Source organism: Pelodiscus sinensis, unplaced genomic scaffold (assembly GCF_049634645.1).
Source record: "Pelodiscus sinensis isolate JC-2024 unplaced genomic scaffold, ASM4963464v1 ctg105, whole genome shotgun sequence".
In the NCBI taxonomy this organism is placed as follows: domain Eukaryota; kingdom Metazoa; phylum Chordata; order Testudines; family Trionychidae; genus Pelodiscus; species Pelodiscus sinensis.
In genome coordinates, this window is record NW_027465839.1 from 1 (window position 1) to 111,521 (window position 111,521).

The window sequence follows — 111,521 nt, forward strand, 5'->3', positions numbered from 1 at the left end:
CTTCTGCCTGAGGCCCCGCCCCTTCTGCCGGAGGCCCCGCCCCTTCTGGGTCACCCCGTGGCCACTTCTGAACTGTGTGAAGTGCCCCCCCCTCCCCCATCTAGATGGTCTCAGGAGCGCTGCTGGCCCGGCCACTTCCCCCGGGGAGCGTGGGGAAGGGGAACCCCGCCAGACACGGGGGGGGGGGGGCGCTAAGGAGGCTAGCTTGGGGGCGGGGCCTAAGGTTAGGGGCGGGGTTCTGGTCAGGGGGCGGGACCTCACGACTGGGGGCGGGCCTCACCCTGGCTGAGACTTTCGTTTTCCGCGGCCCAAGCTGCCCGGCCGGGTTCTGCCCGGCGACCGGTGACGCGGCGGGGCTGCGCGCGGCCCATTGGCTGCAGCGTCCGAGGGGCGGGGGCCACTATAAGTAGCCGAGCGCGGAACAGCTGCTCTTGGCGTTCTACCAGCTGAGCAGGGGGCTGTCCCGGCGCGGAGCGGTGCGGGGATGGTCCCGGGATGGTCCCGGGGGGTCCTGCTGCTGCTGCTGCTGCTGGGCGCGGCGGCCGGGCAGGGGGGCCAGGCCGGTGAGTGGGGGGGGGCAAGATGGGGGCAGGACGCGGGGGGGTCTCTGCCTTTCCCGGCTCTGCGCTCGGTCTCGGGGTCCGGTTCTACCCGGGGTCCAGCCGAGATCCCCCCCCGCTCTGCCCCCGCCGGCTCTTGCCCAGCCCGGTCCCCCCCCCCCCCGGTGGCGGGTCACCCCCCGAGCCGCACTGCGAAGGGCCCGGGTCGGACGCGGGTTTCTGGCTCGTGGGCCCCGGGTGGGGGGGCCGCCCCCGAGCGAGACTCCAGATTTGCTGCGTCGGGGCTGACCCGGAGGGGGGGTGAGGGGGGCGCTCCCCGGGTCTCTGGGCATGGGCCGATGCTGGGGGGGGCGCTCCCCGGGTCTCTGGGCATGGGCCGATGCTGGGGGGAGGGCTCTAGGGGCGCTCCCCGGGTCTCTGAGCATGGGCCGATGCTGGGGGGGGGCGCTCCCCGGGTCTCCGGGCATGGGCCGATGCTGGGAGGGGCTCTAGGGGCGCTCCCCGGGTCTCTGGGCATGGGCCGATGCTGGGAGGGGCTCTAGGGGCGCTCCCCGGGTCTCTGGCCATGGGCCGATGCTGGGGGGGGGGGCTCTAGGGGCGCTCCCCGGGTCTCTGGGCATGGGCCGATGCTGGGGGAGGGCTCTAGGGGCGCTCCCCGGGTCTCTGGCCATGGGCCGATGCTGGGGGGGAGGGCTCTAGGGGCGCTCCCCGGGTCTCTGGCCATGGGCCGATGCTGGGGGGGGGGCTCTAGGGGCGCTCCCCGGGTCTCTGGCCATGGGCCGATGCTGGGGGGGGGGGGCTCTAGGGGCGCTCCCCGGGTCTCTGGCCATGGGCCGATGCTGGGGGGGGGGCTCTAGGGGCGCTCCCCGGGTCTCTGGCCATGGGCCGATGCTGGGGGGGGGGGCTCTAGGGGCGCTCCCCGGGTCTCTGGGCATGGGCCGATGCTGGGGGGGAGGGCTCTAGGGGCGCTCCCCGGGTCTCTGGCCATGGGCCGATGCTGGGGGGAGGGCTCTAGGGGCGCTCCCCGGGTCTCTGGCCATGGGCCGATGCTGGGGGGGGGGGCTCTAGGGGCGCTCCCCGGGTCTCTGGCCATGGGCCGATGCTGGGGGGGGGGGCTCTAGGGGCGCTCCCCGGGTCTCTGGCCATGGGCCGATGCTGGGGGGGTGGCTGTAGGAGCGGCCACGGGTCTCTGGGCATGGGCCGATGCTGGGGGGGGGGCTCTAGGGGCGCTCCCCGGGTCTCTGGCCATGGGCCGATGCTGGGGGGGGGCTCTAGGGGCGCTCCCCGGGTCTCTGGCCATGGGCCGATGCTGGGGGGAGGGCTCTAGGGGCGCTCCCCGGGTCTCTGGGCATGGGCCGATGCTGGGGGGGGGGGCTCTAGGGGCGCTCCCCGGGTCTCTGGGCATGGGCCGATGCTGGGGGGGGGCGCTCCCCGGGTCTCCGGGCATGGGCCGATGCTGGGGGGGGCGCTCCCCGGGTCTCTGGGCATGGGCCGATGCTGGGGGGGGCGCTCCCCGGGTCTCTGGGCATGGGCCGATGCTGGGGGGGGGCGCTCCCCGGGTCTCCGGGCATGGGCCGATGCTGGGGGGGGGGGCTCTAGGGGCGCTCCCCGGGTCTCTGGGCAATGGGCCGATGCTGGGGGGGGGCGCTCCCCGGGTCTCCGGGCATGGGCCGATGCTGGGGGGGGGCGCTCCCCGGATCTCCGGGCATGGGCCGATGCTGGGGGGGGCGCTCCCCGGGTCTCCGGGCATGGGCCGATGCTGGGGGGGGCGCTCCCCGGGTCTCCGGGCATGGGCCGATGCTGGGGGGGGCGCTCCCCGGGTCTCCGGGCATGGGCCGATGCTGGGGGGGGGCGCTCCCCGGGTCTCCGGGCATGGGCCGATGCTGGGGGGGGCGCTCCCCGGGTCTCCGGCCATGGGCCGATGCTGGGGGGGGCGCTCCCCGGGTCTCCGGCCATGGGCCGATGCTGGGGGGGGCGCTCCCCGGGTCTCCGGCCATGGGCCGATGCTGGGGGGGGCGCTCCCCGGGTCTCTGGCCATGGGCCGATGCTGGGGGGGGCGCTCTCCGGGCATGGGCCGATGCTGGGGGGGGCGCTCCCCGGGTCTCTGGGCATGGGCCGATGCTGGGGGGGGGCTCTAGGGGCGCTCCCCGGGTCTCTGGGCATGGGCCGATTGCTGGGGGGGGGGCTCTAGGGGCGCTCCCCGGGTCTCTGGCCATGGGCCGATGCTGGGGGGGGGGCTCTAGGGGCGCTCCCCGGGTCTCTGGCCATGGGCCGATGCTGGGGGGGGGGGGGCTCTAGGGGCGCTCCCCGGGTCTCTGGGCATGGGCCGATGCTGGGGGGGGGGGCTCTAGGGGCGCTCCCCGGGTCTCTGGGCATGGGCCGATGCTGGGGGGGGGGCTCTAGGGGCGCTCCCGGGTCTCTGGCCATGGGCCGATGCTGGGGGGGGGGGGCTCTAGGGGCGCTCCCCGGGTCTCTGGCCATGGGCCGATGCTGGGGGAGGGGCTCTAGGGGCGCTCCCCGGGTCTCTGGCCATGGGCCGATGCTGGGGGGGGGGGGCTCTAGGGGCGCTCCCCGGGTCTCTGGCCATGGGCCGATGCTGGGGGGGGGAGGGGCTCTAGGGGCGCTCCCCGGGTCTCTGGCCATGGGCCGATGCTGGGGGGGGGGGCTCTAGGGGCGCTCCCCGGGTCTCTGGGCATGGGCCGATGCTGGGGGGGGGGCTCTAGGGGCGCTCCCCGGGTCTCTGGCCATGGGCCGATGCTGGGGGGAGGGCTCTAGGGGCGCTCCCCGGATCTCTGGGCATGGGCCGATGCTGGGGGGGGGCTCTAGGGGGCGCTCCCCGGGTCTCTGAGCATGGGCCGATGCTGGGGGGGGGGGCTCTAGGGGCGCTCCCCGGGTCTCTGGGCATGGGCTGATGCTGGGGGGGGCGCTCCCCGGGGTCTCCGGGCATGGGCCGATGCTGGGAGGGGCTCTAGGGGCGCTCCCCGGGTCTCTGGGCATGGGCCGATGCTGGAGGGGCTCTAGGGGCGCTCCCCGGGTCTCTGGCCATGGGCCGATGCTGGGGGGGGGGGCTCTAGGGGCGCTCCCGGGTCTCTGGCCATGGGCCGATGCTGGGGGAGGGCTCTAGGGCGCTCCCCGGGTCTCTGGCCATGGGCCGATGCTGGGGGGAGGGCTCTAGGGGCGCTCCCCGGGTCTCTGGCCATGGGCCGATGCTGGGGGGAGGGCTCTAGGGGCGCTCCCCGGGTCTCTGGCATGGGCCGATGCTGGGGGGGGGGCTCTAGGGGCGCTCCCCGGGTCTCTGGCCATGGGCCGATGCTGGGGGGGGGCTCTAGGGGCGCTCCCCGGGGCTCTGGGCATGGGCCGATGCTGGGGGGGGGCGCTCCCCGGGTCTCCTGGGCATGGGCCGATGCTGGGGGGGGGCGCTCCCCGGGTCTCTGGCATGGGCCGATGCTGGGGGGGGGCGCTCCCCGGGTCTCTGGGCATGGGCCGATGCTGGGGGGGGCGCTCCCCGGGTCTCCGGGCATGGGCCGATGCTGGGGGGGGGGGGCTCTAGGGGCGCTCCCCGGGTCTCTGGGCATGGGCCGATGCTGGGGGGGGGCGCTCCCCGGATCTCCGGGCATGGGCCGATGCTGGGGGGGGCGCTCCCCGGATCTCCGGGCATGGGCCGATGCTGGGGGGGGCGCTCCCCGGATCTCCGGGCATGGGCCGATGCTGGGGGGGGGCGCTCCCCGGGTCTCCGGGCATGGGCCGATGCTGGGGGGGGCGCTCCCCGGGTCTCCGGGCATGGGCCGATGCTGGGGGGGGCGCTCCCCGGGTCTCCGGCCATGGGCCGATGCTGGGGGGGGCGCTCCCCGGGTCTACCGGCCATGGGCCGATGCGGGGGGGGCGCTCCCCGGGTCTCCGGCCATGGGCCGATGCTGGGGGGGGGCGCTCCCCGGGTCTCCGGCCATGGGCCGATGCTGGGGGGGGCGCTCCCCGGGCATGGGCCGATGCTGGGGGGGGCGCTCCCCGGGTCTCCGGGCATGGGCCGATGCTGGGGGGGGCGCTCCCCGGGTCTCCGGGCATGGGCCGATGCTGGGGGGGGCGCTCCCCGGGTCTCTGGGCATGGGCCGATGCTGGGGGGGGCGCTCCCCGGGTCTCCGGGCATGGGCCGATGCTGGGGGGGGGCGCTCCCCGGGTCTCCGGGCATGGGCCGATGCTGGGGGGGGGCGCTCCCCGGGTCTCTGGGCATGGGCCGATGCTGGGGGGGGCGCTCCCCGGGTCTCCGGGCATGGCCGATGCTGGGGGGGGCGCTCCCGGGTCTCCGGCCATGGGCCGATGCTGGGGGGGGCGCTCCCCGGGTCTCCGGCCATGGGCCGATGCTGGGGGGGGGCGCTCCCCGGGTCTCCGGCCATGGGCCGATGCTGGGGGGGGGCGCTCCCCGGGTCTCCGGCCATGGGCCGATGCTGGGGGGGGGTCGGTCTCCGGCCATGGGTCCGTGCTGGGGGGCGCTCCGGGCATGGGGGCCGATGCTGGGGGGGGCGCTCCCCGGGCATGGGCCGATGCTGGGGGGGGGCGCTCTCCGGGCATGGGCCGATGCTGGGGGGGGCGCTCCCCGGGTCTCCGGGCATGGGCCGATGCTGGGGGGGGGCGCTCCCCGGGTCTCCGGGCATGGCCGATGCTGGGGGGGGCTCTCCGGAGGGGCTGGGGGGGCGCTCCCAGGGTCTCCGGGCATGGGCCGATGCTGGGGGGGGCGCTCCTCCGGGCATTGGCCGAGGCTGGGGGGGGCGCTCCCCGGGTCTCCGGGCATGGGCCGATTGCGGGTGGGGGGCGCTCCCCGGTCTCTGGCCATGGTGCCGATGCTGGGGGGGGGGCGCTCCCCGGGTCTCCTGTCTATGGCCTATGCTCTGTTGCCTGGGGGGGCGCTCTAGGAGCGGCCCCGGGTCTTGTCGGGAGGGAAGCAGCGCCATGGAAGGGGGTGGCCCGGTGTGCGGGGCTGTTGGGGCCCTTGGAGGAGCTCGCCCGGGTCTGCCCCGGAAAGTCCCACGGTTGAGGTGCGACTCTAGTCTGGAGCCCGGGCGGCCCAGCAGCACGTAACCGGGCTGCTCTGTGCAGGGCCGTGGCCGTGTCCCCACAGCAGTGGGGGATAAGGAGGCTGCGTTGCAATGGCCCTGAGAATGGGTCTAGGAGCCCGGCAGGAGTTCGGGCTCAGCCGGCTCGGGGTGATGGTCCACAGCGGGTCTTAGCGAGGCTGAACAGTTCCCTGCAAGGCTGCCATGTGGCTGGGGGGCAGATCCGTGGGGCCCTCGCCACCGAGCCGGCTCACCATGGCACTGCCCCGGCGCTAGAGCCTGGCGGAGGGGAAGGACAGAAATGCAGGTAGCGCTGGCCCCTCAGTGCCTGTTACCGTAGGGTGTTGGGGAGGGGCAATGGGGCTTGTGTCCATTTCGGCTGCTCCCTAATGTGATTTGTCCTTTTCATATTTGTTCATTTTTTTAATTGTCTCCTTTGGTATCTATGGTTGTGACTATTTTCTTCCACTATTTGATCTGAGGAAGTGGGTCTGGCCCACGAAAGCTCATCATCTAATAAACCATCTTGTTAGTCTTTAAAGTGCTACATTGGCCTGCATGGTGTTAATGACAAAGTGTAGCCACACCCCAAGTGAAGTAGTGAAATGGGAGCAAGGCCTGAGTGCAGAACCGGCCTTGGCGGTGTGGGGCAGGGCCTGGCCAGGCTGTGCAGGTCGGACCCCCCTTGTCCGGCACCTTGGAGCTGGACTGGGCCCTAGCGAGGGGATTTGCCAGGCCAGGGGAGGTCCCGCTCTCGCTTGTTGCTCTGCCCGGAGCAACCTCCGCCTCCCTCCTTCCCTCCCTCCTTTGTGGCTGCGGCCGCCTCCTCCCCTGGGCTGCTCGGCTGCTGACTCATCCTGGAGAAGCAATAGACCCTCCCTATTCCACTGGCTGTAGACGGGTGTTACTCTATCAGGAGGCTCGGATTCACTCAGCCAAACCACCTGCGCTGAGAAGCACATTTAGTAATTTGTGAAGGCTGTAAGGTGTAATGTGCTTTGGTAATCAAACCTCTTAGGTTTATGCACCCGGTGTGGCTTCACTGAGTGAATCCGAGCCTGCCTCACACTATCCAAGAAATTAAGAAACCACCTGATAAGTATTTTATACAAGAAACAGAAAACCATCAAGAATGACATTTCTAACTTAGATCGTCTCATCTCAAGACAAACATCCACACCGACTGACACCTTGCAAGACTTTTGTTCCACCAGACAAGAAATCTACTATACACACTTCTATTCCCTACAACAAAGAAAAGACAATAAATTTTCTAACCTGCTCCATACCACTGGCTACAACAGCAACTGCCTCAACCCACCGAATAATATTGTTAACCTCTCCAGCTACAAACTCAATCCAGCAGAAGAGTCTGTCTTGTCCGGGGTCTCTCTTTCTGCCCCACGTCCCCCACAAACTGGATACAATTTTGTGGTGACCTTGAGGCTTTTTTTTCGCCGCCTCCGTCTCCGAGAATATTTCCAAACCACCACTGAACATCAATCTGATCTACCAGATCCCCCCTACCAACACCAAAGGAAAAATAATTCTATATGGACTCCCCCTGACGGTCGGAATTACAATCTGGATTTCTATATACACAGCTTCCGCAACAACGCACAGACTGACATTATTCACAAACGACAACAAGCGACACACAATCTTAGCCGCGCTGAACACCATGCCATCCAGAGTCTCAAAAACAACCTGGACATTGTAATCAAACCAGCTGACAAAGGGGGTGCTGTGGTCATTATGAATAAGGCCGACTATAACCAGGAGGCAACCAGACAACTCTCGAACACCACATTTTACAAACCTCTCCCCTCTGATCCCACCTTGGACTACCAAAGAAACTACACTGTCTCCTTAAAAGCCTCCCCACAGCTACTCGGGAACAAATCCTCACAGAATCACCTTCTGACCCCCGACCAGGATTGTTCTATCTACTTCCCAAGATCCATAAACCTGGGCACCCCGGACGTCCCATCATCTCTGGTATTGGCACGCTCACTACTGGTCTATCCAGCTATGTAGACACTCTTCTCAAACCCTTCGTAACCAATACCCCCAGCTATCTCCGAGACACTACTGACTTCCTAAGGAAATTACAAAACATCGATAACCTCCCCAATAATACCATCCTTGCCACCATGGATGTAGAAGCTCTATATACCAACATCCCACATGAAGACGGATTACAAGCAATTAGAAACACTATCCCAGAGGACACTACTGCCAACCTGATAGCAGACCTATGTAACTTTGTTCTCACCCACAATTATTTCCGGTTTGAGAACAACTTATACCTCCAGATCAGAGCGGCACAGCCATGGGTACACGCATGGCCCCACAGTATGCTAACATCTTTATGGCTGACCTAGAACAACGTTTCCTCAACTCCCGTCCCCTTTCACCCCTCCTCTACCTACGGTACATCGATGACATCTTTATGATCTGGACACATGGCCAAGAAACACTGGAGATATTCCACAGAGATTTCAACAACCTACACCCCACCATCAACCTCAGCCTGGACCATTCTACACGAGAGATCCACTTCCTGGACACCACCGTACAAATCAACAATGGAAAATTAGACACCACTCTCTACAGAAAACCCACTGATTCATACAGTTACCTACATGCATCCAGCTCCCATCCAGAACACACCACACGATCCATCGTCTATAGCCAAGCCCTTCGATACAACCGCATCTGCTCTAACCCCACTGACAGAGACCAGAAGCTTCAGGATCTCTACCAAGCATTTATAAATCTCAACTACCCACCCAGAGAAACAAAAAAGCAAATTGAAAGAGCCAGACGAATACCTAGAAACCATCTACTTCAAGACAGACCCAAGAAAACCAACAATAGAACACCACTTGTCATCACCTACAACCCCCAACTTAAACCTGTCCAACACATTATCAAGAAACTACAGCCTATATTGGAACAGGATACCATACTCAAAGAGGCTCTGGGAGACAGACCCATAGTCTCCTATAGACAACCACCTAACCTCAAGATGATTCTTACCAACCACCACAGGACATACCACACTAATACCAACCCTGGTACCTTCCCTTGCAACAAACCCCGTTGCCAGCTTTGTCCACATATTCATTCTGCTGATACCATTATTGGACCTAACCAAGTGAGTTATAAGATCAAGAACACATATTCCTGCGCATCCAGAAATATAATCTACGCTATCATGTGCCGAAAGTGTCCGTCTGCTATGTACATTGGACAAACATCTCAGACACTTCGCCAAAGGATTAATGCCCACAAAACAGATATCAGACAAGATCACAAAGAGAAAACAGTTTCTTGCCACTTTAACCAGAAAGGACACTCTCTAAATGACTTAGCCACCTGCATTCTGCTACAAAGACCTTTTACATCTGCACTTGAAAGGGAATCCTCTGAACTGTCATTCATGTTAAAATTCGACACTTACCACCAGGGACTTAACAAGTCTTTGAACTTTCTCACCCATTATCAAGACAGTTTCCCCAATTATCACCTGTAATACCATTAACTCACAAACATCCCACTCTCCCTACCTTTAATATCAGCAATTCACAGACACTTACCTTCCTTCCTCCCCCTTCCCACCCCCCCGCATCCTCCTTCTGTTCTGCAATGTGATTTGTCCTTTTCATATTTGTTCATTTTTTAAATTGTATCCTTTGGTATATATGGTTGACTACTTTCTTCCACTATTTGATCTGAGGAAGTGGGTCTGGCCCACGAAAGCTCATCATCTAATAAACCATCTTGTTAGTCTTTAAAGTGCTACATTGTCCTGCATTTTGCTTCAACTACCCCAGACTAACACGGCTACATTTCTATCACTATCCTGATAGAGTAACACCCGTCTACAGCCGGTGGAATAGGGAGGGTCTATTGCTTCTCCAGGATGCAGCACGGTCCAGGTTCTGTGTGGGCAGAGGAGTAAAGGGACAGGCAGCCTCAGACCCCTTGGGGCAAGGGTCCCCAGTCCCTCAAACCCTCAGTACTCAGCTTAGTCTCCATGTTTTTCCAGCCAGAAACTGCCCAGCTCGCAGGCCCTACCCCCCAGCCAGGTGCCATCCCCGCCTCCCTCCCTTTGTCTCTCCCCTGGGAAGAGCCTTGTTCCCTGCCCAGGCTGGGACGGGATGTCTGGGTTAATTCCCACTGACTCAGCCACATGTGTATCACACAGCCCAGAGCAGGGGGACCCCAGGTACAGAGCAAGGGGAACAAGTGGGTGATGGAGGCTGGAACCCTGGGCCCATTGGAGGTGAAGGCCGACATTTCGGTAGCGAAGGACAGCAGGTGAGGTGGGGACAGGCTGGGAGGGGCCTCGCTGTTGGCGACAGGCAGCTGATGTGTGATGTGGTGGTGGAGTGATTATTCCCCTTTATTCGGCTCTGGGGAGGCCACATCTGGAATATTGTGTCCAGTTCTGGGCCCCCCAATACAAAAAGGAAGTGGATGCATTGGAGAGGGTCCAGCGGAGGGCAACCAAAATGATTGGGGGCTTGGAGCGTATGACCTATGAGGAGAGGCTGAGGGAGTTGGGTCTATTTAGTCTGCAGAAGAGAAGAGTGAGGGGGGATTTGAGAGCAGCCTTCAACTCCCTGCAGGAGGGTTCCAAAGAGGATGGGGAGAGGCTGTTCTCAGTGGTGACAGATGCAGAACAAGGAGCAATGGTCTCAAGTTGTGGTGGGAGAGGTCCAGGTTGGATATTAGGAAAAACTATTTCACTAGGAGGGTGGTGAAGCACTGGGATGGGTTCCCTAGGGAGGTGGTAGAATCTCCATCCCTAGAGGTGTTTAAGACCTGGCTGGGCAAAGCCCTGGCTGGGTTGATTGAGTTGGGCTGGCCCTGCTTTGGGCAGGGGGCTGGACTTGATGACTCCTGAGGTCTCTGCCAGCCCCAGACCGGAGACCTTCCCAAACAGGCCACAAACAGGTCACACCGAGCGCTTCAGCTGCCAATCTGGCCATCCAGTAGCCTCACAAACAAAACCCCTTGACACCCCAGCTCTCCCCGTGCCCCAGGCAGCCCTGGGCCTGCCCACAGGTGAGGGGTTCTAGAACCAATCCCACCTACCCCGAACGGGTTCTTCCGGTCCCAAGAAACCAGCCACAGATCCCTGGTCAATTTACACTCTGGATCTTACCCACAAACCACACTGGGCCAGTCCTTTAGCATCTACCATCTAAAGGTTTATTACTAAAGGAAGAAACAGTGGAGCAAGGTTTTTAAGGAGAATACATTACATGCATCAAATCTCCCAGTTCTCGACGCAGGCTCTCAGCACAGATGTTACAAATGGCTTAAGTCTCTGGTGCACATCCCCTGTCTGGATGGGTCAGCAATCCTTCCTGGCTCCGTCCCTGCAAGGCTGCACCTGGGATCAGGAGCGGAATTGAAGAGAAGATGGAGTCTGCCTCATGGCACTTGTACATCTCTGGTGTCTCCCAAGCTGGAGCTGGTCACAGGATGCATGATTCACATGCCAGCAGCCATGAGATACTGGCTGGCTTGCAGGTTTCCAGACGCATCCCTCAGGTGCGTGCGGGCCACCCCGAGAGCCATGGGCCTTGGGGCCATGCTAGTTAGCACAGTCATTGACTGGCCATTCCTTCCTTAGGGCAGGCAGTCCAGACCTACTGCTTGTGCCCAGACAGAGACGTTCCCAGCACAAGCCCAGAGCCCTTATTCGTAACTCCACGCACAGACACATGAGTAGCACACACAGAATCAGTAGGACACAAGCTTTCATGTGACCCCTCCCATGGCCCTTTGTACAAACTATGGGGCAACCCTCCCCCCCCCATGGGTGCAGCAGAGATCTGCTGGCTCCCCTTAAAACCCAATCACGTGATACATCTGTGAGTAGCTGAGTTTGTTTGTGGGTGGCTTGGCCCAGAGATCGGGGCAAGGGGAGAAGGGAAAGAAGCGAAGCCCAAAACAGCTGGGCTGTGTCTAGACTGGCCACTTTTTCTGGAAAAGCAGTTGCTTTTGCAGAAAAACTTGCCAGCTGTCTACACTGGCCGCTTGAATTTCCGCAAAAGCACTGAGGATCTCATGTAAGATTGTCAGTGCTTCTTGCGGAAATATGATGCTGCTCCCGTTCGGCCAAAAGTCTTTTTCCGAAAAACTTTTGAGCAAAAGGGCCAGTGTAGACAGCTGAGATTTGTTTTCTGCAAAAAAGCCCCGATCACAAAAATGGCGATTGGGGCTTTTTTGCGGAAAAGCGCGTCTAGATTGGCACGGACGCTTTTCCGCAAAAAGTGCTTTAGCAGAAAAGCGTCCTGCCAATCTAGATGCTCTGTTCCGAAAATGCTTTTAACTGAAAACTTTTCCCTTAAAAGCATTTCCATAAAATCATGCCAGTGTAGACGTAGCCCTGGAGGGGGGGGAGGAAGACCCGCTGGCGGATGTGGTGAAGGGCTGACTGGAGGGGGGAGCAGACCCAGGAGGGACTGGGCAAGGGAACCCAGGGGGGGCGAGACTTGAAGCAGAGCCGGGCGATGGGTGTGGGAGGCGGCCGGCCAGCTGAGGAGGCTGAGGGCAGAGTGTTGGCCAGGAAGGGTCACTGCAGGCTTTGGCAGGAGCTGTTCTGGGTCACGAGGAGCGGAAGAAGCCGGAGGTGGAGGGCCTAGGACGGCCCTGGAGTGTGGGGACTGCCGAGCGCGCTGCATGAGCCTGGAGGTGGAAGGGGCTGTCTCTTTGCGAGGGCAGGCGCCGGGCAGGCCTGCGTCCTGCCAGGAAAACAGGAGGGGGGGTCACTGGGGCACAGGTGGGAGAGGTGCCTACATCTGTGCTGGGGAGGAGGAGGCCAGAGCTGTGGGCTGGGAAGGGAGGGTGAGCCGGGGGAGTGTCCCCTATGAGCTGGGTACTTGGGCAGCCACTTGGGAGAGATTCAAACGCTGCCCAGCCGATTAGCAGAATGCCCCCCGCTGGGGTTTTTGTTTGCGCTGGTGGTGCATGTTGCACAGGCCTCAGTGCACATACAAAATTTATTCCACAGAAAAAATCCACCCCAGCTGGAAAAGGTTGGAGGAACACTGGCCCAGGGGCAGCGTTAGCTCTGTGAATGTTTCTGGGGGGGAGCCTGTGTAGAGCCAGGGGGCAGCAGGAGGTGGGGAGGGCTGGAGGGGCCAGACGATGGAGAGGCAAAGGGAGCTGGAGCTGAGCGGGGATCCAGTGGGGCTGGTGAAGTTTCAGTCTGTAGCCAGGCAAAGGGCAGGGCCGAGGGAGGAGAGAAGGATCTGTAGTGGAGGAGTCAGCCTGGCTGTGTGGTTCCTGCCAGAGATGCTCCACGGTGTGGGGCAGGACTGGAGGGGCCAGATGTTTGGGGTGAGCCTGGGGGCTGGTGGGGCTGATGCTGCACCATCATCGGGGGGGGGGGGAGATTGAACCCTGACAGCCTTCTTCCAGATGACGCTCTGATACCTCTTGTGCTGAGCACACCTCTCCAGGGGCGGGAACTAGAGATCACCCAATGAAATGAATGGGCAGCAGGTTTAAAACAAACCAAAGGAAGTTTTTCTTCACCAGCGCACAGTCAACCTGTGGAACTCCTTGCCAGAGGATGTGGTGAAGACCAGGACTTTAACAGGGTTCAGTAAAGATCTAGTTAGATTCATGGAGGTTGGGTCCTTCAATGGCTGTTAGCCAGGATGGGCAGCGTGGGGTCCCTGGCCTTTTAAAAAAAGCAAGCAATCCTGTGACACCTTTGAGACTAACAAATGTTTTATTTATATATATATATATATATATATATATATATATATATATACATACACACACACACAAGCATCGTGAGCTCTTATGGGTAGAACCCACTTCAGAAGAGCTGGAAGAAGTTTGTCTGAACTTTGCTGGAGGTTGGGAATGGGGGACAGGGGAGGGGTCCCTGGGTGGTTCCCTGTTCTGTCCCCTCCCTCTGGGGCTCTGGGCACTGTGAGCCGACAGGACACGGGGCTGGATGGGCCTTTGCTCTGACCCAGCCCGGCTGCTCTCACGTGCTTGGAGCCGCACCCAGGAGGTGGGTCCAGGCCTTGCTGCCCCATTGACTCGGGCCCCTGGGCTCTGCAGGAAGGGGGGGGAGATGGACAGTAGCTGGGGCTGGCAGGGGGATTCGGGGTCCAGGCTGAGGGGAGAAAAGGGGGGCACTCAGTGTCCCCTTAGCTTGGCCTGGTCCCCCAAGCTCAGTGGCTGGGCAGGGCTGTCCCTGTGCACGGCGCCCAGCACGCAGGCTCCGGGCTCTCACTAGAGTCGGGGGAACAAGGCCCTGATCCTGCAGGCCCCGTGTGCCCTGTTCCCTTGGGGGTGGGGGGAGTTGCATGGCAACCCTGCTGGGTCTGAGCTCCCGACACGCTGCGGGACTGGTGGGCCCAGACAAGCCTGGTCCCTGGCCCTCCAACCGTGTGTGTGTGTCCCATGCGCTGGGTGTGACGGCGGGAAGTGACTTGGGAGTCAGTCTGTGCAGCACCAGGTCCTCTTTCTGCTCACAGCCCCCTCCAGCTCTGTTCCTCCTGGGCCCCTCCCCTGCAGCCCCCAAGGTCCCTCCTGCTGCGCCAGTCCGCAGGATCCTCCAGCCCCACTGTCCATCCCTGCCCCTGCTCTGCCTCTCCCTCTCCTCCTCATGCTCACCCCTCCCGCCCTGCTCCCTTCCCTCCCCACTCCTGCCCCCTCCCCTGCTGCAGGGGTCCTGTCTCTCATGCGGCCGTCCTGGTGTGGTGTCCTGGTCCCGGCAGCTCTGACCCCCTGTCTCCCCACAGGCCAGCACTCCCTGCGCTATTTCTACACAGGGGTGTCAGAGCCCAGCCCGGGGCTGCCCCAGTTCAGCATGGTGGGCTTGGTGGACGGGCAGCTTTTCGTGCGCTACGGCAGCGAGCGGGGGAGGATGGAGCCCTGTGTGGACTGGATAGCGCAGCACGAGGGACCGCAGTACTGGGAGCGGCAGAGCCAGTTGTTACAAGGCCAGCAGACCTTGTTCCGAGTGAACCTGGACACCCTGCGCGGGCGCTACAACCAGAGCGCGGGTGAGTGCGGGGCCGCTGAGCCCAGGTCACAGGGAGGGGCAGCTCCAACAGGGGCCCTTAGGGTGGGGGGCTGTGAGTGGGGCACTGACTGTGCAGGGATGGGGAGCCTGCGCACAGAGGCACCCCGGGGCTGGCAGGGGGCACGTGGTTGTGGGGGGAGGTGGGCATGGCAGTGTGCACGTGGGGCCTGACCGAGGGGCTGTGCTTGTGAGGGAGGCGGGGGATTGTGGGGGACCCCCAAGGGGCTGCTGTGCCTGGCAGGAGGGGGCAGGTACTGGGGTCAGGATGGTGCGAATGGGGGCAGGGGTCCTGGGGGCCACTTGCTCTCAGGTGTGAGCTGGGGGGCTGCAGAGGGACGTGGGGGGGCACATGGCAATGAATTGTTTGCAGCCCTACACAGTGCAGCTCCCCCAGACACCTGCACCAGTCCCACCCCCAGCTGCCTCTGCCGCCCCCAGGGACCCCCAGCCCGGGTGGGGTCACTTCCCAGCCGAGCTGCCCCTTGGCCCCACTGCTCCCCAGACAGAGCCCAGGGATGCTGCATGGAGGGGCTGTGTCTGCTGCCGGGACAGAGATGCTGTCGGACCCCACAGTGGGGGGCTCTGAGCCTCTGGGCTCCACTCACAGACCCCAAGTAATGGGGGACCCCCACATGGCCAGCTCCCCACAGGCACTGGGATGTGTAGGGGCCTGAGCACCACTGACCCACACTGCAAATCCCTCTGCGTGGGGCAGCCCCCAGTCACCCCCTGCCGGCCAGTGGGACCAGTGCCTGAGATCCCAGCAGAGCCTAGGGACTAAGGGGGCTGGGCCCAGACCAGCACATCACCCCCCCTCCCCCCCCAGGGACACAGGCGAATGGGGGGAGGAGGGGACAATGCCACAGCGCTCCCTAGTGGCCATGGGGCAGATCCCCTATGGACGCCCCATCCCACTTATCATCACCTGCAGCTCAGGACTGGTCCCTCCCCTGTGCTGTGCCCCTAGCAGCCCTCGGGGCCTGTCGCTCTGGGGCAGGAGCAGGGTCTGTTTTCCGGCCCCCACGGTGCAGCGTTTCCTCAGGGGCCTGCAAAGGGTCTGTCCCAGGTGTGGAGCCAGTGGGCTCGGGTCTGGGATCTGGTGCTTTCTGCTCCTGGGTCTCCCCTCCAGCCTTTAGCTTCGTGTTCCTGTCTGTCCCCGCCCTGGGACCTGTCCTGCCCGGAGGCTGTTACCTTGGCCAGGTGGGTGGCAGGAGGTAGGGCCCTCGTTGTAGACCCCGTGTACCGTCTGTTCCCGGGTGAGGTCTGGCTGCGCCCGCCCCATGTTCCCGCCCAAGGGCGCCTCTTGGGGCGTTCCAGTGAGAAGGAAAATACACCGTTATGGCAGCTCCCCTGAGGGCCCAGCGGGTGCCCGAGGGAAACTCCCCAGCAACCCCTGCCCACGGTGCACAGACCAAAGGGGAATGGGCGTGAGCAACACAGCTCCAAGAACAACCCGTACAAGGGGTGCCACAGGTTTCCTGTTCCCACGGGGGGGGCTGCTCCCTGGGAGGCAACTCCTCACCTGCCGGCCCATGGGGGGCTCCTGTGGGTTCAGGGCATCCCTGCTCCCACGGCACTGGCCTGGCCCAGGCAGCCCCTGAGCCCGTCGCACCAGAGACCCGTCTCCCTCCCGCTGCACCCCTCATTGCGTGGGGCTTGGGCAGGCTGTGCCCCCCCAATCTGCAACCCCTGCACCTAGGGGCGTGGCAGCGCCGTGGCCCACAGGGCAGAGCTGCAGCGGGTGCAGGGGCCTTGCTGGGGAGCAGGAAACCCCCCTCTAGGGCCCTTCCCCCGGCCGCGGGGACACGTCTCTGTCTGGGCTGCCCAGGGGGTGTCGCCCAGGAAGGCCCAGACCCCGCGGGCCCTGCACTTCTCCTGGGGCTTGGGCTGCAGGCCGCTGCCCCGCTGGGGATTCCCTGCCGTTGGCCTGCCGCCCCTCAGCCAGCTCCTGCCCCCATGGGCAGGTGGGGCAGGACTGGGGGAAGCGTCCGTGGGGCAGGGTGCCTGGGGCGAGGGGAGCTGGGCTGAGTGGGGCAGAGGGGGCAGTAGCTGCAGGGGGTGGGGCAGGGTTGTGAGGGGTGTTGCTGGGTCACTGCGGGGGTGGGGCAGGAAGCACTAGAACCAGAGTTGGACCCCCCCCCAATCCCTTGCCGAGGGTGATGGGGCAGCCCTGGGTCCCCCTCCTGCTTGGTGGGGTGTTGCCCATGGGAGGGTGCAGCTTGCCGGGGGGAGCAGCAGGGGGAACTGGGGAGAGGAGCTGGGGGGCCCCAGGCAGCAGGGACCCCAGGCTCCGTGGTCGGGCACAGGCGGGTCTCCAGGAGTGTGGATGTGATGGGGGGGGGTCCCCTGGTGGCTGCGCAGCCCCTGCTGTTGGGGATGTGGGGACACTGGACACAGCCACGTGCAGGCTCCGTTCTTTGGGGGGTGTTAATGCTGCTGATCCCCGGCAGCTTTGTGGGGCCCCGCCCCCGCCCTTGGGTGACCCCGGCGTGTGTCTGTTCCAGGGCTCCACGTTGTTCAGTACAAGTACGGCTGTGAGCTGCGGGAGGACGGCAGCACCGGGGGCTTCCGGCAGATCGGCTACGACGGGCAGAACTTCCTCAGCTACGACACAAGCTCCTACACCTGGGTGGCGCCTGTCAGAGAGGCTGAGATCACCCAGCGCCGCTGGAACGAGGACAAGGCCGTTCTCCAGCGGTGGAAAGCCTACCTGGAGCAGGAGTGCATCGAGTGGCTGCGGAAGTACCTGGAGTACGGGAAGGAGACGCTGCAGAAGAAAGGTGAGGGAGGCAGGGAAGGGGGATGGGTCAGTCACCCCCCGTCCATAGGCAGCCCCGAGGGGGATTCCATGTCCAGAAGGCTGGGTCGGCTCTTTTGCCTCACAGTCCCTGCCTGCACCGCCTGAGTCACGCTGTCAGGGGCAAGGTGTTTGGTTTTTCTCCCCCTCTAACTCTGTCTCCTCCCCCCCCACCAGAGCGCCCGCGGGTGCAGGTGAGTGACCGGCCAGGCCAGGACGGGCTCACCACCCTCTCCTGCCGGGTGCACGGCTTCTACCCCCGCGACGTGGCCGTGGTGTGGCTGAGGGACGGGGAGCCGAGGCCCGAGGAGACGTTCCAGTGGGAAGTGCTGCCTAGTGGGGACGGGACCTTCCAGACCCGGGCCACCATCAACATCGACCCCAATAGTGGAGGCCGATACACCTGCCGCGTGGAGCACCCCAGCCTGGCGGAGGATCTGCGCGTGGACTGGGGTAAGGGGGCTGGCCATGGGAAGTGCGGCTGTCAGGCACTAATGGGGGCAGGGGGCTGACCCTGTGGGGGGAGGGGCGGCTGTGGGGGCAGGGCGAGTGTCCATGCAATGGGGGAGGGGTTGGGGTCCCCCTGCTCACTGGCCTGTTCCCGTTTCAGCGCCCAAGTCCAACGTGCCGCTGATCGTGGGGGTCGTTGTCGGGGTCCTGCTGGTGCTGGTCGTTGCCATCGCTGGAGCCGTCGTCTTCCTCAGTGAGTGCTGGGAAGGGTCCCGGGGCGTCTGTGTCAGGCCATGTGAACAGCCCATCCCCCTAGCGCCTGGGCTGGGAGATCCCTGGACAGGTCAGGACCAGATGCACCCCTGCCTGGGAATCCCCCACTGGGACTGGAGCCCCCAATGGAGCCACTTCGGGGCCAGCCCCACCGGCATCTGGAAATCCAGGGGGGGTTCTGATGGAGCCGGTCTCCCCCCGGGATGGGGTATCAGGGTCTCTGAGGCAGCCCCAGGCTCCAGGCGTTGGTGCTGGGCTGCAGACTCGGCTCAGAGCCGTTTCCAGCCCCGGGAGCTGCCGGGCTCACTGACCCCCCCCCCCCCCCCCCCCCCCTCTGCAGGGAAGAAGAAAGACGAGTACAGAGCAGCTGTAGGTGAGTGCTGAGTCCTCCCCGTCCCTGTCGCTGTGACCCTGGGACACGGTCGCCTGGGGTGGGGACTGGGCACCCCCAACCTCTACGGCCTTCCAGGGGCTGGGGCGCAGCCGCAGTGGGGCCTGGCCAGCGACACTGATGGCTGGGCTGGGGGTGGGTGGCCCATCCCCGTGGTGTCTGGGCACAAGGCAAACACCTGGCTTGGATTCACTTGGGCAGGGTGGGCAGGTGGGGGGGGGGGACCCTGCATCCCAGGTGCTGACCTGGCTCCTTCTCCCCACAGCTTATGAATTCTCCGCCAGCTCCAGTATGTTCTAGAGCTGCCCGGATCTAGTTTGTGGTCTCTGTGGGGGCTCTCCTGGAGGCTGCGGTGTGACTCAGACAGCCCAGCACACAGGAGCGTGCACACAGAGCCACATGGCTATCACCACTGCCCTGTCTGGGCACCACCCTGGCGCTGCCTGGATCCTAAACCCACCATGCACCAGCTGTGCAAACCAAACCCGCTTGTGACCATCAAGCGGACAAGTCCCTCAGCGCTGACGGCTCCGGGTCCTGAGTTCAGACAACGGTTGTGACGGCCCCTGCCCCCCCCCCCCCCCCCCCCGCTTTATGAAAGGGGCTTATGGACGTGAACGGCCGTAGCTCAGAGGTGCCGTGAGCGAATGATTGCAGGGAACCCAGCGATCGGCCCGGCACGACCCCCTGGGTCTGTCTATCCTGCTCTGGTGTGGGCGTTGCTGTGTGTGACATTACACGTGGAGTGGGGACACCTTGTGGGGTTCAGTGTGTGGATGGGAGATATGGAGGGTGTCACCCTGGATATCCTGATGAGCAACTGTTAATCTCATTTCCATGAAACGGGGGCATGGCATCCCAATGGGCCAGTCCCTCCCCCCTCCCCAAAACTGCTCAGAGCTGAGGCATGGGACTGTCGGATGTGGGTCTGAGCCCATGTCCGGGGCCAGGGACCGTGGTCGGGTACAGACCTGCCCCCTCTGGTGCGGCTGAGGAACCTCCTGACTGGGGCACTGCGATGTAGTGGGGGGGGGCTGTCTGCTCTCTAGCCCAGTGTGATGGGGGGGGCCTTGCTGGTGGCTGGGCTTGGATGGTAGCACAGCCCAGCAGGGCAGGGGCTGAGTCACTAGGCAAGGGGCTCCCAACCTGTCTGACCCCTCACTTCCCAGGGAGAGACACAGGGAAGGGGGGAGACCAGCTCCTGGCTGGGGGGCAGGGCTGGGAGAGAGTTTTAGTTTCTGTCTGGAATCATGGGGGAAGCAGCCTAGGCAAGGGGCTGGGATTTAGGGGCCCAGGCTCCCCCATCTCAAGGGGGCTGAGGCATCCTAGGCCTGCCCTGTGACCGGATTCCATCTGTGCTGGGCTGTATCCTGGAGAAGCAATAAACACCCTCTGTTCTACCGGCTGGGGGAGTCTGTTTGGCCACTATGGGGGTGCAGGATTGGGCAGAACCCTGACGCACTGTCACAGACCTCCCCACTGATTTCTGCCTGTCCTTGGGATGTGAACACGGGGGCGGCGCTGGGCTTGTGTTGGGGCGGCCGGGTCACAGCCCAGAGAGGGGGGGCCCCCCGCTCACACAGACTCTGGGTTCTAGCTCTCAGACTCTGGTCCCCTCTGGGCTTGGGCTGTAATAACAGAGCTGTGGGGCTGAGGAGCAGTGCAAAGGGTTTGGGTCCAGCTGCCCCAGGGACACTGGTGTGTGTGTAGGGGGGGGAGGAGTCAGTGCTGGGGACGTGACCCTTCTCTGGGGGGTGTCCCTGGGGCACAGACCCTCTCCCCTTCCCCAGACTTGCGCTCCCTCTGTTCCTGTCATCCCATGGATCTACACCAGGGTCAACACTGCCCCATGCTCAGGGACCAGGTGGGGGGTGACGTGGGGGGGACTGGCAAGGGGGTGAAGTGTGGGGGGGGCACATGAGGGGGGGCTCAGTGTATGGGCTGCAGCAGGCCCAGCCCCCTGGTGGGCGCTTGCAGGGAGGCAGAGTGAGCCCCCCACCGCTGCCTAGCACAGGCCCTGCTACCCCATGACTCTGCCCCGTGGTGGGGGGCAGCCATTGGGGAGCCAGGGCAGGGCTGGCACAAGGTGAGAACGTGCACCCAGCCATTGGACCCCTAATGGGCAGGATAGAGAGTGGGACGGGGCAGGGTGACAGGGACACCCCCTCCCCCCAGGTACAATCCCCAGCCTCTGGGGCACCCCCTGTCCTGCCGGCCCAGGTTCTCCTGTGCGGGTGCGGAGTGGGGGTAGTTGTGTGTGTCTCAGGGGAGCCGGGTTCTCCTGTACATTTAGAAACCCCACGAGGGGTCCCGTGGCCCCTGAGCCGAGTGTCTTGGTGGCATCAAGAGCGCTGGTGACCCGGCCACTTCCCCTGGGGAGCGTGGGGAAAGGGGGATCCCGCCAGACACAGCAGAAGGTGGGGGGGGCAGTGCCTGTGGGTTGCAGGGCCGGCACTAAAGAGGGGTCGGAAGTGCCCCCCACGCAGGGTCTGATGGCCGTGGGAGCTGACTACTACGGCCCATCTGGTGAGGTGGGGCAGGCCGCTCTGTCAACAGGGACTCTGTGAATGCCCTGTGGCCAGCTAGGTTTGGGGTCTGGGTGCTGAGGGGCTGCAGGCCTGTCCTGAGAGGGGCCCGGGGCCGGCTGGGCCAGGCTGTGCGGGTCGGCTCCTTAGACCAGCTGTGGGGAGATTCCCTGGGGCTGGTTTCTCCGGCGCGTGACGTGGCTGGCGAGTTCTGCGCTGAGCGCCACCACCTGCCTGTGCAGCCCCTCAGCACGAGCTACTGCTGACCCCCGGCAGGGATTGTTACGGGGGGGGTCTATGCAGCCCCCCAGCACAGGGGCTACTGCTGACCCCCGGCAGGGATTGTTACGGGGGGGGGTCTATGCAGCCCCCCAGCACGGGCTACTGCTAACCTCCGGCAGGGATTGTTACGGGGGGTCTATGCAGCCCCCCAGCACAGGGGCTACTGCTAACCTCCGGCAGGGATTGTTACGGGGGGTCTATGCAGCCCCCCAGCACAGGGGCTACTGCTGACCTCCGGCAGGGATTGTTACGGGGGGTCTATGCAGCCCCCCAGCACAGGGGCTACTGCTGACCCCCGGCAGGGATTGTTACGGGGGGTCTGTGCAGCCCCCAGCACAGGGGCTACTGCTAACCCCCGGGCAGGGATTGTTACGGGGGGTCTGTGCAGCCCCCCAGCACAGGGGCTACTGCTAACCCCGGCAGGGATTGTTACGGGGGGTCTGTACAGCCCCCCAGCACAGGGGCTACTGCTGACCCCGGCAGGGATTGTTACGGGGGGTCTGTACAGCCCCCCAGCACAGGGGCTACTGCTGACCCCGGCAGGGATTGTTACGGGGGGTCTGTACAGCCCCCCAGCACAGGGGCTACTGCTGACCCCGGCAGGGATTGTTACGGGGGGTCTGTACAGCCCCCCAGCACAGGGGCTACTGCTAACCCCGGCAGGGATTGTTACGGGGGGGGTCTATGCAGCCCCCCAGCACAGGGGCTACTGCTAACCCCGGCAGGGATTGTTACGGGGGGTCTGTGCAGCCCCCCAGCACAGGGGCTACTGCTGACCCCCAGCAGGGATTGTTACGGGGGTTCTGTGCAGCCCCCCAACACAGGGGCTACTGCTAACCCCGGCAGGGATTGTTACGGGGGGTCTGTGCAGCCCCCCAGCACAGGGGCTACTGCTAACCCCAGGCAGGGATTGTTACGGGGGTCTGTGCAGCCCCCCAGCACAGGGGCTACTGCTAACCCCCGGGCAGGGATTGTTACCGGGGGGGGTCTGTACAGCCCCCCAGCACAGGGGCTACTGCTAACCCCGGCAGGGATTGTTACGGGGGGTCTGTACAGCCCCCCAGCACAGGGGCTACTGCTAACCCCGGCAGGGATTGTTACGGGGGGGGTCTATGCAGCCCCCCAGCACAGGGGCTACTGCTAACCCCCAGCAGGGATTGTTATGGGGGGTCTGTACAGCCCCCCAGCACAGGGGCTACTGCTAACCCCGGCAGGGATTGTTACGGGGGGTCTGTACAGCCCCCCAGCACAGGGGCTACTGCTGACCCCCAGCAGGGATTGTTACGGGGGTTCTGTGCAGCCCCCCAACACAGGGGCTACTGCTAACCCCGGCAGGGATTGTTACGGGGGGTCTGTGCAGCCCCCCAGCACAGGGGCTACTGCTGACCCCCAGCAGGGATTGTTACGGGGGGTCTGTGCAGCCCCCCAGCACAGGGGCTACTGCTAACCCCGGCAGGGATTGTTACGGGGGGTCTGTGCAGCCCCCCAGCACAGGGGCTACTGCTAACCCCCGGGCAGGGATTGTTACCGGGGGGGGTCTGTACAGCCCCCCAGCACAGGGGCTACTGCTAACCCCGGACAGGGATTGTTACCGGGGGGGGTCTGTACAGCCCCCCAGCACAGGGGCTACTGCTAACCCCCAGCAGGGATTGTTACGGGGGGTCTGTGCAGCCCCCCAGCACAGGGGCTACTGCTAACCCCGGACAGGGATTGTTACCGGGGGGGGGTCTGTACAGCCCCCCAGCACAGGGGCTACTGCTAACCCCGGCAGGGATTGTTACGGGGGGTCTGTACAGCCCCCCAGCACAGGGGCTACTGCTAACCCCCAGCAGGGATTGTTACGGGGGGTCTGTACAGCCCCCCAGCACAGGGGCTACTGCTAACCCCGGACAGGGATTGTTACCGGGGGGGGGGGTCTGTGCAGCTCCCCCTCCCATGGAGAAAGGGGGCGCACACCCCATGAACGCCCACAGCCTGGCGCTGATTGGTCGAGGGCCCGGCTGCCCGAGAGGCTGGCACCCGAGTGCTGCAGACGGGCCCCTTGCCAGGCTGCTCTCCGCCCAGGCCTAAAACCGGGGGCATGGCTGGGACCCTGGGGGGACGGGTCTGGCTCTACAAGATGGGGGGCCCCAGCTGGCTGGAGAACAGGCCCAGAGGGGGCTCAGCACCTCAGGGGTCAGTCCTAAGGGGGTCCTGACCCCTTGCACCAGCTCTGCCCCCCAACCCCTCACGCTGGCCCTGCCCCCTCCCTCTGCCCTGTCCCAGCCAGCTGCATTTACCCAGGGTGAGAGGTGCCCTGAGATCAGACCAGGGGTGTGAGCCGGGCGAGGGGCCAGGAGCTCTGGGCCGATGGGTAAGACACTGGGGTAGGGAGCTCTGTGCCGTGGGGCTGCTGGGCTGGGGTTGCTGCCTGACCAGTGCTGGCCCATGGGGGGCGCTCTCGCTCCAGCCCTGCCCCTCTAGGAGCCCCCCGCCCTGGGTGTCTGGGCTGCCACAGGCGGGAGGAGGCAGGTGACCAGGCAGCAGGTGTGAACCTCAGGCCGCGAGGGCCGGGTCAGACCAAGCCCCAAACCGCAGGCCTGTCCCTGTGGAACTGGGCTGGTTGGGGGCCAAGTGGGGTCACGGGGTCACACGTCTCCCCCCCGCCCCCCCTCGTGTCCATCCCCAGCCCCCCCGCCAACCCGGCCCTGGTGATTTCTCGGAAACCGAACGGGACCCGATGGAGGCCGACGGGGCGTTGGTGCCTCGTGCAGGGAGCCGGGTGCGGTTTCAGCTCCAGCTGGGCACCCGGGCACCTTCCAGTGAGTCAGCTCATGCTGGGGTGTGTGAGGCAAAGGCCTTGCCACGGAGCTGGGGGGCTGCAGCCCTGCCAGCCTCCCTCTAGGGCCAGGCCTGGGGGTCAGGGCGTCTGGGTCTGTCCCGGCTCTGGGAGGGGAGTGGGGTCTATTGGTTAGAGCTGGGGGGCTGGGAGCCAGGGTTCCTGGGGTCTCTGGGAGGGGAGCGGGAGATAGTGGGAAGCGCAGGGAATGGGGGCCAAGGGGCCTGGGTCTGTCCCACCTCTGGAAGGGCAGTCAGGTCCAGTGGTTAGAGCAGGTTCTCTCCCTGACTGGAGCAGGGCAGTGGGGGCTAGTGGTTGGAGCGGGGGAGGGGGCTGGGGTCTCTCCCAGCTCTGGGAGGGGAGTGGGGACTAGTGGTTGGAGCGGAGGCTGGCAGTCAGGATGCAGGTTAGTTGCTTGGGCCCTGTGCCTGGTGAGGGCAGTGCTGGGAGGGGAGTGTGGGAGCCCAGTAGCTGGATTTGGGGTGGGGTGCCCCTCCCAGCCTGGTAGCAAAGCTGGCGCTTGCCCTGCAGCCAGGGCCGCACTGTGATTTCCGTGGGCCCGAGGTGGGCCCCTTCCTCCATTAAAAAAAATTAAACATTTTTGATAGAACTTTAAATATTTCAACATTTTATTTGTTTGCTGTTTGAGGCACAATGGAATAGATGTTCGTGGGCCCTGAACGTTTCATTCTTTTCCGATGTGAGAAAAAATGAAATCATTCTCGTGGGCCCCTAAAAGTATCATGGGCCCCAGGCCCTGTGCCTAATGGGTAAGTCTGCCCTGCCTGCAGCTGGGAAAGGGGGCGGGCCCTCAGCGGTGGGGCGGGGCTCTGTGGGATGCATGGCCAGGGGGCGGGGCCTCGGGGCTGGGGGCGGGGCTCTGTGTGGGATGCAGGGGCCAGGGGACGGGGGCTGGGGGCGGGGCTCTGTGGGATGCATGGGCCAGGGGGCGGGGCTTCGGGGCTGGGGGCGGGGCTCTGTGTAGGATGCATGGGCCAGGGGCGTGGCCTCGGGGCTGGGGGCGGAGCTCTGTGGGATGAATGGGCCAGGGGGCGGGGCCTCGGGGCTGGGGCGGGGCTCTGTGTGGGATGCATGGGCCAGGGGGCGGGGCCTCGGGGCTGGGGGCGGGGCTCATCCCGGGATTCCCCGTTGTGCTCACCCAAACTTTGAGTTTCGCTTTTCCCAGCCCAAGCTGCCCAGCCTGGTTCTTCCCGGCGACCGATGACGCGGCGGGGCTGTGCGCTCCCATTGGCTGGAGCCTTCCCAGCTGGTCTCAGGATTCCAACAGCTGTTAGGTGGTCCCAGCCATGGCCCCCTTTCTATTGCTGCTGCTGGGCGCTGTGGCCCTCCAGGGGCGCCAGGCCGGTGAGTGGGGGCAGCGGGGGGGGGGTTGGAGTGTGGGGGGAAGGGGCACAGGGGATGGGGAAAGAGATGGGGGGCTGGGACATGGGGTCTCAGCCATTCCAGACTCTGCTCTCAGCCCGGGGTCTGGTTCTGGCCCGGGCCGGCTCCTGTCCCCAGCGCTGGGGGGCGGGCCAGGTGCTGCTTGAGGACACATGTTTAACTGGTTAACCAATGAAAGGGGGGGACTGCGGCTCCGCAGGGCTGAACCCCCCCTCTGCTCCCCCCCCCCACAGCAGGGTGGAGCGGCTCCCTCCCCCGCAGCACCCCTGGGCCTGCTGCAGACAGGCACAGCTGGGGGCTGGCGTTCAGAGTGAGGCTCACGGGTGAACCTTTCACGTCCCTGCCTTGTGTCAGCATAAGTGTGAGCGCACGAGGCTTTGCACCGGTGTAACTGAACCAGTGACGTGTCATCGCACTGGTGCGGCTCTCCCTGTGGGCACGGCCTAGCCAGCTCCCGATAAACCAGAGCAGCCCAGTGACACGGGGACAGGCGTGTCCACTCGGCCCGTTGTACCTGACGCTGTGAGCTGGGCTCTGCCGGCGCGACGCGGCTGGTAGCGAGGCGGCCGTGTGCACAAGGCGTGTCACTAGCTCTGCTTGTGCATCTGCGTGATTCAAAGGGGCAGCTGCCGGGAGCCCGGGGGCAGCTGAGAGGACGTGTCCCCGTCAACATGCCAAGGGGGATTAGAGAGACTTTAGAACCAGAAACCTCCACAGTCCTGGGGGATTCCCCCGTCCCCATGTGGCCTGGGGACGCGTCGCCTCGGGGCGGGAGGCAGAGAAAGTCTCTCGACACCTGGACTGGCGGATGTTGGAGCAGCTCGTTTCAGGGTCCCCCAGGGAGGAGGCGGGTCTGGATTTCGTGGGGCGCAGGGCCTGGCCCAGGAGGGGGATGTAGCTGGGCCGCTTGGTACCAGCCACCCTAGAGTATTAAACACCCCGGGGATGGGAGAACAGCTCGTTTCAGGATCCCCCAGGGAGGAGGCCGGTCTGGATTTCGTGGGGCGCAGGGCCTGGCCCAGGAGGGTACCAGCCACCCTAGAGTATTAAACACCCCAGGGGTGGGAGAACAGCTCGTTTCAGGGTCCCCCAGGGAGGAGGCCGGTCTGGTTTTCGTGGGGCGCAGGGCCTGGCCCAGGAGGGTACCAGCCACCCTAGAGTATTAAACACCCCAGGGGTGGGAGAACAGCTCGTTTCAGGGTCCCCCAGGGAGGAGGCCGGTCTGGATTTCGTGGGGCGCAGGGCCTGGGCCAGGAGGGTACCAGCCTCCCTAGAGTATTAAACACCCCGGGGATGGGAGAACAGCTCGTTTCAGGATCCCCCAGGGAGGAGGCGGGTCTGGATTTCGTGGGGCGCAGGGCCTGGCCCAGGAGGGGGATGTAGCTGGGCCGCTTGGTACCAGCCACCCTAGAGTATTAAACACCCCGGGGATGGGAGAACAGCTCGTTTCAGGGTCCCCCAGGGAGGAGGCCGGTCTGGATTTCGTGGGGCGCAGGGCCTGGTCCAGGAGGGGAATGTAGCTGGGCCGCTTGGTACCAGCCTCCCTAGAGTAGTAAACACCCCAGGGCTGGGAGAACAGCCCGGAAGCCCCCGCGGCAGCGCTTCACTTCCCAAGGGGGCACCCCACAGACATGGGGAAACCGACCGAACGGGCGGGCGAAGGGGGCACCCCACAGACGTGGGGAAACCGACCGAACGGGCGGGCGAAGGGGGCACCCCACAGACGTGGGGAAACCGACCGAACGGGCGGGCGAAGGGGGCACCCCACAGACGTGGGGAAACCGACCGAACGGGCGGGCGAAGGGGGCACCCCACAGACGTGGGGAAACCGACCGAACGGGCGGGCGAAGGGGGCACCCCACAGACACGGGGAAACCGACCGAACGGGCGGGCGAAGGGGACACCCCACAGACACGGGGAAACCGACCGAACGGGCGGGCGAAGGGGGCACCCCACAGACACGGGGAAACCGACCGAACGGGCGGGCGAAGGGGGCACCCCACAGACACGGGGAAACCGACCGAAGGGCGTGCGAAGGGGGCACCCCACAGACACGGGGAAACCGACCGAAGGGCGTGCGAAGGGGGCACCCCACAGACACGGGGAAACCGACCGAACGGGCGGGGGAAGGGGGCACCCCACAGACACGGGGAAACCGACCGAACGGGCGGGCGAAGGGGACACCCCACAGACACGGGGAAACCGACCGAACGGGCGGGCGAAGGGGGCACCCCACAGACACGGGGAAACCGACCGAACGGGCGGGCGAAGGTGCAGCCCCCAACGGGAATCCTGCAGCTGCAGACACTGGTTGCAGACACCACAGAGCCCAGCTCCATAGTATGTTCCAAACTGAACCCCCGCAGGAGCCCCCCTAAAGCCACTGGGCCCCGCACAGGGAGGGGCTGAAAGGCACCTGGAGCGGGACCCCAGTGCGAGGGACAGGAAGGGGCGTGTGCGGGCGCCGGTGCCCCAGTCTCCCTCGGGACGGTAGAAGGAGTCTGAGAGCAGCTGCCCCACAGCCGGGGGGTTGGTGGGTTTTGCCATCAGCTGCATGGGAAGCCGGCAGCTGCCAAACACCCCGGGGGCCCTGGCTGACGCCCCCCCCCACTCTGCCACTGCCCCCCCCAATGCCCAGCCCCTCCCCCTTCTGCTCTTCATACCTGCCCCCCACTCTGCCACTGCCCCCCAATGCCCAGCCCCTCCCCTTCTGCCCTTCATACCCACCCCCCCACTCTGCCACTGCCCCCCAATGCCCAGCCCCTCCCCCTTCTGCTCTTCATACCCGCCCCCCCACTCTGCCACTGCCCCCAATGCCCAGCCCCTCCCCTTCTGCCCTTCATACCCACCCCCCCACTCTGCCACTGCCCCCCAATGCCCAGCCCCTCCCCCTTCTGCCCTTCATACCTGCCCCCCACTCTGCCACTGCCCCCCCAATACCCCACCCGACCCCCTTCTGCCCTTCATACCCGCCCCCCCACTCTGCCACTGCCCCCCCAATGCCCAGCCCCTCCCCCTTCTGCCCTTCATACCCGCCCCCCCACTCTGCCACTGCCCCCCCAATGCCCAGCCCCTCCCCCTTCTGCCCTTCATACCCGCCCCCCCACTCTGCCACTGCCCCCCAATGCCCAGCCCCTCCCCCTTCTGCCATTCATACCTGCCCCCCCACTCTGCCACTGCCCCCCCAATGCCCAGCCCCTCCCCCTTCTGCCCTTCATACCCGCCCCCCCACTCTGCCACTGCCCCCCAATGCCCAGCCCCTCCCCCTTCTGCCATTCATACCCGCCCCCCCACTCTGCCACTGCCCCCCAATGCCCAGCCCCTCCCCCTTCTGCCATTCATACCTGCCCCCCCACTCTGCCACTGCCCCCCAATGCCCAGCCCCTCCCCCTTCTGCCCTTCATACCTGCCCCCCCACTCTGCCACTGCCCCCAATGCCCAGCCCCTCCCCCTTCTGCCCTTCATACCCGCCCCCCCACTCTGCCACTGCCCCCCAATGCCCAGCCCCTCCCCCTTCTGCCCTTCATACCCGCCCCCCCACTCTGCCACTGCCCCCCCAATGCCCAGCCCCTCCCCCTTCTGCTCTTCATACCCGCCCCCCCACTCTGCCACTGCCCCCAATGCCCAGCCCCTCCCCCTTCTGCCATTCATACCCGCCCCCCCACTCTGCCACTGCCCCCAATGCCCAGCCCCTCCCCCTTCTGCCCTTCATACCCGCCCCCCCACTCTGCCACTGCCCCCCCCAATGCCCAGCCCCTCCCCCTTCTGCTCTTCATACCTGCCCCCCCACTCTGCCACTGCCCCCCCAATGCCCAGCCCCTCCCCCTTCTGCCCTTCATACCTGCCCCCCCACTCTGCCACTGCCCCCAATGCCCAGCCCCTCCCCCTTCTGCCCTTCATACCCGCCCCCCCACTCTGCCACTGCCCCCCAATGCCCAGCCCCTCCCCCTTCTGCCCTTCATACCCGCCCCCCCACTCTGCCACTGCCCCCCCAATGCCCAGCCCCTCCCCCTTCTGCTCTTCATACCCGCCCCCCCACTCTGCCACTGCCCCCAATGCCCAGCCCCTCCCCCTTCTGCCATTCATACCCGCCCCCCCACTCTGCCACTGCCCCCAATGCCCAGCCCCTCCCCCTTCTGCCCTTCATACCCGCCCCCCCACTCTGCCACTGCCCCCCCCAATGCCCAGCCCCTCCCCCTTCTGCCATTTATACCCACCCCCCCACTCTGCCACTGCCCCCCCAATGCCCAGCCCCTCCCCTTCTGCCCTTCATACCCGCCCCCCACTCTGCCACTGCCCCCCCAATGCCCAGCCCCTCCCCCTTCTGCTCTTCATACCCGCCCCCCCACTCTGCCACTGCCCCCCCAATGCCCAGCCCCTCCCCCTTCTGCTCTTCATACCCGCCCCCCCACTCTGCCACTGCCCCCCAATGCCCAGCCCCTCCCCCTTCTGCCCTTCATACCCGCCCCCCCACTCTGCCACTCCCCCCCAATGCCCAGCCCCTCCCCCTTCTGCTCTTCATACCCGCCCCCCCACTCTGCCACTCCCCCCCAATGCCCAGCCCCTCCCCCTTCTGCCATTCATACCCGCCCCCCCACTCTGCCACTGCCCCCCCAATGCCCAGCCCCTCCCCCTTCTGCTCTTCATACCCGCCCCCCCACTCTGCCACTCCCCCCCAATGCCCAGCCCCTCCCCCTTCTGCCATTCATACCCGCCCCCCCACTCTGCCACTCCCCCCCAATGCCCAGCCCCTCCCCCTTCTGCCATTCATACCCGCCCCCCCACTCTGCCACTGCCCCCCAATGCCCAGCCCCTCCCCCTTCTGCCCTTCATACCCGCCCCCCCACTCTGCCACTCCCCCCCAATGCCCAGCCCCTCCCCCTTCTGCTCTTCATACCCGCCCCCCCACTCTGCCACTGCCCCCCCAATGCCCAGCCCCTCCCCCTTCTGCCCTTCATACCCGCCCCCCCACTCTGCCACTGCCCCCAATGCCCAGCCCCTCCCCCTTCTGCCCTTCATACCCGCCCCCCCACTCTGCCACTGCCCCCCAATGCCCAGCCCCTCCCCCTTCTGCCATTCATACCCACCCCCCCACTCTGCCACTGCCCCCAATGCCCAGCCCCTCCCCCTTATGCTCTTCATACCCGCCCCCCCACTCTGCCACTGCCCCCCAATGCCCAGCCCCTCCCCCTTCTGCTCTTCATACCCGCCCCCCCACTCTGCCACTGCCCCCAATGCCCAGCCCCTCCCCCTTATGCTCTTCATACCCGCCCCCCCACTCTGCCACTGCCCCCCAATGCCCAGCCCCTCCCCCTTCTGCTCTTCATACCCGCCCCCCCACTCTGCCACTGCCCCCAATGCCCAGCCCCTCCCCCTTATGCTCTTCATACCCGCCCCCCCACTCTGCCACTGCCCCCCCAATGCCCAGCCCCTCCCCCTTCTGCTCTTCATACCCGCCCCCTCCCCTGCTTCCCACTCCCATGGCGGGTCCCGCCGGCCCAGCCCGGTGCTGTGTGTGTGTGTGTGGGGGGGTGTCCCGGTGCGGGCGGCTCTGACCCCCCCATCTCTCCCCAGGCCCCCACTCCCTGCGCTATTCCTACACGGGCATGTCGGAGCCCGGCCCGGGGCTGCCCCACTTCAGCCTGGTGGGCTCGGTGGACGGGCAGCCCCTGGTGCGCTACGACAGCGAGACGGGCGTGGTGCAGCCCCGCGTGGACTGGCTGGAGTGGGGCGTGGACCCGCTGTACTGGGAGGACGAGACTCGGGCGTCGCGGATCCGGCAGTTCGCATTCGGCGTGGACCTGGACACCCTGCGCGGGCGCTACAACCAGAGCGCGGGTGGGGGGGCGCTCCGCGGGGGGGCTGGAAGGGGGGGCGCTCCGCGGGGGGGCCGGCTGGGGCTGGGGAGCCTGCCGACCCACGGGGAGCGCTGGAGTCTGTGCTGGGCGGCCCCCACCCTGCAGCTCAGCCCTGTGCCCAGAGCGGGGGGGAGGGGGTGGCCCCACTGCAGGGCATGGGGACTGAGCTCCCCCCCAACCCATCGCCTTCCATTAGTTCAGGCCCCGTGGGGCGGTCGGGGGGCAGAGGACTCGGCCTTGGGGAGGGGCTGCAAGGGACGCCTGGGGCAGGGGGCTCCGTGTGTGGGGCAGTGGCTCGGGGTGTGGCAGCGATTCGGGGGGGGGGGTCCCATGCACGTGACAGGCGGCTGCTCCGTGCTCAGCCCCTCTCCGCCCGGTGTCTGTCCCAGGCCTGCACACCCTGCAGCTCGTGTACGGCTGTGACCTCCAGCCGGACGGGCGCACGGGGGGGTATTGGCAGTACGGCTACGACGGGGACGACTTCCTCAGCTTCGACAAGGGCACCGGGACCTGGGTGGCCGCCGCCCCGGAGGCTCAGCTCTCCAAGGCGAAGTGGGACGCCGACAGGGCTGCCAACGAGCGATACAGGCGCTACCTGGAGCAGACCTGCGTCGAGTGGCTGCAGAAGTACCTGGCGTTCGGGAAGCACATGCTGCAGAGGAAAGGTGAGGGGGTCGTACCGTGCCGGGGGGGGCGCTGGCTGGGCCACGCACCTGCCCCCCTCCCTCTGATGCTGAGCAGCGGCTCCAGGCGGCTTCTTGGGCCCAGTTTGTCTGTGGGGTCCCCTAATGCACCATCTCCCCCCAGAGCGCCCGCGGGTGCAGGTGAGCGACCGGCCGGGCCGGGACGGGCTCACCACCCTCTCCTGCCGGGTGCACGGCTTCTACCCCCGCGACGTGGCCGTGGTGTGGCTGAGGGACGGGGAGCCGAGGCCCGAGGAGACGTTCCAGTGGGGGGGGGTGCCCAGCGGGGACGGGACCTTCCAGACCCGGGTCACCATCGACATCGCCCCCAGCAGTGGAGGCCGATACACCTGCCGCGTGGAGCACCCCAGCCTGGCGGAGGATCTGCGCGTGGACTGGGGTGAGGGGAGAGATGGGGGAGGGAGGCGGTGGCACCAATGGGGGGTGGGGCAGCTGCTGCGTGGGGGTGGTGGGGCACAGACAGGCAGTGGGGGGTGACCAGGGATCTGGCCCTGCACCCAGGGGAAGTGAGGAGCGACCGGGGGGGGGGGGGGTCAGCGAGGGCCCTGGGGTCCCTTTCCAGAGTCCCCCAGGCCCTGCCCCTCCAACCTGCCGGCTGGGGAGCCAACCCCTGGTCACTCACCCAGGCGGGGTGGCTCGGGGAGGGGTGGGGGTGTCCGGCTGCAGGGGAGGGGCCAGGAGGGAACACGGAGGCTGTGCCCGCACCGGGAGCAGGGTGGGTGCAGGTCGGTGGGTGGGTGACGGGTTGCTGGGCCCCTCCCCCTCGGTGCAGGCCCCGGTCTGACCCCCCCCAGTGCCCGTGAGCTGTGAGCACGTCCGGCCCTGCCCCCCTGACCCTGCCTCTCCCTGCAGGGTGACGGAGCCGTCGGCCTGCACCCGCGGAGGGTCCCAGCTGGGGGAGCCCGGAGCCCAGCCGGCTGCGGAAGATGCTGACGGCCCCTTTGCTGTGATTGTGCCCGAGCCGAGCGCCCGGCCTGAGCCCACGACTCCTGCGTTCCCGGGACACGCGACTCTCCTGGCGTCTGGCCAAGCGGGGCTTTGCCCCACGGACGCTGCTGCTCCAATAAATCTGCGGGTCTCTGAGGCGCCCAGGGCCCCGCGTTGTCACTGGACCCGTCACATTTGCTGAAAGACGTTTAGGGGTCCCCTGGGCCCCGCCTGCCCCAGACACACGAGCTGGGAGCTTGGGGCGGCTCTGCGGGGGCAGCGGGAGGCAGGGGGGCTCCGTGAGCGCCCTGGGGCCAGCTGGGTTTGGGGTCTGGGGGCTGCAGGCCTGTCCTGAGGGGCCCGGGGCCGGCTGGGCTTGGGGTCTGGGGGCCGCGGGGCTGCAGGCCTGTCCTGAGAGGGGCCTGGGGCCGGCTGGACTTGGGGGCTGGGGGCCGCGGGGCTGCAGGCCTGTCCTTAGACCAGCTGTGGGGAGAATCCCTGGGGCTGGTTTCTCCGGCACGTGGCTGGCGAGGTCTTTGCTCTGCCGACACCTGCGCCGGGGCCCGAGCTGGCTGGACAACAGGCCCAGGTCTCGGCACCTCAGGTCTTGTTCCAAGGGGTCCTGACTCCCAGCCCCTCACTGGGCTCTGCCCCGGCCCCTCGCACCAGCTCTGCCCCCCTCTGCCCCCTTGCACTGGCAGTGCCACCCCCCCTCGCGCCAGCTCTGCCCCCCTCTGCCCCTTGCACTGACAGTGCCACCCCTGGCTCCTCACGCCAGCTCTGCCCCCCTCTATCCTCTTGCACCGGCTGTGACAGTGCATCAGGGAGCCCCCGACCCTGCCCCCCGTCCACAGCCAGACGTGACTCTCGCCGGCCGGTCCAGTGGAAGGTTTAGTGCGTCTCCGAGCCGCGGCCTGGCCGAGGGTCGATGTTCGCGCAGGAGCCGGGGCAGCCTAGGTCCTCTGGGGGGAAGGGCTCCTGGGCCCTGAACCCTCCTGTCCAGGACTTAGTCTGCTCCCTCCATGCCCCCAGCCCTGCCCCCAGCCAGGTGTCCGTCTCTGCCCCCCCCCCTTTGTCTCTCCCCTGGGAGGAGCCTTGTTCCCTGCCCAGGCTGGGACGGGGTGTCTGGGCCCATCCACGTGTGGGGGAGTCAGTGGGAATTGCACAGCCGGGGGGACACCAGGTCACAGAACAGACAGCCCCCCACATCACACCCGCTCTGCCCCTCCCTGCTGCCCGGCCCCTGCCAGCCCCATTTACACCCGGGTACATTCTGCGCTTAGTACCGTGCTGTGGGGTTGCTGCCTGGCCAGCACTGGCCTGTGGGGGGCGCTCTCGCTCCAGCCCTGCGGTCCCTATGGGAGGGAGGGGGCAGGGGGCCGGGCGGCAGGCGTGGGGCTCAGGCCCGAGGGCAGGGTCAGACCACGCGCCGTGGGCCCCCCATAAACGAGGGACGGGAGACGTCGGTTCATTGACCAGTCGAGTGACCTCACGAATCCGTCTCGGTTACTGGGCTAGTCCATCGGCGCGGGGCGGGGGCAGCCAGCACCCTGGGGTCCCCTCTGGGCGCCCCCGCTGCACCGCGCTGCCGCCTCTGTATCAGTGGGGGGGAGCCCCTGTTCAGGGGGGTCTGAGCCCACTGCCCCTCGCCCATCCCCCGACACACAGAGACCAGGGACCCAGCCCTGCCCAGCCTGGCTACCGGCCTCGCTGGACCCCTCCTCTCTGAGCGCCTTCCGCCCCTGGGACCGGCTCCAGCCCCTCCCTTACCCTCCGCCGACCTGGCCCGGGTGATTTCTTGGAAACAGGACGGGACCTGGCGGAGACCGGCAGGGGGCATCGGTGTCTCGTGCAGCGAGCTGGGCGCCGTGCCAGCTGGGACTTTCCAGTGACTTAGACCAGGCTGGGTAACTGGCCGGCAGCCACGGGGCGTGTGCAGGGCAAAGGCCTTGCCACGGAGCTGGGGAGCTGCAGCCCTGGGCACCTGGGTCTGTCCCGGCTCTGGGAGGGGAGTGGGGGCTAGTGGTTGGAGCAGGGGGACTGGGAGCCAGGACGCCTGGGTTTCCTCCTGGCACTGGGAGGGAAGTGGAGACTGGTGGTTAGAGCTCGGGGGCTGGCAGTCAGGATGTCTGGGCTGTTCCCAGTTCAGCACCTCCCTGATTTCCCCCCGTCTGGGCTGGGAACCCACCTGTGTCCCAGCCCAGGTCCCCCACTGCGAAATGGGGTAATAACCCTTCCTCCTCTGGTCCCCGGGGCCACTCAGAGAACCCCCCCCCATAGCGACAGGCCCCGGCTCCCCGCAGACTCGGGTATCACGGGTCACACGGCGGGCAGCCCCCTCCCCAATGACAGTATCAGTCACCTGGGGCAGCCCCCCACCCCGCCCTGCCCCCAGCTCTGGGCTCCGGCCCTGGCCAGAAGTAGCGCAGCCCTACGGGGAGCAGTTCCACAGGAAACACAACCCGTGGCCTGGCAGCACGTTACAGACTCAGCACATGGAGATGGGCTTGTGAGTTTTCGTGGACACTGGAACGTCCTCAGACGACCGGCGTTTGCAGCGCAAGACACGGCACCGGTCCGACCCGAACAGCAGCGCTCGCCAGGGTCTATAGGCCCAGGGGTGGCTGCCAGGGGTCCGGTTCCTCGCCCAGGGCTCCAGCGGGGGACGACCCCGCACGGGGTGCAGCCCGCAAATCGCTGCTTGTCTCTGGCTTGCAGCCCCGCGCTCTGCTGCTTTCGCAGGAGTTTTACAGCGCGTTAATATTTTTGTATTTTTTACACCCAAAAATGTCATTGCCCGCCCGGCTCCCATTAAGTTGTTTTAACAAAGGTGTTGCAATGGTAGAAAAAAATTGTGTGTCTGAAAATTAGGTACAGGGGTTACTTATAATTTTTTTAAAGGGGGGTACTTTGAGAAACACTGCTCTAGCTAGACTGAGCGTGTGGGTTGTGCATGGCCTGTTGAATTGTGTGCCCACGTCCTTGTGTGATTTGTGTCTCTTCATCCTTTGTCTCCATCCTTTCACCTCGTTTTCCCCTTTGCTTGGACTCCCAGGTCCTTAGATCATTGAGGGCCGCCAGAGTGCTCGCCTCACAACTTCCAGTCTTTTCTACCCAGTGGGGAACCCACCCGCTCTCTTGGGTTGTGTTTCCCCTGGGCCCTGCTTCCCCTCTCCTACCAGCTGCATGAGTTTGCTACGGTCTGCCTGCTTGAAACCCATTGTCTTTGTTTTGGTGTTCGCCTGCCTTCCCCCTCCCGCCTCCCATTGCTTAGAGCCGGGGGCGCCAGCCTTTTTAAGCACAAGGTCACTGTTTTGAGTGTAAATGCAACCCAAGATCTACCTCCCACCCCAACACCCTGGCCCCGCCTCCTTTGTGCCCCTTCTGAGGCCCCGCCCCCCGCTCACTCCGTCCTCCCTCCCCCATCCTCCCTGCCTTGCACCAGGCTGGGGCAGCGGGTTGGGGCACAGGCTCTGGTTGGGGATGGAGGGATCTGGAGAGGGAGGGGGGCTCTGAGCGCAGCGTGGGGCAGGCAGTCGGGGTGTGGGAGGGGTTCCAGGCGCAGGCTCTGGTCGGGGATGGAGGGATCTGGAGAGGGAGGGGGGCTCTGAGCGGAGCATGGGGCAGGCAGTCGGGGTGTAGGAGGGGTTCCAGGCGCAGGCTCTGGTTGGGGATGGAGGGATCTGGAGAGTGAGGGGGGCTCTGAGCGGAGCGTGGGGCAGGCAGTCGGGTGCAGGAGGGGTTCCAGGCGCAGGCTCTGGTCGGGGATGGAGGGATCTGGAGAGGGAGGGGGGCTCTGAGCGGAGCATGGGGCAGGCAGTCGGGGTGTAGGAGGGGTTCCAGGCGCAGGCTCTGGTTGGGGATGGAGGGATCTGGAGAGTGAGGGGGGCTCTGAGCGGAGCGTGGGGCAGGCAGTCGGGTGCAGGAGGGGTTCCAGGCGCAGGCTCTGGTCGGGGATGCAGAGATCTGGAGAGGGAGGGGGGCTCTGAGCGGAGCATGGGGTAGGCAGTCGGGGTGTAGGAGGGGTTCCAGGCGCAGGCTCTGGTTGGGGATGGAGGGATCTGGAGAGTGAGGGGGGCTCTGAGCGGAGCATGGGGCAGGCAGTCGGGGTGTAGGAGGGGTTCCAGGCGCAGGCTCTGGTTGGGGATGGAGGGATCTGGAGAGTGAGGGGGGCTCTGAGCGGAGCGTGGGGCAGGCAGTCGGGTGCAGGAGGGGTTCCAGGCACAGGCTCTGGTTGGGGATGGAGGGATCTGGAGAGGGAGGGGGGCTCTGAGCGGAGCGTGGGGCAGGCAGTCGGGGTGTGGGAGGGGTTCCAGGCGCAGGCTCTGGTCGGGGATGGAGGGATCTGGAGAGGGAGGGGGGCTCTGAGCAGAGCATGGGGCAGGCAGTCGGGGTGTAGGAGGGGTTCTAGGTGCAGGCTCTGGTCGGGGATGGAGGGATCTGGAGAGGGAGGGGGGGCTCTGAGCAGAGCATGGGGCAGGCAGTCGGGGTGTAGGAGGGGTTCTAGGTGCAGGCTCTGGTCGGGGATGCAGGGATCTGGAGAGGGAGGGGGGCTCTGAGCGCAGTGTGGGGCAGGCAGTCGGGGTGTAGGAGGGGTTCCAGGTGCAGGGTCTGGGAGGGTGTTTGGATGCAGGGTGCTCGGGGCTAGGGAATAGGTTTGGGGTGCAGGAGGGGTTCATGCCTGGGGCAGGGTTTCGGGATGCAGGCTCCAGCTGGGCCCTGCTACCCTCCGGTGGCTTCTGGGGGGGGAGCAGTGGGGCTAAGACAGGCTGACCCTGCCCTGGCCCTGCACCGCTCCCCAAAGCAGCCAGCAAACTCCCCCCTTGCTGCTGTAGAGGCACCTCCTCGGACAATCAGGACATTCTGTGGTTTGGGTCCCACCGAGGACTTTTTCCTGGACTCGGCCTGATAATTAGTGAGCAGGGCGTGGGTGGGGGACGGGGAGCGGGCATTTTCCAGCAGGCTGGTTTCTGTGCCCCCGAGTTGAGTGCGGTTCTGGGGTTGGGCTTTCGGCTCTCCGTTCTGTATACGGATGGAGCGATGCGCACGAGGCGCAGGCAGCATTTGGGGGTGTCTTTCCCCTGGTCTGCTGAGCCGCTTTGATTCAAACAGACACTGGGGGTATGTCTACACTAGAAAGTTAGTTCGAACTAACTTTCCTAGGCGCTACACTAGCGCTCCGTTAGTTGGAACTTAATTCGAACTAACGGAGCACTTAGTTCGAACTAGGTAAACCTCATTTTACGAGGACTAACGCCTAGTTCGAACTAGCTAGTTCGAACTAAGGGCTGTGTAGCCCTTTAGTTCGAACTAGTGGGAGGCTAAGGCTTCCCAGGTTTCCCTGGTGGCCACTCTGGCCAACACCAGGGAAACTCTATTGCCCCCCTCCCGGCCCCGGAGCCCTTAAAGGGCCACGGGCTGGCTACTCACTTTGTGCCAGTTGCAAGGCTGCAAGCACCCGTGCCTGCACAGCCTGCACCTGCCACAGGATGAGCCAGCCATCCGAGGGCTCCCAGCCCTCCACTGCTCCCCAGGACCAGCCTGGCGGCTCCCGGGAGCCTGCCCGGGGGCGCAAAAGGCGGGCGCCCGCCTGGTCAAGTGCAGAGATCGTGGACCTCATCGAGGTTTGGGGGGAAGCCTCCAATGTCCACGATCTCCGCACTAGCCACCGGAACGCGGCCGTCTACGGACGCATGGCTGCCAGTCTGGCTGCCAGGGGCCACCAGCGCAGCCGGGAGCAGGTGCGCTGCAAAATTAAGGACTTGCGGCAGTCCTACTCCCGGGCCTGCCTGCCAGGGGCTGACCCGGAGGCCTGCCCCCACTTCCATGCCCTGGACCGCATCCTGGGGCCTCATGCCGTCCCTGCCCCCCGGGACGTGATTGACCCCGGGGCAGAGGGACCGCTCCTGGAGACGGAGGAGGAGGAGGAGGGCTCTGAGGGCCAGGAGCCTGCCGCCAGCCTTCCCAGGACCTGGGACCCCCGAGGCACCCCACAGAGCCGCTCGCCTGCATCATCAGAGGCCGGGGAGGCGTCCACCTGTGAGTACCCTCGTGTTCCCCTTATGTGTACGGGGGGCTGGGGCGAGAGGGAGCCCCGGGACCGTGCGCCTGGGCCTTGCCCACCACGGAGTAGCAGCTGGGGATCCTGCAGGGGCCCTGGCCTTGCAGAGGGGAGCTGGGTTTCACACACCTGGCCCCTGGGGTAATTGACCGCTGGTCTTCTTGCACCACAGCTGCAGCACCGGGGCCTGCAGGGCGCACCACACCGCCTGCAGCAGCCGCCCGCGCCCGGGCAAGCAGGACAGCCAGGAACCAGGAGGACTACCAGAGGCGGCATCTCCGGTTCCTGGACCGACAGCTCCGTCTCCAGGACCACTGGGTCCAGGAGGACCTCAGGCTGCGCCAGAGGAGTCTGGAGGCCCGGAGGAGCAGGGCCGTGCCCTGCGAGGCCACCTCCAGAGCCTGCTGGACCGCTTTCCATTTCCTCCTCCCCCTGCTCCCCCTCTTGCTCCCCCTGCTCCCCCTGCTCCTCCTGCTTCCGCTCCTGCTTCCTCCACACCCCCTGTCCTCTCTGCCCCCCCCTCCACAACCATTCCCCACCGACGCCCCCGGACCCGCAGTGTGGCGAGACGGGAGAGGCAGCCGGACTCCCACCCCTGAGCTTTCCTTTCCCTTCCTCCCTTCCCTCCCCTCCCCTTCCAGCTCCCTCGTCCCAGGATTCCCCCTCCCCTCTCCCACCTTCATTCCTCCCTCCCCCACCCCAGTTCTGTGAAATAAACAGACGTTTTTGTTTGAAAAACAGGTGTCTTTATTTGACAGTAGGTAGGGAGGGGAAAGGGGAAGGGGGGGGTAGGGTGGAAGAAGGCCCTGGTGGGGCATGCAGGGAGAGGTCAGTCCTCCTCCTCCTCCACCTGGAAGCTCTCCCGCAGGGCTTCCCGGATCCGGATGGCCCCCCGCTGGGCTTCCCGGACAGCAGCGGTGCGGGGCTGACCGTAGTGTCCAGCCATGCGGTCAGCCTCAGCCATCCAGGCTGGCAGGAAAGCCTCCCCCTTCCGCTCACACAAATTGTGGAGCACACAACATGCCGCCACCACGGGAGGGATGTTGTGCTCGGCCAGGTCCAGACGGGTGAGGAGGCATCGAAAGCGGGCTTTCAGTCGCCCGAAGGCCCCCTCCACCACGATGCGGGCCCTGCTCAGCCTGTTATTGAAGGCCTGGCGGGAGGGATTGAGGTGCCCCGTGTAGGGCTTCATGAGCCACGGCTGCAGTGGGTAGGCGGCATTCCCCACCAGGCAGACGGGCATGTCCACGTCCCCGACCCTGATGTGGCGGTCGGGGAAGAAGGTCCCGTCCTGCAGCCGCTGGCACACGGAGCAGTTGCGGTACACCCGTGCGTCGTGTGCTTTGCCGGACCAGCCCACATTTATGTCCGTGAACTGTCCCCGGTGGTCACATACGGCCTGCAGGATGACGGAGAAGTACCCCTTGCGGTTCACGTACCAGGACGCCTGGTGTTCCGGGGCACGGATGGGGATGTGCGTCCCGTCGATGGCCCCCCCGCAGTTGGGGAAGCCGAGGGCGCCGAATCCCCGGATGACGGCATCCAGGTCGGTGAGGCGGACCACCCTGCGGAGCAGCACCCGGTTGATGGCCTTGACCACCTGCGGAGAGAGACACAGCAAAGCGTCAATCAGTGGAGCGCCCGGGTGGCTGGGAGCGTGCGTGCCCTGGCAGTGCCCCGCGACCCACTCCCGGAAGCAACCCCCCTGGCGGCGTGTAGTACGGCCGGGACAGCCCGACCCCTCCGGTGCGGGGTGCCTTCGCCTCCTCCCGCCCCCCCCCCTTTGTCCTTGGGGCGGCCCATCCCCTCCTCGCAGCCCCCCACCCCCCCGGCTCGGTGGCCGACGAGCGCCGTACCTGCATGAGCACTGCTCCGACAGTGGATCTCCCCACGCCGAACTGGTTCCCGACGGATCGGTAGCTGTCCGGCGTGGAGAGCTTCCAGAGGGCGATGGCCACCCGCTTCTGGAGGGGGATGGCGGGCCTCATGCGAGTGTCCCTTCTTTGCAGGGCAGGGGCGAGCCACTCGCAGAGCTCCAGGAAGGTGTCCCTCCTCATCCTAAAGTTCTGGGTCCACTGTCGGTCGTCCCAGCGCTCCAGGACGATGTGGTCCCACCAGTCACTGCTGGTGTCCAGATGCCAGATGCGGCGGGGCACGCCGGTGCCGGGGCGCCGCCGCGGCTCCTCCACGGCCCCCAGGGCGGCCAGGCGGAGAGGCAGGGGGCTGATGTTCCCCAGGTGGTGCCAGGCAGCCTCGAGCCATTGCTGGCAGGCTTGCAGCAGCAAGTCCAGAACGTGCACCAGAAGGTGCAGGGCGAGCCGTGGCTCCATGTTGCCACCTGCGGCGGCCCCCCCGAAGGGAAGCACCGACACAGACGGGCACAGAGACCGACGCTTTGCTGTCCCTCGGTGAGGTTGGCAAGCAAGCAGGAAAAGCTGAGAACCGGCTGTCCAGGGGGGGTCCCTTTAAGCATGAGCCTCAGATAGCCTCAGACAGCAGCCACACAAAGCAACTGCTGACCTGATGCCCTGCCAGAACCGGTTTCAGCTGCCCTTAAATGCCCCCCTGCGTCCAATCAGTGTGGACGCGCTAGTTCGAACTAGCAAAACGCTAGTTCGAACTAGTTTTTAGTTCTAGATGCGCTAGTTCGAACTAGCTTAGTTCGAATTAACTAATTCGAACTAAGTTAGTTCGAACTAGCGCTGTAGTGTAGACGTACCCTGGGAGAGTAGGGGGGGAGGTTTTTTGTGAGTCTGAGTGGCTGGATATTACGCCCCCAGAAGGCAAGAATACTTGCACAAGATGGCTTATCCCTGAGCGGGAGAGTCGGAGTATTTGCACAAGAACCACTGATTTTGTACAGTACAAGGTCAGTGTTCTTGCGCAAATACTCATGGCCAGTGTAAATAGGCGGCAAGATTTTGCTCAAAATCAGCCGCTTTTGCACAAAATCTTGCCAGTCTAGACACAGCCAGAGAGTCATTATTAATGGTTCACAATCATGCTGGAAAGGCAGAACAAGTGGGGTTCCGCAGGGGTCTGTTTTGGGACCGGCTCTGTTCAATATTGTGACGGACTGGGCCGGTCTGGGCACAGCTGAGGGCGTCCGCTCAGGGCGAATTGCTCAAATCCGGGGCTCCTTACAGCCCCCAGACTGGTGACCTCTCCAAACAGGCCACAAACCAGTCCCACAGAGCGCTTCAGCTGCCTGCCTGAAGCCTCACGAGCAAAACCCCTCCGACACCCCAGCAATATCCGTGCCCCAGATGGCCCCGGGCCTCATACACTGGTGGGGGGTCCTAGCACCCAATCCCACCTACCCCGAACAAGTTCTGTCCGGTTCCAAGAAACCAGCCACAGATCCCTGGTCAATTTACCCTCTGGACCTTGCCCACAAATCACGCTGGGCCAATCCTTTAGAATCTACCATCTAAAGGTTTATTATTACAGGAAAGAAAAGCCTGAGAGTGAAGTTGCTAAAGTATCGTACGTTACATGCACCGAATCTCCCCGTTCTCGATGCAGGCTCACAGCAAAGATGCTATAGCTGCTGGCTAAAAGTCTTTGGTGCACATCCTAGGTCAGGATGAGTCCACGGTTCACCACACTGACACCGGCTCCCGTGTTGCTACCGCCCGGAGGGGGGGGTCTGCAGGGTCAGCGGGTGCAGGGAAGCCCCCATCCCAATCCCAGGCTCTTTACCTGAGCATTTCTTTTTCCAGACGACTGCGCCAATTCCCATGGCCACCAGGAGAGCAGCCGTGACCCCCCCGGCCACAGCGGGAATCCGATGATTGTCTGGTTCTGAAATGGAACAGAGGGAACGATCAACGGGGAACCATCTCTCACACTCAGGACCTCCTACTCCCCACCCAGAGCCACAGCAGACCCTGCTCTAACCACTGGGCCCCACTACCCTCCCAGTGCCAGGGCAGACCCCAGGAGTCCTGCTGCCGGCCCCCCTACTCTAACCACTGGGCCCCACTCCCCTCCCAGAGACGAGAGAGACCCCAGGAGTCCTGCTGCCGGCCCCCCTACTCTAACCACTGGGCCCCACTCCCCTCCCAGAGACGAGAGAGACCCCAGGAGTCCTGCTCTCAGTCCCTGCTCTAACCACTGGGCCCCACTACCCTCCCAGTGCCAGGGCAGACCCCAGGAGTCCTGGCTCCTAGCCCCCTTGACCATGGTCTTTCATGACTAATGGAGCACGAACCCAAAGCCCACGGGTTCCCTGCCAGGAAGCTTGTGCTTTGAAGGGGCTGAAAGTGAAGAGGGTGCAGAGAGAGAGCTGAACCCCCTTCTTGCTTTGTCTAACCCTGCTGAACCCTGAATTCTGCCTCCACTTTCAGGTTCACTAGCCAGCTTCTCCTCTTGGCTGAATGAGCCACATTACAACTGCAGATGGAAAGGCAAACATCGGTGTGAGACGAGAGACGAGCGGCTTCTGGAGCCCGGTTTGGCAGGGGGCATGGGAGCAGGTGTGTGATGCAAAGCCCCCGTCCAGCCTGGATTTCTCGGAAGAGGTGCCTTTTAGAAACGCTGTTCATGTGATTAACGGGGATGTGAAAAAATGGAACATTTGGAAGTGCACAGCAGAGAGCCAGGCGTGAGCCCCAGGAAAAGAACATGACAGCTGAGCAACACGGCCTCCCAGACCTGAAACCATTCCAGGGTCAGCCTATACATCTGGGCTACGTCTAGACTGGCCAGTTTTTCTGGAAAATCTGCCGCTTTTCCGGAAAAACTAGCCGGCTGTCTACACTGGCCGCTTGAATTTCCGCAAAAGCACTGACGATCTCCTGTAAGAAATCAGTGCTTCTTGCGGAAATACTATGCTGCTCCCGTTCGGGCAAAAGTCCCTTTTGTGCAAAACTTTTGCGCGAAAGGGCCAGTGTAGACAACTCAGATTTGTTTTCCACAAAAGAGCCCTGATAGTGAAAATGGCAATCGGGGCTTTTTTGTGGAAAAACGCATCTAGATTGGCCACGCATCTAGATTTTCCAAAGAAAGTGCTTTTGCAGAAAAGCGTCCGTGCCAATCTAGACGCACTTTTCAGAAAATGCTTTTAACGGAAAACTTTTCTGTTAAAAGCATTTCCAGAAAATCATGCCAGTGTAGATGCAGCCTTGTGGGGTAGTGTCAGTCCCTTGCTGCTTGCTATGCTTGGGCTGGGGGGGACTCCCGCTGGCGGGCCAAACGGGTTCTACAAGTTAAGGGAAGAGCCGGGACAAAGGAAGGGAGAGTTGGGGGAAGGGTCAGTCTGGGGCTGGAGCCATGAAGGAGACAGACTAAGGGTGGCTGTCTGGATTTCAGGAGAACAGCCTGCGCTGAGGGCTGAGGATTAGGGGTGAGGGACCCCTAATCCAAGGGGTTTGGTTCATCCTGGCCCTGACCCCTGTAACCACACCACGCCTAGGCTGTGCTGTATCCCGGAGCAGCAATAAATCCGCTCTAGTCTGCGGGCTGGCAGAGTCTGTTTTTGCTGTAGAGGGGGTGCAGGATCGGGGGGATCCCCACCACGCTGCCACCACAGCAGAATGAGAAGTGCATCTGGGGGAGTGTTACTGGATTCGCCCTATCCCGCTCGGAGAACAGACCCCCGCAAACGCCTTACCCCAGGGGACAGAGAGTGGCTCTAACAGGCTCTCGTGCTCCACGCGACATGCATACTGGGCATTGGTTTGGGGATCAATCTCCATCGTCACCCAGGTCCGGTAGGTCCCGTCCCCATTGGGGAGGGGGCCTGCTGAGTAGGTGTCTTGCTCTCTGCTCTCCCCATTCCTCAGCCAGGTCGCGGTGATGTGCCGGGGGTAGAACCCGCTGACTGTGCAGGAGAGGGTGCGGAGGCCGTCATGAGCCGACCTGCCCCTCACCCTCACGGTTGGACGCACTGGAAACAAGAAGAAACCGAAGTGAATTGTTTTCAAGTCCTAATCCGGGCAGCCTTCGCTGGAGCGCCGCAGCAAGAAACCCGGAGAGCCCAGCAGCAGGAGAGGGCGAGAGTCCCACGAGAGACGCCATTCCAGGGAGCTCCCCTGCTGAATTCCCAACAGCAGCAACGGGGAGCCCTGAATCCAGGCGTGACAGGTTGGATCACGGGGTCCCCTGGGGCTTTTCCTCTGAGGGGCTGGTCATGCCACTGAACTCGCCTACCTGCCCCCTGGGACTCCCCATCACCTCGTCATGCTGGGACAGAAATTCTGGTCTCCAGCCGAGCACAGAGTCAGGGTTACACCGACCTGCTAACATTATCTATCCCTGTGTGGGCTGAAATGTCTCATGGGCAACACCGACTGGGAGGTAAGTCCCAGAGGGGTCGCCGTGTGAGTCTGGATCTGTAAAAGTGACAAGGAGTCCTGTGGCGCCTTGTGGACTAACAGATGGATTGGAGCAGAAGCTTTCTTGGGCACAGACCCCCTTCATCAGATGCATGGAGTGGAAATTTCCAGAGGCAGGAATAAATATGCAAACTGGACAGTCCCTATGCAAATCAACTAGACCATGTATTAATTGATAACACAGGGCCCATTTACACGGCAGTGGAAGAGCCAAACTGCTGTTGTCTATCTTCCAGGGTTTAAACTAGCGCGGTGTTTCCCAGCCCCCAGCCCAGCCAGGGCCTGGGATAAAATCCTGCTTCTCAAACTATTTCTACACTTCCCCCACCTCACAGCACAACATCTCCCTCCCCCTGCCTCCACCTCACCCCAGTTCCAGCACCCGCTCTCCCCCACCCACACCCCCATGCAATCAGTCCCTTCCCTCCCCCCACCCTTCCTAGGGGGCTGGGGAGTGCTGAGTTCCTGCCTCTCTCTCCTCCTGGGAGCTTCCCAGTTTCAAGCACGGCACGGCTCTGAGAGCTGCTTGCTCAGCACGAGGACGCCGGCCCCGCCGCTCAGCGAAGCTGGGGGTCGCACTGTGACGCTGATGGGGCAGCCAGCGATTAGCGAGGAAGGACACGGCGATGGAAGCTGGGGGCCGTAGATGCGGTGGCACAGCCAGACGCAAGCTGACCAGAGGTTTCTGGAGGGTCTATTTTTCAGAGGGCTCTAACATGCACACGCCAGGGCAGGCTGCCGTGAGAGTGACTGTGTCACACCAGGGGAGGAGGTAGAATTTGAGCTGCACCTTTGGGGCCATTTGGTCGAGGGGCTCTGGAGAAACAGCCCCGCTGCAGTGACCTGCTTTTAACATGTTCAGGTTCCTGTCCTTCCCCCTAGAGCAGGATGAGGCGAGGGGGTGTTCCCCCCATCCCTGATCTCAGGGTAGCTGAACTGCCCCCCACCCTCCTGACCCACTTGTGGAATGAGGAGTAACAGTTAATCCGAACTAAGGACTTAGTTTGATTAACTTTAAACTGTTGCGTGTAGCCGTGGGCAGTTAGTTTGGACTAAGGGGGATTTAAAAATGGCGGCGCCCGGGAACACGCAAATGGAGCCTGGGATATTTAAATCCCAGGCTTCATTTACAACTTCGGTTGTCCTCATTACCCTGCCTAGCTCGAATTAACGAGCTCGTGTAGACGTACCCTAAGAGTGTCCAGGTGCCTCACCTTTCCTCTGTAGAGTCTCCTTCCCGTACTCTAGGAAACTCTTTAGCCATTGAATACATTCCTCCTCCATATAGACTTTCCATCGCCGCTTGCCAGATACATCAGCATCGAACCTCCTCTTGGTGATCTGAGCCCCAATATCGGCGGCGACCCAAGTCATGGTCTCCTTATCAAAGGTGAGAAAGTCTCGTCCATCATAGGAATCCTGGTAAAACCCCCTGGTGGTGTTGTCTTCCCGGAGATCACAGCCGTACATTGTCTGGATGATGTGAAACCCTGAAACACACGGGCAGGACCCAGGTCAGCAACAGCCCTTCTCTGAAAATCTCACCAAGACCCCACGGCAGGTAGTCCAGTGGGGTACCCCCTGGCTAGCTCCCCTGAGAAACAGGGTTCCCACTGATGGGTCTTATAGCCCCCAGCTCTTTGCAGGAGAGATCCCGAGCCTGAAAGGGGCTCCCCCTCCGTATTATTGGGTCTTGTACACTAAAGACCCCACCTGCAAAGGAGATACATTTAACAGTAGTGTGTCACCGGGACTGGGTGGCGTTCACCCAAGGGTTCTGAAAGAACTCCAGTGGGAAATTGCAGAACTATTCACTGTGGTTTGTAACCTATCCTTTAAATCAGCTTCTGTACCTAATGACTGGATGATTGCTAACAGGATGCCGATATTTACAAAGGTCTCTAGCGGTGATCCTGGCAGTTACAGACCGGTGAGTCTGACGTTGGTACCAGGAAAATGAGTTGAAACTGTCGTAAAGAATCAAATTTGCAGGCACATGGATGGACATAATTTGCTGGGGGACACTCAACATTAAGAGCATCAGAGCGGCTGGGCTGGGTCAGATCCAAGGCCCATCCAGCCCAGCATCCTGTCTGCCCACAGCGCCCAGAGCCCGGACCCCAGAGGGAGGGGACAGACCAGGGAGCTGACTTCGGGGACTCCTCACCCCCCACCAACTGTGCATGTCCGCCCCGTCTGTCTGGCAGTAAGTGGGAGAGGGGAAGTAGCAGCTGCCTCTGATGCCCACCCCCACCGGCTCAGCGGGCAGGCCCCGGCAGGGCCAGGCAGCACCTCCTGCTGGTGGGGAAGCCGGATCAGCATCTCCAGCAGGAGGCGATGTGAACGCTGCCCAAAGTGCAAAACTCAGGGTGGGGTCCCAGAAGCTGGCAACCCTGGCATTGCAAGATGGGGGGAGGAGGGTGTGACGGCGCGTTGGGGGTTCCCCGTCTCCTGCACCCCGAAATGGCACAAACAGACTTCACCAGCCGGTGGAATAGAGGAAGTTTATTGCCTCTCCAGGATACAGCACAGCACAGATGTAGTCTGGTCACAGAGCTGGGCTAGGATGCCTCAGGCCCCCTTGAGATGGGGGAGACTGGGCCCCTAAACTCCAGCCCCTTCTCCTAGGCTCTCCTCCATGCTCTCCCACAGTAACTAACTAAATTCCCTTGCAGCCCTGCCCCCCAGCCAGGGCAGCATCCACCTTCCTTTGTTCCTCTCCATGGGGGGTGTCTGGCCACTGGTTCAACAAGTTTGTCCTTACCTCTGCCTAGTGAGGTTTTCCCTGCTGGGTCTTGCTCCAGACAGCAGGGGTCACCACAGCCCAGCAAGTACCCCCACTACGTCACAGAGGGAAATGTGGGGGGAGGGGAGTGGGGCAGGAGAGGGAAGCAGGACAGCAATGGGGGGGTAGAAGGCAGCTCCCCATCCCAGGCTTTGGCACTCCTCTCTTTCCTCAGGGCAGTAAGTTCCCTCCCTTCTCGCAGCCGAGGGGACTCTGGAAACCCCTAAAGGCGCAAAACCAAGGAGCACATAAAATAATCCCCAATATCATTCCCTCCAGACTCGTAGCTAAGCCAGACTCAGGAGTTCGGGGGCCTGCCTCGTGCTGTTTGGACACGTGGGGCTGGAGATACTGGAGGTCCTGGACCCTCCGTGTCTGAATTGAAACCAGAGGCTCAGAGCCCCCCCCCCCCCCCATACACACACACTGCAGGGTCTGACACAAGCCCCCTGCACAGAATCCCAGGCATGACGCTCTGGCCTGGGGGAGCCGCTGAGGCCCATAAGCCTACCCGGGATGGGGGTCCCCGAGGGGCAGCAGGGAGCAGGTGTCCTGGGGCTTTGGAGGAAATGGAGGGCATCAGAAATGTCTTTCAGATGGACCCCCTGTGATGGCGCATTGGGGGGCCCCCGACCCTGCCCCCCGTCCGCAGCCAGAGGGGACTCTCAACTGGCTATAGGGTTGCCAGATGGTTGAAACAAAAATACCGAACATCCCCCCCCCCCCCAGCAAAAAAACAAACAAAAACACCGGGGAAAAATCCTGTGGAAGAAAGAAAAAAAGGGGGAGACCAAAGCTGTTGAGAAAAAAAAGACTCCAAGACTTATTAAGCAAAAAAAATTAAAATAAAACAGCATTAAAATAGCATGTCCCCTTTAAGAGTGAGTGCAGGGATAGGAACAGGGGAGCGGTTGAGCACAAAGACCCAGGGGAGTCATTGCTTCCCCTTGGTCTTTTTGCCGGCAGCCATGTTGTGTCAGCAGCCTTGCAGAACCAGGTAAGCATGGGGGCGGGGGCTGGGGTTGGGGGGCTGGAGGTGTTGGGGGCTGGGCACTTAGTGTTTGTAGGGTTGCCAGGTGCCTGGTATTTTCACCTCCTGGCCAGGGAAAAAAATCAGAAAATACTGGACAGCTTAGGTGTCTGGTATTTTCTGAATTTTTTTTACTGGACAGGGGGCGAAAATACCGGACTGTCTGGGCGAATACCGGACACCTGGCAACCCTAGCCGGCCAGTCGGTCGGTCGGTCGAGTGGAAGGGTTATTGGTTCCCAGGGACACAGCAGCGATATTAACACCGGAGCCAGGGCAGAGCCTTAGTCCTCTTGGGGGGAGGGGTTCACAGGCCCCTGAACCCCCCTGGCCTGGACTTAGTCTGCTCCCTCCATGCTTCCCCCAGCTCAGACTGCCCAGCCCTGCCCCCCAGCCAGGTGGCGTCTCCACCTCCCCCCCTTTGTCTCTCCTGGGAAGAGCCTTGTTCCCTGCCCAGGCTGGGACTGGGTACCTGGGCCAATCCACATGTGGGTGAGTCAGTGGGAATCGCACAGCACAGCCGGGATGTTAACCCTGGGACAACACAGCTGGGATAGCACTGGGGAACAAGACAGACCGCCTCCCCTATAGTCTCCCCTTGGGTCCCTCTGCCCCCCACATTCACATGGACCCTTGTTGACAATCACCCCCAAATGTTCCCATGCCTGAGGGGATCCCCGAGCCCTTCCTTTGCCGACAGCAGCAGCCCCAGCCCCCCCCCCCCGCCCATGGCAGTGGGCCCGGCTCTCACCCCCGCTGTGGTTGTGCAGCTCACGCAGGGCACTCAGACTCCTCTGGAACCAGGCCTGCCAGCGCCGGGCGCGCCAGGTCTGCTCATCCCAGTACTCCTGGCTCACATGCTGCGCCATCCAGTCCGCACGGGGCTCCAGGCTCCGACACCGCCATCGTGAGTAAGCGCAGGGAGTGCCGGCCTGCAGGGAGACGGGGGTCACTGGCGAGACCCTGCCAGGGACCCGGGAATACGACAAAACAGAGATGGCCTCTCCCCTAGGGAAGGGCTCGCACAACAGCCGGTCTGGGGACAAAGGAGGGCAGCACTGCACAGGGGGGGATCAGGGGCAGGAGATGTGGACAGGACTGCAGAGTGAGTTGGGGGTAAAGAGGCTGAGGGAGAGTGCAAAGCAGGAAAGGGGATGCAGGGCTGCAAGGGGGAAAGAGGGTGAGTGGGGCAGAAGAGCTGGAAGGTAGTAGATGCAGGAGCTGAAGCTGGGGAGGAAAAGAGGGCGAGGGGGATCAGAGCTGTGGGTAGGACCTGGCCACCAGCTGCACACACAATTTACCATCCAGCGATCCACCCTTTGTTGATGGACCGAACCTCCATCAATCTATCTAGCTCTTTATTGAACCCTGGTCTTCACAACCTCCTCTGGCGAGGAGTTCCACAGGTTAACTGTGCACTGAGTGAAGAAAAACATTCTTTTGTTTGTTTTAAACCTGCTGCCTGTTCATACTGCTGAGGAGCTGAGCAGAGCCAAGACAGGCAAGGAACCTGCCTTCGCCTTGCCATGGCACTGCCTGGACTTTGTGGCCCCTTTTGGACTGGCCGTTCTGGTCCGGCCTGGCAAGCCGAGGGTGCGTTGATCCAGCAAGTGGCCTGCGCATGCCGCCCTCAGGCAGGTGAGGCAGAGGACAACTAGGCTATGTCTACACTGGCATGATTTTCCGCAAATGCTTTTAATGGAAAAGTTTTCCGTTTAAAGCATTTGCGGAAAAGAGCATTTAGTTTGGCACGGATGCTTTTACACAAAATCACTTTTTGCAGAAAAGCGTCCGTGGCCAATCTAGACGCGCTTTTGTGCAAAAAAGCCCCGATCGCCATTTTCGCCATCGGGCCTTTTTGGCAGAAAACAAATCTGAGCTGCCTACACTGGCCCTTTTGCGCAAAAGCTTTGCGCAAAAGGACTTTTGCCCGAACGGGAGCAGCATCGTATTTCCGCAAGAACACTGATTTTTGTACATTACAAAGTCAGTGCTTTTGCGGAAATTCAAGCGGCCAGTGTAGACAGCTGGCAAGTTTTTCCACTAAAAGCAGGTGCTTTTGCAGAAAAACTTGCCAGTCTAGACACAGCCCTATTGTGTCCAGGCCACAGGGCGCCTGGCAGGAGGCTGCAGTGCGCGGGGCCAGAGGCACCCCGGGATGGCGAGGCAGCAGCAGAGATGGGTTCTGTGGCTCCCCAGGGCCCTGACTCTGGGATTTAGGCACTTAACTCTCTCTATGGGTCTAGCCCTCGGGCGCTGCAGCTATGGGGCCACCACGGAGCAGACTCTGGTCCCGCTCCTGCCTCTGGGACGTGGCTCTGCCCCGGCAGCAGCCTCTGCTCTCCCCCCTCGCTGGGGATCAGACCGTGGCTTCTCCTTTCCGCTTCCTCCAGCCCCTCCACCTCCCCTGCGCCTTCCCCTGCCCACCCAGGGCTGTGACCAGCGGGCCTGGGGCTGGCACGGCTCAGCGGGAAGGGGCCAGGGACCGGCTGGGCAGGAGGGGAGGGTTACATACAGCCCCAAGCAAAGAGTTTTTGGGGAGCTCAGTGAGAGGCAAAACCTCCTTCCCCTCCCTGTGACTCTTGCCGGCCTTGCACCTCCCTGGCCTGTTCCCACCCCTGTGGGCTCTGGACCAGGTACTCACTGGCACAGGTCCCCTGCATGGTCACGGTCCCCAACAGCAGCAGCAGCAGCAGACGGCCCATGGCCCCCTCCTGCTCTGTCCCCCTCGGCTCAGCAGGAATCGGCTCCTTTCCTCCCGGCAGAGCCTGCGGCCGCCCTAGCCCAGGGCCAGCTGGGAGCACTGGATGGATGCCAACTCCCAGCTCCCAAAACGGGGCGCCTCCTGCCTGCAGTGATCGGCCGAGGGGCGCGTGCCCACCAATGGTCATGCACAGCACGGAGTCCAGTCACCAGTCCCTGGGCAGAACTGGGCTGGGCAGACTGGCAAGGGGAAAGTGAAAGTGAGAACGTGGCCCCTCCTACCCCGGCTGTGACAGGCAGAAGCAGGGCCTGGGAACGAGGGTTGTAAAAGGGGCAGGGTTCGAACCCACATGGGCCCAGGTGCATACACCTGCCCCCCAGGCTGCTCTGCGGTGTCATCAGGACCAGACTGAGGCCCTAAACGACAGTAATTACTCGTTTAACACGTGCCCGCTTAACACGTTTTCGCAGTAGCACGATTTTATTTTTAGGGAATGTTTTAGGGACCGTCCCTGAAATAACACGAAAATAATCAAGTGGTGGACTACTTGGCGCGGTGGCATAAGTTGGTGAAAACAGCGGTCATGCGCATGAGCGGATGAACACACGTGGTCACTGCGCTCCTCCGCACTCTCTTGTTTATCTTTGTGTGTTAACAAACCGCGGCGACTTGTGTTGCGAGATGTCTGATGCTGACATTGACGACCCAGCACCAACAAAAAATCGACTTGGCCCCCACCACCTGAGACGTAACCCCCACCTTTTCCAGTATTGTGAATGGGGACATTGACCCGCATTGCACGTTTTCGCTTAGCACGGCCATGTTCAGAAAGGCGTCTCTCGTGTGAAATGGGGAAGGGCTGTATCTCAAGAGGCTGCAGAGCATGGCCCACACGTGTGTCTGGCTCACGCAGACAGGACAATGCAACACAAGAAAGTTTGCCAAGGGGGGGAAGTCAGACACCGAGATGGACGTAGTTTGTTGGGGAAAGGCACCCTGGTTTCTGTAAAGGGAAATCCTGCCTCTCTAATCTGTGAGAAGCTCAGCCTCTCTGGCCTCTGCTTGTCTGGAGTGGGGCGATCACGTGAGGGTCCCCTGGTCTGGTCACCCCCTCTGGGGTCTGGGCGCTGGCCACTGGGCCAACAGGACACGGGGCGGACGAGCCTTGGGTCTGACCCAGCCCGGCCGCTCTCATGTCCTTGTATTCTCATATCTACTGATAGCGCTTCTACGCTCCAGCTCCTCCCTGTGCCCCCCAGCCGGACCCCTCTTCCTAGGGCTGGGCTCAGGCCCCTTCCCCCTCAATGCGGGGAGAGAACAGGCCTGGCTCTGCATGGGGGCGCAGCCCCCCACTCAAGGGATGAGCTGGGCTTATGGGGAACCTTCCCTGACCCCCCCCCCCAGTGCAGCCTAACTCTCCCCTTCCAGTGTCCCCGGGCCAGCCAGGGGGTGCCCCCCAGGTGTCCTGAATCGCCCTGGGCCCAGCCTGGCTACAGCAGCACTGCAGAGTGGTGGCCCCGGCCCGGTCCCAGCGTGCCTGGGAGACTGGGGCTTCCCGGCTGGGTCACACGGTCCTGTTCCCAGACAGGGGATTCCCTCCCTGCCCAGTATCCCAGACCCCTAGCTCCCCTCCCCCCTTCCGAGGACCCCAGAGCCCCACCTCCCCTCCCCCCCTCTCCCAAGGACCCCAACCCCCCCAGTTAGTGGCCCCCCTACCCCCAGAATCCCAGCCCCCAGATAGCCCTCCCCTCTCCCCCCAGGGGCACTCTAGGGCTCAGTGGGGCACACATCAGGGGGCACAGGGGAAACGTGGGGTGTGGGCGACGTGGCTGTTCACCTGGTTCCGATGAGGCCGTGTGATGTGAGCCCGAGGGTGCTGGCGGGAGTCGGGGTGGGGGACTGGGGTCCAGTGCCGGAGGGGGGGGGTTTAAAGAGGCTCTGTGGGATTGGGGTTCATGGGGGCATTGACAGGGCTCTGGGGGCTGCAGGGATCAGGTGTATGGGGGGGGGCTCTCTGTGGCACTGCCGGGAGCCCTGGAGGGAGGCTGAGGTGGGGCTGGGGGCACCTGCGGGTGGGGACGGGCTCCGCGGAGCGGGGAAGAGTCCAGCCTGTCACCAAACAAGACGGGCACAATCCTGGGCATGTGACAGACCCACTTTTTTTTTCTTCTTTTTCCTTCTCTTCTCCTCCCCATCCCGTTTATTTGGAAACTGACCCTTTCTGAACTCCGGCCAGGCCAGCGGAAGAAGGGGGCTGTGCCCACAAAGCCCATGCTCCCGGCTCCGTGTTGTGTTGGTTTATACAGTGCTAGCAGCCCAGTGGTTGGTTTTACGGTTTTCCAGTGACCGACTATCGTGGCTTCCCCTGTGGCGCTAGTAAATCCAGTGGCCAGCCCCGGGCAGGGTGTTAGCGGCCCAGAGCCCCGGCCCAGGTCTCAGCTGCTGCTCCTGCAAGCCCCTGAGCGCCAGCTGGTCCCACACCCAGGGCTGCCCTCCCTGTGTCTGTGGGTGGTCCCAGCGCCTGGAGTGGGGGGCCCTGCTCTCCCCAGAGGGAAACTTCCCACCCCTGTGGCTGGCTGCAAAGCCAGTGCCTGTCCAGCCCTGAGCCGGGAAAAGGGGAGGAGCCTCAGGGTTGGAGGCGGGGCGCTAACCAGGGGGCGTGGCCTCAAGACTGGGGGCGGGGCTCATCCTGGCTGGGACTTTTGCTTTCCCCGGCCCAACCTGCCCGGACCGGGTTGAGCCCGGCGACCGGTGACGCGACGAGGATGCGCGCGGCCCATTGGCCGGAGCGTTCCCCTGCCGGCCAATGGCGGCCGAGGGGGGCGTGGCCCGGTAGGAACCGCGTGGTGGAGGTGACTGGTTCGAGTTCGGATCCCGGCTGCGGGCAGGGGCCCCGATCCTGGCGCGGCCATGGGCCCGGCGCTGCTGCTGCTACTGCTGGTGGGGTCCGTGGCCCTGCAGGGGGGGCAGGCCGGTGAGTGGGGCAGCCTTGGGGGGGCGCGACAGGGGGTCTCTGCCATTCTGGGCTCTGCTCTCCGCGGCGGGGTCCGGTTCTGGCCGGGGTGGGGTGAGACCCCCCATGCTTTGCCCCTGCCTGGGCCAATTGTGATGTCATGGCAAGTGTGTCCCGTATTTTTGTTGAAACCATCTGGCATCCCTAGGGACTGCCCATGAGTGTGGGGTCTGGCTCTGGCCACAGCCCCCAGCGACACCCAGCTGGGGGGACCCCCATCCCAGCGCTGCCCAGCTGTCACCCACGCAGGTCAGGCCCAGCTCCTGTTTGCAGTGCCCGTCATCTCTGGCCCTGTGCCCAGGCCGGGGGGAGGCGGGCGCCCCAGGGTCTGTGCATTGGGCAGGACTCAGTCTGAGCGTGAGCTCCTGGCACCGCAGCTAGGAGCCGCTGGGATCCCCTGCACCAGCTGGGCAAGGAGCTTGGGCACTCCCAAGGGGTGGGGAGAGGGGCAAGGATTGTCCTTCTATCCCTGCTGTGGTTGAGACTGTTCCCTGGTCCCCGTTCTCCAGGGCTGAGCAGCCTGTTTAGAGCCGGGTGGGCTGTGGTGGCTTTCAAGTGGTTTCCAGCTGCACTTTGTTGCCTGGCATCACTGCAGTGACTACACAGCCCCAGCGGTGCCCCAGGGAGAAGCTGCTGTCAGGGAGCTGGGAGGCCCAGCCATTATATGGTCCCCAGCAGCACTAGTGGGAAGCAACTCGGGGAGGGTGCAGGGGTGGCTTCTCCTGCCCTGAGTACAGTCGGCATGTTTTGGCCAGATGCCCCACTGAGAGAGTAGTAGATCAATCTACTACTCCCTGGGTTGGGACCCAGTGGAGCAGGGTGGGTCTGGGTTCCCCTACCAGGGTGCTAGCCCCAATCCTACAGACTCTGGCTACTTAAGGCTGCTTACAGATTCTGTGTTACCCTGAGACAAGGGGATATTTGCAGACCATAGAGATGACTGATGGCCCTGCATCCATCAGGCATGGGAGCCCCAACCTAGCAAACTGGCAATCCCTGTGGTAGTAGTAGGCATGAAGGCCAGCGATTTGGATGCATCTACCAGACCACTATAAGAGAAGGTGTGGTATGGGACCTCTAGCTAGCTGAAGAGATGCTCAACCTTCAGTGTGTCCATGGAGATGTGCATCCTTACCCAACTACATGGGTAAACTTTGAATCCCAGTAGAGATGCCCCGGAGGAGGATATCTAGGTAGAGCTGGACAGGGACATAGACTTCCTGAAAGAATAGAGGGAAGACCAAACCCTGAGCTGGGCATGGGAGCAAGCTAAGGCCTGCAACCCAGGAGAAATAAAGGGGGGAAGATATCTGCAGGAGCCATGCTTTGAGATCCAGAAGGATCACTGGATCAGGTGGTGGCTGACCCTCAGACACATGAGGGTATACACCAGGAGGCTAGAGATTAGTGTGCTTCATGCCCTGAATGCCAGCGAGCTGGGCCAAAGGGTGTACCTAAGGCCCCCCTTGTGCATTTGAGCATGTGGGTATGGATCTGGTGGGACCCTTGGAGAAGAACTGATTCATCCTGGTGATAGTAGATTATGGAACTAGGTACCCAAAGGCTGTGCCGTTGTGGGTAGCAACTGCAAAGAACATAGCGAATGAGCTGGTGAAGGTATTCGCAATGGTAGGCATTCCCAAAGACATCTTGATGAATCAGGGTATCAGTGTTTCATCCAAACTAATTGCTGAGTTGTGCCACCTCATGCATGTTAGAACCCTCCAGACATCGGTATATCACCCCCAAACAGACAGATTCATAGAGTGGTTTAATGGCACCCTCAAATAGCTTTGTAAGACCTCCCAAAGCCTTTAGAGATGTTCACCCAGCAAGGGCAGACAAATCTGATCCACCATCACGTTGCAACAGAACCAGGACAGGTGAGACACCGACACCGGCCCTTTCCGAGAAAGATGTGGGAGGCCGCCCAGAAGGAGATTAGGACAATGCTTGAGATGGGAGTGGAAAAGTCTTATTGTCCTAGTGCCAAAACCTTATGGGGCCATTAGATTCTGTATTGATTTTTGAAAAGTCACTGCAGTATCTCATTTCAATGTGTGCCTAATGCCACAGCTGCTGGAATGACTAGGAGGGGCTAAGTACCTATCTAACATCTGAGGTTTTTTTGTCAGCTACGTGATGAGGGATGGTGGGGTGGGGGTAGAATACTCAAGTAACCAATCAGAATTCATTAGGTTAATTAACTATTCAATTAACCAATATTTAACATCCATAGTAACTAGTGGTGCCCCCTGGGGGTGCATACTGGGACCAGAACTGTTCAACATACTCATAAATTATCTGGGGGAAAAGGGTAAACAGTGAAGTGGTAATATTTGCAGGTGATACAAAACTAGTTCTCTGGAAACATCTACTCAGCAGCAGTGGCCATCATAGACACAAACAGAATGTTGTGAATCATTAAGAAAGGGATAGAGAATAAGACAGAGAATAGCTTATTGCCTCTATATAAATCCTGCATACATATGTGGCCACCTCATCTCCAGAAAAGCAATAGGGGTGGGAAAGGTACAGAAGAGAGCAGCAATGAACAGGCAGGAGGTTTAAAACAAACCAAAGGAAGTTTTTTTTCCCCCCCACACAACACAGTCAACCTGTGGAACTCCTCGCCAGAGGATGTGGTGAAGACCAGGACTTTAGCAGGGTTCAATAAAGAGCAAGACAGATTCATGGAGGTTAGGTCCATAGATGGCTATTAGTCAGGGTGGGTAGGAATGGGGTCCCTGGTCTCTGTGTGTTGGGGGCCGGGAATGGGGGACAGGGGAGGGATCCCTGGATTTTTCTCTGTTCTGTCCCCTCCCTCTGGGGCTCCGGGCACTGGGCGCTGGGCAGACAGGACGTGGGACTGGATGGGCCTTTGCTCTGACCCAGCCTGGCTGTTCATATGGGATTGGAGCCACATCTAGGAGGTGGGTTCACTGACTCTATAAATAGTCAGAGAGCAGCAGTGTCCCCAGCCCTACACTCTGCAGGAAGAGAGGGGAGATGGAAAGTGGCTGGGGCTGGCAGTAGGGACCCAGGGTGATCAGCAGCTAGATTGACTGAGGGGAGAAAAGGGGGGAGTTTGGTATCCCCTTAGCTCTGCCTGGTCCCCCGGCTCAGAGGCAGGGCAGGGCTGTCCCTGTGCATGCAGGGGCTCTGGACTCTCACTGGTGTCACAGTCCCCCTGCCCCCGCCCCCCCCAACACACAGCTTCAGCTCCCGCATCTTGTGCCGTTATCTCCTCCTGCCCCACCCTGCCCTGGGGCTCCTGGAGGCCCAATGCACTGAACTTCTCCATGGCCCCTTTCTCTGCTCACAACCCCTCCAGTCATGCCCCTTTCCCTGGTGCGGTGGGGGGTCCTGTTGGCGCCAGCAGCTCTGACCACCCCCCATCTCCCTGCAGGCCGGCACTCCCTGCGCTATTTCTACACGGGCGTGTCGGAGCCTGGCCCGGGGCTGCCCCAGTTCAGCACGGTCGGGTACGTAGACGGGCAGCCCTTCGTGCGTTACGACAGCGAGCGGGGCAGAGAGGAGCCCGGTGCAGACTGGATGGCGCAGCATATGGACGCGCAGTACTGGGAGCAGGAGACACAGAAATCACAGAGCTTACAAGCCACGTTCCGAGTGAACCTGAACATCGCCCTCCACCGCTACAACCACAGCGGCGGTGAGTGGGGGCCCTGACCCATAGCCACAGGCTCACTCCGCACTGGGGGGGGGGCGAGGAGATGGAAGGACTCGACACAGTGCAGGGGCAAGGGGATCAATGTGAAACGAGGGTTACACTGGGGTGTGTGTAAGGGGCTGAGTGCCACTGACCCACACTGCAAACCCCATGTGGGATGGGCCCTTCCAGTCTGGGCGTGGGGCAGCCCCCAGTCACCCCCTGCCTGCCAGTGGGACCGGTGGCTGAGTTCCCAGCAGAGCCCAGGGACGAGAGGGGCTGGGGCCAGACCAGCACAACACATGCCGGAGAATGAGGGGCCCTGCTGTAGCACCCCCTGGTGGCCATGGGGCAGATCCCCTACCTCTGGCTGGCCTGGTAATGCTGGGAGCTTGTGAATGGAGGGTCAGATAAAGGTGGTTCTGCCTTTTTATTTGCCCTAGTGTGAGCCATTTGGGGTCTGATTTGCAAGTGTGTCTCTGCCACTGGGGGGAGCAGCTGAGAGCCACTCGATAGGGATGTAAAACCCCATGGAATAAGGGGTTGAATGTGGCGTTAACACCTTGGGGAACTGATTAAAGTGGGGGGGAGCTGCTGCAGCCCCCACGGGTTTAACCTTTCACCTCCCTAGCACTGGTCCCCGGAGGCCAGGCACTCACTGTGCAGGCTCACAACCCCCCAGGACAGTGAGGTGGGAGATCATGCTGTCTCACACAGCCGGGTGGGCACCACATCCCACAATCTCCTGGAATCTGCATCTTCCCTTGCACCATCCTGGTGCCTCCCCCTTCCCTCCCTGCCCCTGCCCTCCTTGCCTTCTTCTCCTTGGTGCCCTCCCCATCACCACCCTCTGCCCCACATACAACTTGCTCCATCCCCTCCTTTCAACCCCTCCTCTCCATGTACCCACTGCTCCCCTCTCCTCTTCCTCCCTCTTGCCCCCATTGTCCCTCCCCTCTCCTCTCCTCTCCCAGCATTACCCTGTCCCCTTCCCTTTCCCACTCCCACTGACACCTTCCCTTCCCTTCCCCCCTGCCCTTTTCCTCATTGTCTCCTCTTGGCCCTGTGGCATTTGTCTCTCCTCCACACTGTCCCTTGGTGCCTTCCCCTTTCTTCTAGTGTCCTGGTCCTCTCCTTTCCCCTCAGCACAAGCCCCTTCCTTTCCTCTCCTGCCTCCCCTCGCCTCTTCCCTCACTTCCTGGCTTCCACATAGAAGGCAGTTTGCGTGGGCTAGAACCAAGGCTGTGGTGCTATTTTTATTACTGTGGTCCAGGCTCCAGAAGCCTCTGGGGCAGAGCCACATGCCAGGGCTGAAGCAGAGGCTGCCTGTGGTGCTATTTTTAGTACCATAGTCCTGGTCCCCATGGGTGGCCCTAGCTCCAGCTGGAGTCAAGCAGCAGCTGCACAAGGCCCATTCCAGAGAGGCTGCCCTGGCTGGAACACGCCTCATGCAGCTGCTGCTTGACTCCAGCTGAAGCTGAGGCCACCCACAGGGACTAGACTGCAATAGTAAAAATAGCACCACAGGTGGTCTCTGCTGTATTCTGGGCACCTGCCGAACCCAAGCATTCCTTGCCCTGCAGCAATCCCAGAGTGGGAGGCGGTGCTGCTGGACCAGGACCCCACATGGCAGAGCCAGTCCTGAGAGGGGAGAGGGAGGGGCTGCATGCCACTGGAAGCTGGCCCAGCTGCCCTAAGTGTCCTGCTGGTGTTACCTGCACAAATATCTCTCTCCCTTCCACGCTGGAGGGACACACCCACCTTTACCCAGTTCCTAGGGCTCAAGGTGCAACCCTGTGAATTTACACACCCACCCTCACCCAATTCCTAGGGCCCAGGGTGTAACAACCTGCGGGTTGGCAGGATCTTTAGCCACTGGAAGAGCCTTGCACAGTAATGTCCTGATCCTCTAGTGATTGACAATTCCCAAACAAGCAGAGTGCACATGCTGAGCACACAGGGTCATGCTCACCAGTTCTGATACAGGCCAGCAGACTTCCCCTGTTGGCCAGGATCAGGTCAGTCTCTCTGGTCTCAGGCTGTATCTCAGAGGTGAGTTCTTCTTCCAGGTCTTCCCCCTCCTCCTGGTCCTCTTCCAGCCTTTTCTTCCTTCCTTTCCTTCTCATCGTCTTCTTCTTGGACCCCAGTTCATATAGTGAAACCTGAGCTCTGCTTAGCTAGACCGTCACCAAGTATTTTAGTATCATTTTAGCAACCAATCATAACAAAATGACCTAACCAATCATCCCCCACACCTTCATTGATTTACACCTAGCAACATTAATTATCCAGCAGCCAGAAACAGTTACAAACCAGACTGAGGTCACACAGTCAAACAATAGGGAAGTGTCATAGTATGAGGATTCCACAACATCCTCTATTGATAAGCAGTTTCTGGCCAGACACAATGGTGTTACGCACAAATTTCTTTACCCATCTTGGGATCTGTTTCTTTATCCGGTGACAGTGGGGAGCGACCAAGGCAACGGCCCCTCCTCACAGCCTGGTGTGGCATTTCGTAATACAATGTAGATGGAACGGTGAGGATATGACTCCAGGCCTTACAGCTACTGGCTGCTGCTCTTCAGTGTGGCTGCAGAAGGCGGCTTTGGTTCAGGCCTAGCACAGACCTTCTCACATGGCTACAGAAAAGCCAGATTGTTACACTGGTGGGGAGGGGGAGGAGGCTGCTGCACCATGTAAGGAGCAATGGAATGGTGCTTGCTTCTTCCTTCAAGCTGGTCGGTGTCCCTTCAAGTAGTGAAGTGTCCAGCGAGGCTTTCCAGGACATTTCACTACATGATGGGGTACCAGGACAGAGCATTTCAATACAGGATGGTCCTGGAAATATCAGGGTGTATGGTCAGTGTAGTAGAGGACACGAGATGGGAAGCTGGGGTTGTGGGGTCTCCTCTTCCTGCCACTGGGCTGAGTAGTAGCAGTCAGCTGGGAAAACCTGGTACCCACAGGCCCTCTCTGCCCAGCCTGGTGCAGGCCTGTGGCAAGGCAGAGGGTCATCATGCGAACCACCAGCAGCAGGCAGGAACCCACCTGGTGCAGGCCCCATATCTTGGGGGGGGGGGAGGGGCGGGGAAGGCTGGGGAGTGTTTCCAGGGTGGGGACAGCTCTGCAGCTGCTTTTCCAGTCCCCACCTTACCCTGGTGCTGTGTGAGTTTCAGGGCTTCACACCTGGCAGCAAATGTACGGCTGTGATCTCTGGGATGATGGCACCACCGAGGGGTTTGACCAGTTTGCCTACGATGGGCGAGACTTCGTCAGCTTCGACAAGGACACGCTGACGTGGACGGCGACGGACGCTGGAGCGCAGGTCACCAAGCAGAAATGGGAGGCTGAGAGAGCTTTCCTGCAGAGTGATAAGAACTACCTGGAGCAGATCTGCATCGAGTGGCTGAAAAAATACCTGGAATACGGGAAGCACACGCTGCAGAGGACGGGTGAGCTGGGACGCCCCCTGCCCCAAGGCATCGCTCACTGGCCTGTTTCCCTTCTCCTCCTGCCACTAACCACTTCCTCCCCCATTCCCCATTTCCAACACTGCTGATGGGACTGGGGAGTTCAGGTGACCCTCCTCACTCCCTCCTCCTCCTCCCCATCCTGGACCCAGGCCTGAGCCGGAGGGAGAACGGGATTTGGCTGTAACAGCTCTGTGGGCAGAACAGGGAGTGGAGCTGCTCCTCTCCAAAAACACGCGTCGGGCCTAGTGACTCAGGCGAGGTTTAAGGACTATAGACATGGGAGGAGGGAGCTGGACTAAGTTTGGAACTTTTGTTGGGAATTCCATGAAATGTATTTTAGGAGTTAACTGACCTCAAGGAGGGATATTGTTCAGGTGAAACAGCCTGATGTGGATTTACTTTGGAATGAAATGGCTTTTCATTTTCTAAACAGGTAATAAAATGTTTTTTAAAAATGAATCCTGGCCAACAGCCCCCAATTGGGGCCAAGTCCCCATCTGGCCACAGCATCATGACACTCCTACACTCCCCCTTCCCCCAGACCCTAGATCTGAGCCCATCATACACTGGAACCCCCTGCCCTGAAACTCCTGCACCCCCACATCCTCGGTCTTCTGCCACAACACTCCTGCACCATCCACACCCTGCAAATCTGCACCATCCACACACTGCCCATCTAACCCCCAACCTCCCTGCCCTGAACCCCTCACATACTCCAACCCAAACTCCTGCACTGTCACATCCACAAGCTTGTGGCTTGCTCAGCACCCCAACCTTCCACCTGAGCCCAACACTCCCCAGCCTGGAGCCCCCTCCCCGAGACAACATCCCCTTCTCCACCTCCTCCTGCATCCACATTCCTTCCCAGAGCTCACAACTCTCATCCCTTCCCACACCCAAATCCCTCATTCCCACCCCAGAGCCCGTACCTCCTGTCTCAACCCAGTGAGGGTATGGCTAGACTTCAGAAGTTATATCCCAGAAAAACTCTTCTGCATCCAGGGATGCACTTTTTTAGTGGAAGAGCAAACATGCTCTTTCAGTCACCCCTATATTCCTCGTTCCACGAGGAATAAGGGGGCTTCCAAAAGAAGGGGTTTTCTGAAATTTGGTCCAGTCTAGATGGGTCAAATGTTTGCAAAAACCTCTTCCTACAGAAGAATTGAAAATTTAAAAAAAGCGGCAGTGTGGAGTGTATAAAGGCTGGGGATAGCAAGTGACGGAGAGGAGGTGAAACGAGAGGACGGGTTTCAAGGAGAGGGTGGGGTCTTGGGGCAAGGGTGTGGTGATAGATCTTTGCTTGTCCTGACATTTAAAAAGTGACCTTGGGTGTAAAAACATCCCCTCTCCCTTCCCCTGATTATGTGTTCTACACCTATATTTATACTTGACTCAGTTGTTCTGTTATACTCATATTTGGAGTACATTCTGCCATGCAGGATACTGCTAAAACTACGTGCGCAGTTAACAGTTTCATGGCTGTACTCTGATATTTTTGCTTATCTGAACAGAAGTACCACTAAAAGGCTGCTTGTTGTGTGTTTTTGACATGGTCTCACTGTATCAGGCTTAGTCTGCATTGTTATGCAAAACAATTCCTGACTCTCATAGAATCTTAGAATCCCAGGGAGGGCAGAGACCTCAGGAGCTGTCAAGTCCAGCCCCCTGCCCAAGGCAGGACCAACCCAACTCAAACATCCCAGCCAGGGCTTGGTCAAGCCGAGACTTAAACACCTCTAGGGATGGAGAGTCCACCCCTCCCTCGGGAACCCGGCCCAGCGCTTCCCCGCCCTCTTAGGGAAAGAGTTTTTACTAATCTCCAACCTAGACCTCCCCCACTGGAACTCAAGCCCATTGCTCCTCGTTCTGCCATGGGTCATTACTGAGAACAGCCTCTCTCCAGCTGCTCCAGGAGTTGCAGGCTGCTCTCAAATCCCCCCTCACTCTTCCCTTCTGCAGACTCAGCAAACCCAAATCCTTCAGCCTCTCCTCATAGGTCATGTGCTCCAGCCCCCTCATCATTTTGGTCGCCCTCCGCTGGCCCCTCTCCAATGCGCCCACGTCCTTTGTGTAGTGGGGGGCCCAGAACTGGACACAATACTCCAGATGTGGCCTCCCCAGAGCCGAATAAAGGGGAATGATGACATCTCTGGATCTGCTGGCAATGCTTCTCTTAATGCACCCTACTATGCCATTAGCCTTCTTGGCTACAAGGGCACACTGTTGACTCATATCCAGCTTCTCATCCACTGTAACCCCCAGGTCCTTTTCTGCCAGTGGGTCCCCAGCCTGGAACAATGCTTGGGATTCCTCCACCCCACCGGCAGGACTCTGCACTTGTCCTTGTTGAACCTCATCAGATTTCTTGTAGCCCAATCCTCTAATCTGTCCAGGTCACTCTGGACCCTTCCCTGCCCTCCAGCGTATCTACCTCTCCCCCTAGCTGAGTGTTATCTGCAAACTTGCTGAGGGTGCAATCCATCCCCTCATCCAGGTCATTAATAAAGATGTTGAACAAAACCGGCCCTAGAACCAATTCTTGGAGCACTCTGCTAGAAACCAACCGCCAACCTGACATTGAGCCATTGATCACTACCCGTTGGGCCCAACAGTCTAGCCAGCTTTCAGTCAGTTTAACTTCTGTACCAGGAAAAATAATGGAGTAAGTAATTAAGGAATCCATTTGCAAACACTTGGATGATAATAAGGTGATAGGGAACAGCCAGCATGGATTTGTAAAGAACAAATCATGTCAAACCAATCGGATAGCTTTCTTTGATAGGATAACAAGCCTTGTGGATAAGGGAGAAGCGGTGGATGTCATATACCTAGACTTTAGTAAGGCATTTGATACGGTCTCGCATGATATTCTTATTAATAAACTAGGCACATACAACTTAGATGGGGCTACTAGAAGGTGGGTGCAGAACTGGCTGGATAATTGTTCCCAGAGAGTCGTTATTAATGGTTCACAATCCTGCTGGAAAGGCAGAACAAGTGGGGTTCCACAGGGGTCTGTTTTGGAACCGGCTCTGTTCAATATCTTCATCAACGATTTAGATATTGGCATAGAGAGGACGCTTATTAAGTTTGCAGATGATACCAATCTGGGTGGGGTTGTGACTGCTCTGGAGGACGGGTTGTAATTCAAAATGACCTGGACAAATTGGAGAAATGGCCTGAGGTAAACAGGATTGTGACGTAGTGGAGGGGAACTTGCTAACTCACTGGCTGCTGTCTGTAGCACCTCTGAGCAAGATGGGGGATGAGTCAACCTGTTTGACCAGCCACCCCCCATGGAGAGGAATAAAGGAAGGTGGATGCGGCCCTGGCTGGGGGCAGGGCTGGAAGAGGAGAGTTAGATCCTGGCTGGAAAGCAGGGGACAAGGAGCTGGGGAGGGGGCTGGGACTCCCCCATCTCAAGGGGGGCACTGAGACCTCTTAGCCCCAGTTCCTGTAACCAGATGACATCTGTGCTGTGCTGTCTCCTGGAGAAGCAATAAACTCCCTCTATTCTACCAGCGGATGGCTGGTGGAGTCTGTTTGTGCCATTTCGGGGTGCAGGAGACGGTGAACCCCCAACGCGCCGTCACACTGGTGTCAGAAGTGGGATGCACTGCACCCCGTGGATGAAGCTCCCAGCGGCAAGCGACAAGGCGCAGTAGAAGCAAGAGCCCTGGAGCCAGGCGTGCTGGAGACAGAGCGAAGCAGTTCCTGGGAATTGTGGGGCGCTGCAGCACTAGACTGGTGAGTCTGCACCGAGGGGACCAGCGGGCAGATGGCCTACGCCCGACTCTTGAAGGCAGAGCTGGTGGGGCTGTGCAGAGAGAGGGGCTTGCCTGTGCGGAAAGCAACCAAGGCCCAGCTGATTGCCCAGCTGGAAGAGAATGACCGGCCACAGGGCCAGGATCTTGTCCCCAGGGGAAGCAGCCAGACCCCCCCTGAGAGTGTGTCAGTCTCAGAGAGGGGGAGGAGCGCTGGAACCCACCGGAGAGATGAGACAGCGTCTCCCGGGAGGCCTGCAAGCCGTAGCCCATCTAGGGCAGGGGCCAGCCCAGCAGAGCTGCGGCGGCTGGAGATCCAGCTGTGGATCAAGGAATTGGAAGTAGAGGACCGAGAGGGGGACCGCCAGGACCGAGAGAGGGACCGCCAAGATCGAGAGAAGGAGCGCCAAGATCGAGAGAGGCAGCGACAGCATGAGTTGGCCATGGCAGAGCAGAGAACCGGCGGGGCACCGGCTGTGCCAAGAGTGGATGGGGCCCAGGACTGACAGACGCTTGGAGAGGCTCGTGGTGGCCCAATTGAAGGACGTGGGCGACATAGACGGGTTCCTCAGCTCCTTTGAGAGGGCCTGTGGACTGCAACGGGTCCCCCCAGCTGACTGGCTGCAGGAGCTCATCCCCGCACTGAACCAGGAGGCGGCCGGAGTGCTCAGTCAGCTGGAGGACCTACAGCCAGGGGATTACAACCGAGTCAAGGAGGCCCTGCTGCACAAGTTTGGGCTGACCCCCGAGATGTACAGGAAGAAGTTACTGGGGGGTGCAGAAGGAGCCACGGGAGACCTATGTGGATCTGGCCTCCCGCCTGGCGCAATACTGCCGCAAGTGGGTGTCTGGAGTCGGAGCCCAGACCGCAGAGGAGCTGCTCAAGCTGGTCCTGATGGAGCAGTTCTATGAAGCGTGTCCACCCAAACTGAGGCTGTGGCTCAAGGACCGAAGACCAGAGACCCCCCAGGAGGCCGGGAGGCTGGCGGATGAGTTCATGGAGAGCCGGTCTGGGTGTGAATGGGAGTCCTGGAGAGAAAGGGAATCGCGCAGAGACCGGATCTCGGCTGAGCGATGGAGGGAGTCAACTCCGAGGCGAGCCCAAGGAACAGGTCGTCTGTGCCCCAGAGAACCAGCCAGGCCCTGGACAGAGACAGCCCAAAGCCTAACTTGCCAGCGCTGTGGGCAAAAAGGCCACAAGAGGGCTCAGTGCACCAGGTCCCAGGACCGGGGACTTTCCAGGGTTAACTGGCTGGGGCGGGAGGAAGGGCAGGCTGCCCCAGAGGCAGGGGCTGGCAGGCAAACCTCAGCTCAGAGAGAGGGGAAGGATGCTCAGTGCACCTCCCCTGGGAGGTCTGATTCTCAGGAGGCGGATTTCTCCGTGTACCGGGTGGGGGCAGGACGGCCCCTGCGGAGCGAGTGCCTCATACCCCTGGAGGTGGATGGTAGGAAGGTGACGGGCTTCTGGGACACGGGGGCGGAGGTGACTCTGGCCCGATCCGACATAGTGGCCCCGGAGCGGATACTACCCCACGCGCAGCTGACCCTGAAGGGCATAGATGGGTCCCCGTTTAAGGTGCCTGTAGCCCGGGTGCATCTGAAATGGGGGGCGAAGAAAGGCCTCAAGGAAGTGGGGGTGCACCCGCACTTGCCCACCGAGGTGCTGATGGGGAATGACCTAGAGGAGTGGCCCCATGAACCCCAGCGGGCTCTAGTCACTACCCGGAGCCAGAGCCAGCAGGGGGCTGACAACCTGGGTCCAGGGAAGGACTCCTGGCAGCAGCCTCAGGGTCCCATCCCAGTGGACACGGGGTCCAGCCAGGCTGGGACTCCGGACCTAGGCAGAGGTGGGGGACAGGTCCCGATCCCTGCCTCAGCAGCTGAATTCCAGGCTGAGGTGCAGGCAGACCCCTCCTTGCAGAGGCTGAGGGACCAGGCTGGCCTCCATGCAGCTCAGCCCCGGGGGAGAGGTGGCCAGGAGAGATTCCTGCGGGAGCGTGGACTCCTGTTCCGTGAATGGCTTCCCCCCAGGAAGGCGAGGGCATGGGGGGTCCAGCGGCAGCTGGTCGTCCCCTGAAAGTATCGCCTCAAGCTGCTGTACTTGGCCCACGACGTCCCCATTGGGGGCCACCGGGGGATCCGGAGCACCCGGCTGAGGCTGCTCCAACACTTCTATTGGCCGGGAATCTTTACAGCCGTGCGGCGGTACTGCCGGTCCTGTGACTCCTGCCAGAGGGGCGGGAAGGCCCAAGACAGGAGGAAAGCGGCTTGGGGGTCTCTACCCCAGATAGACCCTCTGGGCTGGCTGAGAGAGTTATGGGAGGGGAAGACCTCCCTGGATGGAGCTTCGGGGGTGGAAGCCGCCCTGGCTGTCCAGAGAAGGCTCGCTGGGCTCATGGCCCCGGCCCGAGAGACCCTGGCCAGGGATCAAGGCCAGCAGAAGGGTGGGTGTGACCCCCGAGGACAGGCCTGTGCCAGTTGCCCTGGAGCGGGGCGGCGAGTGGACAGAGGGAAGCCAATTCATGTGGGGCCTCGCCACGGCCGGCCCGAGTCAAAGGGAGCACCCATGTCCCCAGGGCGGGTTCCCACGCAGAGGACCCGAACTTCCCTAGGTCACGAGCGGAGTGACCCTGCTCAGTTCGCTCTCGGAGGGGGGAGAACTGTGACGTAGTGGGGGTACCTGGCTGGTTTCTATGCTGCTGGCTCTGGGGTAACCCCCACTGGCTGCAGTTGGTACCACGGCCCAGCAAAACAGGATGAGTCACTATGCAATGGGTGTCTCAACCTGTCTGACCAGCTACCCCCCATGGAGAGGAACAAAGAAAGGTAGAAGGCTGCCCGTGGCTGGGGGCAGGTCTGGAGAAGAGGTAGTTAGTTCCTGGCTGGAAAGCAGGGGAGAAGGAGCTGGGGAGGGGGGCTGGGACTCCCCCATCTCAAGGGGGGGGCACTGAGGCCTCTTAGCCCCAGTTCCTGTAACCAGATGACATCTGTGCTGTGCTGTATCTTGGAGAAGTAATAAACCACCCTCAATTCCACTGGCTGGAGGAGTCTGTTTGTGCCATTTTGGGGTGCAGGAGACAGGGGACCCCCAACGCGCCGTCACAAGGATGGAGGTGTATAAGGATGAATGCAAAGTGCTCCACTTAGGAAGGAACAATCAGTTTCACACACACAGAATGGGAAGCGACTGTCTGGGAAGGAGCATGGCAGAAAGGGATCTAGGGGTCATAGTGGACCACAAGTTAAATATGAGTCAGCAGTGTGATGCTGTTGCACAAAAAGCAAACATGATTCTGGGATGCATTAACAGGAGTGTTATGAGCAAGGCACGAGGAGTTGTTCTTCCGCTCTACTCTGTGCTGATTAGGCCTCAGTTGGAGTACTGTGTTCAGTTCTGGGCACCGCATTTCAAGAAAGATGTGGAGAAATTGGAGAAGGCTCAGAGACGAGCAACGAGAATGATGAAAGGTCTAGAGAACATGAGCTAGGAGGGAAGGATGAAAGCACTATGTTTGTTTAGTTTAGAAAAGAGAAGATTGAGGGGGGACATGAGAGCAGTTTTCAGGTATCTAAAAGGGTGTCATAAGGAGGAGGGAGAAAACTTGTTTATCTTGGCCTCTGAGGACAGGACAAGCAGCAATGGGTTTAAACTGCAGCAAGGGAGGTTTAGGTTGGACATTAGGAAAAAGTTCCTGCCTGTCGGGGGTGAAACACTGGAATAAATTGCCCAGGGGGGTTGTGGAATCCTCATCTCTGGAGATACAGTCTCTCCCCGACTTACAAATGAATTACGGACCAAACACTTGAGTTACATGGCGACCGTGCAGCTCATAAACATGGATCACATTCGTAACTCATGGACCGCATTTATGGCTGCTTTGGTCATAAATGCGAACGGTTGTAACTCAACCGTTTGCAACTCAGGGACTGGCTGTATTGAAGAGCAGGTTGGACACACACCTGTCAGGGATGGTCTAGATGGTGCTGGGTCCTGCCATGAGGGCAGGGGACTGGACTCAATGCCTCTCGAGATCCCTTCCAGTCCTAGTATTCTATCCATCTTACCGTCCATTTATCCAATCCACATTCCCTTAACTTGCTGGCAAGAATATTGTGGGAGACTGTATCAAAAGCCTTGCTAAAGTCAAGGTCTATCACATCCACTGACTTCCCCACGGCCACAGAGCCAGTTACCTCATCATAGAAGCTAATCAGATTGGTCAGGCACGACTTGCCCTTTGTGACTATTCCTGATCACATTCCCCTTACAGCTTCCCTATTAACCCAAGCCTTTCCTGTGTGCTTTGGCACACCAGACTTGAACCAGGCCAGGGGTTTGCTTTTCAGAGATCTGCAATGTAGTTGAGGCAGATGTGATTGTCAAGGCAAGGCCATTCAGGGTTCCCTACAGCCATTCTCCTGACCACCAGCAGTATCTCCCATAGCCCAGCTCCAGAGCTGCTGTCCAATTTGTGTCATGGGTTATTTTTGCAGAGCCACCAGAAGTGAGGGTGCTGGCCAAGACGTCCCCCGACGGCCCCACCATGCTGTCCTGCCGGGCCCACGGCTTCTACCCCCAGGCCATCGGCATGAGCTGGCTGAAGAATGGGGAGACCAGAGACCAGGAGATGCGGCGAGGGGGCCCCGTGCCCAACGCCGACGGGACCTACCACACCTGGGCCACCATAGAGGCGGATCCCAAGGAGGTGGATCTGTACACCTGCCACGTGGAGCACGTGAGCCTGCTGGAGCCTGTTGACCGAGCCTGGGGTAAGACCAGCAAGTGGCTTAGTGTCTGCTCTGGGGCGCCCTCCCCCTCGGGAAGGTGGCTGTCTGCTTGGAAGGGGAGAGGCCCTCCGTGAGGGCAGGCTCTGGTGGACATTTCAAACACTGGTGGGAAACTCCAGAGGGAGACAGTGGGCAGGGCAGGAAGCAGCAGAACTGGGGCTGGGGCAGACCCACAGGTCCCTGGCACTGGCTTACAGAACCCCCAGATGGGCACACGGTGTAGATGTAACCCCCCAGCAGGGGCCTGCAGGGAGTGAGTTCAGCATCCACCTCGGGACTGTTCCCAACATCTGTCCCCTAACACGGCAGCGCTGGCTGCTCCCCCTCTGTCGGTGTTGCTCTGGGTTGGGATGCACATGGACAGCTGCCAGCTGTTGCTGCAGTAACTGAGGATGGTGCTGTCCCTGGGCATGGTGGGGCAGTGTATGGGGCTGCGTGAGGCTGGTGGGAATCGGGGGCTGGAGTGGGAGGAGGGGGCTTGAGGGCTCCTCTCACCGGCTCTCCCCTCGCTTTCAGAGCCCAGCCCTGGCTCTCTGCCGATCGCCATCGTGGTTGGAGTTATCGCTGGCCTCATCCTGATCGCTGTGATAATCGGCGTTGTCGTCTGGAGGAAGAAGTCAGGTAACGGCTCTGGCTGGGCGTTGGGTTGGGTCTCCGGGGCAGCAGTGACGCGGAGCCAGCATGGTGCTGTGTGACCGCACAGGGGAAGGGAGGCTGCTCGCGCTGGGCCCTTAGTTCCCTGCCCCCAGACTGTCTGAGCCCAGGGCTCCACGCTGGGGCCGGCCCCTCGGTCTGGTCCATGGATGCTGCTGGGAGCCAGTCCCACCGGAGACGCAGCTCTCACGGCAACCTCTTCTCTCTCCGCAGGGAAAAAGCCACCCGGCTACGTTGCTCCAGGTGAGTCAGGGGCCCACTCGGCCTCTGCCTGTGGGGCTGTGGCTGCACATCAGGCCCCTGGTCCAGGTGCCTCGTGCACAGCAGCTGGGCAAGTGACAGGCGACCCCCCCCACTCCCCCCCCCGTCTGCCCCAGCCTGGCAAGCACCATCAGCTGGACTGGCTAATGCCACTGACTGCCCCACCCCCTCCCTCGCTGGTCCAGTTGCTGCCGTTCCCCTTTTAGCCTTGGCCCCAGGGAACCCGTCCTTACTGGGGTGAAGGGTCCCCGCCTGTCACACACGGACACTTTCGTTGGCCCTTGTTGTCAGACCCTCCCTCTCATCCTCACACCTGCACCCCTAGGGTGATCTGATCCCCTCCCTCTCCCTTTCCCCCCCGTCAGGTTAGCCCCTGGTGGGACTGTGGCTGGATCCCGGCTGTTGGGTGAGGGGAGGTCTCCCATGGGGCACTCGCTGTGCTGGGGAGGCGCTAACCCTCTTCTCACCCCGCAGGCAGCGAGCAGGGATCCGACTCCTCCGCACCAGGTAACGTGTTAGCTCAGGGGCTGGCTGCTCGCTGCACCGCTGGGGGAGACCCCTGCCCTGGCACTTAAACCTCACATCACCCAGGCCCTGCCTTGGGGAGCTGCTACCCAGCAGCCGCAGGGCCCCGGCAGGACAGCTGGGGGAAGGCATTGGGGTTGCGGGGGGCCCTGCTGCACACTGTCGGGGGGGGTCTGACAGCAGCACCCCAGGGTCTCTGGGGCCGTAGGGGAGGGGCCAGGCTGAGCCGTGGGCCCCGCGCTGGCCAGGTCAGTTCTGAGTCCCTGTGCCACAGACAGTCAGCTCCTGGCGCCCCACCCGGCGGGAGAACCCGGGGACGGCTCCAGAGACCTGGGCGCTGCAGTGAGTCGAGGGGGGTGCTCCTGCTGCTGCCAGCGGTGTTAGGGCTCTTCCCCTCCGGACGGCGACAGTCTCAGCTGGGCCTTGTGCTGCTCTGACGGAGGGGTTCTCAGTTCACCCGCGGCTTCCGCTGGCGCAGCGTTCTCATATGGGCAGGGCAGGGCTCTGCCTTCTCCCGCAGGAGGCTGGTGGGTGCGGTGTGATCCTAGAGGAGTGGGATCCGCATGGGGCTCTCCCCTCCCTGCACCGCCCCCCCCAGGCAGCTCTGTCCCCACGTAACATCCTTGGTTTGGGGAGCAGCATCCCCCCTCATCCCCGGGCCCAGCCTCTCTGGTGACAGTGCTAGAGAGCAAACAGCACTACATCCGCTGCCCCACCACAGGTGGCCCCATGAGGTGGCGCCTGCTCCAGGGAGAGACCCGCCCTCAGGCTGCTGGCTCGTCACCTTTCCCCAGGGTGGAAAGTTGGGGACAATCTCCCTTGAAGGAGTGGAGCTGGGACTGGCTGGGAGTGGTGCTGCAGGATAAAGGGGGGGCTCATGGCTGGACCCACAGGGTGGGATCTGTTCCCCCAGGTCCCTGCAGTGAGCCCCTCTGCCTGCTGCTCTGGGGTCAGGCCTGACTCTGCTTCCTCTGTGCAGCGTAACCTCTGCGCCTGGAGGGGTCCCAGGGAGACGAAAGCAGCACGGACCGACCAGTCGCCCTGCAGCCGCTAATCAGCTGCTTCCCGTGTCCTCTGGTGTGTCTGGGCGGGCACCAGCCCCCTCTGCAGCCCCCCTGCAAATCGATCAGCCAATGGACGCTCCCATCACAGACCCCTGGATCATGAAGCAATCCCCGTTCCCTGATTGCTGCTTTTGTGCCCTGCACTCAGCGTAACCCAGCTGGTTAGAAAAGACCCTGGCCCCCTCGTTCCCACAGACCCCCACCTGGGCTCAGGACAGGCTCGGACTGGACAGCGGGACGGACAGAGATGCTCTCATCACCCCACCTGGTGCAGGCAAGGGGCGGTACCTACGGAGTGGGAGCCTGGCCCGGCCGGAGGCTTGTAATGTGTTGGTACCTGTGTGTGTAATGTGGTGTTGGGTTGGGGACTTTCTCCAGGGCAGGGACTCTGCCTCCCATTCTCCCACCCCTGTGGGAAATACCAAATTCAAGATGGATTCCAGGGCCAGGCAGCCTGGGCTCCTGTCATTGTAGGACCTACCCAAAAATAAAACTATTTCCAGACTGTTGACTTGAGCACCGGGGCCATCACTTTCCTCAGGCATCACTGACGGCTTTCTCTGGAAGACCTAGATCAGTGGTCCCCAACCTTTTCAGGTTGTCGGACGCCAGGGAGCGTGGCCGTTTGCCCACCGGGCATCAGGGGGCGGGGACACTTGCACGCCTGGGGGCGGGGGCCCCCCCCATAGCCACGCGCCCGGGGCCAGCGCTCCCCCCGTAAGCACCGCGGGGCCGGCGCCGGGGCCAGGGCACGCGCGACGCCCCTGGGGGCGTGGGTCAGGGTCGGCACCGGCATGCGCGGCGCACCCGGGACCGGGACCGGCCATGCGCCCGGGGCTGGCACCTGCAAAGGGGCTGGGTCCAGCTGCTCCATGGACACTGGGTGTGTGTGTGAGAGACAGGTTGTGTTGGGGTCAGTACTGCTTCTGGGGGCTCGTGACCCTTCTCCTGGGGGGTCTCTGGGGCATAGACCCCCCCAGCCTTGGGGTCCCTCTGGTCCTGTCACTCCATGGGTCTACACCAGAGTCAACGCTGCCATGGGCTCAGGGCCAGGTGGGAGGGCTGACGAGGGGGAGACTGGCAGAGGGGTGAGATGAGGCGGCTCAGTGTATGGGCTGCAGCTGGCCCTGCCCCCTGGTGGGTGCTTGCAGGGAGGGGCACAGAGTCACATGGGTACTATCTCCAGCCTCTGGGCATCCTCTCTCCCTCCCCCCCCCCCCCCCCCCCCACCATCCTGCCAGGCCAGACCCTCCAGTCTCCTGTGCTGGGGCAGAGAGGGGTTAATTCTGTGTGACACGGTGTGACGGCGCGTCAGGTTTCTCCCCAACCCTGCACCCCCGGAGCAGCCAGACCAGACTCCCCCGGCCGGTAGAACAGGGGGGTTTGTTGCTTCTCCAGGACACGGCCCAGCACAGACGGGCCAGGGCCAGGCAGCCTCAGACGCCTTGGACTGGGGGGGGGGCGGGCTCCATTGTTGCCCCAGACCCTCAGCCCCCAGCTTAAGCTGTTTCTTTCATGTTTCCCAGCCAGCAACTAACCCTTCCCCCAAAACAAGGTGTCTGTCTCCCCCTCTCCTCTTTGTCTCCCCCTGGGAAGAGCCTTGTTCCCTGCCCAGGCTGGGACGGGGTGTCTGGGCCATACACATGTGGGGGAGTCAGTGGGAATCGCACAGCATGGCTGGGTGGGGACCCCGGGTTACAGAGCAGACAGCCCCCCCCCCACGGCACAGCTGCCCCCCTCCGAGAGCGAGCTGAGCAGGGTCACTCCGCGTGTGACCTAGGGAAGTTCGGGTCCCCTGCCCGGGAAAGCCGCTGCGGTGACACTGGCTCCCCTTGGCTCGGGCTGGCTGCGGCGCTGCCCTGCAGGAGCTGGCTCCCCCCTGTCCGGCTGCTGCACGGCTCCGGGGGAGCCGGCATGGGCCCGTCTTCGGTGGCTGTCCCAGCCCTTCCACTTCCCTTGGTCTCTGCCCAGGGTCTCTCTGGCCAGGCCCATGAGCCCAGCGAGCCTTCCCCAGAAAGCCAGGACGTCCTCCACCTCCAACGCTCCATCCAGGGGGGTCTTCCCCTCCCATAACGCTCTCAGCAAGCCCAGGGGGCCCCTCCCCCTTTGCACCCCGGCTCGGTCCCGGAGAGCCTGGCAGACCCTCGGGGGCCTCCCCCTGTGCAGACAGCAGGGGGGCAGGGACTCGTCCCAGTCCTGCGGGTGCCGGAGCATAAAGGCCTCCAGCATCTGCTTCAGGGTCCCCTGGAACCTCCCACCAGCCCGCTGGGCCGGGCGCCCTACGCTGGGGTCCAGGTGAGCCGGGCCCCGTGCGTCTCCCACAAGCACCGGAGCGGGGCCGACATGAAGCGGGGCCCCTGGTCCGTGAGGACTCCTGGGGGACTCCCCTGCTGAACAGGGCCAGCAGCGTCTGCCACCGTGTCTGCTCGCTACAGGGCAGAGCCACGGCCCCGGGGCAGTGGGTGGCTGTATCCATGGCTACCAGGGTGTATTTTTTCCCCGTCAGGTCGCCTGGCCAACAGGCCCCACTATCTCTATTGCTGCCTTCTGGAAACGCTCCTCTCTACGGGGTAGGGCCCTCCAAACAGCTTCCTCCCATCTTGGGCCTTCCCCACCCTCTGGTAACACATGGGGCATCTATGTCCCTCAGGGTCAGCTGAGTGTTGGGCACCATGTGCTCTGGGGCCATGACCTCAGGCCAGGCCAGCGTCACCTCCGCCCCCGTGTCCCAGAAGCCCGTCACCTCCCTACCATCCACATCCAGGGGTATGAGGCTCTCGCTCCACAGGGGCCGTCCTGCCCCCACCCGGTACACGGAGAAATCTGCCTCCCGAGGGTCAGACCTCCCAGGGGAGGAGCATCCTTCCCCTCTCTCTGAGCTGAGGTTTGCCTGCCAGCCCCTGCCTCTGGGGCAACTTGCCCTTCCTCCCGCCTCAGCCAGTTAACCCTGGGACATCCGAGGTCGTGGGACCTGTCCTGGTGCATGGGGCATTGAGCCCTCTTGTGGCCTCTTTGCCCGCAGCGATGGCAGCTCAGGTCCTGCAGCCCCTTTTGGGTCAGCTCTGCCCGGGCCCTGGCTGGTTTTCTGGGGTGCAGGTGACTGGTCCTTGTCTCTTGGGCTTGTCTCATATGTGACTCCATCTCTCAGCCCAGATCCGGTCTCTGCGCGGTTCCCTCTCTCTCCGGGACTCCCGTTCACACCCGGACCGGCTCTCCGTGAACTCATCCGCCAGTCTCCCGGCCTCCTGGGGGTTCTCTGGTCTCCGGTCCTTGAGCCACAGCCTCAGTTTGGGTGGGCACGCTTCATAGAACTGCTCCATCATGACCAGCGTGAGCAGCTCCTCTGCGGTCTGGGCTCCAACTCCAGACACCCACTTGCGGCAGTATTGCGCCAGGCGGGAGGCCAGGTCCACATAGGTCTCCCGTGGCCCTTTCTGCGCCCCCCGGAACTTCTTCCTGTACATCTCGGGGGTCAGCCCGAACCTGTGCAGCAGGGCCTCCTTGACTCGGTTGTAATCCCCTGGCTGTAGGTCCTCCAGCTGGTTGAGCACTCCGGCCGCCTCCTGACCCAGCAAGGGGGTGAGCTGCTGCAGCCGGTCGGCCGGGGGGATCCGGTGCAGCTCACAGGCCCTCTCAAAGGCACTGAGGAACCTGTCCATGTCCCCCACGTCCTTACATTGGGCCAACACGAGGTTCTCCAAGCGCCTGGCCGCCTCACTGTAGCTGGGGCCACTTGGCTTCTCTGCTCTGCCATGGCCAGCCCAGCACGGGAGGCAGAGATCCGGTCGGGTCACCCTGGCCTTTGCTGCCAGTAGATCTCCCCGGCAGAGGGACATCCCTGGGCGGAGGCCGGCGATGTCGCCAGGAGCTGCCGGTCGGCGCGAGGGGCTAGAGGGATCCGTCTGAGGAACATCCCCAGGCAATTTCTGGGCGAGCTTCCCTTCTCCCTGCTTGTCTGGGCCCACCAGTCCCTCAGCATGTCAGGGGCTCAGACGCAGCATAGTTGCCATGCGACCCCCCCCCCCACCCCCGGGAACGGGACACCCAGGGCCTGCAGGGTCGGGGCCTTGTTCCCCCAGCCCCAGTGAGAGCCCAGAGCCCTGCATGCCATGCACAGGGACAGCCCAGCCACCGAACTAGGGGGACCGGGCAGAGCTAAGGGGATACTGAGCGCCCCTCTTTTCTCCCCTCAGCATCAGCCCCTGATTTCCCCCCTGCCAGCCCCAGCCACTGTCCATCTCCCCCAGCTTCCTGCAGAGCCCAGGGGCCCGATCCAAGGGGCTGGGGCTGCTGCTGTTATTTACAGAGTCACTGGTAGGGTCGCAAGGTGTCTGGTTTGGAACTGGACAGTCCAGTATTGGAGCTTTCTGTTCAGGAAACACATTGAGAAAATAGAACTGTTGGGTATTTCCTACATCAGATGGAATGTAGATTGTGATGTCATGTCAACCATCATGACATCATGCTTGCGACCAGGACAGTCGCTAACAGGAGGGAGTGTTGAGAGTGGCTGTCTGGAGTGTGTGGGGGTTTGTATTTGGGGGTTCTGGGTTTCTGTTTGTCTGTGTGTTTGGAGTTTTCAGTGCTGAGCTGTTTGTCTGAAAGGCCATGTGCTCAGGCTGGTAGTTGGAAACTGGGAGCCTTAATTAGAATTTGAAATCCAAAACTCTCTGCTCATTGGTCAATCTGTAGCCAGAGGGAGGGGCCAGAGCTTTATAAACCCTGCGAGTAAATGACCAGGGAGCTCGCAAACAGGATTGCTAACAGAAGGGAGTTTAGAGAGGGGCGCTACTAACTTCTGACCTTTTAAAAACCCTGTTTATAATCAAATTTATTCATAGGGGAGAATGCAGGCGGAGCCCAGCAGCAGAGTGGGGGCTGTCCTATTTATTGCACTCAGTGTAGCATGTGTGATACCTGCCCTGTGGACGGCTGGCGTGTGTGTGCATTCGGTGCAAGGAGCTCCTGGCCCTCAGAGACCGTGTCCAGGCTTTGGAGGCCAGGGTGGCTGAATCAGAGGAGCTAAGGGAGGCTGAGAGGTACGTAGATGAGGCTTTCCAGGACACCGTAGAAGTGTACCTCCTCTGATCAGACAGCCCTTGTGCTGTTAAGGAGGGTAGAGTTGCCAGGTGTCCGGTATTGCCCCAGATAGTCTGGTATTTTTGCCTCCTGTCTGGTAAAAAAATTCAGAAAATACCAGACACCTAAAATGTCCGGTATTTTGTGATTATTTTCCCAGCCAGGAGGTGAAAATACCAGACACCTGGCAACCTTACGACACACTCAACAACTGGGCCCAGCCCCCGGCCCCCCTGCTTACCTGGTTCCACAGGGAAGCTACCTTCTGGCTTCATGAAGAAAACAAAATGGCCAACAGCAAAAAGCCTAAAGAACTGAAGCCTTTCCTGGGTCTTAGTGCTCAATATCTCCCGTCTTGCTGACCCTATTCTGACTCTGCAGACACTTAAAGCTGTTTTATTTTTTAACTCTTTTTTTTTTCCCCCTCACCAACTTTGGTCTCCCCCTTTTTTTCCCCTCCTCCACAGACTGTTTTCCTTGGTCTTTTTTTTGGTGGGTGGCGGGGGTGTTTGATATTTTTCGGTAAACCATCTGGCAACCCTAAGGAGGGTGAAAGATTCAGGGAAAGAGATTAGTCAGTGGGAGCAGAGGGAAACCATCCCATAGTTGGGACCCTCCTTCCAAAGAAGGTTATGGTATCCTCTCGTACTGAGGATACCTCCCCAGAAGAGGGAACATCAGTCGTTAGGAAAAGGCAGGTGTTAGTAGTGGGTGATTCAATCATCTGAAACACAGACAGCTGGGTGTGCGATGACTGGGAGAACCATACAGTGATTTGTTTGCCTGGTGCGAAGGTTGCGGATCTCTCGAGGCATCTAGACAGACCTAGGGCGCCCAGGAACAGCTAACAGGGAGTTTAGAGGGGGAGGTTAGAGGGCACTAGTGACTTCGGACCTTCTTTAAAACATAACTCTTAGAATAATCTATATTCCAGAGGTTTAAAAAGAATCCCATTTACACCTAAACTTATTCATTAGAAAAATGGAGACAGAAGCCCAGCAGCAGAGTGGGGGCTATCCTGTTTATTGCATCGAGTGTAACGTGTATGATTACCTGCCCTGTGGGCGGGTGGCGTATGTGTGCACCTGTTGCAAGGAGCTCCTGACCCTCAGAGACCGAGTTCGAGCTTTGGAGGCCAGGGTGGCTGAACTGGAGGAGCTAGTGGAGGCAGAGAGCTATGTTGATGAGACTTTCCGGGACACTGTAGTACTGTCCCACCTCCAGTCTGAGAGCCCCAGTGCTCTTAAGGAGGATGAAAGTCTCAAGGGAAAAGAGCGTTCGATGGGAGCAGAGGGAAACCATCCCGTAGTTGGGACCCTCCTCCCAGAAGATGTTGCAGTATCCTCTCGCACTGAGGATACCTCTGAGGGGGAGGGAATGCCAGTTAGGAGGAGTGGGTGATTCGATCCTTAGAAACATAGATAGTTGGGTTTGTGATGACCGGGAGAACCGTATGGTCACTTGCCTGCCTGGTGCGAAGGTTGCGGATCTCTCGAGGCATCTAGACAGACTTACGTGTAGTGCTGGGGAGGAGCCGGTGGTCGTGGTACATGTAGGCACCAATGACGTAGGGAAGGGTAGGAGAGATGTCCTGGAGCCCAAATTTAGGCTGCTAGGAAAGAGACTGAAATCCAGGACCTCTATGGTGGCATTCTCGGAAATGCTTCCAGTTCCAGATTGAAGTGTCATTAGAGGAGGTTTTGGAACAAATAGAAAAACTTAATGTTAACAAATCTCCAGGACCAGATGGCATTCATCCAAGGGTTCTAAAAGAACTCAAATGGGAAATTGCTGACCTATTATCTGTGGTTTGTAACCTATCCTTTAAATCGGCTTCCGTACCTAATGACTGGAAGGTAGCCAACGTGACACCAATATTTAAAAAGGGCTGTAGAGGCGATCCTGGCAATTACAGACCGGTAAGTCTAACGTCAGTACCGGGCAAATTAGTCGAAACAATAGTAAAGAATAAAATTGTGAAGCATGTAGAAGAACATAATTTGTTGGACAAAAGTCAACAAGGTTTCTGTAAAGGGAAATCCTGTCTTACTAATCTATTGGAGTTCTTTGAAGGGGTGTGACTGCGCGTCGTGGTCCCCTGCCTCCTGCACCCCCGTAGTGGCAGTAACAGACTCCACCAGCCAGTAAAATAGAGGTGGTTTATTGCTTCTCCAGGATACAGCACAGCACAGATGTCATCTGGTTCCAGGGCAGGCCTAGGATGCCTCAGCCCCCCTTGAGATGGGGGAGACGGGGCCCCTAAATCCCAGCCCCTTGCCTAGGCTGTCTCCTCCATGCTCCCAGACAGAAACTAACCCACTCACTTCCAGCCCTGTCCCCCCAGCCAGGGGCGGCATTCCCCCTTCCTTTGTTCCTCTCCCTGGGGGGTAGCTGGTCGGACAGGTTGAGAGACCCTTGCCTAGTGACTCATCCCCTGTCCTGCTGGGCCGTGCTACAGACAGCAGCCAGTGGGGGTCACCCACAGCCCCAGCATAGCAACCAGCAAGGTACCAACGCTACGTCACAAGGGGTTAACAAACATGCGGACAAGGGGATCCAGTAGATATAGTATACTTAGATTGTCAGAAAGCCTTTGACAAGGTCCCTCACCAAAGGCTCTTGTGTAAATTACATGGCCATGGGATAAGAGGGAAGGTCCTTTCTTGGATTGAGAACTGGCTAAAAGACAGGAAACAAAGGGTAGGAATAAATGGTAAATTTTCAGAATGGAGAGGGGTAACTAGTGGTGTCCCCCAAGGGTCAGTCCTGGGACCAATCCTTTTCAACTTATTCATAAATGATCTGGAGAAAGGGGTAAGCAGTGAGGTGGGAAAGTTTGCGGATGACACCAAACTGTTCAGGATAGTTAAGACAGAAGCAGACTGTGAGGGACTCCAAGAAGATCTCACCAAACTGAGTGATTGGGCAACAAAATGGCAAATGAAATGTGATGTGGATAAGTGTAAAGTAATGCACATCGGGAGAAATAACCCCAACTATACGTATAGTATGATGGGGGCTAATTTGGCTACGACAAATCAGGAAAGAGATCTTGGAGTTATCGTGGACAGTTCTCTGAAAACTTCCACGCAGTGTGCAGCGGCGGTCAAAAAGGCAAATAGGATGCTAGGAATTATTAGGAAAGGGATAGAAAATAAGACCCAGAATATCTTACTGTCCCTGTATAAAACTATGGGACGCCCACATCTTGAATACTGTGTACAGATGTGGTCTCCTCACCTCCAAAAAGATATTTTGGCCTTGGAAAGGGTTCAGAAAAGGGCAACTAAAATGATTAGGGGTTTGGAACGGGTCCCATATGAGGAGAGGTTAAAGCGACTGGGACTTTTCAGTTTAGAAAAGAGGAGACTGAGAGGGGATATGATAGAGGTCTATAAAATCATGAGTGGTGTGGAGAGGGCGGATAAAGAAAAGTTATTTATTAGTTCCCATAATAGAAGAACTAGAGGACACCAAATGAAATTAATGGGGAGCAGGTTTAAAACTAATAAAAGAAAGTTCTTCTTCGCTCAGCGTGTAGTCAACCTGTGGAACTCCTTGCCAGAGGAGGCTGCGAAGGCTAGGACTATAACAGTGGTAGAAATGTAGCAGTGTTAGTCTGGTGCAGTTGAAACAAAAAACAGGACTGTGTAGCACTTTAAAGACTAACAAGATGGTTTAATAGGTGATGAGCTTTCATGGGCCAGGATACAATTAAAAAAAGGAACACATATGAAAAGGACAAATCAAATTTCAGCATCCTCCTTCTGTCCTGAAATGTGATTTGTCCTTTTCATATGTGTTCATTTTTTTAAATTGTATCCTTTGGTATCTATGGTTGTGGCTATTTTCTTCCACTATTTGATCTGAGGAAGTGGGTCTGGCCCACGAAAGCTCATCACCCAATAAACCATCTTGTTAGTCTTTAAAGTGCTGCATTGTCCTGTTTTTTGTTAGGACTATAACAGAGTTTAAAGAAGCTAGATAATTTCATGGAGGTTATTAGCCAGGGGATAGAAGTGATGTCCCTGGCCTCTGTTTGTCAGAGGCTGGAGAGGGATGGCAGGAGACAAATCGCTTGATCATTGTCTTCGGTCCACCCTCTCTGGGGCAGCTGGTGCTGGCCACTGTCGGCAGACAGGATACTGGACTAGATGGATCTTTGGTCTGACCCAGTACAGCTGTTGTTATGTCCTATGTATAGTGCTGGGGAGGAGCCGGTGGTCATGATGCAGCAGAGCCCCTGGGGTAATGGGGCAGCTGCACTGGGCCCTTTCCCTCGGCCAGGCTCTAGTGTCATGGTGGTGCTGCTGTGAGCTGTGCAGTGTGGACATGGCTTGGTGACAAGGGCCCTGCAAGGCCCCCGAGGCACTGGATTCAGGTCACTGACAAGCCAGACACGCTCTGATCACCACTGTCTGTGCAGGCCCAGCCCTGCAGGGCCCAGGCCCCAGCTCAGCCCCACCAGAGTCACACGAGTGCACCAGGGCACCAAAGCGCAGCCGGAAACCACTTCAAACTGCTCCTGCAGCCCCACCTGGCCCCACATGGGCTGCTCAGACTAGGGGACCATGGGCCAGGGAACAGCCCAGTGCGGGGCAGGGAAGGCAGGACTGGGGCTAGGACACCCCTGCCCTACTGCCTGCCCCCTGGGGATCCCGAAGCGCTTTGCCCAGCTGGTGCCGGGATCTCACACCCAGACTAGAACCTGCCCAACGCACAGACCCTGGGGCGCCCACCTCCCCCGGCCTGGGCACAGGGCCAGAGACAGCAGGGGGAGGGAGGTGTGACACCTCTCTGGAGGCTGGCACCCCACTGCAGACAGGCCTCCTGCTGCCTGGGGCCTCCGGGGCTGCTCCCCACTCACCGGCCTGGCCCCCCTGCAGGGCCGTACAGCCCAACAGCAGCAGCAGCGCCGGGCCCATCCTGAATCCCAGGATCGGGACACTCCCTGGACACGGCTGGGACCTCGCGGCTGTTGGAATCCTGAGACCAGCTGTTCTGCGTGCAGCGGCCTCTCCCCTCCATCCTCCCCGCTATAAGTAGCGAGTGGCTATTGCCAGGGCTGGCAGAGCTATGGGGGCGGGGGGCTGCCCCGGCCAGGCTTTGCCCCAGCAGCCCAAGCCCTGCCTGGGACAGCGGGTGCAGCACCTGGCCTGTCCCCCAGCGCTGGGGACCAAGCGGGGACAGGAGCCGGCCCGGGCCAGAACTGGACCCCGGGCTGAGAGCAGAGTCTGGAATGGCCGAGAGCCCCCCTGCACCCCATGTCCCAGCCCCCCATCTCTTTCCCCATCCCCTGTGCCCCTTCCCCCCACACTCCAAGCCGCCCCCCCGCTGTCCCCACTCACCGGCCTGGTCCCCCTGGAGGACCACAGCGCCCAGGAACAGCAATAGAAAGGGGGCCATGGCTGGGACCACCTAACAGCTGTTGGAATCCTGAGTCCAGCTGGGAATGCTCCAGCCAATGGGAGCGCGCAGCCCCTCCGCGTCATCGGTCGCCGGGCAGAACCAGGCTGGGCAAGTTGGGCGGGGAAAAGCAAAACTCAGAGCTTGGATGAGCGCAGTGGGGAATCCCGGGCTAAGCCCCGCCCCCAGCCCCTAGGCCCCGCCCCCGTCCCATGCATCCCACACAGAGCCCAGCACTGAGGCCCCGCCCCCTTTCCCAGCTGCAGAGCACGTGGAGGGCAAGTCCCAGCTTTGCTGCCACCCTAGAGGTGGAGGGGGGGAGTTTCCCTGTGGTGGGGGCAGGGCAGAACTTCCCCCCCCTTCACCTCTCCCCCCCTCCCGACTCCAGCCCCTGGCTCCCCACAGTCCTCCCCCCAGCGCTGCCCTGCTCTAACCACTGACCCCCACTCCCCTCCCAGAGACAGGGTCGGACCCCAGGAGTCCCAGCTCCCAGCCCAGCAAACTCCACTGACCTAACCCCAGTTTGGCAGCAGTTGCTGGGGCGCTGGTATCTGTGGGTTTGGGACCCTGCCCTGGGCCGGTCTCTGGGCTGGGGGCCCAGCTGGGACACTTGTCCCACTTGGGCAGCCAATGGGGGGCATTCGCAGGGGCTAAGCCCAACCCCCATTTCCCGGCTTCCAGTCCCTGTGCCGTAGTGGGGTGCTGTCTGCTCTGTAACCCGGTGTCCCTCCCGGCTGTGCTGCGTGATTCCCACTGACTCACCCACATGTGTATGGCCCAGACACCCAGTCCCAGCCTGGGCAGGGAACAAGGCTCTTCCCAGGGGAGGGAGGCGGAGATGCCACCTGGGTGGGGGACAGGGCTGGGAGCTGGGGCAGTCTGGCCTGGGCAAACATGAAGGGGGCAGACTAAGCGGAGGGCTGGGAGACGAGGGGCCCAGGCACCCTGTCCCAAGGGGTCTGAGGCAGCCTGGCCCTGACTCCTGTAGCCACCTCATGTCTGTGCTAGGCCGTGTCCTGGAGGAGCAATAAACCCCCCTGTTCTACCGGCTGGTGGAGTCTGTTCTGGCTGCTACGGGGGTGCAGGGTCGGGGGGGGTCCCCCACTTGGTTTCGGTTTCTGCTGTGCCAGGGGGCAGTTTGGCCAGAGCCCAGCATCCCACCCCTGCCTGCCAGACCCGCCCCTCGCCCCCCACAGCCCCGCTCAGAGCCTGCCCTACGGGCTGGAGGGCGGCTCCCACAGGCCCGGACTGTCCCTGTGGGGGGCTCTGAGCTGCCGGCACAGACCCTAAACATGGGGCATTTCTGGCTCTGTTAAACTATTTTGTGTGTCTAGTGTGTGGGAGGGAGCACAAGATGGCCTCTCCAATGGGGCTCCCACTTTCATCCTTTGCTGGCCCCAGTCCATCTGTCCCGAGCCGTGGGGCTGCCCCCACCCAGCGCCAGGGCAGAGGCTGGTCCTACGGCTCATAATTTCAAACTGGCCTCCACAGCCAGATGTTTCCATGGTGCGGGGCACCCCGGCACCTCCCACAGGGCACCCCCAGAATTAGTGGCCACTTTCCAGACTGGGGCCTTGAACCCCCCACTCCATCCCCCTCCCCCACAGAAAGGGGTTTCTCAGCCCCCATCTCTCCTGTGAGCCAAGCATTTGGGTAACCCCCCAGCAGAAATTCAAACACCGCCCGGCTGATGGGCAGAGCGCCCACAGCCAGCTACAGCCAGCAGCAGGTGTGTTTAGCGGTGGTGCACAGCCGGGCAGGGCTTGGTGCACAGAAGAACATTTATTCTGCACATTCATGGATGATTAGAAAAACCATTGATCTGAGTGGGGAAAACTCTCCCTGGGCAAGATGTGGCTCAGAGTGGGGGGACGGGGTGCCCCCAGCTACCAAGCTGGGAACAGGCTCTTTCCCTGCCCCTGAACCACGCGGGGGTGGGGCTGTGGCCAGATCTCCCGTGCTGACACTTTTACTTTCTATTTCCAGAGGACTAGACTCCGACCTGTCGCGGGGTGGCTGCTCCCTCCCTGGGGTTTCCTGGCTGGACCAGGCCGCACCCGACCAAAGTTCCGGGCCGAGGCAAGTCCAATTGCTACTTGTTGGGGGCCAGCGAGGAGCCTGGCGGGCACTATGGGGAGCAGAGCGATGGGGCATGGCGGGGCTATGCCCCTCCCCCTCCTCCTCTCCCTCCTCCTGCTGAGGGGCTTTGCCCTCCCGGGGGGCTGCTCCGGTGAGTACTGGGGGGCCAGGGTGTGACTCCGGAGTGACTCGCTAGAAGCAGCAGGAGTAAAACCAGAGTGAGGCCAAAATTGGGCCCGGGGGGCGCCGGACCCTGAGCAGCCGGGGATGTGGAGGGGTTCCAGGAAGGGTGGGAGGGGTGCACCCTGCCAGTGGTTGAGGGGGTCAAGGGGAGCAGGGCTCCAGTCCCAACAGGGCTTCACTCCCGATCAGAATCAGTCCCTGACCCACTTCCTGCCCCACGGCACTGGGCAGGCTGTGCACTCAGGCCATGCCTCAGTTTCCCCTCCTGCTCACCTTTGCCCCCTCCCCATGGGATGCTGGATTTCATGGCAACATCTGCTCCCTGCTCCCCCCATTCGGAGAGCGCACCGTCCACCCCTCCTCCCCCCATTCGGAGAGCGCACCGCAGCTAAGGGATATTTGGCGGGGGAGAGGCCCTGTCGCACCAGGTGCTGCGCAGACCCTGGTCTGCGGAGACTGGGTCCCTTGGAATGCCCGGACCCCTAGTCCCATAGAGAATGATGCCCCATAACCCCCTTACTGTGTGGGATGGTGTCCCAGCTCTTCCAGGGGGCTAGCTGATGGGGTGTATGTTTCCCTTGCCATGTGGGGGATGTCCTGGCTCTCCCGGGGCGCTGGGTGGGGCGAGGAGCCGCTGGCTGACGGGGGTCTCTCCCCTGCTTTGGTGGTGTTGGGGGAGGGGCCGCTGGCTGACAGGGGTCTCTCCCCTGCTGTGGGGCTGTGGAGGGAGGGGCCGCTGGCTGACGGGGGTCTCTCCCCTGCTGTGGGGCTGTGGGGTGAGGGGCCGCTGGCTGATGGGGGGGGTCTCTCCCCTGCTTTGGTGGTGTTGGGGGAGGGGCCGCTGGCTGACAGGGGTCTCTCCCCTGCTGTGGGGCTGTGGGTGGAGGGGCCGCTGGCTGACGGGGGTCTCTCCCCTGCTGTGGGGCTGTGGGGGGAGGGGCTGCTGGCTGACGGGGGTCTCTCCCCTGCTGTGGGGCTGTGGGGGGAGGGGCTGCTGGCTGACGGGGGTCTCTCCCCTGCTGTGGCGGTGTGGGGAGACGGGCCGCTGGCTGACGGGGGTCTCTCCCCTGTCTTGAGGCTGTGGGGTGAGGGGCCGCTGGCTGACGGGGGTCTCTCCCCTGCTGTGGGGCTGTGGGGGGAAGGGGCTGCTGGCTGATGGGGGGGGTCTCTCCCCTGCTTTGGGGGTGTGGGGAGAGGGGCTGCTGGCTGATGGGGGGGGGTCTCTCCCCTGCTGTGGGGCTGTGGGGGGAAGGGGCTGCTGGCTGATGGGGGGGTCTCTCCCCTGCTTTGGGGCTGTGGGGGGAAGGGGCTGCTGGCTGATGGGGGGGGTCTCTCCCCTGCTGTGGGGCTGTGGGGGGAAGGGGCTGCTGGCTGATGGGGGGGGTCTCTCCCCTGCTGTGGGGCTGTGGGGGGAAGGGGCTGCTGGCTGATGGGGGGGGTCTCTCCCCTGCTTTGGGGGTGTGGGGAGAGGGGCTGCTGGCTGATGGGGGGGTCTCTCCCCGGTTTGGGGGTGTGGGGAGAGGGGCTGCTGGCTGATGGGGGGTCTCTCCCCCGTTTGGGGCTGTGGGGGGAGGGGCCGCTGGCTGATGGGGGGGGTCTCTCCTCTGCTGTGGTGGGAGGGGCCGCTGGCTGATGGGGGGGGTCTCTCCCTGGTTTGGGGCTGTGGAGGGAGGGGCCGCTGGCTGATGGGGAGGGTCTCTCCCCTGCTGTGGGGCTCTGGGGGGAGGGGCTGCTGGCTGATGGGGGGGGTCTCTCCCCGGTTTGGGGCTGTGGGGGGAGGGGCCGCTGGCTGATGGGGAGGGTCTCTCCCCGTTTTGGGGCTGTGGGGGGAGGGGCCGCTGGCTGATGGGGGGGGTCTCTCCTCTGCTGTGGGGGGAGGGGCTGCTGGCCGATGGGGGGGTCTCTCCCCTGCTGTGGGGCCGCGGGGGAGGGGCTGCTGGCTGACGGGGTCTCTCCCCCAGGCTCCCACTCGCTGCGCTATTTCTACACGGCCGTGTCGGAGCCGGGCCCGGGGCTGCCCCAGTTCACCGTGGTCGGGTACCTGGACGACCAGCTCTTCTTCCAGTTCGACAGCGCGGGGAAGCAGGCCCGGCCCCGGGCCCCCTGGATGCAGGCCGAGGGCCCCGAGTACTGGGACCGGCAGACCTGGATCGCCCGGGGCTGGCAGGAGGCCTTCAACGGCAACGTCCGCATCGCCATGGAGGAGAACCTCTCACCCCCTGCTAGGGCCAGCCAGTGGGGGGCGTGCCCCCCCATTCCCTCCTGCCTCTCCCATGTATCTTGCGCTCCCCTCCCCCTCTTCTCCTCCTTCACCCTGGCTCTGCCAGCCCCAAATGGCTCCCCCTCACTATGGGGAGAGAACAAACCTTCCCCCCCTGTTCCCCTGGCGTGGCATCCTGTGTCCTGCCGGGGGGCACGGTGCCCTGCGGGGTGGGGCAGGGCCCTGTGTGTTGTCTCTGGCTTCCCTGTGATGGGCTGTTCTGGGACTTGGCCACAAAAGGGGGCCCCATTTGCGCCCTTTTCCCCACCACTCCCTGGAGCCGCCCTTGGTGGGGGGCTCCCTGCTGCCTAGGGGCTCAGTTGGTGCCCCCTCACCTGCCGTATCTTGCGGGTGGGGTTGCAGGCTCTGTTGCAGCTCCATCGGGGAGAGGGCGAGGGCACCTGCCAAGGGTGGCCAAGGGCGCCTGGACTCCAGCCGGGCCCCTCCTGTCGCAGCAGCACTGGTTTCTCCTCTTCCCCCTTCCCAGAGCACTGGATGGGCCAATAAACACGGAGAGCAGCCTAGGGCTGGCGTGTGTCTCTGATCCCTGCCAGGGGAGGGGGAGGGCAGGGGGGTTCTGGGGTGTGTGTCTTTAATCCCTGCTGGGGGGGCAGGGCTGGGGGGTTCTGGGGTGTGTGTCTCTGATCCCTGCCGGGGGGGGCAGTGAGAGCGGGAGGGCAGAGGGGCAGGGCTGTGGGGGGTTGTGTCTTGGATCCAGGCACTGAGGTGCTGCATGGGGGGGGGGGGGGTGATGGAGGAATTGCACTGACTTCGGAAGCATGGACAGGTGCCCCCTGGGGGGGAGGGGGAGCCCCTCCATCGCCGGGAGCCTGAGCAGGGCTGAGGTACCCCCCACAGCTGCAGCGCAGGGGCCCCTGTGAGATCGGCCCCGTCCTATCACACACGCACACGTTCCTGCACCATTACAACATTCTCTGGGGGCGGCAAACGTGGGCATTTAGGGGCCTTGCATGGCAGTCCCGCGGCTCACCCCAGTTAAGGGTCTCAGGAGAAGACGGCGACATGGGAGCTATTTCTGGGCTGTGTGCGCCCTTCCTGGGAGGGTCGGTGCAGGGGGCCAGGCCCACGTGCTGGGTTTCGGGGACACAAGCTGTGACGGAGGCCTGGCTGCTGGGGAAGGTTTGTACAAATCCCAGCTCCTGCCAGGCGCAGACGGTCCCTGGGGCACTGCCCGCCCGGAGCAAGGGGACATCTCTCGCTGTCCATGTGGGGCTGAGCCCCAGGCGAGATGGCCGGGGTGGGATGGGTGACGGGGTGTTGGCGAGGTTGGGTTCAGCTGCCCAGGGAAGCCTTCTCCCACTCTCCCCCATAGCGCTGGGGGTATTTGGGATTTCACACCCTTGTGCCGTGGGGGGGGGGGGGTCTGTTCTCTATTTATTGACAATTCCCAAACAATCTAAGCACACCGCGTCATGCTCCCCATCCGGGTACAGGCAGACTCCCCCTGTTGGCCAGGCAAGGTCAGTCTCTCTGCTCGTAGGCTGTGTCTCGCAGGTGAGTTCTTCTTTTCCAGCTTTCCCTGAAAGCTGCATGGAAACTTTTTAAAGACACCATAATAGAGGCCCAACTTAAATGTATACCCCAAATTAAAAAACATAGCAATAGACCTAAAAAAGAGTCACCGTGGCTTAACCACCATGTAAAAGAAGCAGTGAGGGACAAAAAGGTATCTTTTAAGAAGTGGAAGTCCAATCCTAGTGAGATAAATAGAAAGGAACATAAACACTGTCAAATCAAGTGTAAAAATGTAATAAGAAAAGCAAAAAAAGATTTTGAGGAACAGCTAGCCAAAAACTCAAAAAGAAATAACAAAATGTTTTTTAAGTACATTAGAAGCAGGAAGCCTGCTAAAAAACCTGTGGGTCCCCTAGATGATCGAGCTATAAAAGGAGCAATCAAGGACGATAAAGCCATTGCGGAGAAACTAAATGATTTCTTTGCTTCAGTCTTCATGGCTGAGGACGTTGGGAAGATTCCTGAATCTGCACCGTTGTTTGTGGGTGATGAATCTGAGGAACTGTCCCGGATTGAAGTGTCATTAGAGGAGGTTTTGGAACAAACAGTAAAACTTAATGTTAACAAATCTCCGGGACTGGATGGCATTCATCCAAGGGTTCTAAAAGAACTAAAATGGGAAATTGCTGAGCTATTATCTGTAGTTTGTAACCTATCCTTTAAATCAGCTTCCGTACCTACTGACTGGAAGGCAGCTAATGTGACACCAATATTTAAAAAGGGCTCTAGAGGTGATCCTGCTAATTACAGACCGGTAAGTCTAACTTCAGTACCGGGCAAATTAGTCGAAACAATAGTAAAGAATAAAATTGTGAAGCATGTAGAAGAGCATAATTTATTGGACAAAAGTCAGCATGGTTTCTGTAAAGGGAAATCCTGTCTTACTAATCTGTTAGAGTTCTTTGAAGGGGTTAACAAACATGCGGACAAGGGGGATCCAGTAGATATAGTATACTTGGATTTTCAGAAAGCCTTTGACAAGGTCCCTCACCAAAGCTCCTGTGTAAATGACATGGCCATGGGATAAGAGGGAAGGTCCTTTCTTGGACTGAGAACTGGTTAAAAGACAGGAAACAAAGGGTAGGAATAAATGGTGAATTTTCAGATTGGAGAGGGGTAACTAGTGGTGTCCCCCAAGGGTCAGTCCTGGGACCAATCCTGTTCAACTTATTCATAAATGATCTGGAGAAAGGGGTAAGCAGTGAGATGGTAAAGTTTGCGGATGACACCAAACTGTTCAGGATAGTCAAGACAGAAGCAGACTGTGAGGGACTCCAAGAAGATCTCACCAAACTGAGTGATTGGGCAACAAAATGGCAAATGAAATGTAATGTGGATAAGTGTAAAGTAATGCACATCGGGAAAAAAAACCCAGCTATACCTACAGTATGATGGGGGCTAATTTGGCTATGACAAATCAGGAAAGAGATCTTGGAGTTATCGTGGACAGTTCTATGAAAACTTCCACACAGTGTGCAGCGGCGGTCAAAAAGGCAAATAGGATGCTAGGAATTATTAGGAAAGGGATAGAAAATAAGACCCAGAATATCTTACTGCCCCTGTATAAAACTATGGTACGCCCACATCTGGAATACTGTGTACAGATGTGGTCTCCTCACCTCCAAAAAGATATTTTGGCCTTGGAAAGGGTTCAGAAAAGGGCAACTAAAATGATTAGGGGTTTGGAACGGGTCCCATACGAGGAGAGGTTAAAGCGACTGGGACTTTTCAGTTTAGAAAAGAGGAGACTGAGAGGGGATAGGATAGAGGTCTATAAAATCATGAGTGGTGTGGAGAGGGCGGATAAAGAAAAGTTATTTATTAGTTCCCATAATAGAAGAACTAGAGGACACCAAATGAAATTAATGGGTAGCAGGTTTAAAACTAATAAAAGAAAGTTCTTCACACAGCGTGTTGTCAACCTGTGGAACTCCTTGCCAGAGGAGGCGGTGAAGGCTAGGACTAGAATAGAGTTTAAAGAGAAGCTGGATAATTTCATGGAGGTTAGGTCCATAAAAGGCTATTAGCCAGGGGATAAATTGGTGTCCTTGGCTTCTGTTTGTCAGAGGCTGGAGAAGGATGGCAGGAGACAAATCGCTTGATCATTGTCTTCGGTCCACCCTCTCTGGGGCACCTGGTGCTGGCCACTGTCGGCAGACAGGATACTGGGCTAGATGGACCTTTGGTCTGACCCAGTACGGCCGTTCTTATGTCTTCCTCCTTCTCTTTGGCTGTGTCCAGACTGGCAAGATTTTGCGCAAATACTTTTAACGGAAAAGTTTTTCCATTAAAAGTATTTGCGCAAGAGAGCATCTACACGGGCACGGATGCTTTTGCACAAAATCTTGATCAATTGTAATTCCCCACTGCCGCCTGCCTGACTATTGATGGGTCTTATAACCCAGCACTCACCCCGCGGACACCCGGGAGTCGGAGCCTACCACGACCCCGCCCTCGAACTCCACCGCCATGATGGTTGTCTGGGGACATAAACGAGACAAGGAATTCAGAGCTGCCAAGTGCAGGGGAAACTGAGCGCCCAAATGGAAATCGGTGGAGGAACTTGGGTAAATATGAACTCAGGGGGCTCAGTCCCAGCTCGCGAGACCCCCAGGGGTTCAGCTGCTCCAAGCACTTCCCGCCCCGGAACCTCCTGCCCCGCGCGGATCTCCCCAGTCTCCCAGCTGGGGTTCCCTGAGGCTGCCATGATCCCGGGGTGTCCGCAGGGAGAGCGCCCGGCGGTTAAGGAGCAAGAGGAGGGAAAGCGAAAGCACCAAAGCGCGCTAGTCCTTGCGCCTCCCCTCAGTGCAGCACCGCCCATCGCCCCCAGATGGCGCTGCAGCCACTTGCGCGGGGCGCTCTGGGGTGGGGAGGAAACCTTGTTGTAGCCAGTCTACCTGGTAACCTGTGATGCGCTGGTCCGACAGGGGGCGGAATAACGCCCGAAGGGCGGGGGGGGGGGGGGGAGGTAGCGGGGTGTTGGGAGCTTGGCTTCTCCGCGTCCCACGCTGCTTGAGATCCAGTTTCAGGGGCAGGCCTGGTGCCAGCGTTATCCGGGGCGAGCTGGCAAGCGGGCACCAACCTTCCCTCTAATCTTTTCCACCCCTGTGCGGAATAAACGTGGCGGCGTGCACCAAGGCGGAGCGGATGTGCACCACTAGTAGGAACACAAACCGCGTGTGAACCAGGGTTCGCGTGTGTGAGCGTGCGCTCGGGTGTGGCAGGGGGCTGAGCCCCGGCATCAAAACTCCTTCAGGAAACTCCGGGGCGGGGAACGCTGAGTCACCTCTGTGGAGCCAGGGGGGAGGGGAGAGGAGGGGAGATTTTAACAGGATTTCCTCCAGTGCGCACCCTCGGGGCTGCGCGGCGCTTTCTGGGGGGAAGGGGAGCGGACGGAAGGGCTGGGACTGTGAGTTAGTGCAGGCAGCTGAATACGCCTCCCTGCCCGGTGGGGCGGGGAAGGGCTGGCAGCTTTCTGTGCGTTACGCCTCCCTCCCCAGCGAGGCGGGAGGGGGAAGGGCTGGCAGCTGATCCGCTTTCGCTTTCACTCTGCAGCTTGGACCAGCCCGGTTCCCAGGGGCGGATCGCGGCGCCGGGGGATTTCCCAGAGCGGCTGCTGCGCCCTGCCACGCTCCCCCGCCCCTTCCCCAGCCGAGGCCGGGGCAGCGTGAATCCCAGCCAGAGCCCGGTCCCGCCTGGGCAGAGGGGCTCGGCAGCCGCCCGGGGAGCTGGAAATCAGACCCCAGCAGCCTCACTTCGTCCATTGAGGCGCAGCCAGCGGAGTTCGGGGGGGCGCAGCGGGGACTCGGGGCGCAGCCCGGGCCGAGCCGCGGGGATGAAGCCGGCGGTGGCCTGGCTGGCCCTGCCCCTGGCGAAGGGGAGCAGCCCACAAAGCTCCTGTGGGAATCCAGGGGGGACAGCAGCCCCCCGCCCTCCCAACAGGGCCCCGAGGGTGGGGGCAGTGCCGGAGAGGGGAGGGTGGGGGCAGCTCCCTTTCTGCTGCCTGGTGATTCCGTCCCCTTTCTGTTTGGTTTCACGAGGCACAGGCCCATTCCAGGTAGCCGCACCTGACTCTAACCACTAGCCCCCACTGCCCTCCCAGAGCCAGGGAGACCCCACAAGTCCTGGCTCCCAGCCCCCCCAGCTCTGACCACTGGCCCCCACTGCCCTCCTAGAGCCAGGGAGACCTCACGAGTCCTGGCTCCCAGCCCCCCCTGCTCTGACCACTGGCCCCCGCTCCCCTCCCAGAGCCAGGGAGAACCCAGGAGTCCTGGCTCCCAGCCCCCCCTGCTCTAACCACTAGCCCCCACTGCCCTCCCAGAGCCAGGGAGACCCCACGAGTCCTGGCTCCCAGCCCCCCCTGCTCTGACCACTGGCCCCCACTCACCTCCCAGAGCCAGGGAGAACCCAGGAGTCCTGGCTCCCAGCCCCCCCTGCTCTGACCACTGGCCCCCACTGCCCTCCCAGAGCCAGGGAGACCCCACGAGTCCTGGCTCCCAGCCCCCCCCCCGCTCTAACCACTAGCCCCCACTGCCCTCCCAGAGCCAGGGAGACCCCACGAGTCCTGGCTCCCAGCCCCCCCCCCCCGCTCTGACCACTGGCCCCCACTCCTCTCCTGGCGAGCCCAGGCATCCTGACCCTTGTCCTGTCGGGTTGCAGGGGAGATGGCAATTCCCTTCTACACGGGGCGCATGACCGACTGGATCGTGAGCGAGGACGACCCCTCGGCCTTCGTCCAGGCCATCTGGGCCATGTCCCTCATCACCATCGGCAGGTGGGGCCGGGGGAGCTGGGCTCGTGGCGGGGGTCAGTGGGTACAGAACATGGGGAGAAGGGGACCGAGGGGGTGGAAGGGAGATGGGGTTGGGGGGTGAGGGGATCAGTAGAGCAAGATCCCTGCAGGAATTTAGAGGCTGGTCTGGGGGGACTGTGGCCGTGTTTGGGGCAGGAAGTTGGGGGGCAGTTCTCGGGGACTGTGGCTGTGTTCGGGGAGGGGAGTTGGGGGGCAGTTCGGGGGGAACTGGCTGTGTTCGGGGAGGGGAGTTGGGGGCAGTTCTGGGGGACTGTGGCCGTGTTTGAGGAGGGGAGTTGGGGGGCAGTTCTGGGGGACTGTGGCTGTGTTTGGGGAGGGGAGTTGGGGGCAGTTCTGGGGGACTGTGGCTGTGTTTGGGGAGGGGAGTTGGGGGCAGTTCTGGGGGACTGTGGCTGTGTTCGGGGAGGGGAGTTGGGGGCAGTTCTGGGGGACTGTGGCTGTGTTCAGGGAGGAGAGTTGGGGGGCAGTTCTGGGGGACTGTGGCCGTGTTTGGGGAGGGGAGTTGGGGGGCATTTCTGGGGGACTGTCGCTGTGTTTGGGGAGGGGAGTTGGGGGCAGTTCTGGGGGACTGTGGCTGTGTTCAGGGAGGAGAGTTGGGGGGCAGTTCTGGGGGACTGTGGCTGTGTTCAGGGAGGAGAGTTGGGGGGCAGTTCTGGGGGACTGTGGCTGTGTTCAGGGAGGAGAGTTGGGGGGCAGTTCTGGGGGACTGTGGCCGTGTACGGGGAGGAGCTGGGGGGGCAGGCAGTAGCCCCAGCACAAACTGCTTCTCCCCGCCCTTCCCCCCCCCCCCCCAGCGCGGTGACGGAATTTGTGTGCGACTTTCTCTATAACGGCACCATGAACCGGATCCACACACGCATCCAGAGCCAGGTCTTCAGCTCTGTCCTGCGCCAGGAGATCGCCTTCTTCCACGCCAGCCGCACCGGTATGGGACCCTCCCCATCCCTGCCCCACATCACCCCATAGATCCCCCATCCCAGCCAGGCCTGCCCCATTGCCACCTGTTCCGGAATTCCTCCCTAGGACACCTCCCACTCTCCCAGACCTGGCCCTAGGCACATGGGCAGGGATGGACAGACATGGCCATGGAAGGGGAGGGGTGGATGGATGGAGGCCCAGGGTGGGGTGGACGGGATGTGGGGGGTGGAAGGAGTGGGGGGCTGTCCACTCTTGTGGCCCTGGGCCCACTCTGCTTTTTGCATCCACTGGTTGGTGTGTTGGGTTGGGGGTGACCCCTACTGGCTGATGCTGGTCTGCAGAGACTGCATGCGTGCATGCATGTAGGGCCCAGCGGGAGTGGGGGGTCCCTGAGAACAGGCACGTAGGCCATGGCCTACAACTTCCCACCTGGCCAGGGGAAGGGGTGTGAAGAAAGGAAGGGGGGGTACCTGGGGGTGTGGCAGGGGGAGGGGCAGGCTGGGCTGGGGGAAGCATGGAGGGAGCAGACTAAGTCCAGGCCAGGGGGGTTCAGGGGCCCGTGAACCCCTCCCCCAGAGGACTAAGGCTCTGCCCTGGCTCCGGTGGCAATGTGGAGCCGTGTCTCTGAGCAGCAATAACCCTTCCACTCTACAGCTGGCTGAGAGTCCCTCTGGCTACGGGGGGGGGAGGGGAGGAGAGGGGGCATGGAGGGCCAGGATGTGGGGGGCAGGTCACTGTGGAATCCATCCAGGATCTCCCCCCCTCCAGGAGACATCACCTCGCGGGTGACGGCCAACACGGAGGCCATGAGCGAGGCGCTGAGCGAGAAGCTGAACTGGCTGATGTGGTACGGGGTGCGGGGAGTCTTCCTCTTCGGCCTCATGGTGCGGGTGTCGCCGCGCCTGGCGCTCTTCACTGCCGTGGGGCTGCCCCTCATCCTGCTGGTGCCCAAGCTCTCCGGGAAACTCCACCAGGTACCACCTGCCCCGCTCCACCCTTCAACCTGCCTCATAACCTGTCCCCCACCGCCCCATTCTGCTCAGCCCCCCTGCCCCATAACCTGCCCCTGCCCTTCTCAGCCCCCCTGCTCCACAACCTGCCCCTCCCACCCCATCCTGCTTAGCTCCTGCCCCATAACCTGCCCCCACTCCACCCTCCAACCTGCCTCCCATCCTGCTTCCCACCACCCATCCTGCTCAGCCACTGCCCCATAACCTGTCCTGCTCACCCCCCCCCCCTCCCACCTACATCCCACCCTGCCCCTCAGTCTGCTGGTGCCCAAGCGCTCCAGGAAATTTGACCACATACTGTCTCCCCCCCACTTCCCTACCCCCCTGCTCTACCCCTGCCCCCCCAGGGCCCGTAGCACCTGGGAGCTACATGAAGGGTCTCTCTCTTCCCCCCACCCCAGGACTGTCAGTGGGGAGGTGTCCAGGGGGTGTTTCTCTTGGGATGGGACTCTGCCCCAGGCAGGAAGGGGCACGGAGTGAGAGGGGTTCCCAGAGCCTCCCCCACTCATCCCCCCTCCCCCCCAGAGCCTGGCGCAGCGGGTGCAGGAGTCGCTGGCCAAGGCCAACGAGGTGGCGGTGGAGACCTTCCAGGCCATGGCCACCGTGCGCAGCTTCGCCAACGAGGAGGGGGCGGCCCAGCGCTACGCCCAGCGGCTGCAGGACACCTACCGGCTCAACCAGGGGGAAGCCGCCGCCTACGCCGCCTCCATGTGGACCAACAGCGTAAGGGGGCGCCACGGCAACGGGGCAGGAGGTTCCATGGCAGCAGGGAGGGGACGCCATGGTAACCAGGCATTGGGTGTCATGGCAACAGAGGAACCCAGGGCAACGAGGCAGGAGGTTCCATGGCAGCAGGGAGGTTGGCGCCGTGGTAACCGGGCAGTGGGTGTCATGGCAACAGAGGACCCCAGGGCAACAGGGCAGGAGGTTCCATGGCAGCAGGGAGGTTGGCGCCGTGGTAACTGGGCAGTGGGTGTCATGGCAACAGGGTGCAGGCCATAGGGATGGTGTGATGGCATGTCAGGACCCCCTGATCCTGCACCCCCGTAGCAGCCAGACCAGACTCTGGCAGCCAGTAGAACAGGGGGGTTTGTTGTTCCTCCAGGACACAGCCCAGCACAGATGTGATGTGGGTACCGGAGTCAGGGCCAGGCAGCCTCAGACCCCTTGGGGTGGGGTGCCTGGGCCCCTAGGCTCCCAGCCCCCTTCTTAGTCTGTCTCCTCCATGGTTCCAGCCAAAAAATTGACCCTTCCCCCAACACTCACTTTCTTTGTCCCTCCTCTCAACCAGTAGGATCTTTGTTGGGTCTTTGTCTATGTGCCCCTGGGGCAGCCCACCCACCCCCCTGTTGTGCAATGCTACAGACACTGGCCAGTAGGGGTCACCCACAGCCCAAACACAGCCACCAGGGAATGCCCAGAGTGTACCACCTGCCCACTACATCACAGATGGTGCTGGGAGATTGTACCAAGCGGGCAGGGGAGCAGGGAGTGTGTGTGGGGTGGCAGAGCCTGGTATCCCATGGGGCAGGGAGCAGGGGGGTGTTTGCCCAAGGTCTGACAGGAGAGGGATCTGGGGGGAGAGGGTATCCTTGGGGGAGGGGAGGTGGCAGAGGGGGCCCCCACTGGCGGATGCCTGATGGGTAGGAGGGTCCCAGGACAGGGCTTGCCAGCCACAACCAGCTCCCAGCCCCCGTCCTGCCCCCAGAGGGGAGGGCAGAGCCCCCCACTAATGCTCTGTGCCCCCCAGCTGTCGGGGCTGGCGCTGAAGGTGGGGATCCTGTACTACGGGGGGCGGCTGGTGACCGCCGGGGGTGTCAGCACCGGGGACCTGGTGACCTTCGTCCTCTACGAAATGCAGTTCACCACCGCCGTGGAGGTGAGTGGGGGTCCCTGTGCGGGGGGGGGGGAGGGAGGAGGCCAGTGCTGGCCTCCTTGTGGGATCTATGGGAGGTACCCCCAATCCCTGCCCCCACTGCCCAGCGATGGGAGGTGATGGGGGGGGTGCTTTGGGGGGTAATGGGGAATTCCCAGTCTCTGCCCCTCACTGCCCCAGCAATTGAAGGTGGCTGGGGGGAGGCACTCTGGGGGGAGCTCACCCCGCCTGGCCCTCCCCCGCCTCCAGGGGCTGCTCTCCACCTACCCCAGCGTGCAGAAGGCCGTGGGCTCCTCAGAGAAGATCTTTGAGTACATGGAGCGGACGCCCCAGATCAGCCCCCCCGGGACGCTGGCCCCCCCCGACCTGCATGGGCACCTGCAGGTGCAGGACGTCTGGTTCGCCTACCCCGGCCGGGACGACGCCCCCGCGCTCAAGGTACTGGCGGGGGGAGGGAGGGGCAGAGGAGGGACTAAGACTGGGGCCGGGGGATTCGGGGGGCCAAGGAAGCAGATCCAGGGCAGGACCTTGGGTTCAGTGGGTTCTATGGGGGGGCTGTAGGGGAGAAGGAGCAGGGGGGGGTTGTGAAGTCAGGGCCATGGGGGAGGGGAGCTGGAGGGCTCAGGGCTGGGGGAGGGTTTCTTGGTGTCTGACCCCCCCTCCCGCCCAGGGGGTGTCGCTGGAGCTGCGCCCCGGGGAGGTGACGGCGCTGGTGGGCCCGTCGGGCGCGGGGAAGTCGGCGCTGGTGGCCCTGCTGGAGCGGTTCTACGAGCCCCAGCGCGGGCGCCTGCTGCTGGACGGGCGGGACCTGCGGGAGTACGAGCATCAGTACCTGCACCGCCAGGTAAGCCCCCCCCCTCTGCCCCTCCCCCACATCAGTACCTGCACCGCCAGGTAACCCCCTCCCCCGCACTGCTACCCCACATCAATACCTGCACCGCCAGGTAAGCCCCTCCCCTGCACTACTAGCTACACCACCAGGTAAGCCCCTCCCCCGCATCACTACCTGCACCACCAGGTCAGCTTTTCCCACAAGCACCGGAGCGGGGCCGACATGAAGCGGGGTCCCTGGTCTGTGAGGACTCCTGGGGGACCCCCCTGCTGAACAGGGCCAGCAGCGTCTGCCACCGTGTCTGCTCACTAGAGGGCAGCGCCACGGCCCCGGGGCAGGGGGGAGCCAAACCCACGGCTCCCAGGCTGGATTTGTTCCTCGTCTGGGTCACCTGGCCGACAGGCCCCACTATCTCTATTGCTGCCTTCTGGAATCACTCCTCTACATGGGATAGAGGCCCCCCAAGCAGCTTTCCCCCCATCTTAAGCGTTCCCCCCCCCATTCCCCGGCAGGAGTCGCAGGACCGGCAGTACCGCTGCACGGCCGCAAACATCCCCGGCCAGTATAAGGGTTGGAGCAGCCTCAGCCGGGTGCTCTGGATCCCCGGGTGGCTGCAACGGGGACGTCATGGGCCAGACACAGCAGCCTGCAGCGATACTTTCGGGGGACGACCAGCTGCTGCTGCGCCCCCCCATGCCCTCACCTTCCTGGAGGGAAGCCATTCCCGGAACAGGGATCCCCGCTCCCAAGGTATCTCTCCTGGACACCTCCCACCAGGGGCTGAGCAGCACCCAAGTCAACGCAGTTTCAGAGAGTACGTCTAGACTACATGGCTCCGTCGATCGAGCCATGTGAAATAGTTTACTCGGCATAATCAAAGAAGCGGGGATTTTAATAATCCCCGCTTCATTAAAATAAAAATGGCCACCGCGCTGTGCCAACGATCAGCTGATCCGGCACAGCGCGGCAGTCTAGACACGCCGCAGTCAACAAGGGAAGCCTTTGTCAACTGCTCCCTTATGCCTCCCCGTAGCAGCCAGAACAGACTCCCCAGCCGGTAGAACAGGGGGGTTTGTTGCTTCTCCAGGACACGGCCCAGCACAGACGGGACGTGGGTACCGGAGTCAGGGCCAGGCAGCCTCAGACCCCTTGGGGGCAGGGTGCATAGCCCCCCTTGAACTCCCAGCACTCTGCTTATTCTCCTCTCTTCATGGTTTTCCAGCCAAAAACTGCCCCTCCCCAAGCCACACCCTTCCTTTTCAGGCCCCTTCCCTGGTCAGATGAGAACCAGTGAGGCTATGGATTACATGACATGGGGGGCGTTCAGGGGCAACCCCCCGCTGGGCCGTGCTCACAGACGCAGGCCAGTAGGGATAACCCACAGCCCAAGCCTAGCGACCAGCAACTGCCCAACCAGAGTCACTGACCACTAGAGTCTAGGGCCACCAGAGTAAACAACCCCCAACTATGTCAGACAAGGTAGCCCCTGTGCCCCTCCCCAACTGTCTCTTCGGACTCTGGCATCATATAAACCTAAGAGCAGCTGGGCTGGGTCAGAGCAAAGGCCCATCCAGCCCCGTGTCCTGTCTGCCCATAGCGCCCAGCGCCCGGAGCCCCAGAGGGAGGGGACAGAACAAGGAACCACCCAGAGATCTCACTCTCCCCCCCAGCCATCACCCGTTCCCAGCCTCTGACACACAGAGGCCAGGGACACCAGCCTGGCTAATGGCCACACATGGATCTAACCTCCATGCATCTATCTAGCTCTTCATTGAGTCCTGCTAAAGTCCTGGTCTTCTCCACATCCTCTGGCGAGGAGTTCCACAGGTTAACTGTGCGCTGTGTGAAGAAGAACTTCTTTTGGATTGTTACTTAGTCTGTACTTTTCTGAGCTGAAGAGTGTCAGTCTTTGAAATCTCCCTTCACATGGGACCCGTTCCAAGCCCCTTGTCATTTTAGTTGCCCTTTTGGCCCTGGAAAACGTTCAGAGGAGAGCGTTTTGGAGCGGAGGTGGTCACGTCTGTGCACAGGATTGGGTGGTGGGCGGCCCAGGAATTGATTCAGAGGCGCTGAGAATTCATTTAGTTTCTCAGCAATGACTTTTCTCTCTCTCGCTGCTTCTTTCACTGGGTGGTTAAGCCGGGGCGGCAGGTCTCTGGTTCTCCGGCTCTGTTTTAATTTGGGGTGTACATTGAAGAGGGGCTTCTATTACGGCACCTTTGAAAGGTGTCCATGCAGCTTGCAGGGATTTTACTTTTGTCACTGTGCTCTCTAATTTCTGTGGATTTCCCCTCTGAAATTCAGTACCAGTGTTGGGCTGCTGAGGTGCTTTTCCCACTACAGGGATCTTACACTTTTATTATATTAGGGGAATCATGTCTCCCCCCCCCCACCACCCCCGTCCCTTGCCCCATGTGGGGCAGGATCCCAGATGCTGTGGAGGGGATGCCCCTGGCATCAGGGCCCTCTTGGGACGGGGGCTTCTCCAGCCAGCTCCACCCTGGTCCCCCCAGCCCCTGTGTGCGCCCCATTGGGTGCAGTGAGCCTGTGAGTTCTCAGCCCCCAGTCCTCCCCCAGGTGGCGCTGGTGAGCCAGAGGCCGGTGCTGTTTGCACGCTCGCTGCACGAGAACATCGCCTACGGGCTGGGGGAATGCAGCCGCCAGGAGGTGACGGGGGCCGCCCGGCGCGCCAACGCCCACGGCTTCATCGACCGGTTGAGCCAGGGCTACGACACAGGTACCTCTCCCTCTGGGACCCCCAAAGCTCCTGGGACTTCTGTACCCATCCCCCAGCACTCCAATATCCTGACCCCCTCACCTCATTGTCACCCGGATGAGCCAGGGCTATGACACAGGTACCGCACCCCCTGGGCCCCAAATCCCCGGGGATCTTAACCCCCCATGCTCCTGAACCCCTGGGGCTCCTATACCCTTCCCCCAGCACCCCAATATCCTGACCCCCACCCCATTGTTGCTTGGCTGAGCCAGGGCTAAGACATAGGTACCGCCCCCTAGCTCTCCTTGAGGCCCCCGAATGCCCTGGGATCCCCGAATGCCCTGGGATTTGAACCCTCTGGGCTCCCAAACCCCCTGGGACTCCTATACCCCTTTCCCAGCACCCCAATATCCTGATGCCCCCACCCCATTGTTGCTCAGCTGAGCCAGGGCTTATGATACAGGTACCGCCCCCACCCCCGGCTTCCCCTGGGCCCTGAACCCCCTGGGATCTTAACCCCCCCCAGGCTCCTGAACCCCCTAGGATTCCTATACCCCTCCCTCAGCACCCCAGTATCCTGACCCCACCCCATCATTGCCTGGCTGAGCCACGGCAGCACTGGACCTGAGCCTTACTCCCCTCGGACTGCTCCTAGTGCCCCTGTGCCCCCCTCTCCCTGAAAGCCCGATATCCTCGTAGGACCCCCAACTGCCAGGAACCCCGATGCCCTCCCCCGGGGTCCCCATGCTCCATAGGACCCAAACGCTCCCCCCCACCTTCCACGGCTCCATCCCCAGGCAGAAGCAGAGGAGAGAACCCCAGTACCCTCCGGACCCCCAAGCTCCGGGGGACCCACATCCTCCCTATGGCTGCTGTCTGGGTCCTCTGGGACCTCCGGGTGCCTGCCCGATACACACAGGTACTGACATAAGATCTCAGCCCCCAGCACCCACCTGCCTGGGACCCCGATACTCCCACTGCCACAGGGCTACGGAACTGACCCCCAGCCTCCTCCTCCCGATCCCTTCCCCTGGCCACAGCTGACCCCACACTGTGAGCCCCCAAACCCCCCCGGGATCCCAGAGTCCACAGCCATGTGTGTGTGTGGGGGGGAGCATCTCACACCTCGTACAGGGCACTGACCTCTGCTCTCCCCACAGACGTCGGGGAGACGGGGGGGCAGATCTCGGGGGGGCAGAGGCAGGGGGTGGCCATCGCCCGAGCCCTGCTCCGAGACCCCAAAGTGCTGATCCTGGACGACGCCACCAGCGCCTTGGACACGGAGAGTCAGCTGTGGGTGAGTGACATGGGGGGCTGCGGGGCGGGAGTGAGGGGCGCTGGGGGAGCCGGGGGTGGGAGCAAAGGGCAGCAGCAGGGCTCAGGGACAGGGCCTGCGGGGCGGGAGTGAGGGGCATCGGCTCGGCTGGGGGGCTCAGGGGCTGCAGGTCAGGAGAGAGGCCCCCCCGGCCGGCAGTGAACGGGTCCCTGTCCCGGCAGGTGGAGCGCGAGGTGTACGGGGGCCGGGTGCTCGGTGCTGCTCGTGGCCTGTCGGGTGGGGGGAGGCGAGAGAGAGCCCCCCCGGTCGGCGGTGACCCGGTCCCTGTCCCGGCAGGTGGAGCGCGAGGTGTACGGGGGCCGGGCGCTCGGTGCTGCTCATCGCCCATCGGGTGGGGGGAGGTGGGAGAGGCCCCCCCGGCCGGCGGTGACCCGGTCCTGTCCCGGCAGGTGGAGCGCGAGGTGTGTGGGGGCCGGGCGCTCGGTGCTGCTCGTGGCCCGTCGGGTGGGGGGAGGCGGGAGAGAGGCCCCCCCGGCCGGCGGTGACCCGGTCCCTGTCCCGGCAGGTGGAGCGCGAGGTGTACAAGGCCCGGGCCGGGCGCTCGGTGCTGCTCGTGGCCCGTCGGGTGGGGGGAGGCGGGAGAGAGCCCCCCCCGGCCGGCGGTGACCCGGTCCTGTCCCAGCAGGTGGAGCGCGAGGTGTACGAGGCCCGGGCCGGGTGCTCGGTGCTGCTCGTGGCCCGTCGGGTGGGGGGAGGCGGGAGAGAGCCCCCCCCGGCCGGCGGTGACCCGGTCCTGTCCCGGCAGGTGGAGCGCGAGGTGTACGAGGCCCGGGCCGGGTGCTCGGTGCTGCTCATCGCCCGTCGGGTGGGGGGAGGCGGGAGAGGCCCCCCCGGCCGGCGGTGACCCGGTCCTGTCCCGGCAGGTGGAGCGCGAGGTGTACGGGGGCCGGGCCGGGCGCTCGGTGCTGCTCATCGCCCATCGGGTGGGGGGAGGCGGGAGAGAGGCCCCCCCGGCCGGCGGTGACCCGGTCCTGTCCCGGCAGGTGGAGCGCGAGGTGTACGAGGCCCGGGCCGGGCGCTCGGTGCTGCTCATCGCCCATCGGGTGGGGGGAGGCGGGAGAGGCCCCCCCGGCCGGCGGTGACCCGGTCCTGTCCCGGCAGGTGGAGCGCGAGGTGTACGAGGCCCGGGCCGGGCGCTCGGTGCTGCTCGTGGCCCGTCGGGTGGGGGGAGGCGGGAGAGAGGCCCCCCCGGCCGGCGGTGACCCGGTCCTGTCCCGGCAGGTGGAGCGCGAGGTGTACGGGGGCCGGGCCGGGCGCTCGGTGCTGCTCATCGCCCATCGGGTGGGGGGAGGCGGGAGAGAGGCCCCCCCGGCCGGCGGTGACCCGGTCCTGTCCCGGCAGGTGGAGCGCGAGGTGTACGAGGCCCGGGCCGGGCGCTCGGTGCTGCTCATCGCCCATCGGGTGGGGGGAGGCGGGAGAGAGGCCCCCCCGGCCGGCGGTGACCCGGTCCTGTCCCGGCAGGTGGAGCGCGAGGTGTACGAGGCCCGGGCCGGGCGCTCGGTGCTGCTCATCGCCCGTCGGGTGGGGGGAGGTGGGAGAGAGGCCCCCCCGGCCGGCGGTGACCCGGTCCTGTCCCGGCAGGTGGAGCGCGAGGTGTACGAGGCCCGGGCCGGGCGCTCGGTGCTGCTCATCGCCCATCGGCTGAGCGCGGTGGAGCGAGCCGACCGCATCGTGGTGCTGGAGGCCGGGCAGGTCCGGGAGCAGGGGCCCCACGCGGAGCTGCTGGCCCGGCGCGGCTGCTACTGGCGCTTGCTGCAGACCCAGCTCAACGGGGCCGAGGGGGGCGGCTCTGGGGAGGACGGGGGGGCCTGAGGCTGCCCCATCTCCGGGATCTCGGCTCCTCCTGCAGGTGCGGTCCCTCTGCAGAGTTGGGGGGTCAGAGCCCCCCAGACGTGGCTCCACCCCCCGGAGCGGGCAGAGGACACAGGCTGAGAGGCTGCACCCAGTGTGTGTGTTTGTCTCTGGACGAAGCCCAGCTCCGCACCCGCCGTGCTGCAGATAGTGGGGCCCTCCCCGCAGGGGGCTGTGCCGGTTGGGAGTGTGGGGGGGGGCACGTGTGGCAAGGGGGGAATCATGGGGGGGGCACGTGTGGCTACTGGTGTTTGCCTTGTGTGTAATAAAGCATGTCAGTTCTGTCATGTGTTTCCTGTGTGATCCTGGGGCTCTGCCCCCCCAGCAGCGGGGCCCCCCAGACCTCCTGGGGCCAGGACCCCCTTGGGAGCTGCTCTGTGTCCCTCCCTCCCCACGCACCCCGGAGGGGGACCCCACAGCGCCAACGCTGCCACTCGGCTCAGTCTGAGCTGCGTCCCCCCAGGCTGGGAACAAACAGAAGTGGGGGGGGGGGGGGGCTGCGACTGCCTGGGGGCAGTGCTGGGGGGAGGGCGGAGTCATTACTAGGGTGGGGTGGCTAGATCGGGCTGCCGCAGGTTAGCACTGCCTTGCCTGCCCTCTGGGGGGGAGCGCAGAGCCCCAGGGCCTCACATGCTGTTTGTGACACTGGTGCCTGTCCCTGCCCCCCCCCCGATGCCCTTCAGAGCCCCATTACCCCGCCTCCCCCTGTGCCCCTTTCCTGGGGCTCCCTATGTGCCGACTCCCGCTGCACCCCCGTCCTGAGTCCAGATGTTCCCCTTCCCCACGGGCAGCGCCTGCATCCCCAGGGCCCCCCTGTACACCCGCTTCCCAGGGGCCCCGGATCCCTCCCATGGGTGGTGAGTTCTATGGGCTCCTGGTGCCCAGGGTCCAGCAATATTCAGAGCCAGGGGCCCTGCTCCACCAATTTTCGCAGCTGGGACTCTCCCCCGGGCCCCACCTGCTGCCCCCTTGCATGTCCTCCCACTCCGGCCCCAGAGTGTCTCTCCCCCCACCCCATCCCAATCCCTGCCGTGCCCAGCTTTCAGTCCAGCTCCCCCTTGCCAGCGCACGCTGCCAGCTGCTGCTACCCTGCGCGGCGTTTGCAGGTGACCGGGGATACGCCTGGGCATGACGTGGTCACAGCCTGGGACTTTAAAACTGCTCAGCATGGCTTTGCGCCGCGCGGCCTTGCTCTGGGTTCAGAGTCCGGGGACTTCTGGGGCCCGAGCGCAGACTCTGGCCCCGCAAAGGGGAAGGCAGAAGATAGGGGAGGGGGAGGTGCCACCAGTCTGGGAGGGGCAGTGTGGCTTGCGGGGAAGGGGCATTCAGTGGGGGAGGGGCAGCCATGCAGTGGGTGTGAGGAGTGTGGCCGGTCTCAGCCCCCCACTCCTCCCCCCCCGGCAGGTGGCGCTGGTGGGGCAGGAGCCCGTCCTGTTCGCCGGCTCGGTGCGGGAGAACATCGCCTACGGGCTGCCGGGCTGCCGGCAGGAGCAGGTCGCCGCCGCCGCCGCTGCCGCCCAGGCCTCCAGCTTCATCGCCCAGCTGGACACGGGTGAGCCCCCCTTGCAGGGGCTTCTGGGAACTGTCCCCCCTGCTCTAATCACTACCCCCCACTCCTCTCCCAGAGCCAGGGGGAGAACCCAGACATACTGGCTCCCAGCCCCCTGCTCTAACCACTAGACCCCACTCTCCCCCAGAGCTGGGAGAGACCCCAGGTGTCCTGACCCCTCCTCTCTGCCCCTGCAGACGTGGGGGAGAAGGGCGGGCAGCTCTCGGCGGGGCAGAAGCAGCGACTCGCCATCGCCCGGGCTCTGGTCCGCCGGCCGACCGTGCTGATCCTGGACGAAGCCACCAGCGCCCTGGACGTGGAGAGCGAGTGTGCGGTGAGTGGTGGGGGCGGTGGGATCCAAGCCTGGTCAGTCTGGCCTGCATGGGGTAGTGAGTGGTGGGGGCAGTGAGATCCTGGTCAGCCTGTCCTGCGTGGGGCAGTGATTGGTGGGGGTGGTGGGATCCCAGCCTAGCCAACCTGGCCTGCATGGGGTGGTGAGTGGTGGGGAAGTGGGATGGGTTATCCCCTTGGGACTGCCTCTTGGTGGGCTGCTCAAGCCAGTCAGCCTGCCTACCTGCCCTCTGGGGCACCCCACCACCTTGTCTTGCTGAGCCAGACACTCTGGTCTCCCCCACCCATGGCACAGAGTTGGGGTAACATCCCCCAGCTCAGCTCTGGGAGGGCTCAGTCACGGGGACCAAACCTCCCCTTCCCCAGTAAATCCCTCTTACTCACTATAAAAGCGGCACAGAGAAAGAGCAGGTTAGAGAAATGTCTATCAGGGATGGTCTAGACGGTGCTTGTTCCTGCCATGAGGGCAGGGGACTGGACTTGATGACTCTCGAGGTCCCTTCCAGTCCTAGTGTTCTAGGATTCTATGACAGATCCAGCTGAGCCTGAATCTCTAAATGTGTTCCATGCGATCCCTTGCCCGAGTGGTTTAATGCTCTTTTCTCAGAAGCGTGGCACAGCAGCTCCTAGCTGGGCTTGCGCCTTCCCCCACTCGGTTTCCTGCAGACAGCTCTGGGTATGCTGGGGGTGTCCTTCAACTGCCAAACCCCTTTGCCTTGGTTCCCCACCTCGCAATACATTTGCCCAGGCTGGGGATTCTCTGTGTTCCGCTTCAACTCTTTGACCACCCTGCGATGGCAAAGCGCCATGCTCCAACGGGTCCAGGGCCAAGCATAGGCCAAGTGTACAAGAAAAGCAAAACTGATCTGTGAATATTATCCTGAGCACCAGGTGTTGAAGCAGAATCGTTACACAGTGTATGAAGCAAGCAGAAGGGTTTATTAACACACAGCACTGGTGGAGTGTCACTTTGCTTGTTAAGCTTGGTGAAACCTGCCAGACAATAGGTTACAATTAATTATATAGGATGCTTAATGGGCCGATGAAGTGATGGATGGATGTGATCCATTGGTGATGCACCTGGGGATTAAAGCAGAGACATAAGGAGTACTTGACAATTGCACATTTATTCCTAGCACCATTGAATGTGTCATGTCCTGTCTCTCATCCTAGGTCATTAGCTCTATGATGACCTTCCTCCGATGGGCTAGGCAGAGGTTGCGGGCTGGGGGGAGGTAACCATCATGTACTATGTTTGTGTGCCAATCCCAGACTTCAAATTTAAAATAGGGGTTCTTAACAGAATATCATAGCCTGCCTCCGAAATTTTACCCTACAGTCCCTCCTCTTAACCTCACGAACCCACCAGGTTAAATACAATAGTTTTAGTGTTTTCAGTTTGTTTTAGAAGTGCCAATACAGCAGCAATACCAATAGGAAGGTCAAGATAGACACTGCCCACATGGTGTGACGTAGTGGGGGTACTTGCTGGGCTGTGGTGACCCCTGCTGTCTGGAGCAAGACCCAGCAGGGAAAACCTCGCTAGGCAGAGGTAAGGACAAACTTGTTGAACCAGTGGCCAGACACCCCCCATGGAGAGGAACAAAGGAAGGTGAATGCGGCCCTGGCTGGGGGGCAGGGCTGGAAGTGGGTTAGTTGGTTGGTGGCTGTCTGTGAGGATGGATGAGACAGCCTAGGGAGAGGAGCTGGAGTTTAGGGGCTCAGTCTCCCCCATCTCAAGGGGGCCTGAGGCCTCCTAGCCCAGTTCCTGTAACCAGATTACATCTGTGCTGCGCTGTGCTGGAGGAGCAATAAACCACCCTCAATTCCACTGGCTGGTGCAGTCTGTTTGTGCCATTTCGGGGTGCAGGAGACGGGGAACCCCCAACGCGCCGTCACACTGGTGTCAGAAGTGGGATGCACTGCACCCCATGGATGGAGCGTCCAGCGGCGAGCGACAAGGCGCAGTAGAAGCAAGAGCCCTGGAGCCAGGCGTGCTGGAGACAGAGCGAAGCGGTTCCTGGGAATCGTGGGGTGCTGCAGCACTAGACTGGTGAGTCTGCACCGAGGGGCCCAGCGGGCAGATGGCCTACGCCCGACTCTTGAAGGCAGAGCTGGTGGGGCTGTGCAGAGAGAGGGGCTTGCCTGTGCGGAAAGCAACCAAGGCCCAGCTGATTACCCAGCTGGAAGAGAATGACCAGCCACAGGGCCAGGATCTTGTCCCCAGGGGAAGCAGCCAGACCCCCCCGGAGAGTGTGTCAGGCTCAGAGAGGGGGAGGAGTGCTGGAACCCAACGGAGAGATGAGACAGCGTCTCCCGGGAGGCCTGCAAGCCGTAGCCCATCTAGGGCAGGGGCCAGCCCAGCGGAGCTGCGGCGGCTGGAGATCCAGCTGCGGATCAGGGAATTGGAAGTAGAGGACCGAGAGAAGGAGCGCCAGGACCGAGAGAGGGAGCGCCAAGATCGAGAGAGGCAGCGGCAGCATGAGCTGGCCATGGCAGAGCGGAGAACCGGCGGGGCACCGGCTGCGCCAAGTGCGGATGGGCCCCAGGGTCCTGGGACTGCCAGGCGCTTGGAGAGGCTCGTGGTGGCCCAATTGAAGGACATGGGTGACATAGACGGGTTCCTCAGTGCCTTTGAGAGGGCCTGTGGACTGCAACGGGTCCCCCCAGCTGACTGGCTGCAGGAGCTCATCCCCGCACTGAACCAGGAGGCGGCCGGAGTGCTCAGTCAGCTGGAGGACCTACAGCCAGGGGATTACAACCGAGTCAAGGAGGCCCTGCTGCACAAGTTCGGGCTGACTCCCAAGATGTACAGGAAGAAGTTCCGGGGGGTACAGAAAGGGCCACGGGAGACCTATGTGGACCTGGCCTCCCGCCTGTCGCAATACTGCCGCAAGTGGGTGTCTGGAGTCGGAGCCCAGACCGCAGAGGAGCTGCTCAAGCTGGTCATGATGGAGCAGTTCTATGAAGCGTGCCCACCCAAACTGAGGCTGTGGCTCAAGGACCGGAGACCAGAGAACCCCCAGGAGGCCGGGAGACTGGCGGATGAGTTCACGGAGAGCCGGTCCGGGTGTGAACGGGAGTCCCGGAGAGAGAGGGAACCGCGCAGAGACCGGATCTCGGCTGAGCGACGGAGGGAGTCAACTACGGGGCGAGACCAAGGAACAGGTCGTCTGTGCCCCAGAGAACCAGCCAGGGCCTGGACAGAGACAGCCCAAAGCCTAACTTGCCATCGCTGTGGGCAAAAAGGCCACAAGAGGGCTCAGTGCACCAGGTCCCAGGACCGGGGACTTTCCAGGGTTAACTGGCTGGGGCGGGAGGAAGGGCAGGCTGCCCCAGAGGCAGGGGCTGGCAGGCAAACCTCAGCTCAGAGTGGGGGGAAGGATGCTCAGTGCACCTCCCCTGGGAGGTCTGATTCTCGGGAGGCGGATTTCTCCGTGTACCGGGTGGGGGCAGGACGGCCCCTGCGGAGCGAGTGCCTCATACCCCTGGAGGTGGATGGTAGGAAGGAGACGGGCTTCTGGGACACGGGGGCGGAGGTGACTCTGGCCCGATCCGACATAGTGGCCCCGGAGCGGATACTGCCCCACGCGCAGCTGACCCTGAAGGGCATAGACGGGTCCCCGTTTAAGGTGCCTGTAGCCAGGGTGCATCTGAAATGGGGGGCGAAGGAAGGCCTCAAGGAAGTGGGGGTGCACCCGCACTTGCCCACCGAGGTGCTGATGGGGAATGACCTAGAGGAGTGGCCCCATGAATCCCAGCGGGCTCTAGTCACTACCCGGAGCCAGAGCCAGCGGGGGGCTGACAACGTGGGTCCAGGGAAGGACTCCTGGCAGCATCCTCAGGGTCCCCTCCCAGCGGACACGGGGTCCAGCCAGGCTGGGACTCCGGACCTAGGCAGAGGTGGGGAACAGGTCCCGATCCCTGCCTCAGCAGCTGAATTCCAGGCTGAGGTGCAGGCAGACCCCTCCTTGCAGAGGCTGAGGGACCAGGCTGGCCTCCGTGCAGCTCAGCCCCGGGGGAGAGGTGGCCAGGAGAGATTCCTGCGGGAGCGTGGGCTCCTGTTCCGTGAGTGGCTCCCCCCCAGGAAGGCGGGGGCATGGGGGGTCCAGCGGCAGCTGGTCGTCCCCCGAAAGTATCGCCTCAAGCTGCTGTATTTGGCCCACGACGTCCCCGTTGGGGGCCACCGGGGGATCCGGAGCACCCGGCTGAGGCTGCTCCAGCACTTCTATTGGCCGGGAATCTTTACAGCCGTGCAGCGGTACTGCCGGTCCTGTGACTCCTGCCAGAGGGGCGGGAAGGCCCAAGACAGGAGGAAAGCGGCTTGGGGGTCTCTACCCCAGATAGACCCTCTGGGCTTGCTGAGAGAGTTATGGGAGGGGAAGTCCTCCCTGGATGGAGCTTCGGGGGTGGAAGCCGCCCTGGCTGTCCAGAGAAGGCTCGCTGGGCTCATGGCCCCGGCCCGAGAGACCCTGGCCAGAGAT

The 111,521-nt window shown here is 62.0% G+C and overlaps 4 protein-coding genes and 1 long non-coding RNA gene across 7 annotated transcripts; 4 read left to right on the plus strand and 1 right to left on the minus strand.

Annotated features, from left to right (window-relative positions):
- The first annotated feature begins 445 nt into the window (after positions 1-445).
- Positions 446-33,295, plus strand: LOC142823571 (class I histocompatibility antigen, F10 alpha chain-like). Its single transcript, XM_075914815.1, has 5 exons — positions 446-563; positions 31,196-31,459; positions 31,869-32,144; positions 32,287-32,562; positions 33,036-33,295. Exons 1-5 carry the CDS (start codon positions 485-487, stop codon positions 33,038-33,040), a joined length of 900 nt encoding a protein of 299 aa, XP_075770930.1. The 5' UTR covers positions 446-484; the 3' UTR covers positions 33,041-33,295.
- A 9,327-nt stretch (positions 33,296-42,622) lies between these two features.
- LOC102446295 (class I histocompatibility antigen, F10 alpha chain) lies at positions 42,623-52,242 on the minus strand. The gene is made up of 5 exons (XM_075914817.1): positions 51,968-52,242; positions 50,075-50,255; positions 46,724-46,999; positions 44,786-45,061; positions 42,623-42,975 (listed from the first exon to the last, which is right to left on the minus strand). The coding sequence occupies exons 2-5, from the start codon at positions 50,190-50,192 to the stop codon at positions 42,800-42,802; spliced, it is 846 nt and encodes a 281-aa protein (XP_075770932.1). The 5' UTR covers positions 50,193-50,255; positions 51,968-52,242; the 3' UTR covers positions 42,623-42,799.
- Positions 52,243-54,860: 2,618 nt separating this feature from the next.
- On the plus strand, positions 54,861-73,751 carry LOC142823567 (class I histocompatibility antigen, F10 alpha chain-like). The gene is made up of 8 exons (XM_075914806.1): positions 54,861-55,001; positions 58,450-58,713; positions 61,890-62,165; positions 70,445-70,720; positions 71,255-71,359; positions 71,606-71,635; positions 72,128-72,160; positions 73,158-73,751. Exons 1-8 carry the CDS (start codon positions 54,938-54,940, stop codon positions 73,160-73,162), a joined length of 1,053 nt encoding a protein of 350 aa, XP_075770921.1. The 5' UTR covers positions 54,861-54,937; the 3' UTR covers positions 73,163-73,751.
- Positions 73,752-78,036: 4,285 nt separating this feature from the next.
- On the plus strand, positions 78,037-88,802 carry LOC142823573 (uncharacterized). Its single transcript, XR_012898748.1, has 3 exons — positions 78,037-78,281; positions 85,714-85,806; positions 87,951-88,802. It is a non-coding gene; the product is annotated as an uncharacterized LOC142823573 (long non-coding RNA).
- Positions 88,803-94,375: 5,573 nt separating this feature from the next.
- On the plus strand, positions 94,376-105,422 carry LOC142823564 (antigen peptide transporter 1-like). Of its 3 annotated transcripts, none has more exons than XM_075914800.1 (10): positions 94,376-94,559; positions 95,393-95,523; positions 96,285-96,490; positions 97,052-97,249; positions 98,277-98,405; positions 98,652-98,840; positions 99,073-99,246; positions 101,812-101,971; positions 103,111-103,247; positions 103,912-104,204. In XM_075914800.1, the coding sequence occupies exons 1-10, from the start codon at positions 94,450-94,452 to the stop codon at positions 104,128-104,130; spliced, it is 1,653 nt and encodes a 550-aa protein (XP_075770915.1). In that variant the 5' UTR covers positions 94,376-94,449; the 3' UTR covers positions 104,131-104,204. The 3 variants fall into 3 exon arrangements, with proteins under 3 accessions (XP_075770915.1, XP_075770916.1, XP_075770914.1); XM_075914801.1 differs by lacking the exon at positions 103,912-104,204 and adding an exon at positions 104,270-104,826 and having other exon boundaries at positions 94,378-94,559; XM_075914799.1 differs by lacking the exon at positions 103,912-104,204 and adding an exon at positions 104,868-105,422 and having other exon boundaries at positions 94,386-94,559.
- Positions 105,423-111,521: the final 6,099 nt, after the last annotated feature.

Coding starts and splice junctions, on each gene's coding strand:
- LOC142823571 (XM_075914815.1), top strand. CDS start 485: ATGGTCCCGGGATGGTCCCGGGGGGTCCTGCTGCTGCTGCTGCTGCTG. Junction 564..31,195: donor CGGGCAGGGGGGCCAGGCCG/GTGAGTGGGGGG, acceptor ATCTCTCCCCAG/GCCCCCACTCCCTGCGCTAT. Junction 31,460..31,868: donor GCGCTACAACCAGAGCGCGG/GTGGGGGGGCGC, acceptor TGTCTGTCCCAG/GCCTGCACACCCTGCAGCTC.
- LOC102446295 (XM_075914817.1), bottom strand. CDS start 50,192: ATGGCGCAGCATGTGAGCCAGGAGTACTGGGATGAGCAGACCTGGCGC. Junction 45,062..46,723: donor GGAGACTCTACAGAGGAAAG/GTGAGGCACCTG, acceptor TCTTGTTTCCAG/TGCGTCCAACCGTGAGGGTG. Junction 42,976..44,785: donor GCCACTCTCTGTCCCCTGGG/GTAAGGCGTTTG, acceptor GTTCCATTTCAG/AACCAGACAATCATCGGATT.
- LOC142823564 (XM_075914799.1), top strand. CDS start 94,450: ATGGCAATTCCCTTCTACACGGGGCGCATGACCGACTGGATCGTGAGC. Junction 99,247..101,811: donor ATCAGTACCTGCACCGCCAG/GTAAGCCCCCCC, acceptor GTCCTCCCCCAG/GTGGCGCTGGTGAGCCAGAG. Junction 101,972..103,110: donor GAGCCAGGGCTACGACACAG/GTACCTCTCCCT, acceptor CTCTCCCCACAG/ACGTCGGGGAGACGGGGGGG.
- LOC142823567 (XM_075914806.1), top strand. CDS start 54,938: ATGGGCCCGGCGCTGCTGCTGCTACTGCTGGTGGGGTCCGTGGCCCTG. Junction 55,002..58,449: donor CCTGCAGGGGGGGCAGGCCG/GTGAGTGGGGCA, acceptor ATCTCCCTGCAG/GCCGGCACTCCCTGCGCTAT. Junction 70,721..71,254: donor GCCTGTTGACCGAGCCTGGG/GTAAGACCAGCA, acceptor CCTCGCTTTCAG/AGCCCAGCCCTGGCTCTCTG.